Below are 144179 nucleotides of genomic sequence, written 5' to 3'. Positions count from 1 at the left end.
GGTTCCCCTCAGACGCACGACGGACAGCAGTGCTTCATGGTGAACTATGGCTTAAAAGAGGAATGATCATAGAGGTTTGTTCGGGCAACCTAGATGTCATTGACGGTACTGTTAATGGTGTGGATGGAATTTTTATGGATAGCAACATAGAAATGCGACCACAAATAATCTGGATGCTCTTCAAAGACCCATGCTCTGGATCAAGAACACGTTCCTAAAATAGACATCTCTACAGGGAGGACACTCCAAGAGACTGGACCCCGATCCTACAAGTCACACAGGAATTCCAAATAGGAATTTGAGAATGAATAACTACATAGCAATTGCTCTAAGAGAAATTCCCAAAGGAGTTCACATGGGAACCTCAAAATAATGGCCCTTAAAACTTGCCCATGGAGAATGGCATAAAGCAAACAAGTGAGATGTAAGAGGAGTTAATGACCAAAGAGACCATTGCCAAGAAATCATAAGATCATACCCTTAGTAATTTTTCTAACAAAGGGAAATTTCCTAATTACTTAGGAATTTCTCTAACAAAGGAAACTGTCTAATAAAGGAATCTTTTCTAATTCCAAGATCAATGTCAATGAATCATAATCAATACTACTCTTTTTTCAATGCTCCCATCCATTATCTTTGATATTCAACGAAATCCTTTCCCATTCTTCCCCTTCACCTTTCTTCCTTTGCAATTTAAATAAATCCTCTCCAAATTAAATGGTCACAATTCCTAAAATATATGTATATATATAGGGAAATAATGATGACTCGACAACATTACCGTGCCTCTAGCATGTCAGTATGATCAATCCATTACACTCTATATTCTACCCAAATCTTCCATATCGACATGCTACAAAAGTTCAAAATAGAAAATCTATAACGGCTATGGGAACAATTATTTAAAGGATAAAACCCTTTCAAAATATTTGCTCTATAAGGCCCACTCCACCTCATCATAAATAAAAGGTTGTGATAGAGACTTTAAGAAGTTCATACTTTACCTTAAAAGGCCCCTTATAGCCTTATCAAACAAAATCAAAGTGGCCATATTTCAATCCTATTGAAAGATTATTAAAAGTCATAGTCTCATGTCTGTAGTTATCAATGATATATTCCCAATACAATATGGCCCAATCCACCAAGGGGAATGAAATATAGCATCAAAAACTCCTCTCTTTCAATCATGGTCATTGCTAACTTGCCCTTAGCAAGCATAAGTATTCCTGACCTCATGTCATAGATTCTCCATCTAGTGGGGAGTGACTTACGCTTGAACTGTTCCAACATTCTCCAACTAGCTGGTTGGTTCGTCCCTTATCTAACATTTAGTCTGGTAAGATGTTCCAAAACGAATAATATGAGCTGCATAATGTAAGCACTCAAAAGCTTTTGAAAGCTGAGCATTCTGGGGTCACACAGCCCAGTAGCTCTTATGTCTAGTGACTTGCGCCGCAGTAAATTCCAGTGTTAAAAAAGGTCAACCCAACAATGGGAGTAGCTTACGTCTTGCATGCACACCGTAATATAGTTTCAATCATAGTAAGTAAACTGCTAAACCACGTCCGATATAGAGAGCTAAGTACATGTATAGCATATACGACGTATGCAATCATGTCCAGTTTTTGAGAGCAGAATGAAGGCAAGGCCGGACACAGTCTCCGTGAACCTCTAGCAAACATTCTAGTACCGCTTATGTTCTATTTCTGATGCAAAGTGGGTCTCTGGGAGTCAGTACTCCATCGTTGTTTCACCCGCCAGCTAGGTGCTCACGTATCCACGCTCACGTCGCAAGGTGCTTATGTATCCACGATCACGTCGCAGTATTACATTGTCCTTGGAGTGGCTGTGGATTATTACATATCGTGAGAGTCGACGAGTTCATCTATAGAAAGCACTTGCCCAGACTGGGAGCAAACCATATTGTAAAGACATTAGGCGGCCCTTCTTATCCACAGCAGTGAGGCTCTGTCGCGTACATAACCACCTCTATCTCTTGCAATTATATGCTCCTGGCAGTTACGAAATGACTGTGGTGGCGGATAGCATGCCAGCCTTTTAAAACACATACGAGAAGTAAAAGAGAAGCGTCGAGTTCTCAGGCTGGACTCGAGTGAGAAATGCTGAGGGGCAATGATAAGTCAACTGAAACCGAAGATCCAGTCGAGAAGACTCACCTGAAACCGAGGATCGAGTCGAGAAGAAGCTTTTCTACTGTAGTCTTGCTGAGGACAAAGTCCCACAAACTTAGAAGATCGTAGTAAAACCATTCACCATGAGTTGGATATGAGCTGCTGCTTATCTCCTGCGCTCCACAACCTGCTGGCGTGGCAAGCTCTGGACTCCATTGACGAGTGTTGATTTCCATTCCTTCTTCGAGCTCAATGTGGAAAGGACTCGTGGAGAAGGAGATTGATGAAGGAATGGGGGAAGATGCACGATGAAAGCCATACGGCTTTAGTAGAGCCTGGGCATTCATGTTTGTTGGTGGAAGGTCTTCAAGGGAAGGGAGACTAGAGTCATCTGTAGCAGTGTCGTTTTCTGAGTGCTGCATAGAGGACCATCGTCCCTTACATCTCATTCATTGTGTCAGCTCCTCGAGCCCCAGCTTAGTGACATATTGACGGCATACAGGAGATCGAAGTACAAAGAGCCACAAGATCCATAGAGAATACCAAGATCCATAGAGAATACCCTTTAGGTCCTTTCCTCATTATTTACAATAGGATTAATAGTACGTTTGATAACTCGGATCTTGCTAAATTGGGATCGTTTATAATGTTTCTACTCAATACTGTACACGCGTACTCTGCATCTCCCATCAACCCACTAGATGTCTCTTTCGACTTACCTCAATGCCTATATGAGCCAAATTTTCTGTTGGAATTCTCTTGTGACTTTGCTGCACGTGCTTCTCCCCAGTTGCTAGACAATCTGAATATATTAGACGAGCTTCGCTTCCCTGCACTAGTTGCTAATCCTGTTGAAGAACATGAACCACCATCTTTTCGCTATGGAGCTCGACCAAGTCCTTACGATAGGAGAGGAGCAAGAGGAGGAGGAGTTGTACGCCCCTCTTATGCGCATGCAGCTCAGAAGCCACACCCAGGAACACGTGCTTCTCTTGGCTCTCCCAGTCCAGATGGGTAGGGGGCTTCCAGAGAGCTACACAAAGCCTACCCCGCTCGGACTTCCCAGCACAGAGACACGATTGGAAATGGTGAAGGATGAGCTACAGGAGCCTCTGCTAGCCTTGCCTCCAAGCAGACACACATTCCAAGTAGTGAAGGAGGAGCCTTACGAATTGACAAAGATAGAGCTAGTGGAGACAGATCAAATACAAATAGAGGCGGTCTGCCCTCAACCAGTGGAGGCTCATCACATAAAGACGAACGAGGAGATAGGCGCGATACTTGGCAGACTCCACGACCAGCAAGGAAGAAGCTGAGGACCTCCCGCCACTGGGCGTCGTAGAATCCAAGCATGCTTCACAACCAGATGCTAGTGGAGCACAACAGTCTAATGGAGAGGATCAAACAGATGGAGAAGGTAAGACTGTAATGGCCCTTTCTTGGATGACAATCTGCTGCATGACTCTCTAGTGTGGCTAAGAATCCATGCTTTAGTGGGCTTTTTGTTTGGGGTGAGCAGACCTCCTCTTACCTTCAAACACTTATTTCATTAATTTTGGACTCATATGTCTACTCTTGGACTAATCCCAAAAATCATTCCCAAATGAAAAGTTTACTTTATGAAAATCTCATTCGAGAATCAAAAGTTCACTTTTTGGCACTATCATTTCCACATAATAAATTTCACAATCTGTCTCTATAATGGCGCACTACTAATGCAAAAACTTCGATTAAATCCTACTTTTGTACTTCTTGTTTTTAACAATCCTATTCGCATTTTAAAAAAATCATGAGTTATTAATTTAAATCCATAAAAAATCACTTTCAAAATAAAGACTTAGTAATATAATTTAATCCAAAAGAATGCACTTAAAATTTGATGTAGAAAACTATAACACTCTTGAAGTCCCAAAAAATTTAAAGGTTAAAATAGACGAGGCATGGAAGACTCTTTAAATGTGCTCCAAAAATAGTAATAGCTATGCTTGCAATAGTAATAGCTATACTTGCAATTTTACATTGACATATGTTTACAAGAAATATTGCTCTCCATGAGTCTTTGTAGTCTCCATGAGTGTTTGTACAAAGGAGTCTGACATGTAGCCTTTTCAATAACTCAATTCTGCCCTCATTCTGCCTTTACAAATGTGTGAAGTACAAATGGGCAACTAGTTTGTTTGAATATCCGATTCATCGTCACTTGTTGCTTGGATGCCATCTTCATTCAATCTTGTCTCAAGACCGTCATCTAGAGTCTTTATTGATGCTTGAATGGTATTGTCATGGGCATTCTTCATTTGCGCTATCTCCTTCTACTTCCTCCTTAGCGAGCGTCTTCAAAAACTCTGTAATGTGCATAATAATGAATAGCGGTATTCTTAAATTTTCTTCTACACCATATCCCATGTGCTTCCTTGTTTTCTTTGTCCTTGATTTCTAGGATACTATGACTGTCTCTGTGGAAAGCTTTAAAATGGCTTCATGGTTTGGAGCCCATTCCTTTTTTAAGCAGCCAATATACAGTGTATTGTTATCTTGGTTCTCCTTCCTACCGCTTCGCTCATACCATAGTGCTGTAAATGTTGCAACTTTTCCCTTGTCATCCATGCTCACGTCCACCACTTTTGCAACCCAGAACTTAACATTCTCATGCTCATCGTTCGATGGTCGAACTATAACAAAACAGTGGATGTCTATGTCTACTTCTGGTATAAACTCTCTCTTTCTCGGTGCACAATATGGGCGTGGGAGTAGTGAATCAAACTCATTTTCAAAGACATCAAACGATGGGCGCAAGTCGTTACCGAAATTTGGCCAAAATAAATGCCGTTCTGCCTTAGCATCATCAGCTCGCATTTTCTCGAGGTCCTTTATCAATTGATAGGTCTTGTTAATTACAACAGCAATGTGTTCCTTCCAAGAGGGCTTCAAATCAGGAAATCTACGAAGCATTTCCTCTTTATATGTAATAAAAGATTTTAAGTCTTCTATTTCACCTTTAGATTCCTCACTGAATTCTTTTATAGGAGCCCATACTAGATGCATTTCTTTGCTCGAGATTGAAGTAAGGTTCTTCGGGTTCCCATGTTGTATCATGACAATAGTGTTGCCACTGCATCACTGGTCTTTCATCCTTTAAGAAAAGCAAAAGTAGTGTGGAGCAGTATGACCAATTAGGGCATCACCACCTTATTGTATGAAAGGTAGAATAAAGCTCTTCCAATCATACATCCTTTCAACCATGGAGCATACTGTACCTTCCTTGCAGCCACTAACTTGCCTCACATTTTCTTATCAAGTCATCCATCGTCTCCATGTCCTCGTATTTTAGCTCTCTTGAGACTATGCTAAAAACCTGATCGATATCCTCATGTGTGTGTCCAACCAACAAAATCCCAAGTTCAGATTAGCATTGAGCAAAATGCAAAAAAGAGTACATTCTTATTCTCTCATCTGCAATTGTCTGCCTGTATTCTCAAATTTGCTAGTAGCTGACCTTTTTTTGCATGTACACAGTGAATTGCCTTCATAACTAACATTACAACTTGATTGCTATCATGCAGATGCAAGGAATCAATCCAAATGTCTGAAAAAAACTTAAATCCATGCACTAACACTCCACATAGATGCGTCTTCAAAAAGTATTTTCCTTGTAGCTTAGGTGGAGTATTAATGAATCGAGGTAATGTTGTTGTGTTCTGATCCATACCATCTACAATAACGCACGTACTCGTTTGGATGAGAAATAGCTTGCTCCTTCCAAAATGCATATTTTAGTCTAAAATGCCGAACCAGTCCATGATGGAATTCTCTCTTTTGTTTGTATGTTCTGGAGACATTACACTCTCAAGTGCTCACTTTAGATCATCACAATCACTGCACTTTGATATTTTTTGCCTTTTTGGGATTTTAACATGTACAAAGCTCTTCTTCCAAAGAGTATACAAATTGTGAAAAGATGTTGGAGCATTCCATCTTTGCCACTGTGTTTCTCCAATAGACTTAAACACTTCTTCTTTTGTCAAACCTATCGGAAGATGCATTTCAGATAGATGGGGTTGAGGTAAAGCATTTTCATGAATCTAGTCTTTTAAAATTGATGTTGCTGAGACCATTGAGGCTCTTATTTTGGGCCTTCTTGTGTTTCCATGAATGTTAAACTTTACTCCAGACTTTGCTTTGTTAGCCAAATCCCAGCATGTGCCATGTGATAATCCTGTAGTAATGCGGTATGCATTATTGCAAATACTTTTTCCATTTATACGAGGCTTTATCTGTTGTTCAAAATTTGGCTTTTTCGTGTCATATACTAGAAAGAAAGAGAGCCTCATGAGAGTAGGTATTCATTTATTTTGCTCCCTCTTCTTTGCCACACCTGTTCTCTACATCCCTTGATGTCAAGTAGGTTAATGGAATGCATACAACTTCGTTTGCAACATGTAGATCACATTGCTTTTAGCATAACATCTTCATTCATTACTCTTATTCTCTTTGGTTTTTCTACATTTGCCTGGACTCGCTTTCTTTTCGTGCATATGTATGCCCGTTTCTTTTGTACGTTTGTACACTTCTCCTTGTCAAATTTATTTGTCACTTTATTTTCATGGGATGTTGCATCCTTCATCTTATTACAATCAAAGTCAAATACCAAATAGTCCTTTGTTGGTTTCTTTTGTACATCCTTTTTGGAAATTGTACACTTCTCCCTGTCGAATTTATTTATCACTATGTTTTCATGGGATTTTGCATCGTTTATCTTATCATTGCCAAAGTCAAATACCGAATAGTCCTTTGTTGATTTCATTCTTGTCTTTGAACTAATCTTCGGACTATTTGAGTCAATATCCATGTCATCCATGTTTGATAAGCCAACACTTTCGAACTCTTTGTGCTCCTTGACAATGTGAATGAATTCATCCACTCCAGATGAGATCACTTTTGAAACCTTTTGCTTTTGGTACCAATGAACTCATCCACTCCCGACAAGATATCACTTCTATAGTTAAGTGCAATGAAATCATCCAAGTTTGAGGAGACAACACAAATGATATCTTTATCTTTCTTGACGTGCGTGAATTGATCGACTCCAGATAAGACATCGCTTCTGAAGTCTTTTTCCTTCACAGTATCATTGAACTTACTGATGATATCTTTATCTTTCTTGATGTGCGTGAATTCGTTGACTCCAGATCCTCTCTAGATAAGACATCACTTCTGAAGTCTTTTGCCTTCACAATACCACTAAATTCATCCACTCCTGATAAGATGTCACTTCTATAGAGCATTGCATTGAAATCATCTAATTCTGAAGAGACAACACTTTTGATGCCTTTGCCTTTCTCAATATGCAAGAATTCATCCACTCCAGAGCAAGCATTGCTTCTGAATTCTTTATCTTTCTCGATTTCAATGAACTCATCCACTCCTGATAAGATGTCACTTCTATACTTGAGTCCATTGAAATCATCCACGTCTGAAAGGGACAAAGCTTGGCTTGTAGGCATATTCTTTAAGTCCTTTGAAATTGTAGTATACTCTATCTTTGTCATTGAAAACCACATGTCTCTTTTTAATCTTCAAAAATTGCATGCTCCATCTCAAATCTTTTCCTTCCTCATAATAGGGACCATCCAATGACATTGCGTTATCATCCATACCATCATTAGTAACTTTCACAATCGTTATCTTCACAAATGACCAATGATCCCAGTGTTCAAACCCCAAAACTTGACCTTCCGGTATGTTCTTATTTGCAAATGATATCATTTGCAAAAGATCTCCCACACTGAAATCCAAAGAATTGCACTTTGTTTTCCCGATGATATGTGTTGGATAAGTCTCATCTCTATCCCATGCAATAAATGATTTATCAAAAACATTATAAGGCATAACATCTCCAAGTACTTCCAGTATCTCCACACTTATGCTTTAGCTCAACATGTGCACTAAGAATCTTTGATAGAATAACTGCAACCTTATTTGAAGTCGCCAAGTCTTTGAAAGTGACAAAGAGAATTTGGATCACTATCATGGATTGTAGCAAATGCAACTACTTCTCTTTGGCAATATAATATCACCTCCATCCCAAGAATGAAATCTGTTGCCATCTTCCTATGGAACAATTATAAAAAATATTAGTCTCTTTTGAATATTTTTCCTATTAGTTGTAACTTTTTATTAAATTAATCTCTTTTATTTTACTTTATTTTATAAAATTTTGATGGTGATACAAGGATATGGGTTTTCAATGATGGATTAATGTTTAGCATTTAGCTAATAGAATCTCTAATTTAAACTTGTGATTTTACGATTTATAATTATAAAAGATAGTATAAAGAATTTAGTATTGAGTTGCCTGCAATGTGGTGTGCCCATACGATAAGTACTTGTTCGGATAACACACCTAGGAGCGTGTTTTTTGACAGATGTGCATCACACTGAGGCAAAAATAGTGTTTAATGCGAGAATCGACCATGCAAAGCATATCGGATGGGCATAATAATTTGCAAGTGCCTCAACCTAGGTGGAACTTACTTGCATGCAAAGTGGAGCACCCATTCCATAAGTACTTGTTCAGATAACACACATGGGAGCACGTTTTTTGACGTTTGTGCATAACACTGGGGGGGAAACGGTGTATTATGCGTGATCGGCCATGCATAGCATATTTGATGGGCACAATACTCTGCACGCACCTTAACCTAGGTAGTATTGAGTTGCTTGCAATGTGTCGCAGCCATACGATAAGTACTTGTTGGAATAATACACTTAGGAGCTTGTTTTTTACGTATGTGTATCACACTGAGGCAAAAATGGTATTTAGTGCTTGATCAATAATGCAAAGCCTATCTAATGGGCACAATACTTTGCAGTCACCCTAATCTAGGGGGTATTTACTTACATGCAAAGTGGAGCGCCCATCCCATAAGTACTTGTTTGCATAACACACCTGGGAGCGCATTTTTTTACGGTTATGCATAACACTAGGGGAAAAACGGTGCATAATGCGTGATCGACCATGCAAAGCATATTCGATGGGCACAAAACTTTGCACACATCTCAACCTAGGTGGTATGGAGTTGCATGAAATGTGGTGCACCTATCCGACAATTACTTGTTGAAATACCGCATTTAGGACAATGTTTTTTGATGTTTGTGCGTGACACTAAGGCAAAAACGGGGTTTAATGCTTGGTCAACTATGCAAATCATATGAGATGGGCTCAATACTTTTCACAGGCCTCTATCCAGGTGGTATTGACCTGCATGCAAAGTGGCACACCAATCCTATAAGTACTTGTTTGGATAATACACCTAGGAGTGCGTTTTTTGACGGTGGTGCATAACACTAGGAGGACAACTATGGAGGATGCATGATCAAGCATGCAATTAATATCCAATGGACACCATACTTTGTAGGCATCTCAAACTAGATGGTATTAACTTGTGTGAAAAGTGGCGTGCCCATCTGATAAGTACTTGTTTGGATAACACATCTAGGAGTGTGTTTTTTGACGGATGTGCATCATACTAAGGCAAAAACGGTGTTTAATGCGAGAATCGACCATGCAAAGCATATCGTATAGGCACAATACTTTGCAAGTTCCTCAATCTTGGTGGCATTTACTTGCATGCAAAGTGGCACGCCCATCCCATAAGTACGTTTTCAGATAACAAACCTGGGAGCACGTTTTTTGACGGTTGTGCATAACACTAGGGGAAAAACGGTGCATAATGCATGATCAACCATGGAAAGCATATCCTATGGACACAATAATTTGCACACACCTCAACCTAGGTGGTATTGAGTTGTATGCAATGTGGGGTGCTAATCGGATAAGTACTTATTGGAATAATTTACCTAGGAGTGTGTTTTTTTATGCTTGTGCGTGACACTAAGGTAAAAACGGAGTTTAATGCTTGGTCGACCATACAAATCATATCCGATTGGCAAAATGCTTTGCACAAGACTTATCCAAGTGGTATTTACCTACATGCAAAGTGGCACGCCCATCCCATAAGTACTTGTTTGGATAACACACCTGGGAGCGCATTTTTTAACGGTGGTGCATAACACTAAGAGGACAAATGTGGAGGATGCATGATCAAGCATGCAATTCATATCCAATGGACACAATAATTTGCACGCATCTCAATCTAGATGGTATTGACTTGCATGTAAAGTGGCGCACACATCAGATAAGTACTTGTTCGGATAACACATCTAGGAGCGTGTTTTTTGACGGTTGTGCATCACACTAATGCAAAAATGGTGTTTAATGCAAGAATCGACCATGTAAAGCATATCGTATAGACACAATACTTTGCAAGTTACTAAATCTTGGTGGTATTTACTTGCATGCGAAGTGGTGTGCCCATCCCATAAGTACGTTTTTAGATAACACACCTGGGAGCGCGTTTTTTGACGGTTGTGCAAAACACTAAGGGAAAAATGGTGTATAATGCGTGATCGACCATGCATAGCATGTACTTGTTCGGATAACACCCTTAGGAGTGTGTTTTTTTACGGATGTGCATCACACTTAGGCAAAAATAGTGTTTAATGCTTGATCAGCAATGCAAAGCCTATAGGATGGGAATAGTACTTCGCACTTGCCTCAATCTAGGTGGTATTTAATTGCATGCAAAGTGGCATGCCCATCCCATAAGTACGTGTGCGCATATTTACGGTTGTGCATAACACTAGGGGAAAAACGGTGCATAATGCGTGATTGACCATGCAAAGCATATTCGATGGGCATAATACTTTGCACACACCTCAACCTAGGTGGTATTGAGTTGTATGCAATGTGGGGTACCAATTGGATAAGTACTTGTTGGAATAACACATCTAGGAGAGTGTTTTTTTATGTTTGTGCATGACACTAAGGTAAAAACGGAGTTTAATGCTTGATCGACCATGTAAATCATATCCGATGGGCACAATACTTTGCACAAGCCTCTATCCAGGTGATATTGACCTGCATGCAAAGTGGCATGCCCATCCCATAAGTACTTGTTCGGATCACACACCTGGGAGCATGTCTTTTGATGATGGTGCATAACACTAGGAGGAAAATGGTATATAATGTGTGATCAATCGACCATGTAAGCATATCCGATGGGCATAATACTCTGCACGCATCTCAAACTAGGTGGTATTTAGTTGCATGCAATGTGGCACACCCATCTGATAAGTACTTGTTTGGATAACACACACTTAGGAGCATGTTTTTTTCATATGTGAATCAGAGTGAGGCAAAAATAGTATTTAATGCTTGATCGACAATGAAAAGCCTATTTGATGGTCATAATACTTTGCACATGCCTCAACCTAGGTGCTATTTACTTGTAGGCAAGGTGGCGCGCCCATCCCATAAGTTCTTATTCGCATAACACACCTTGAAACACATTTTTTAATGGTTGTGCATAACACTAGGGGGAAAACGGTGCATAATGCATGATCGACCATGCAAAGCATATCCGATGGCCATAATACTTTGCGCACACCTCAACCTAGGTGGTATTGAGTTGCGTTCAAATTGGTGTGCCCATCCGATAAGTACTTGTTGGAATAACATACCTAGGACAATGTTTTTTTAAGCTTGTGCATGACACTAAGGCAAAAACAGAGTTTAATGTTTGGTTGACCATGCAAATCATATCCGATGGGAACAATACTTTGCACAAGCCTCTATTCCAATGGTGTTCACGTGCATGCAAAGTGGTAGATCCATCCCATAAGTACTTGTTTGGATAACACACTTGGGAGTGCATTTTTTGACGGCGGTGGTGCGTAACACTAGGAGGAAAATGGTGTATAATGTGTGATCAAGCATGCAAATCATATCCAATGGACACAATGCTTTGCATGCATCTCAACTTAGATGGTATTGACTTGTGTGCAAAGTGGTGCACCCATCCAATAAGTACTTGTTTGGATAACACACCTAGGAGCGTGTTTTTGATGGATGTGCATCATACAAAGGCAAAAACGGTGTTTAATGTGAGAATCGACCATGCAAAGCATATTGGATGGGCACAATACTTTGAACGCCCCTCATCCTAGGTGGTATTTACTTGAATGAAAAGTGGCACAGCCATCCCATAAGTACTTGTTCAGATAACACACCTGGGAACACGTTTTTTAATGGTTTTGCATAACACTAGGGAAAAAATGGTGTATAATACGTGTTCGACAATGCATAGCATATCCGATTGGAATAATACTCTGCACACACCTCAACCTAGGTGGTTTTGAGTTGCATGCAATGTGGTGCATCCATCCGATAAGTACTTGTTCGGATAACACACTTAGGAGCGTGTTTTTTTACGGATGTGCATCACATTAAGGCAAAAATGGTGTTTAATGCTTGATCGACAATGCAAAGCCTATCCGATGGGCACAATACTTTGCACACACTTCAACCTAGATGGTATTATGTTTCAAGCAAATTGGAGCCCCCATTCGATAAGTAGTTGTTAGAAAATAATACACCTAGGACGGTGTTTTTTGATGGTGGTGCATAACACTAGGGGGAAAACGGTATATAATGTGTGATCGAGCATGCAAATCATATCCGATGGACACAATAATTTGAAAGAGTCTCAACCTAGGTGGTATTTACAGGTGTGCAAAGTGGGGCACCCATCTGATAAGTACTTGATGGAATAACACACCTAGGACCATGCTTTTTTATGGTTGTGCATGACACTAAGGCAAAAACGATGTTTAATTTGATCAACCATACAAAGCATATGTGATGCGTACAATACTTTGCAGGCACCTCAACCTAGATGGTATGTACTTGTGTGCAAAGTTGTGCTCCCATACGATAAGTACTTGTTCGAATAACACACCTAGGACCATGTTTTTTAATGGTTGCGCATGACACTAAGGTAAAAGCGATGCTTAATTCTTGATCGACCATACAAAGCATATCCGATGGGCACAATATTTTGCATGCACCTCAACCTAGGTGGTATTGAGTTGCATGCAATGTGGCACACCCTTCCGATAAGTACTTGTTGGGATAACACACTTAGGAGTGTATTTTTGTATGGATGTGCATCGCACTGAGGCAAAAACCGTGTTTAATGCTTGATCAACAATGCAAAGCCTATCTGATGGGCACAGTACTTTGCATGCAACTCAACCTAGGTGGTATTGACTTGGGTGCAAAGTGGCATCCCCATCCGATACGTACTTGTTTGGATAACACACCTAGGAGTTTGTGAAGTTAGTAGTTTAAAAGAAGGCGTGATTCAATGGATAGCCGATTTTGAGGAACAATTGACATTAGAAAAGTATTTTGAGGTTAGTAGTTTCAAAAAACTCATGTTTATTATGAAAATAATTGAGTCTAATTATTATGAAAACATTTATGCTTAGTAGGATATTTATTAATCAAAAGAAAGAGAAGGGTCACATTAGAAAACAATTTGTGAGGCTAGTAGTTTAAAAAAGAGTGTGTTTATTATGAAAACAATTGAGTATAATTACTCGAGAACAATTGTGCTTAGTATGAAAGAAAGAGAAGGGTGAAAGGAAAGGAAAAGGAAAAAGACTAGTGAAAAGAAAAAGGAAAGAGAAGGGTAGAACAAGAAAATCTTAATTTGCCCTAAAGAATTATAAAAAGGTCTTCTTCTCTTCATTCATTCTTATCTCAATCAATTGGAGCAAGAAGGAGCAAGAGGAAGAATCAAGGAGAGTCTACATCCTATCTACAAAACCTTCAGCCAGCTTAGCCAATATGAAGAATTTATATTCATGTTTATTTTTCTTAAATATTTAAGAAAGAGAATTTGAGAGAGAAGGGAGAGGGAAACGAATCTTTTTGAGAAGAAGAGGGAGGCCATGGCCGACGGAAGAAGCAGGGATGGTAGGAAAAGAGGAGAGGAGGGGAAGGAAAAGAAGAGTAGCAGGAGGGAGAGTGATGGAAAGGAAAAGAGAGAGACGTACGGAAGAGGACGAAAGAGAGGATGAGACGTATGGAAGACGACGGATGGAAGGATGTACGGAAAGAGAAAAGAGATGGAAGGAGAGACAGGACCGAAGGAAATGCACGAAAAGAGACCTAGACCTGGTAAGGAGGGACGAGGCGGGAGGGGACACGATGGAAGGGATGTAAGAGATGACGGAAGGAGGCGCAGAGATGATGGAAGGAGGGGATGGAGAAACGACGGAAGGAGAGAGTGGGATGAGGGAAGGAGGGATATTATCCCCTTCCCTTATTCCTTGGCGGCCCAAGATCTCTTACTGACAATAGTTCACTAGTAAGAGATCTTTCCGACACTCTTTCTTTCTTGTATTCTTTAATAGTACGACACTTCTACCTGGCTCAAAAATCCAAATTTCTTCCCATCTTCTCTTCCTCCACCCGCTTGCTAAGCCATCGTGCGCTCGACCGTCCCCACCCTCCGTCACGTGAATGTCCATCCATCAAAATTTTCTTCACCATTCGAATGTCCATCCCTATCCAAACGCCCGTCCATTCGAATATGCATTCATCCAAATTTCCATCGTCGCATCGTCTGCCATCGCATTGTTGCATCGCCTGCCCCAGCATTCAAATTTCCATCATCGCTCACCACATCGCCCGCCACAGCATCCAAATTTCCATCGTCACCTGCCATAGCATCATTGCATCACCCGCCATTGCCGAATCGTAGCGCCATCGCCAAGGGGAGCCCTCCCCTCCCCTTATGGCGATGGCACTACGATTCGGCGATGGCGGGCGATGCGACGATGGAAATTTGGATGTTGTGGCAGGTGATGTGGCGAGCGACGATGGAAATTTGAATGTTGTGGTAGGTGATGCGACGATGGAAATTTGGATGGATGCATATTCTAATGGACGGACGTTCGAACGGGGATGGACATTCGAATGGCGACAAAAATTTTGATGGACGAACATTCGGGCGACGGAGGGTGGGGATGGCCGAACGGGCTGTGGGGGTTAAAAGCCACTGTACCTTAACCTCGGTTATGTACAATACTCAAACACACATATATATATGGATGAAATAGAAGATTAGGGTGTTTTGTAGCCACCAAAACTTGTGTCTCTCAGCTTCTGTTGTCTCCTCACAACTGGTATCAGAGCTTTTGGTAGTAGAGCCTGGTGGTAGCGTGAGTAGCTTGGTGCAGCCTCTAGCCCGAAAAGAGAGTGGTGCATCCCAAAGATCCTTGTTCAGCAGGAGGATTGCAGATTTTGGAGCTACTATAGCAGTTGGAGAGAAAGGGGCAAAATCCTCTTGGGCATTTGTTTTATCAGGTTGCAAAGTTGAAGGCATCGGATATAAGCAAATCTTCTCAGCCACACATATGTAGTAGTGCAAATATCCGGAGTTAGAGATGGAATTTCAACTTGAAGTCTTCAAGGAAGTTGTAAATTAGATCGAGAGCTACATTTTCACTTTTAACATCTCTATCATTCGAGTTTTCAGTGAAAAGTTACAGCTCCTGCAAAAAGTGACGAAATTCATTTTCTGCGAGGATTTCGTGTGTTGGATCTCTATATCTAGACCACCATTTGTAGTCCTGACACTTTCAGTGGATCTAGAGTGGTCCAAAACTTCTACTTGAGAAGCTACTTCTGGTTCCGTGAACTTTTGAAGTTGTGTTGAATCTCTGTCTACTCCGACGTCTTCGTTTTACCATTTCTTGTGTGAGTGGGATCTCAACATTCAAGTCTCCATTTGCAGAGATGTCTATCCCATTGGATCCGGGACTGCCTGAAACATATGTAGGCAAAGCTGCTTGCCATTCCGTGAAGAATCGAGGGAGTTGTGATTCTCTGTGTTTTTCCATCGTCTCTTTGAAGGAAATTTCTCAAAGTTTCCAAGACCTTCTCATTGATTGCCATGTGGCATTTTGGCTAAGGTTAAGTTTCCTAAGGTTCATTTTTACAAGTAAATGCAAGGGTTGATTGGCTCTTACTCCATCCTTGGATGAGATTTTGGAGTTGTGGCAGAAGAGAGATATTTGCAGATTGTCTTGCTAAGTTCGATTCTACAGTGACGCCCATGTTTTGCGATATCCCAAGTTCTACTTTCACTAGCAGTCATTGCCATAAGCCCATGATTTCTTGGATATACCTTATGTAGATCACTCTGGTTGCAGTTTGAGCCATGTGCACTCATTTGTGATTTGGATTGGGTTGTAGTGGATGCTTTACAGGCCATTTGGATGCATTGCGATCCTTGTTGGATGTGCTGATAGGCCCAGATTACCTTGTGGGATGATTTATTGATGGACGTTTAGCACACATATGTTATTTTATGCCGAGGGACAGCTTTGACATATTGCAGTGGATGCACAAGTTGTGCTATGATATTTTGGATGAGACATTATTGATGCTTATGCCCATGGACGGTGTTTATGCTTGAGGCATTTGGCTCTTATTGGCATTATATTTGCCATTGTTTTGTCATTGTGGGTTGACATTTTCTTTTGGGCCAGATTTGCTCATATGGATGCATAGTATATGCACATGAGTCAGATGCATTTTGATGCTTTGAGCCTTGAGTTTTGGTGACACTATCCTTCATTAAAGCAGACTAATGGGTGCACTTGATATTTGGTGTGATTTCTCTTTTGCAGGTACTAGCATTTGGGATTTTGTTTCATTTGCATCATGGCATCCTCGTCCATGTTTGAAAAGGAGTTTCTCAACATTAAAAAGTTTGATGGGACAAACTTTTCTTTGTGGAAAGAACAGATAAGGGATGTGCTTATTCAAAAGAAGCAGATTAAACCCTTGGTAGGGATTGAAGCTAAGCTTGCATATATGTCTGAGGATGATTGGAATGAGTTGGATACATTAGCAAGGTCTACTATTAGACTTCATCTTGCAGAGTTAGTTTATTTCACAGTAGTAAATGAGTAGACTACGGAAGATTTATGGAAGAAATTGTGTGCCACTTATGAGAAGGAAACTGCCTCTAATAAAGTTTACCTCATGAAGAGGTTGTTTGAGCTGTAGATGAAGGAAGGGGTCTCCATTGCTTCTCACTTAAATGAATTCAATATTATTTTCAGCCACAGCCTCAGGCTCAGAAGATGAATTTTGATGCGGAGACTAAGGCAATATTTCTCTTATGTTCATTGCCATCCTCATGGGATACCTTTCGTACAGCTGTCGATAACTCTACACCTGGTGGAGTACTAAAGTTTGATGATGTTGTGGGTAGCTTGCTGGCCGAGGAGATTAGACAGAAGTCTATGGATGGCAACAAGCAGGATGCATCCTTAAATGTGCAAAGGGGCAGATCATTGTTCAGGGGGAATTCCCAAGAAAGAGGAAAGTCTCGTAGCAAATCCAGGGCACAGAACATTGAGTGTTACCACCGTGGCAAGAAGGGCCATATGAAAAAGGACTGCTACAAGCTGAAAAGAGAGCAAAAGGATAAGAAAAAGAATGCAAATTGGGGTGCAAATAAGAAGGAAGAGAGTCCAAGTTTTTTTATTACTATGTTGGAATACTTGCAACCGCCTAATTGGGAGGTCACCTTATTATAGATGGGATATCTTTTCGAAGATCTTGAACTTTTACTTTCTTTTAAAAGCATTACATTTAACTATAACCTATCAATCTCACAAGCTTTTGTATTTTTTACAGACGACAGAGGGGAAGGAAGAAGAAATGAGTTGACGTGGAAGGTCACAATATTTCCTTAAAGTTTAATCGATATGGTGATTGCTGGAAAAACTCAAAGTGAAATATTTAAGACAATAAAAGGATCATCGAAAGACTTTCCTAACATAGGAAGCAACTTTGATGTTCAGGTTGTGATTGGATCTATCATTTGGTGCAAAAGAGTTTCAAATCCTAAGACATTGAGGGAAAGAGGATAATGTGATAAAGTTATAATGGCCGCTCTCAGGTTTGATATAAACTTTACCCTGGCTTAGTATTTATATATTGATTAAAATCTAATGAGCTAATGTTTGGTTATTTTTTGATACAGTATAATGATATTTTGGTTTCCTACAAATTTTGGAAAGTGTGTATATGTCGTCGATTCCCTACTTTCTACATAGCTCAATAATAATAAAAAGTCAATAGAAGATATCTGCACCTGGCTGTAAACTCTCAATATGGACAATGTACAAGTTATCATTTTTCCATATTATGAGACGTAAGTGACACCACAACCTCATATTTACTTTTACGAGATGTAAGATGAAGTCAAATAATAAAGATTCTTAATTGGCCATACAAGAAACATTGGAGTTTGGTAGCTTTGGACCTACAAGCCAAGAAATACTATTTTGCCAATTTCATGGCAAGATATCATGGCAATGTGTTAGCATAAGTATACTCTTAATGCATTGTAACTTTCATGATACACTTACTCTTAATGCATTGTAACTTTCATGGTATGTATCTTTTGCGATGCACTTATTCATTCCCTTGTATGTTATGATGGATAGGTCCACACCAAGGTTAATAAGTGCAATCGAACAAGTCACAAACTATGATGGTGACTTGGAAGAAGCAATGGACTTACAACGATGCGAGGTTATAGAGCAAAATGACCCATATAGCTGTGGGTGGAGAGTGTGCTACAATTGCAAGTTGCTCCTCGATGAAATATTTGATGTGAAGGGCTCACAATCCTCAATGTCTACATATTCTGATGCAGAACTATATACATTTGTGGCTCATACCATTTGATTCATAATTGCTCAATCTCCAATTAAAGTAATTGAGACACCAAGTCTGCATCAAAGACTCTCAAGGAAGTAGAGACTCAATATACTCCCAATCCATAACAGCCTTTAAAGAAGTCTAGTCCTGAAGCATCACAATCGAGTCCAGCCACTGCAAAAGTAGAGATTCAACATGCCCCCGAGGAGTATAAACCCAAAGCATCAGAAGGGAGTCCACTCGCGGAAGTAGAGACTCAATCTATGATCAAAGCATCACACCATTTTGGGGAGTCTAAGGCCAAAGCATCCTAGCAAAGTCCATGAGTGGAAGTAGAGACTCATTCTACACCGCAGACATCACAGCCTCCCGAGGAGTCTATGCCCAAGGAATCACCATCTACGCCACACTCAAAAGCAGAGATTCAATATATGCCCAGAGAATCACAATGTCCACTGGATTATATGCCTAAACCATCACAACCGAGTCCACGCTTGGAAGTAGACAAATTATATGTCCAAAGGAAGTGTCCATATATGCCTAAAGCATCAAAGCCTTGAGAGTTAGAGTCTACTTCCAAATCATCACAATGGAGTCCACAGCAAGCATCAGAATCCACTTCATTGTGAAGCTTTATGATGGAGTTTAGCATGTACATGAGTTTTTTTTTAAGGAGAAAAATCTTTATTAGCAAGTGATGCATGTAAAAGTGCAAAGTCGCAAAACTTTGTATTTGTGATTTTGTTGCTCATAATGTTATTTTGGTTGATTTTATTAAATGTGTGAATACATAATGGGCATTTATCATGGATACATATTAAATGTGTGACTTGTTTTCCTTGGCTCACAATGTTATTTTGGTTGATTTTATTAAATATGTGAATACATAAGGGACATTTACTCATGTATACACAAGGGACATTTATCGTGGATATTAAATGTGTGATGATTTCAAAAAAGCATCTTTGATGATAATAAATATCTCATGATAGGAATGTGATAATTATATTATTCTTGTCTTCAATCACTTTATTTCATAGCATTAAATGTATTCAAAATCTATCTCCTCCTGTATGTCTCTCACATTACGGTCTTGCATCTTTTACTTCACTCAATCGACAACTCACCTCTCTAAATTTATTTAATCGGTTTCACTTTATTCGAAGTCTAACTTATTATATACAAAAAATATCTCATGATGAGAATTTAATAATTATATCATTTTTGTGTTCCATCACTTTGTTTTATAGATTTCAATGTACTCAAAATCTATCATCTCACATGTCTCGCATTACGGTCTTGCATCTGCAAGTCTAACTTATTATATATAATAAATATCTCATGATGAGAATCTAATAATTATATCATTCTTGTGTTCCATCACTTTATTATAGATTTCAATGTACTCAAAATCTATTGCCTCACATGTCTCGCATTACGGTCTTGCATCTATTCGTTCACACAATCTGTAAGAAAATAATACAACGTCTGTGCTCAACAGATAACAAGAACTCGTACGCAAGGGAGAAAACAAGATAGTATGGGGAATCAAAAATTTGATTACTGTAGAACTGATACAATAGATGGCACTGCCTCCCAACCGTGCGCTCCTGTGAAAGAAGCTTCGATGGCATGCCAGAAACATTAGAAGACGGAGGCTAGATGCTAAGGAATCAGGGTTGCTGTAGCCAGTGATGAAATGGGCTTCACGGGCTTGCTCTTATATAGCCACCAGTCATAGTCGGTTAGGCTCAATTGGGTGGCCGACCCAGTCCACCCAAAATAGTCGACTGGGGGTCGGTCCCCAAATAGGCCACTGACCATACGATAGAACCGGTGCACAAAACAGAGCAACTAACCTACGGTATTCGTTCGGCCCACAGCCATCCGAGATCATCTGAGGCTCCAAACGGGCCCCGCAACCCGAGAGTGGGCTACCCCGAGAAATGCTCCGTCTACCCTCAGTGCGGTCAGTCAAGGGATGCCTTCCCGCACTTGCATGTAGCCTAGTTGGTGGTGTGCCAACTCTATCTGAAGCCATCCATCCATCAAGCCACACATGGCCCCCATTTGGTGTCCAAACCAGGACCTATCGGATAACCGAGCTACTCAAATGCCTTCTCCTCATATGGGGGGCTTACAAGTAGAGTTAGCTAGTTCTCGTGTAGTTACATGAGAGTGGAGCATTGATATCTAACACCCCCCCTCAATGTCCACCCGCAAGTGAACTTACTTTTTCGGTCCAATGCCAAGTCGATGAAGATGCCTCTCTAGCAAGTCTCTTCCAAGAGCCTTCGTGAAGATGTCCATAGCATTCTCTGTAGTCGGACAATACACCAAGTCGACCTCTCCATCCATGATGAGCTCGCGTACAAAGTGATATTGAATCTCAATGTATTTTGTGCAAGCGTGGAACACCGGGTTCTTTGCAATCGCCATGCAACTCTGTCACATGATAACTGCGTAGGCTTGTTCTGCACTGCACCCATGTCCCCTAAAATTTCTCCTCAACCACATTGCCTCGCAAGAAGCAAAGCATGCAGATTTGTACTCGGCCTCGGTAGAAGAAAGAGCAACTGTGGGTTGCTTCTTGTTGACCCATGACACAACACCAGATCCAAGTGAGAAATAGTACCTTGTCACTGATCTCCTGCTGTCCACGTCTCCTGCCCAATCCGAGTCACAGAATCCAGTCAAGACGTTGCCCTTGGTATAGTTGATGCCATAATCAAGTGTGCCTTTGATGTATTTCAGCACCTGCATCCCTGCCCTCTAATGGTTCTCCCGGGGCTTATTGGAAAACTTGCTTAGTACACCAGTCGCAAAACTGATGTCCGACCGTGTGTTACACAGGTAAATCAAGCTGCCCACAAGCCTTCTGTACTACGCTTCATCCACCAGTGGTGATGAATCCTTGCTTGAGAGCTTCGTGTCAACCTCCATAGGGGTACCAACTGTTTTGCACTCAGCCATGCCAAATGCCTTCAGTATCTCTCCAGCATACTTCAGCTGTTAAATGAAGATCTATTTCGGCTCCTGCCAAACTTCAATCCCCAAACAAAAATGCATCAGTCCGAGGTCTGTCATTTCAAACTCTCTTCCTAGCAAATGCTTCGTCTGCGAGATCTTCTCTTCATGGTTCCCTGTTATGACAAGGTCGTCCACATAAAGGACCACGATCATACACCTGCCTCCTTCTCTGAAGATATACAAATTTGCATCAGATGGGCTCCTCCTGAACACGTTTTGCAAAAAGTAGGCATCAATTCACTAGTACCATGCCCATGGGGCCTGTTTCAACCTGTAAAGTGCCTTCTTCAGTTTGCAGACTTTACCTTCTGAACCGGGGATCTCAAAACCTAGTGGTTGTTCCATGTATACCTCCTCCTTGAGATCTCCATTCAGAAAGTCAGACTTCACATCCATCTGAAACACGGGCCAACTTCCCTAGGCAGCTAAAGCCAAAACACTATGAATTGTGGTTAGTCGAGTTGTGGAAGCAAAAGTATCTTGATAATCAAAACCATGTACTTGTGCAAATCCTTTTGCCACGAGCCGAGCCTTGTACTTATCCAACGTGCCGTCGAACTTATACTTGGTCTTGTACACCCACTTGGTTCCGATTACCTTGTCTTCACTGGTCCTTATTTTATTGAGTCACCTTGCTCTTCTTGACTTTAAAAGGCATTTTTGTATAGTCTGGCAGTGACTAACTCATGTGTCATGGGGATCTTGATGGAATGCTGATGGATCCTCCTACTCCAAGCTACTCCTTATTGTGATAGAAATGCAAGCACATGTGGTCCAAGAGTGTCACACCAATGGCTTTTGGAGCTATAGCAATGTGAATCCTCAAGAGAAGAAGGGAAGAGAAGGGTGAGGGAGTGGAGGGAGAAGAGAGAGGGGGAGTGGGAAACATGAAGAAAGAAGGGGGAAGGGAGTTGAGAGGCATCCACAAAGGCAAGAGCAAGAGAAACATAAACAATACTTTTAGAAAAATAGAGAACTTGTATTCCTCAATCTTGCAAGTTTACAAGTGAAGACGAAAGTCAAACTTTTAGACTTTTATACATACCCCCTTTTGAAGGGATGGCCAACCCTATTCCTCCTACCACTCTCTGTATTTTCTCTTTTACAAATTTCTTGGGCCCATTAGGCTCCAAGGCATGATGCTACTCCCTCTTTTTGTGTTAGCCTCTTGTGGCTCTGCTTCCATTGTTGCTCTCGAAAATCCTAGATAGTCTGGTTGCTTAAAGAATTCCACAAATGGCACCTTTGGTAACCATTGTGACTCTGCTGACCCATGTAGTTAACATGCATCCCTTCCTATAGTTGATCCATCGTGGATCAAGAGGTGTAGAGCAAGCCAATTGTTTGACTAGGGAGTGTCAATCAAAAAACCACTGAGAGATCCAACAAAATGGGAAATGAGGTTGCCAAAAATGTGTGTCATGCATCTCCTCAAAGGTGTGGATATGGTGATCATGGAGATTGCACATGCATAGATACATGCAGATGACCTACCTGTAGGAGGGTCTCTCATCTAGATTGAAAACTATCTCATGGTGGATATTTAGTTGAGTGCTGCTCTTCTACCATCGGGCACTATTTGGGAATTTCCCTTAGTAAAATGATCAGTAGCTAGAGAAATGGCTAGGCCATACCTGGATGGATCTGGGACTGTGGCATATGTATCAATGAGCTATTGCATCTAGAAGGTGAGGCTTTATGCCATGGCAACTATCAAGAAGGTTGTAGATTGGCACTTGCATCTGTGAGGGGCACCACTCAAGGATCTAGATCTGCATACCCTCCTCAAGTCTCTAGTTTATCAGACGCTTGCCACTTCTTGAATGTCTTCTTGATAAAAGTGGTCAGGGCTCGGACTTCCATAGTGTTGACCACATTGAGATCAAAACTTTGTAATTTGCCATTCCACAAGCTTAAATTGGTGAGGTCCTTGAAGGTCCTACACTTATGCAACATGCACTACCACATGGGATTATTGGGAGGAATATTTTTGGCCTAGTCATCCCCTTTAGTGGGAAAGTGGTCCAGCTTTGTGGAGGGTTGGTCATGTGGAAGAGGATCTATAGGTACAAATGCTGGCCACAAAATAGTGTGGGCCTATTCTGGAGTTAATCCATTTGATAGGTCCTAAGTAGTGGGTAATGGAGGCATATCTGATGACCCAATGTGCATGCTTGCGGAGGGTTGTGAGGTAGATGGTTGTGTAGATGGACAGGAGGTGGTGGGGTTGGTGAAATTGAGGTAAGTATTGAGTGGAGAAGAAGTCAGGCGGTTAGTATTCATGGAGAGGTGTGGTAATTGAGAAGTATTAGGATGGGATGTGGAGTTGAAATGGATATAGCCATATCGGCTTCCTCTTTGCTAAGGAGTCTAGGGTAGGCAATATGCTCGGTTTCAAAATGGTTAAAATCTTACTCAAGCATGCACTGCATGGCTTCTAGAATTGTATTATATAAGACAATAATGCCAGCCTATTGGTATTGGGTAACCCCTTTGGCCACAAGATAATTATAAGTTATGTGTGCTTCCTCTCTATTGCATTCTCGCCAACCACCTATGGAGTGCAAGCCCACGTCAGGAGGTCACGGGGCTTAGAAAGTTCTAGAATTTTGGCTTCCACAAGATAAAGAGAGGATTCCATAATACACTTGGACCAGCTATGAAAATTTAGGAGAATAGGATGGAAGGGTAGGTGTTGGATATCCTGGTCTTTAGAAAATTTGAGGTCACTGCTAAAGGAATCCATCGACAAAATAGGGTGCACATGAAGGGAATCATGGTGCATTACATCCAAAATGTAGGTGGGGGGAAGTGGATATAGTGAGGTCGAGATGGTAGTGGACAGCAAGAGGCAAACCTAAGGATATTAAAGTGAAAGTGAAAGGTGTCTTCCACTGTGCGGGACTCTAGGTCATGTGTGCTTAGGTCAACGGAAACCTCCATGACCTACTTGTACTCCATTTCCTTTTGGTTGTCGAGCTCGATTTCCTCTATTTGCTGTGTAACAGTTCTTGCCACTTTGAGATGGTGGTAAAATTGGTTGTACTTTTCCTGCTGTTCTCTGAGAGTGTGGTGAAGGGCTTCAATTTGTTTGTGTAGGGATGCTTGGATCTTCTCTACATCCATTCAATACTACTCCAATGCCTTCTTGGTTGTTCTCTAAAAGTGTAGTGGAGGGTTTTGATTTGTTTGTGCAGGGCCGCATGGTTCTTCTCTACATCCATTTGGTACTACTCCAACATTTGCTCTGCACTTTGAATGGAGAGTGTATCCACTCATGCCATTTTTACTGATATCTCTGTCTCAAGATCTGTGTTTCACTCCATAAGGGATGTGGCTAGTACCCAGTCCTTCCAGGGTTTCTCCTATTGCTTAGAGGCTTAGTACCCTTCCACTCTCCTATTCAAGCTCTTGTATGATCTAATGAATTATGTGCTTGGGCCATGCCGTGACTTCCTCCAAAGAGTCTCTTGTTGGCGTTTGAAGATGTTATGGGCCATATAAGTGACCTAGATAAAATGCTCCTCCATTAGAGCGACTTGGGCCCATGACTACTTTAATTGTTTGTATTCTAAGGGCAAGCAATATGTAAGGTTGGCACAGTACCTTAGGACTTTTGAAACTTCAATCCAATTAGTGGAAAAGGGCCCTTGGTTACTAATTCTATTATTGGGTCCTTGCCCTTGAATGATGGTAGTAGTGAGGCTAGTTGCCTTGAGATATCTGGGAGTGGCTGCTGAGTTCTTGGGATATCTGGGTCATTGAATGTTACAAATATGTCATTGTATCGTTGGTCTTCAAACAACTCAAATTGCCCTAGCTTGTGTTGTTGTTGTGGTTGTTTCTCTTGTGGCTACTTCTATTACTTCTCCAATAGTTGGGTGGTCATATTTAGGATCTGGCCACCTATGTCTTTCTTAGAGACACTATTAAGACCTTTTCAGTACAATTGCATCTCTTTATTTGGCTTACTTCAACACATGTTCAGCCCATTGGTATGTGGCCTTGGATTGTTCCTATCGCTTTCTATATTCTTCTTACTCCTTGATGGTTGAGAGAGCTGGTGTTGGCAGGGCACAGTGTGAAGTACGATGTACCACCCCCTAGTGGTTTTTCGGCTAGTTGGGCTTTATGAGATGATTGATGATGGGCATAAAGATTATAGGGTTTCTGATATTCTACTATGGCTCATGGCATTGGAGGTCCATCTCTTCATAGAAATAATCTGCCGAGTTGGTGCAGAACTGCACCTAGATTAAGGAGGCAGAGAAGCAAGTTAGCCATGACCACATTGTGATGGTCGGACATGTCAACCTTTGTCAAAATCCAAGCACCCTAGTGGCTTTACAAAGGCTTTGTCCTTGATATCATAGAAGGGGATGCTCCCTTGTGGCAATGACTATCCTAACCGACTAGTTGTGTGAGCTTCTATTCAAGGTACCATACTTTGACGAAGGGCTCAGCCATTATTCAAAAATCCAAAAATGGCCCTAATGGCATCGATACTTAGCTAGAAGTGATGTGTGATTCCTTGATCATCTGTCAAAAACTAACTCTATTCGTGTGGTTGTAGTTGTCCACAAATGAGTGACCAAGTTTAGGTCGAGGTAGCATGGCAGAAGATCGATAAGGGGCACAATATTGATAGACCATACTAGAATTATATATATATTCTTTTGAATTTCAAAGTAAAAGTGAAGGTGGAGGCTTGGCTGGACTCTTGAGGCTAGGGACGGTCAGTTTTGCTGTCAACTCCTCATTGTAGAGGTAGTATTGGAGGGGTTGGAAAGACTGGTGGATGGGGTGGCAAGGCTAGACTCCATGGGACCACGAATAATAGATTATGAATAGGTTGCTGAGGGAGTCATCAAAGCTTTTTGAGGTAGAATACATGCAGATGGAGCAAGCTGGGGGTGCTGGAAAGCCAGTTTGGAGGCTGTGGGAAATTCTTGGAAAAATACTGGCAGAGTTTTGTGTAAACTATTAACACAGTGAATTTCTACCCAGGGGGTCCCCTTATATAGAATATTAGGGTAGTGTGTGCTGCATTAGCTAACCTACCATGTATTGTGTTACTAGAGGTGCTAACTCGACATGCATTGCACATCGTGCACTGCATTAATGGAGGTGCTATCCCGGCATGCACTGCAATACTATTCCACTGTGCACTACATTGCTAACCTGACATGCACTACTTTGCTAACCTGGCGTGCATTGCATTATAATGCAGCATAATTGCATTAAGGTTACTACAGCATCTTTCCTAGTTGTCCTTTTTTTAGCACTTTCTGAGATTTTTGGGTCATTTCTTGACATCATTTGCCAAAGGCATCTCTCCTAGGAACTCAGTGGGGGGGCTGTGTAGTGGGGGAGGCAATGACTTGGCCTAAATTGTCAATTTTGAGGAGTTGTAGATGGGGTAGCCTAATTCTATGTGGGTGCATAGGGAAAATATGTATGTTCTTATACTTTGGATTTTGTGGGTGTGTAGACTATCGAGACCCTATTGACCTACGTTGACTCATGAGGTGCGGACTCCTCTGATAAGTCGTGCAAGACTATTTTCACCTAAGGCCCGAAACCCTATTGTGATGACTTTTCACTTGTCCCTTAGACCTCCTATTTTCACCTAGACCCTATAACTTGGTAAAAGTAATTAGAATTGTCGGTCATGGGGTACCTTGCATCTTTCCAAGCTGCATATGTGTCGAAAGCACCTATAAGTAGGGTGGATAATGGTGCCTTGGAGTTGCAAATGAATGGCACCGTCAGCTTGTCGATGTTGACTTGCATGGTCTCGAAATGAGCATCCATTGGAAGTAGTGTGGCCTTGAGGTCTTGGCAGCCTTGATCTTATGTGACCCTTGTGTGGATTGTTGCCTTTGAAGCTAGTACCTTCAGAGTAGGATCAATAGTAGGTTCTTATGGCACTAGTCCATTTTTAAGAGCAGGTTCTTGTGGTTCTACCAAGCTAGATGTTGAAGAAGTAAAAGTGGAGGAAAAACTTATGGGTTTTCATTTGGGAACCCATTGGGGCTCACCAATTGCTTTGACTTCTGACTTGCCTAGGTTCTTACATCTTTTCCCCTTTTTAGGAGCAGGTTCTTGTTGGACTGCCATGGTCGTTGACGACACTCCCCCTTGTAACATAAGGATTTTAGGGCATAGTAATGTTCTCTATGACCTTGCTAGGGTGGTTCTTTCCTTCGATGGGTGAGCAATAGGTTCTTGTGAGTCTATTGTGCTATCGTGTTGCTTGATGAGGCTAGAGATTGCCTTGTGCCTTTGGTTTGGGGGAAAGTAGAGTAGCCATGTGGTGGGTCTTTGGTACCCAAATATACACATTACCTTCATAGTAGCCCTGAGCTTAGTAACCGCTTATGGATACACCTTGGGTGACTTCTGTGCTCCTTGGGCATTGTTGCACATCTTCTTCTTTGAGGTTTCCTTTGTCTGCAAACTTGAACCAATTTTGGTGTGGGAGTAAGGGCAAAAGCAAAGCCGTAAGTTGAGGCTCTCTCCCTATCTTTCATATAGTATTGGCTTGGAGAATACCCTTGGGAAGCCACTGGTGTCCTTTTTCCTATCAGTGGCATGGGTGACTTGACGACGTAGAGGATAGGGCTATAGATTCTATGGTAATAGCGGCTAGTGGTGGCCTTCAATTCCTCTTGCAATTTTAGTAGGTGGCCTTACATTTCCTCCTACAGTCTTAGTAGGTGTGGTGGTAATGTATCCCTAAAAGATGGAAGCACCAATGTGATATAGGCTTTCCCATTTGGAGTAAGGGTGGTGGCCTAGACAGAAGAAGTGGGGGTAGATGATGAAGTCTCAACTTTGTTGGGCGAGTTCCTAGTCTTTTTCAAAGATCTTAGTGGATGTTGTGTTAGCCTTCTATGCAATCATCTCTAAATGCTAGTACCAAGTTGAGAAGTTAATCTAACGTCATGCTAAGTTGGGATTCTAGCAAGGCTTGAAACAATGCATCAGATAAACCTTTGCTATTGTGGGAGGTATGTTTGATTGTAGTACCTTCAAGAAGGTGTACCTCAGTTTGGGAGGGTATGTCCACCGCTGTTTGCTTTGTTGCTTCTGGTATCCTGGTCGGATGAGGTTCCCATTTGTTTTGATTATCATCGGCCTATGATGGGACATTGACATTCTAGCCTGTTGGCTTGTTCGTATTGGACTGCCCTTCTATGGGATTCCTCTTGATGAATCATTTCATTGATGAAGTGAGTCCCTTAGCTGCTCACAATTTCTAGTGGGAGGCTAAAGCATGATATGGCATTCTCATAAATCATCACCAAGCTTCAGCCTTCCTAGTTGCCTTGGTTTTTTTCCACTTGGTGTAGTAATCAGTCTTGCCACATGATAATGTATTAATCCTATGTCCTTTTTGCTATTGGATGGATAGGTCCTATGAAATCGATGCCCCATTTCTCAAGGATTGGTTTGTAAGGACCACTATAAGAGTCATATAGTCTTTCTTGTGGGGTATGGAAGTTCTTTGGCAGGGGTCATAGCGCTTGGAAAAATTGGCTATGTCTACAAAGATCGTGGGCCACCATAGTTTAGCTCATAGCACCTTTGACCCATGAGCTCTCCTATGAAGTGTCTTCCTACAATGCCCAAGTGGGCTTCTTCTAATACCTCGACAAAATTTTCCTTAAGGACGTAGCATTGCATTACTCTATCCTTACCCTTTGGTATATCTTGCCAGTTATTAATTCATAAGGGTTGCATCCTTGATTAGTTTTTGGTCCCTATCTTGTTAAGAGCCCTATCCTATGGAAGCCGTTGGCCAACCTCGTGAGTCAATTCCAATATTGAGTCTACAAGGAACTTTGAGGCATCTGGAAGATCATCATCAACCTCAATTATGAGCTCTCCATTGGGAATCCAAGCATGTGGTCTTCCTAAAGTGTGTATGTCCCTTGCAAATTCCCACAGTAGTGAAATCGAATTCTGGTAGGATAAGCATCCATCACGTGATGCGTCCAATCATGTAGGGCTTGTTCACTAGATTAAGAAGTGCCTAGTGGTCCATGAAGAACAAAAACTTGTTTGCCAACAAGTAGTGGTAGAATCTCTTCATGACATAGATCACATCGTGAGGCCTTACCTTTTTGTAGTCATATAATTATTTTTTGCATCATTTAGTTGGCAACTTGCAAAGCATATAGGATAGTCTAGGTATACTCTCCTGGTTGTGCCAACACACACCCTATTGCAAACTTGGAAGCATTGTTATGCACATGGAATATTAGATTCAACATCTATTATAAGAGGCAAGAAATCTTGGCATAGCTATAGATAAACCTTTGATAATAGCCCGTATGCCTAATAAATTGTTGCATGCCCTTTGAATTTTTAGGGGGTATTAGATCCAAGATAAGCTTGATCTTGTTGTAATCCATGGAAATTCCATTTTTGGATACCACATGGCCTAAGATTACCTCATATTTAACCCAAAATTCACACTTAATAGGATTGACGAAAATCCTATGGAGGTGACACCTCTCAAAGACTAGTCTGAGGTATTTGAGGTGATCATCTCAAAGACTAGTCTGAGGTATAGAGGTGATCATCCCATGCAAAAGGTATGCATAGGTCATCCAAGATATCTCTCAAATATTCCTTGAAGGATATGATCATCAACCTTTGGAATGTAGCGAGAGTACAACGAGAATCACTTTGAAAGCATAGACTCCCCATTCCATGGCAAATGCTATCTTATGTTGATCCGTTAGTGCTATGGATACTGGTTGTACCCAGAGAATCCATCCAAGAAGCTATTAGCTTCCTTCCCTCCAACTCTCTCCAACACATGCTCTATGAAGGGCAGTAGATAGTATTCCTTTTGTATAGTAGCATTGACCTTTTTTAGATCAACACATACTCTAATTGTGCTATTCTTTTTTAGCACAATGGCTATGGGGGATTCCCAATCTATATGTTCAATCTCGTAGATTAATCTTGCATTGATGAGTTTTTGTATTTCATCCTTTACAATTGTCATGTATTTAGGATTCATGGGATAGGGCCTTTGCCTGACTGGTTTGATGTCATCCATCATTGGGATGGTATGTTGAATGACCCCGGGAGGCACATCTTTCAGATCTATATATTTCCAAATAAATTAGTCTAAATATTCCTGTAGGAGGGGAGGGCAGGCCTCTCCTTACTTGATTGTGAGGTCATTGGCTATGTCGACCGGTTCAAGGTCTCCATTCTAAAATGCCAAGTCTACTTTCTTAACCATAGTCAGACCATCATAATCGTAATGGTTTCCCTCCTCAGTAGTTCTCTTGGCTTGTTCAAGAAGTATCCTATGGTTTTGGACTATGTAGGATTTAAAGTGCTTGGGGACCTAGGTAGATCAACCTCTTATCCTTTGTCATCCTCCAAGTTTTTTGGGTTTCAGATTGCTTTTCCTTAGGACAAGTATTCTTATTTTTGGCCCTTGGAACCTTTCCCTCAAGCAAAACTTTAGGTTTTGAAGTAGCCTTTCACTTTGACAAAGGGAATTCCTTTGCCTTCAGAGACCCAACGTGGTCCTTTACCCTATCTAACCTGGCTCCCCGGTTGGAGGAGAACTCGTGGTGCACCATGACAACACCGGTATACCTTAGTGAGTAGAGGTAAATTTTGACATTCCTTACCCCCTTTCCATCTTCAAGTGCCCTTAATATTTTAATCATATTCAATGGGACTATAGCCCCTGGCACCTTAGAGTCCTATGCTGCCATTTGTGTTCCTCTTAACAAGGTTGCAATAGGCATTTTTACCTCTATGGATAGGAATGCAACTATGCCAGCCACATCTTGAGATTGGGTAATTGGCTCTTGGGTTATTGATTGTGGCTCTTCAAAGCCATAGGACATAAGGTTCTCTTTTATAGTGTGATGCCATGTGAGGTCCTCTTAAACATTTTGTGCCTTAAGAGAGAACATCCCACTAAAGAGCTTCCCTTGTCTAGCTTGGAAATAGGAGAGATAGTCTCAAGTTCATGCTCTTATGGAGAGATAGTGTCAAGCTTTGGCAACCTCTACTCCAACACTAGCAGTACCCATGGTCCAAGCTCCAAGTGAGGTAGCTATCTTCTAGCTTTGTTGTAGGTCTAACTAGCTGTAGAGACTTTGTGACTGTGTGTCTGAGGATCTAAGTCGACTGCAATGACTATCAATGCATGACTGACCTCACAGTATCTCCAACAATAAAGCCTTCAACAGCTCAGCAAACCATTGTGGCTCATGGGCTATTGCAAGGCTCCAAGGTTGAGCACCTGACTCCATCAATAGCCCATGACTCCCAACCTCACGGGCAACTTTCACACACAAAGCAATGCTACAACATGCGAACATTCCAGCACGGACTGCCATAGACCTCCAACAACGAACCTACTCTCAGCCAACCCGTCAAAGTGACATTCTCCATCAGTCGAATCAACACATCTCAATGAACTACAACATAGCCGGCTCTCCATCCACATACAATGACGAAGCTCCAACTCGATCATCCACCAATGACCTCGATAGTCGAGACTCTAGCAACACCTTTGACAAGCGAATGACTAGAGGTGCCTATCTCCTTAGCCTTTAACAAAGCTTCCCATGCTCATCTCTATGGCATGCACAGCCTCCAACTCTGGCCACCATCAGCTCACAACAGTTAAGCGCCGATTGACAATGGCATACCACAACAAGATCGACCAGCCACACTCATGGGTGCCTCCATTGAGCTTCAGCAATTCCTTCAATGAAGGCAACCATGACCCTAGCATCTCCTACAGCATGACCCAACTCCCACATGCACAGATAGAATCTTCTAAAGATTCCTACAAAATCCTTCTTGATTTTGTCAAATCTTATCTCCTCTAAATGACTGACACCTAGCACATGCAAAAATTGACACATTTACCACATCATCAATAGCTCGATGGATGGCATATCAACATAGCTGGCCTTATGCCACATCACCTTATCCTATGCCATGTCATACTATCCATGTCACACCTATTGCCACATCAGCATCGAGGCCTCTGAGGGCCACATAAACACTCATGCCATGTCACCCTCCCAATTTAAAGTACAATCAGTAGGCCACCTCATCATCCCAGTCAAAGTCAAAGTGCCACATCATTAGGCCACATCATCATTGCCACATGATTGGTCTAGATCTTATTTAGAGTACATTAGATCTTCTATAGCAGAGAGAACTCCAAAGCAACCAACCGAAGCCATGCCCAAAAATTCCCAAATAGTTCCTACTCGAAGTCAGTCCTTTTGTTCACATGTGGTTTCACATCATAACATTTCCTGAAACCCGATGTTCCACAGTTTAGTGAGCAGACTTCAGAGTGTTCAAAGGCATTGACTGATTGATCAAAGGGTAGATAGCACAAGATTTGATTTTACACACATATGCCATCATATTTTTTGACATTTTGGATATCATTTAAGCCTTGTAAAGCCTCTTGGCTATTCTCGGAATCATTTGCCACAAGCCTTGTAATAGATTGGATTATATATTGCAATTCTATCTTCACCAACAGTTCAAATTACCCTTGATACATTTAGTGTATTGCAATTCATTGAGATAGTGATTTCGCATGCACTTTGAGTACATTTCTTGCACCATGTCTATAACTAGCAACCTCAATTTGGAGGCATCTGCTAAGCTAGACAACTCCAATTATGGCACATGGAAATATTGAATGGAGACCACATTCTTGTACTTCAAGACAAATGGGAGTATGTCAATGGGTCTGTAGCTAGACCATTGGACGATTCAGCCAGTAGTAGCTCCACTCCCACTGTTGTCATAGCACCAGCACAGCGGGATCTGCAGCTGCACCACTAGTGTCCGCACTTGTAATAGATCCTACCATTTCCCGCCGAGCACAAGCAAAATGGGACAGGAAAGATGAAGATTCATATCATTTGATCAAGCAAAATGTGCAAGATGTCATGCTAGGACATCTCAACACAATCAAGCCATCAAAAGAAGCATGGGATATGTTCGCAGCTCTTTAACACATCCAGGATTTTCATATTGAGAAACCAAATCAACCAGAGTTTTTGCAACATCAGTGAAACCAGTCATGCTTATGTACTCAGAATCAAGGATTACAACAATCAACTTGTAGCAGTAGGAGAGACCATGAATCCTACAAAAATGGCTCCTTGTCCTGAATGGACTAGAGAGGGATACGAGAATCTAGTCCAGAGTATTGCCATTCAACAAAAAATTCCAATACGGTTCTTGATATCACTAGCAACACTCAGCAAATGGAATGTGTACCAGCTAGATGTCAAGAATTCTTTTCTCAATGGTTACCTAGATGAGGAAGTCTATGCAACAACCGGTAGGTTATGTTGAATCAGGGAAAAAGAATCAGATTTGCCATCTCAGGAAAAGTCTCTACGGCTTAAAGCAAGCACCCAGAAGGTAGTAAAGCAGAATCAACAAGTCTTTTGCTAATCCAGGATACTTGAAGTCCAATGTAGATCATACTCTCTACTACAAAGTTCAAGGGGAAGACATCACTAGTGCACTTTTGTACGTAGATGATATGATTGTAATAGGAAGTAATGATAGCTTCATCAGCAAGCTTAAACAAGACTTATTTGCAAAGTTTGTCGACATGAAAGATCTTGGACTTATGCCCTATTGTCTTGGTATTGAGTTTTGGACAGACTCATATAGCACCTTCATGAGCCAACAAAAATATGTGGATAGTCTCCTGAAGAAGTTTCATACGGCAGATTGCAAGATTGTAGCCACTCCCATGGAAAAGAGTTTGAAACTTACTAGAGATCCAAAAAAGCCTACAATCAATGACAGGTACTATCGGCAACTCATCAGATCTCTTATATATCTAACTACCACGAGGCCAGATATTTGTTATGCAAGAAGTTTACTAGCACATTTTATGGCAAATCCAAAATAGTCTCACTGGAAGGTAGCCAAAAGCATCTTGAGATACATTCGAGGTACAAGATAGTTTGGAATAGAATAGAGAGGAAGTCATCCAAGGTTGTATGGATACTATGATAGTGACTATGCCGAAGATCATGAGAACAGGAGATCCACACAAGGATATGCATTTTTCCTTGGTCATGGTGCTATATCATGGTTTTCAGGTAAATAGCCAACTCTATCTTCAACTAAAGCAAAATATAGGGCACTCTCAACAGGTGCATGTGAGGCTATCATGCACTGAGAAGACTATTGTCAAAAACAAATTACTTTGATGAATCAAAGCCAATAACAATATATTGTGATTATCAATCAGCTCAAGCATTGGCCAAGAATCCAGTATATCACTCTAGGACCAAGCACATTGATGTCAGAGAGCACTTCATCAGAGAAAGAGTGTTACTTGGTGACATCACACTGTTGTGATAGCAAAGAAAATGTTGCAGACACCTTTATCAAACCACTTGGGAAAGAGCTTTTTGAGAAGCACTGACAAGCTTTTGGTTTGACTGAGAAGGACATTCCCATTAAAGGGGTGTGATGGAATGTAATGTTTAGTCCTTCTTCAATTCCCCAGAATCATCATCTTGAGGGAAGGCCTACTTCATGAAGTTGAGCTTGAGGGAAGGTGTTGAGAAACTATCTCAATGTCATGTGTTCAATATTATGCATAGCACTAACACATAGAGTGCTATAAAGGAAAGGGTTAGATGCCCTAACCCTAACCCTAAAAGGGTTTGTATATATTCTACATTTTCAACCAAATCTAGTGTACAGTTAGTCATTTGTGGTGTGCTCTCTAGCTGTACCCTCTCTTCTCATCTCCACTCTTCTCCTCTCCTCTCCTCTCTCCATATTTGTTCAGCCCGAAGGTTCCAATGAAGGATGGCTCTTCCTCATGGAACTTTGCATATGTTCGCATACGATTCACCAATTAGATGGGAATAGGAATACTCTGCATGCTTCCTAGTACAGGTGTTGTGGGAGGGCCATGTGGCTCCTGAGACAATCTGGTTTTCCTTACAAATGGGTTTACCATGTCAAGGCCAGACTGACCAAGCCTCCTTGTAATGTTGCAGAGTGATTCCCTAAGCCATGAGGCTATGGTTGAAGGTGTGGGGAAATAGGGTCTGACTAGGTCAAGTTAGGGGCCCTGAAGACCCGGGATTCAGGTTGTCATGCATTTTTGCATCAAATCTCATTAAGTCCTCCAAGTTGGAGATGTCAGCTTGTAATGGGCCGTGCATGAAGTATGAGCTTAGAGCTGAGTTCCTAGATAGGGCTTATGCTAAAGTGGGTACTTAACCAAATACAATGCTATTGGAAGGATTGTCCTCCGGCTCTAGCTCCTAGGATTCTCCTAGATCTGAACTTCATGTAGGTGGGTGAAGGTGAGTAGACCCAATAGATCCTTATGCCAATGAATTGGCTAATCTGACATGCATTGGGTTATGAACCCATGTGCATTGGGTTATTAGTGCAGGAAGCATTGTGTTATATTGCAGCATACATTGCATTATGGTTATTGTAGTGGATTTCTAAATTTGACAATTTAGGGACTCAATTGGAATTTTTAGTGACCCTGGCCTATTCTTAGAAGTGGTCTGGGTTTCTAGCTTACTTAGGGAGATTTAGTTTCGTGGTGTCTTTAGGATTTTTGCCTGTGGAGTTGTAGCAACTCTGAGAAAAAACAGAGAGGGGGAGTATATGTCAATGGGTAAGGGCACAATCAAGAAGGAATATAGGCCATAGTGTCTAGAGTTCAAAGAGGATTATGCCTGAGATATCAAAGAAGAGTTACTTGCAATGAACATGCACCAATCACCACATTGATGCACTGCGAGTAGTAGCCAAATAGAAGCTAGAAGACAAAGAACCACACATGGGATTTCCCAAAGGCCTCACAGACAAAGAGGAAGGCCAATGGAAGTTGAAGAGAAACTTACAAGCCGCATCAACCGTTAAGGGTAGTGACTAGATCAAAGGGTAGGTCCTCCGAGAAATCAATGTGGGGATGAGCGAGGAGCCGATGGTGATCTAGATCAATGAAGAGCATCCCACTCAGTCCCTATTACAATAGAAGTACTTTTCAAAGAGTATCAAGATGTATTCACTTGGGAGTATATAAATCTAAAATTCATACCACCTAGACTCATCTAACACCAAATCCCCCTTATTCTTAATGTGAAACCCATTCAACAACAAGCTGTACCAAATGAATCCCAAGTATGCTCAAATATCATTTTCCATGTCAATGTCGATGCATTCAAAATGGCAACTGGGTCAAGGGAACCTAGACTTCACAATCTATTATGCAAGCTGAATGTTCTCTTCTTTTGAAATGAATTATTCAACCATTGAAGGAGAAAACCTAGGCACAGTGCACAATGTACAAAATATCCAACACTCCCTCCCTTGTAACTCATTTGTTTTCTATGTGGTTCATTGAGCGCTCTACAAGACAATATTGAAACCAAGGATGATTAGTAGATGTTTCTACCAAGGATGATTAGTAGATGTTTCTACCGTCTGGGTTTTGATTTTCAAATAATCCATAAACCTGGTTTGTCACATTTTGATGCAGACTTCCTATCAAGGACTGAAGGTGAGAGACCTCACAAAGAGATATGACATGCCATATATGATGGTCGTACCCCCCAAAAAGAAAAAAAAGATGCCAGGGTGTCCGTAACGCCTCATCAGCATCATCCAATTGGATCCCCAAGACTTGCGATTCCAAGAGCGATTCCTATGCTTCTCGCCACGATTCGTCATTCTTCTTGCTGTACGCATTCCTTGTGAATTTTAGCTTCGTTGGCATGTGTTCAACATAATCTCTGCATGCCATGATGTATCGAACTCATCTCCACGATGTATCTTTCCAAAACAAACACCGAACTGTGCCTCGGTTAATTATCTCCTCAGTTTGATCTACTACAAAATGATCCTGATTGTGTTTTTCTTGTAAATCCTGAGCAGGCATGTTTTAAAACAAAACATGGTGAGGAAGCTTGTCATGCAGGGGAGACTGGAGTTTGCCGAATCCGAGGTCAGTTTAATTTTGGTATAGCATCAACCATTCTCGGTTCCGTTTGCAATTTTCTAATTGGCGATCGGACGGTGTAACTGCAGACCATTTTCTCTTACCTGTTTGAGGACGACAAATTCACGAAAATCTATCACAAGAAGATAAATCATGATCCTTATGCTGAGGCGTCCTGCTGGACTAAAGACGGTGAACGGGAAGTAAAATACGTCGCTTCTTTTGATGCGCCAAAGATCATCACAAAACTAGCTGGTATGCTCTGCTTGGGTCCTAGTTCTCCCTAGGGGATCTTTTGTTTGAGTAGAGAGATGAAATGAGCAAAAATGGCCTATCTTCGTAGCTTCGTCAAATCCTGTAGCCTAAAATCTGCATCTGACATTGACCATCCAAGACAAAAAGTCAAAATTGGAGTCATCAACTACAAGACTTTGGACACCCCTGAGATTGACCTCGTGTTCATAGCATTAAAAATCCAGTTTGACATTCCCTCGTCTTTTTTCGAATCAAATGCAATCCTTTCTAAGATGATCCTTTCAAATCAGACACCATCCTTTCTGGAAGCATAAACTTTCTCTGAATTTTGTCACTCTCGTCAAATCTTCATAGTAGTAACGTGAATTAGAAGCAAGACATCAACTCTATTAGAATGCAATTGCGACATGCTAGAACTATAGCTCATCTCACGAGATGGTATTTTGAAAAAAAAGAGAAACATTTTAAGTTTTGACTTCGGTCAAAGAGTCTTGGCTATGGTCAACAAGAGAAAAGTTGCTTATGCTTACCCATGTGCACAGGAGGACTAGGATTAGTCAAGAGCACAAGTATGCGCCAACAATCAATGGGTAAACATGTGTCTTTATTGTTTTTATTGTGACAGGGGATTAGAGTGTGGTAAAAATTCCACACTTTTTAAGGGGACAAGTGTCCTGAAGCTTTTGGAGAGTTTCAGCACCAGAAAAGCAGCTTTTCTAAGGAGCGCCCTATTTATTTAAAGAGCCTCCAGCTTTAGCAAAGTCCACTATCATTGCTCAGGCTTTTACGTGAAAAGCTTGTTTTTATGTAAGGCCTCAGCCTCAGAGCCTATTTACTGAGGAGCTCTCATGCTTTCGGGGGATTCGGAGTCAGTCAGTCAGTCTTTGCTCTCTCACGAGTAGTCTTTGTAATCAAACTCTTTCATTCTGTAATAAATCGTACAGGGGGTTCAACCCTATTTCTGGGCCCCGAGTGTGGCGTATGCGTTCTTCCCTTCTTGAGCGAGTGTTTGGTGCATTTGAATTTCAGTTCACGAGCTTACTCTCTCTTTATTATTGCAATAATCTCTTGTATTCCGTGAGATCCATGTTACAGTGGCATTAGAGCATAGGATTCACCATGACTATTAATCTCAGCAATTCGACCTGCAGCAGCAAGCAAACACAGCATATGTTCACTAAGCGATGATTGAGGGAAAATTGTACCGTATGCCTTGGTCTCTACTACATAGCACTTGATTAGGAAGCCTTGATATTTCTATGTAGCAATATCTTACAGAGAGTTTGTTCTTTGGATAGTGATCGCAATCTTTGAGGCTGAAGGACTACGCTGATGATTTTTGCAACATTGATCTGGAGCGACTGGTTACTGGCTGTAAGGAAAGACTTATCTGTTTATTTTTGAGCGCTTATGGATAGTGCTTGGTCTCTTTATTTGGACAGCGTTTGGCAGCGTTTATATGCTGATCTCTGGGTGGCCCTATATCTGTTTATGGATAGCCCCAGCGCTTGGTCTTTAAAATTGCAGCACTCAATCTTATGCGCAGAGTTTTGATCGTTGTCTACTGGTTATAGACAAGCACTCGTTGTGCCAATCATCTCAAGTTTGTTTTTTTGTGCTTGCCAGATGGCCAACATATGGACTGGTTAGACACATGCACTCCAAGGCTTTGATTTCTGCTTGCGGGACATGAGTGTTGACCTTTGAAGCTTAACACTTACTAGATTTTGGCTGAATCAATACAAGCAATCTCCACGCATATAAGTTGAGATTACAATTACATGACCTAAAGGCATGCACATGAAGTACTAGCTGAAATCACTAAATTCTGCAACCAATTAACTGCTGCATTTGGCCACTCGAATACCTATAATGATTGCTGGGTCCAATCTCTAAGAAGTGCTGAAAAATCAGCATTTGTTTTATACCCCTTAAGTATAGATGTGTGTGTGCTAGAGGTTAGCGCTTGTCTTATGGACGTGTGATCGTTGGTTTCAAACTAAAACTAAGCTAAAGGTTAGCGTTTGTCTGATGGACGTGTGATCGTTGGTTTCAAACTAAAACTAAGCTAAGAGTATGATTCTTGGCTTTGGGCTGAATATAAGCACTTGGTTCACGAGCATATGTTTTCTTGTTTCAAGATGGAGAATCAATTTTGAGCTGTTTCCCAGCTTACATCCTATCTCGAGTCCTCTCCACAGCATTTTGAACTATTTATGGAATCATTCCAAGCCCACAAAGGATATTCAGTCCAAACACTCTCTTGATTATGGAATCGTTCCAAGCCCACAAAGGTTACAAAGGTATATATCCTTCAATGCTTTGGGCATGCTCACGGATGAATTATATCTTCTTTCAAGAACCAACACAAAGGCTCGATGGAAAAACTTCAAGAAGACTTCTAGGGTGGTCTTCCATGGAAAGAGGACCTGGAAAGACTTCAAGAAACGATTTTACCAACATCTAAGGCTAATTATCTCTTTCATGTTTATGAGGTTTGCCTTATGTGTATGTGATACCTAACCCTTGTATAGCAAGACTGGAATTGTTTTCTTGAGTTTGTTTCAAGAAAACACTCCTCAAGATGAGAAGCTTATGGAGTATGACATGCTCAAGCATTGGCTATATAGATAAATATGATAGTGATCATTGGCCAAGTGTTTTTCTTGGGATTCTGTGATTCTATGGCTCCTTTTATTGGGAATTGTTTAAAAAATATGGATCTGGAACTTTTAGGCTTTCTTGGATGAATCTTATGGGCTTTCATATGACTAATATGGTCAAGCAAGAAGGAGCAAGGAAAGTCGCAAGACTGGCCTGAGACTTTGGCCAGTGAGAGTGGAGCAATTCCAAAGGCATGTTGATTGGAGGATACCTTGCCAAGTTCGAGAGCAATTTAATATCAAATGCCAAGATGGTGGATTATGGCTAATTGGAGCCAAGACATGCATCTGGAGTCCACTATACATCAAGCTTGGCTTGACACTTTTTGCTATGATGATCTTGAGGTACATAAAGAACAAGATCACCCGGATTCAGTTTCCAAGGATCGTCAAGATAAGAGCGATGCCTAGTCATGCATTAACTGAATCGTCTTAGCCGTCCCCTAATTAAAGTTTGTCCACAAAGGCTAAGTATATGCATTATTATTTCAGGTTATCAGCAAAGTTGTTTTACTTTCTAACCCTTGGAAGTTAGTGTGTCCTTTTTCTTATTTGTTTCAAGAAACAAAAAGTAAAACGCACATGCTATATTGAAATCATGTATCATATATTACCATGGGTTATGCAGTGATCACACTCAGAACCAAGATTTGCATGCACATTGGATAACAAGTCTTAAATTCCTAAAGAATTATGGATTTAGTCTTTATGATTGGCATTATAGGAACCTCTATTTTTTATTTCTCCTATATGTCAATGAGAGGATTCCAAAGTCAATTGCCAGTTGGACATTCTTTATTGGGTATACCAAGAATTAGGGCTTGTGTAAGCCAAAGAAGAAGCATCCAGCTCCAAAGGAAAGAGAACGGGCATGGATTTGGACCTAGAATATTAGTATGGTCGAGAGTGCAACAGGCCCAAAGGACCCATGTGGCATGGAAATGCCTAGGAGGATGATCAGCCCCAGAATTAGAATTATGTGCATAGAAACGAGGGGCACATGGCTGCCCAGTGCCCTGAGAGACCAACGGATCTTAAAGAGCCAGAGCGAATCAAGGTTTTCCGCAAGGAAGGCGAGTGCTTTAGATACAGGAAAGAGGGGTATATGGCTAGCTGGTCAGAAGGAGCAGAAAGAGCCACAAGACCCAACAAAGTCAATGATCGGAAGTGCACCAGATGTCTTGAGCAACCCTATCATGTAATAGGGAAACTTAAGCATGACCTAAGAAAGCAACTAACTTTTGGGGAGCTCAGAACAAGAGACAAGAATGGAAGATGAAGCATCCATCAGATGAATTTGAGTGTAAATAATTTACATATAGCTTTATTGACAGTCTGTATATGGGAACAAGTTTCTATTCACCAAAGTAGATCACACCTATAATAGCAATGTGGGTGAAGGTGTATACACAAATTGATATTGCATTCGGGAGCTTATCAGTTGAGGGCAATTGATTAGAAACGGAGGGGATTCACGAGATGGTATTTTGATGTTGAGAGAAAAAAAAAAGAGAAATATTTTAAGTTTTGACTGCAGTCAAAGAGTGGGTACAGTCAACAAGAGTAAGATTTGACTTCGGTGAGAGAGCGTGGACTTTGATCCAACAAGAGCAATGTGCTTTTGATATGTGCGGCTTGCTTGTGGTGGACATGTATTTTTCAATTTCGAGCAGGGAAAAAAAAAAGGTTAGGGACTATGAGTCCTGGAGACCATGTCTACTAACCCTAGAACACAACTAATGTGCCTTGTTTGCTTTGTATCTCCCCGATCATTGCCAAAGCTGAACCACAAAGCCATAGAAGAATGTGGCAACTAAAACTAGTGAGTGGGTCCTTTCAATCTAGCATGCATGTTGAGGTGCTCTCTAAATGGACAAGGATGAGTCTTTATACGGCTCTAAGCCTTCAGAAAAGGTTCCACCTCATGCACTAGTCTTGTCTCACTAACGAACATTGGAAACGCAGTGATTCCAGTCTGAATACTAGGAGCGCCTAAATCCATGACCATGGGTTGTTACAGTTTTGAATGAGAAATCTATCCTCCAACACGATATCGGTTACCAGGAAAAGGTAAATAATCATCCCCTTGGATGAAATATGCCCGCATGTTGAGGTAAGGATCCTTTGAAGTAGTATGATGGCCACAGCATGCAAGTACTGACATGACACAAAGATCAGAGACACACGGGTCAGTACATATGTGAACTAAAGAGAACAAATGTAAAAATAAATTAATATCCTTGGTTGTCCACAGAAAATTTTCATAAAACTGCTTTACGAATGATCTTCACAACTGATGATTCCTCTGAGTTTTGCATCTTTCTTAAGACAATGCACATTGTGTAGCCATGTGCCATTGTGTAGCTATGTTTCATACTCTGTGCGTGCTGCGCACGTATGTGTGTCTTTTGTGCAATCATGATGTTGAATTGCCTATTCTTCAAGTTCTGAGAAAGACCGATCCAAAAAGGGTGGAATATTTCAATTTTGCTAAAAGCTTCCTTGTCATCTCACCTTTGTCCATTCAATGGTGAAAATGAGCAATTCTTCTTGAAATGTCCTATAGCTAAACTATTCGTGTGGATTGGCATTAGTAAGAGTCTGATGTGTCATGACAAGAGAAATCACTAATCTGTGATTAGTAGACATTAAAACATTATTATTATGTTATACGCCAATGGTGTAACATGTATTTGTATTTATGATGGACACCGACCGATTTTGTTATGGCGGTGGATCATTTGAGTAGATAGGACTAGTCGAGCTGGAGCCACTGCTTCAGACGGCATCGAATTTGGACATGTGATACTTATTCTATTAATAAAAATGTGCACACACGTGTCTAGGTCCTAGGGGCAATAGGAAGGAAAGGGTGCATTAAGGTGCATTGAATGGTAGATGCATGGGTCATAGGCTAAGGGTAGGTGTAAATGGGAAGATGGAACTTGAGTGATCTCAAGGGACATTAATGAAAGGGTATCACCCTTTCATTGTGAATCTCACGTTGCATTCTCTCTACCACATTGCATTCATCCGTCATCTCTCTCCCACCTGGCATGTAGGTCGAAAAAGAAACAAGTACTCTCACGAGGACGCTCTTCCCCATTGGAGGGCCAATCGGCATTCAAATTCTGCATGCATTGCACACATTTGCATTCTCGAAAAGTGTGGTTTTTCACATTTGGTATCAGAGCGGTGACGATCCACGAGCGAGACGAGAAGAGGGCGACAGTTGCGGACGACGGAAGTCGCAAGAGAAGTTGTGGAAGAGGATCACGACCGACCGATCTCCGAGGTTCTGAGACAAGGGATTTTTCTGAAAATTTCTGGTCTTGAACAGTGAACGGGGAACGGGGTGTCCCCACGAGGTGAATCCCCCCCCCCAATGTGAATGTACCCTTAAAATCCTTAAACCGTGAGGAAAAGGGATCCCCCGTTCTCCCCAACGGAAAGTCGGATCGGAATAAGATTTTAAGGGGGTGATCCACCCATCAAGTACCCCCTATAACGGTATCTAGAGCTCTAATCTGCTCTAAACAAGTAGCCCAAACGGAGCGTACCAGTTTACAGCAGAAATACAAGAAGAAAAGCTTGAAAGAGAAGGGAAAGGAGGTCATTTTAAGTGTCTTCTCAACACAAACGAAGCGGGAGTCGGATAAGTACCACCAACTCTACAACACTTGACTTTTGCTGTAAAATAAACCTCTTTTTTTTTAAAATTACAGCAAGACATTTTCTCTCTTGTATTATTTAAAGGAAAGAATGGAAGGGGAAGGGACATATAACAATGAACTTACTCCTTTTCCTCCATTACCCCAAGGAGAGAGAGAAAGAACACCTTCACCCCCTCTTGAAGAGGATGGATTAGGTGAGAGTTATACACATCTTGAGTATGATAACCCACAAATAGATTTACAGCAGTCTCTTCTTCAAGAACCTCTTGATAGGGAGTTCTCCTTTCGTAATGAAAGAAGAAATGAGACCAGCCAAGAACAAGGTGATGAGTTCACGCCTTCAACTCAAAACCCAGTACACATGGATTATAATCCAAGTGCAAGAGGAAGAGAGGAGACTCCTGTTGATAAGCTGATTTTCCAGCTTAGCAATATGATTCAGCAGTCGATTATGACAAGATTAGGGACTAAGAGGACTTCAAACTTCGGGGATGAAGAGTTGAGTACCCCTTCTAAGAGGTCCAAATTCCAACCACGAGAGAGAATTGAGTTCCCCAAATATGATGGGGCAAGGGAGGCTGACAAAATCCTCAATTGGATTCGTCATTTTGAGCTATACTTTGCCCATCAAGACAAGACCGAGCAAGAGAAGCTTGCTCTTGCCACATTGCATCTGCAGAAGGATGCTCTAATGTGGTGGTCCTTGTCACAAACAGGAAAAGAGCCTATTCATGAATGGGCTAAGTTTGTGGAGCAACTGAAAGCCACTTTCATGCCAATGAGGCATGAAGAGAACCTAACCTTTCGTTGGGAGAGGTTTTAGGTAGTTCGATAATGAGAGTAATGCAGATTTTACAGTCAGATTTTGGAAACTCTCTCTAGAGTTACCCGAAAAGAGTGAGGAAGATAGAAGAAAGAAGTATTTAGCAGCCTTAAGCCCAAAAGTAAGGTACGAGGTTGAAATGTTTAACCCGACCACGCTTAAGGACCTCACTAAGCTGGCTGAAATAGCCGAGAGGAAATTGAATCCACGTAAACCCTTCAACAAAGAAAATGAGAAAGCTATTGTACAAAATGTTAACAGCCAATCACATCCTGGATGGATACCATTTCCTTCCATGACTGACGATGAGAAGAAAAAGCTAATTAAGGAGGGAAAATGTTTCGGATGTAAGAAACATAAGCGAGGGCATCCATGGCATAAATGTCCTACTCTATTAGCCAAAATTGTCAAAACCAATTCTGTAAAAGGGAAAGGCAAAGCATCCAAGCAGAAGGGTGAGGCTTCTACCTCCTCATCCCAAGACTCTACGATGAACATAGAACCAAGAGTAAATGCTATCCATTCAGCCAACACTGGTGTATGGATGTGTGAACTGAATAGAGGTTAGGCATATTCATTGTAGAGTATGGACAGAGAATAAATATTTTTCTCCTCCGTGTAGAGCGTCTGATAAGATAAATAGGGCTGAAATAGAAGAGTTGGAAAAAGAGATTGAAGGTCTATAGTTTCTATAGACTAAGTAGCTCTCCATCGCAAAATCATCCATAGCCAAGGTCTACCTAGTTCAATGAAAACATTTGGGTGAGAGAATCGTTTTAATACTGACCAATTTGTTGAGAATGTGTTTAAGCTTATTGAGCAGGTTACTGTAAAGAGATTTCAGCAGCTAAGTATTCATAAGAGGATTCTGAGCATGAAGAGATACTGAAGAGGCACTGCAGTGGCACTTCTGCATTTTGAATATTCAGCATCAAGAGGAACCAGAACTTGAAGATGAGATTTAAGTTCGGATTCAGAAGAGATCCTGTACTACCAGGAGAAGATTATTTGCAGATTATGAAGAGGAGATGCAAATGCAGAAGTAAAAGAGAAGCGTACACAAGAGAAAGAGACAAGAGAGGATCCAGAAGAGGACTTCTGCCCATTCAAGCAAGAGGGAGTGTCATGACAAGAGAAATCACTAATCTGTGATTAGTAGACATTAAAACATTATTATTATGTTATACGCCAATGGTGTAACATGTATTTGTATTTATGATGGACACCGACCGATTTGTTATGGCGGTGGATCATTTGAGTAGATAGGACTAGTCGAGCTGGAGCCACTGCTTCAGATGGCATCGAATTTGGACATGTGATACTTATTCTATTAATAAAAATGTGCACACACGTGGTAGATGCATGGGTCATAGGCTAAGGGTAGGTGTAAATGGGAAGATGGAACTTGAGTGATCTCAAGGGACATTAATGAAAGGGTATCACCCTTTCATTGTGAATCTCACGTTGCATTCTCTCTACCACATTGCATTCATCCGTCATCTCTCTCCCACCTGGCATGTAGGTCGAAAAAGAAACAAGTACTCTCACGAGGGCGCCCTTCCCCATTGGAGGGCCAATCGGCATTCAAATTCTGCATGCATTGCACACATTTGCATTCTCGAAAAGTGTGGTTTTTCACATGATGCTGGTAATTAGATCCTTGCCACTCAGTTGGAGCAGTATTTATTTACAGTTTTGGATTCAGCAGGGAAAAGTATACCTCATAGTATCCCTTTTCATGTTCAGGTGCTGATACGTTTCCAGTGAAGGAGGTGCAGAAATACAACAGAACTGGTAATTGTTTTACTATTAGCTGTGAACCACTGATGGATTTTCCCGGGGGGGATCGTTTTACCACTCATACGGAGACAATCTTGTCCTCTGATGAAAGAGGAGGCTGTGCTGTTACAGTCAACGTTACATTGGCATTCAAGGGTGGAATTTGGGGACTAGAAGGTAAAATTGTCTACGAGACACTGTCTGCCCTTTGTAGTTCTATCTGGGTATTTCGGCATCTTCAGATTTGTCTAGTCTCGTGGAGAATCTGACACATCATTCTAACAATTGTTTTGATGTTTTGGCATTGGCAGGGACTGTAGAAAGCTTCATGGAAAGCAAGGCAAGGACAGCATTTGACGAGTGGATGACAACCGGAAGGATTTTCTGCCAGGAAAAAATTGGTTTGTTGGCTGAAAATGCGGATGAGGATGAAGAAGACTATTTTGATGCAGAAGACGGAGCAGTAAGTGACTTAGTATCATCTGTACAAGCATCTGAATATCCAGTGGATGACACACCAGTGCATAGATTTTTTAGTAGAGTTAGGGCTGCTTTCACCGGCAGACAGGAGAGTCCTACTGGATTGAATATGGTTTTGGTTCAAACGGTACTAAGACAGATCAATGATATTAAGGTGTCATGTGATGCTTCACAAGGTCATCTTGAGAAATTGCATGCAAAGTTTCTGGAAACGGAAGAGGATTTGGCTCTTATAAAGTCTGCCTTGGAGAGGAAGCAAGCGCTGGTTTCAAGTGGAAATGAATGGAGCATGTTTGGTTTGGGTATAGCTACAGGCTTGGCTGTAGGGTTTGTCTATTTGCAGGCACGAAGACAGACTTAGTCTATTGATTGTCTAAACACCATGGGCACTGATTTTTTCAGGTTATATTTGTGGCTCTCATGTAAATAATAGTGTTTCCAGTGCACTCTGTCACTTAAATTTGCATATAGAAGGAGAAGATGCCTGAAATGTTGAATTAGTTTTCATGTTCAGTAGCTCTATTAAAAAAATCTATGGTTAAAGGTAAATGAGCTGCCAGAAAGGGGTGTCAGATGATGAAATTAAGAATCAAAGGGGGGCATGTAGGTTTCCAGAAGTCAATGAATAGGTAATCAAGCTGTGCAGAATATTATGAATGGATAGAGAGGGAGAGAGAAAGGAAGAGAGGGAAGGAAGAGAGGGTTGCTAGAAGAGGGTGGTGAGAAAGAAAGAGACGAAGCAAGAAATAGAGTGAGGAAGCAAGAAGAGAGAGAGAAAGAGAGAGAAAGAAAGCGAGAGGAAGAGAGAGAGGAAGAGAGAAAGAAAGTGAGAAAGGAAGATAGAGAGAGAGAGAGACAGAGAGAGAGAGAGAGAGAGAATGTGGGAAGGCAATCACCTTGGGTAGGACAACAAAGAACATTTTGGCCCTAGGATTCTTTGGAAAGTGGTCTTATAGTGGGGGTGAGATAATGCAATCCATGTGGTTATGTCCTAATAATGTGAGCAATATGTGAACAAAAGCATTGTAAATCCACCTACATTGCAACTACAGCAATGGCTAGTTGACAATGGAACTAACATGAGCGAGGAGGAAGTGATGCATTAAACAAAGGAAGCTATGTATTTTGTATACATAGACTTGGCCTTAGGTCTTGTCATAAACCAATACATGTGCATCCACCAACCACAACTCTCTCCGACAAACCTCTTCTAAATTTGGTCTTATTCTAGAAAAGGCCATAAGGTTGTTTGAGCAGTTGTGTCAAGAAGTTAGTGGATTACATTTTTAGGGTGGAGATAGTGAGGAACTTTTCGTTCATGCTATGTGCAATTTTTGCTAGTTTGGCATTACATTTGTGGCAACTCTTGCCTCTAAAAATATGAAGATGTTATTCATGCCGTAAGTTTCCTTTCTAACCTATTTGTAAGTCTCCTTTCATGTCTATTGCTTTTCATAAAAGTTGCTTGGAGTTGAAAGTAATTAATGCAGGAATGTGTGTAGTGTCCATTGACAACATAACATAGCAAGCAAGTTATCATAATAAACATTTATGAAATCATACTACTTATTGAGTTGAAGGGAGAGGCAGAGGTAGACTCTATTCGAGGTTATGTATAGCTAGCCACTAGCTATATTTTTATAGGGTTAAAAACTCACAAAACTCGCAAGAAATAAACTCGCAAAGTGCCAAGGCCCCCTCAATTACAATTAGTAGCACAAGGTTTAGCTAGTATTAAGAAACCTTGTCCATAACCATTGCTGAAGAAAGAGCAAGTTGAGAGAGGAACTATGATTGGCAAACGGAAGGAGGGGAGAAGAGCAACCATGTACTCTGATACCATGTTAAGAAGGATGATGGAGGAGAGAGCTAGAACCACAACGTGGGATGAGGGAGTAGAGAACAATGGGGAACCACAAGATTAGAGCCAAAGTATTAAGTGTTTGCATTAGCTATCAGCCTCACGTACAAGGCTCCTTGTGATCCACACAAGATCCACAAGGTACCACCTACCCACAAGACATGGGTCTGGGTCCTTCCTTTGTTTCAAATGTCAAGCTCCTTCTCACCAATGCTTCAGTTAAGGTTAACTTCAATGGGAAGATGAGTGACCCTTTCTTTTTGAAAAGATCAATTAGACAAGGATGCCCCTTGGCTCCTCTCCTATTTGCTATAGCAGCAAATGCTATTGGCCGGCTCCTTAGAAGCCAAATCCAAGAGAGAAGTCTCCAAGGGATTGAGCTTATGAATGGTAAACAGCTTGTCTATCAATAGTTTGCAGATGACACTACACTCACCCCTAGAAATACTAAGTAGGATGTCAACTGTGTGATGGATTGCCTTGATGTTTTCTGTAAAGCTTCGAGATCTTCAATTAACCATTCCAAAATAGGGTATGATACTCTCAGTGGCAAGGAACAGGGGGTTCTTCAATAGTTGGGATGTCTTAAAATTCAAAAGGACGCAATCTTTAGACTTTTGGGCATTCCAATGGGATTTGATGTCACAATGAAGCAAAGGTGTGATTGGGTCTTAGATAGATTTTAGAAAAAGTTGGATAAGCAGAGAAGCTTCTAGGTAAACTTGGCTGGAAGGAGATTGGTACTCAACCATTGTCTTTACCCCATAGCTATATTTTATCTTTCTTGCTGGTCTCCATCTAAAGCAGGACTTGATAGAATCATCAGATTGTGTAGATCATTTTTGTGGGGAGGAAATAGCAAAATCTCTAATGTAAGATGGAGTTACTATATTAAGCCCAGGGAAGAAGGAGGGCTAGGTGTGATATATATTTCAGCTACTACCAAAAAACTTTCAACTACTTGGATAATCAAAGCTCTAATACATCCAGAAAATGATTGAGCTCATCTCTTATTGGGAAATATGAGACTCATCAGACCCTGCAGGGCTCCCAAATGGAGAAATTATCCTCTTACTTCAGCTATATTCAACCCTAAAGCATGCAAGGCCAAAGGAAGCCCTCTGTGAAAGTCTATTTGGGGTGCCTTTGAAAATATAAAAGCCTTTTTACAATTCTCTGATAAAGGGGCCTTCATGGCCATTGACTCAGTATGGGTTTCAACAATATTCAGAAGCTGCACACTGACAGATGAACAATTTATTGTGGCAGCAGTAGCAGCTAGTTTTTTTAAAAAGGGTATTCAATCTTAAGGGCAATTGTGTAACATATAACTCTTCAGATGGAAGACAAGGCAGGAATTAGAAGCGAATTTCCCCTCACCAATCAAAATCAGGGACTGGTCATGGGGAGGTTGGACTTGTGGAAGGGAGAAATTAGCTGGAAAGAAGGCTCTGTCCCATGTATGCATAAAGAATTCAGTTGGGTAGGATGTTCTTCCTTAATTCCAATACCAACCCCTACCGCTGACATGGATGATCTCTTTAGAACCCACATGTCAGATGGAAATTTAAAGATAATAGAGTTGTTTGGTATGCCAAGTTTAACAGAATATGGGTTAAAAGTGTTCCAGAGAAGATGTCTTGTCTTGCTTGGCTTATTCTCCATAAAACAGATTGGACTAATGCTAGAGGATTCAGAATAAGAAAGGGAGATGGCAAGTGTCAGAGATGTCTGGACTCCATGGAGGATATTTTTCATTTATTTGTTGCTTGCCCTCATGCTAGAAGAGTTTGAAAACTTATTTAGATAGAGTGTGGAGAACCTATGAATTGGAAAGCTATTCTATTAGGTGATGCTTGCAAAATAAGGCATTAGCCTTGGTTCCAAATAAGAGCTCATGCTCTTTGGTTCATTTGGATCTTAGAAATAATTTTTAGTTTAAGCATAAGGAGCTTTGTATTGATGTCTTGTTTGTTTCATGGTGGGACAAGAAAAAAGATGCCTTGATTTCTTCATAAGTGCCTACAATCTTGAACACTCAAGATTGAATGCAGATATCTTAAGACACAAATGCTATTGTTTTATCTCTGATGATTATACAAAGTTGCCTAACTTCATGCGGAGGAGAACTACCACAGCTGGTCCTTTAACTCAGGTCCCCTCTGCTGCTGCTGGCCCCTCTACTCAGCCTCCTTTTGATGGCCTCTTCACTCAGGTTCCCTTTGATTCTACTAGCCCCTCAGCCCAGTTTCCTTCTCCTACTGCTTGTCCTTATACTCAGAGTCCCTCTGTTGTCTTTTCAACCCAGTTTCCCTCTACTACTGTTGGCCCCTCTACTCAGCCTCATTTTGTTGGCCTCTTCACTCTGTCTCCCCCTGCTTTTTCCCTCAGCTTAGTTGCCTCCTGCTACTTTTGGCCCCTGCACTTAGATTCCCTCTGTTGGCCTCTCCACTCGAATACCTTCTGCTGATTCTGTCCCTTCCTTTCAAACTCAGAGACTTGTGCTACCTGTTCAGCTAGGATATGGATGAGATATCTAGTGACCCTATCCAGGGTGTTTCTATTGGAAATTTTTTTGATGTTACTGCTGCTCCTGTTGATGCTTCAGCACACACCACTGACTCCAAGGAGGAATCCTCTAGCTCTCTTTCCATATTTGAGAAGCTTCTCTCAATATCTATTGAGGAATCTACTAGTTTTGGTTCTTATAACTCTTGTGGTAAGAGAGGAAGTTCATATGTGAACAGCACTCCTTTTTTGGATGAGCTTTGAAGATGTACAAAAATGTTTTGACCTCATATAATCACTCTTTTTGCCCCAAAAAAAAAAAGGAAGGAGGGGAAAAGAGCAACCATGTGCTCTGATACAATGTCAAGAAGGATGATGGAGGAGAGAGCTAGAACCACAACGTGGGATGAGAGAGCAGAGAACAATGGGGAACCACATGATCAGAGCCAAAGCACAAAGTGTTTGCATTAGCTATTAGCCTCACATAAGCTCCTTGTGATCCACACAAGATCGACAAGGTACCACCTACCATATAGGCACCAAGGCCTCCATCTTCCAATCCAAATCCTATCCAAGATCTACACCAACAAATCAAGATGATGGAGATTTGTACCCCTCTAGACACTTTGATGTAATAATCTCAAGAGGTTATAGTGGGTACATTCAAATCGGGGTCATTAAGAAATATGTAAGAGAGCACGTGCGATCAACGGAAGGGGTTTTATATTTTTATGGAGTTACAAAAAATATACATACCTAAGGGGTTTCTTAATTCAAAAAGTGAAATTTTTTATACATAAGGAATACTTTAATCATCTCAATATTTATAGAAGGTGTGTATATAGGTTATAAAAACCCATAGGTAGGGGTTTTTTCTAATACCCCTTGATTGCACGTGCTATATGAGGTTTTCACATAGTGGTCCCCCTAGGAAAATCATTGGCACACAAGGACTGTCAAAAGACTACATGCATCATGGAGTGGGATTCACATGCTAATAAAATTATGCCATTTGGTTTACGTAATGCGCCTGTAATGCACTGTCAACATTTCAACGATTCATGGTTGAAGCTTTCAAGGATTACTTAATCGAGCTCATTGCTATCTACTTGGATGGCTTTTGTGTCTGCTCAAAAATCTCTGTGCATCTTGGCTATCTTAAAATGTCTTTTTCCAAACATAGACAAGTCAGGATCTCCTTGAACCTAGCCAATCATGTATTTTATGTAAGGATTAGTATATTACTTGGATATATGATTTTTAAAGAAGGTATTCAGACCAAGCCAAGCAAGATATGAGCAAATCGAGCAAATGCCAAAGCCCAAGATCCTTTATTGGGTTCATCAATTTTGATAGGTCGTTTGTGAAGGATTTTCAGCTCCTCTCTATGATTTGACTATAAAGGATACCATATTCTAGTGGATTGAAGATTTATCTACAACGTGCAATGAGTATCCAAGACATTTTGAGGTCACCCAGGTGGGATGTGATCTTCCATGTTTATATTGATACATTAGGCTATGCCGTTGGTACTATCTTGGCATAGTCTACTAGAAGACCACCTGATCTACTATACTAGAGCTAGCTTATGACACCACATGAGTGCAATTACATCACTACCAAGCATGAAGCTCTTGGGATGGTCTATAGTGTCTAAAAATTCAAGCATACTTGATTGGTAAGCCTTTTGTCTTTTATGTTGATCACCAAGCTTTATATTTTTAATCAAAGAAAAATTTCATCCAAGGATGACTAGAATGGTGGATGCCATTACTATAGCAATTAAATTTCAAGATCTTTCATTAACTGAGAAACTCTCATGTAGGCACAAACTACTTTTGATGTTTGTCTGGCCCAAATGAAAACTAGAAGTCTGGTGCCAGTAGGCTCCTAGATGCTTATTTGTTTGTTGTGGATGTGTCTGAAACCGAGTATGATGAGATGCTTCAATACCTATCTCACAAGACACATTTCCCAAGAATATGTCATGAGACAAGCACAAACAACTAGCTTTGAAATCTTGAAGTATCAGCTTGATCACAGGATAGTTGTATTTCTAGGGACTAATCAGGGTCTTGCCCCGTGGGGCCCACTAGGGTTTATCGTATGGTACCACGTGAGTGTAAGGGAGGGGGGTTATATAAGGGAAGGAAGGTACATTTTATAAGGTAAGGTCCCGTAAATAGGGGGTAGAAAAGGGGAATTTTCATATATTTATTGCACGCAAGTGACGTCTCCTTATTACTACTAGTGAATCCCCCGTGGGTCTTGCATTCTTGGGTGCTACCCCATGAATGGGAAAGTGTGCTAAGTGAGTGACATACTAGGCTTATTGGAGGACAATTCAGTGGAGAAATCATATTCAAAAGATAATGCAAGAAGGTCTATAATGAAGCAAACTTTTTTGAGACGTGATGATCAATGTTTAAAATGTGACATATGTTTAAGTGCTGGCCATTTGTTACCACAAAATCATATGCCACTTCAACCAAGTTAGCCCTATGAAGCATTTAAAACACAGGTATTGGACTATATTGATCCATTCAAGAATGTTACATAGTACACACAAAATAATTACATCATTGTGGCAACAGATTATGCCATGTTGGCAAAAGCCAAGGCACTACATGAAAAATTGGCTCAAAGGACCATTGGGTTCATTTATGAATTCTTCATCTTGTTGTTTAACTGAGTTTATCAGTGAGAACAAATCACATATTTCTTGAATCAAGTCTATACTTCTCTAATGACCAAGTTCATGGCTAAACACCGAGTGCAAACAACCTATTTTCCTTGGTGCAATGGCCACACTAAATCAACAAACAAGATACTCAAGAGCATTCTCAACCAGACGGTTAACACAGATGGGTGAGATTGGGATACCAAGTTGCATGGTACATATGGGCATATCATATAGCATATAATGTGACAAAAAATTTGACCCCATTCCAGATGGCATTTGGTTTGGAAGTTGTGGTTCCTTTGAAATTCCTAGTGCTGAGCCTTTGAGTAGCAACTAAGTACCAACTTCAAGAGCCAGAAGCAATCAAGAAGTGACTGCAATAACTCATTGATCAAGATGAGCTAAGGACTCAAGAAGCTTGGTCACAACAAGGCATTCAATAGGCAAGGAAAGCTTGGCATGATAGGCACATTGTGCCCAATAACTTGAAGAAAGGAATGCTTGTCCTATTATATAACACCAAGCTGGGTTCTCTTAAGACCAATCTCAAGCTCAAATGGAATTACCCTACATTATCATTGAAGTTTTAACAAGGGGATAGTGCAATTATCATATCTATAGGGACAATTCATCCCCAAGATCTTTAATGGAATTTGAGTAAAGCCCTACCAAGCTAAGACATACCTCATTACAACAGCCAGACCTTGCCACCTACCCAAGGTCCACATCAAATGACTAGTCTAAATCAAGAAGTAATTAGTGATTATGGTAATGACGTGTAGTTTGTTAGTTCCAAAGAATTGTATCAATTTTGGCACTGAAAATTCCAAGATGACCTATTGAGCCATGCACACCCAAGGTTCCAAGACAACCCATTGAGCCGTGCAAACCCAATAGGGAGTTTAGTGCCATTGCTTCTCACATTTTAGTGCCTTTTTGGCTTCTTTAAGGATCCAATGTCCTTACATTTGCTTTTTAGTGTGCTCTTCTATCATCGCACTCACTCTCATTGCATCCATCATCCAATATCCCTAACTTCTCTTCAATTGTGACCTTCATCTTCACCACCATGGCTTCCCCTAATTCTAATCCCAAACCTCTTGATTTCTTCCTTTGTGCCTCCTCACCCTATGGATCTTACACTCATGAAGACAAAGTCGAATAAGGCCTAAAGCTGGTGCACTATTTAAAGCTATTGTTAGGTAGCCATCTAACAAGCAAAAGAATGAAGTAGGAAAAGCAAAGAAGAAAGGGAGATGCCATTTTTACAAGAAGCTAGGTCATTATATCCATGAATGCAAGAACTCATAATTCTCAACCCCTTAGAAGTAGTCTTAATCTAAGTCGAACTCTATGTTTGTTAACCTTGGATACAGATCTTGGATTTGAGACTCATTCTAGAACTAGTTTCAAGTTTGCATTGGGGTGTGATCATAGGGCTATTCCATGTTTGGGATTTGATCTCTTGAAAGACCACAACCTAGCTAACCACCACCTTTTTTGTAATCGGATCAAACAACCAATAGCCTTTGATTTTTAATTATAATTGGCGAAGACGCCTTTCTAGCTCCTTGGATCTCACTTAGTCCATATGTCTCTATATACATGGACCCAAGCATCAGACCAAAATACTCAAAGTTTCTTGATGATGTGCTTCTTTTTAGAATATGAATTTAGATATGTCTTTCATTGAATTGCCTTTGTTGAAATTTAATTTAGGGCTTCCTTCATTTAATATGTGTATAGCTGCATTAAGTGCCTCAATTACAACAACCTTTGAATATTCTTCCCTCGTAGCATGCTCATCCCCTTCCAATATCATCCCATTTATCCTTTTTTCCACCTTGTTTGCTAGGGTGATGTGGCTTGATCCCAATTTTTCTATATACCTATCAAGCTTCTTAGATGTAAACTACCCTCCTCTATCAGGCTCATCAAAGTATCTTCATATTCTTCATGGTCTCACATAACATCTTTGTCCTCCGTTCCCTAAACTTGTCAAAGTCTTGAGACTTCTTTGATAGAGTCTATATCTATGTCATCCAACTTAAGTCATTGATGCAGGTGTGAAAGTACAAAGATCTGACAAGGGATCTCATGAGCATTTTAGCATAAGATGCTTGAGTGAACAACTCAAAGTAGTTCCATGGCCCAATTTGTGGCCGCCATTAAGAATGGATCTCGATTTTTTTTCCTACCAAGTGATGATTCTCAACAAATGGTGGGATCCCAAGTTTGTTATTTTAACATCATGTCTAAGACTCAATATTCGAGATGGCCAAATCTCTTATGCCATTTGAGGAAGTGCTTGATAGCACCATGCTAGTGACCACAAGGGTTTGTTTATGTAGACAAAGAGTCTTGATTATGATGAGATGTTTGCTCCAATAGTGCAAATGGAGATGATTTGGATGGTAACCATGTTGGTAGCCCATTCACAGTGGTTCATTTTCTAGATCCCTACTAGATTGATATCAAGTGAGCATTCTTGAAGAGAGACCTCAAGGAGGAGGTGTTGCTGATTCAAGAAGGCCTTAAAACAAAATGAAAAAGGCCCCACAAGTGTGGTACCAAAGGACTAATGATTACTTTGTTAGCATAATTTGGTTTGATTTAGAGTCCATTAAATGTGATGGTGATCCTATATGTTGATGTCTAGATAGTATCTGGGGATTACTTGATCGTATTTGGTGATGACTTGATCATAATGGGGGATCACAAGGACAAGATTGAAGATGTGAAGATTCTATTGAAGATGCACTTTGATATGATAGATCTTGGACTTTTTTATTACTTTCTTGGCATCACAATTTGGCAGTAGTAAGGCAAGATGTTCATCTCCAAGAGAAATATTTTCGAGAGATACTAAGCTATAGGATTGCAAGGCTATAGTTACTCCCATGGAATTCGGAGCCAAGTTACCTATTAATCAAAGGTATACTTGATATCAACAAATGGTCAAGATTTTACAAACAATACTTGGCTTGACATTGCATTCTTTGTAAGATTGCTCTATGAGTTTGCATTTGCACCAAGGGAGACACATTAGAAAGCATGCCCACCTATGCTTTGATGTCTTAAGGGCACCACCATACATGGAATCACCTACTGCTTTGGAGTTTATTTCCATTGGAGTTTATTTCCATGGTATTGTGCTTTAGATTGGGCTAGAGACATGGATATTCAATAGTCCAATTTTGCATATATTTTTTTTAGGTTAGGGGCCATCTCATGGCCTAGCAAGAAATAATCCACCGCTCCTCAATGGAGGTAAAATATCAAGCACTATGTATGGCATCATACAAGGCTTTAGGGCTTGCCTAGATTCTAGAAGAAATGAAGGTCTTCCAAGATGAAGTAGTAGAGACCCATTGTGACAGCAGCTAGACTTACATTGCAAATCCCAAAAAACCCGATGATCCATGCTAGGAAAAAGTATATCGAGGTTCATTATCAAGGTTCCATGCTAGAACAAAGCATTATCAAGGTTCATTATCACTTCATGAAGGAGTTTGTCAAGGATGGTTTGATAGAGTTAATCTATTCCCCAATGGCTGAAGTTCAGTGAGCACACGGATCTTACTTAATCCCTCATTAGAGTCACATATCCACATTGCCTCTTGAGAAGTCATAGTTGCAAGCGGTCATTTTCTAGGTTTTTGATGAGTTGTGTGTAATCAAGGATTGAGGTTAGGTTGATATTATTAAATGAATTTTGCATAAGAAATTTGTGTGCATTGCATTGCTCTATCATCTATACTACTTAATGTAGGACTAGAGCAAGAGGCCCTTAAAAAAGAGCTTCCACTATGTGATTTGGGTCTAGTTGTTTTTTTTTAAATACCTTTTACATAAGTTTTTTTCCTTGTGATCCATAGTCTCATAGAAGTGAGAGGTGATTACTTTTTTATATGATTATTGTTGGCAAGAATTGCATACCATCATGCATAAAATCTATTCAGTTTGGTGTTCTTACTAATTCAAAACCTTATGTGGTTGATACCCTAGTAAATGTGGCCTTACACTATGGTTTATGAGGCTCTAATTGACATTTAACTATTCCAAAAAGAAATAATGATAGATTGTAGAAAGATGCAGTCAACATTGTAATAGTTACATTCAGCAATAGTTAACGCTATCAAAATTGATTTATTGTTACCATTAGTATCAAATGAGGTGGCATCAATGCTATGGTTGGCTAGCACATGGAGAGATATATAATGTGTAAGATTGAATGTCATGCAAGTCTTTATGATTATAGAAATATTGTCCTACTGCAGGTCAACAAGTTTCATCTATTTTTGCTTTGATTGATATACTCTCTTTACATGACTCTCAAGGTTCTTTATATGCAGCTACATAAATAGCCATATTTTTCTTAAATTGATAAGAGGGTATTTCTAGTACTACAAAATGGAACATATAAATGTATTGGTTCTTCATTCTTTTTAAGAAGTCATCAAATTTGGTATGAGTGACATGTTACTTGACCAATTCCCTTTTCCATAAATAGGTCACTTACCTTCCACATTATGATGGTTGACTTTTTTCAACGTACTTTTGAGTGAAAAAGGATGTGAGGCTAAGAGGAGATCCTATGTGTCAGTCCTCATTTTACTCTCTCAAACTCCTTTGTGGGCATTCTAGTTTCATGGGTTGTGTGTCCAATAGGAAAAGAGAGAGGATTCTTCAATTCTTGATACCCTCTATTTTGTTATTCTGGGGGAGAGTTTTTGAGAGGGTTCTTTGCATATGTTTGAGTTTTTTCTAGTTGGTTACAAAGTTGTGATTTATTTTTTCAAGTTTCAAAGTCTTAATGGCTCACTTTTGAAGCTTTGAATTTTATAGCTTGAGTTCAAGGAAACATAAGGAGCCTAGGCAAAGGACATTTTATTGAAGGCTTAGTGATTGAGTGGTATTTGTGTCTTTTAATGTCTTAAGAATAGGAATGCTACATAAATTCATGAGTTGCAAGGAAAGATGCCAAAAATGGCTTCAACATCTTCAATAACTATTACGGCCAAGTAGGAGAAGGATTGCAATCAATCAAAGCAAGCCTCATAAAGATGTGGAGGCTTGGATCAAAAGTGTGGTAAAGCTCCATAGAGGCCTAAGAGCATGCAACTACATGCAAGAGCAACTCAAAAGATAGAGTAGCTTGTACAAGTTTGAGTGTAAGAAGCTATGTCAAGCATGAGAATGATTGTGAAGAGCTCATTGTCAAGGTGTGTATATATCTGACGTGATAGGCTGGGTCCTTAAAGTGATGAAAGTGGACCAAGAGGCAACATTGCACAATTGAGGCCTTCAAAGGATAGGGGCAGACTCATGGAACTTGCATTCCACAAACTCACAGTCCATGTCAAAGCCTTTTTCAGTCTATCTATCCTTTAGAGTTTCATGTAGTTTAGATGATCCATCATGGCATCACACATCTCTCATTCTAAGATCTACAAATTATACTTGAGATGTGTGACCAATATCTTGCCCTCATATATGGACATTAGTGTTTTCCATATGTCAAATGCATCATTTAGGCAAATACATTTTTGAGGCATGTATTATTAAGTGCTTTGGAATTCATCTCTTCATGGGAATCTTTCTCCCATTACATTGTTGATTGTGCTGGTTTGACCACTTCTCCTTCAATCAACACTCATAATTGTGTCCAATAAAGATACTCTTTATCTAATATTTCTAGATATGCAAGATATTTCGATCTAGCAATAGAGTATGACACTCAAAATTCTAGATACATGTCATCTTTGTGATAATTAATGCACTTAGATTTTACAAAACCTAAGAATGGCACCAAACACATTGATAGTTGGTATGGTAAAATTATACTAGCCTTTGAGAAATGTAGATGGAGTAGTTTTCCTCTTTGACTTGGTTTAGAAAGACTGAATTCATGGCTTTACATTCAAAGTCCTAAGCAAAAATTCATTCTTTTCAAAATAATGTGTCTCATGAATGCCAACATCAATGCAACAATATTCAAAATTTTAAAATTGTAGCATTTAATATATAGAGATGTGAGGCATCCCTATACTTTTCACTCCCTTGAGTGCTTGGTTTTGGCACTTCGCCTCCACAAATAATGACCTTGTTCTCCTAGTTTCGGGACGACTATGTTGAAGGGACATTTGTGGCAAAGTTGCATCACATACAGCTTAAAGGTAATTAGCTCTTAGAAGCAAGAACAACATACGGGAAATTAGATTTTAGAAGAAAGCACAACATAGTGGGAGTTCTTGGTGCAAGTTCGGACAGGACAAGATTAGTCAAGGTCAATAGAGACAACAATGCAAGAAGCCTCAAAAGGAAGCATAGCATAGTGGGATTAAGTTTGGATAAAATGAGAGTAGTCAAGGCCAACAGAAACATCAATTTATGCCATACAAATATTGTTGCAAAGAATAAGATAAAGTGTTATAGCTTTGACAAGATAGGCCACATTGCCAAATATTTCACTAGTAAGCTTAAAGGTGGGCAAGGCAACAGAGGAGAGAAGCCATTTTTGGGAACATACAACTGAAATGGAGTATGCTTTTGAAGGGTTAGATAATGTTGATGCATCTCACAACATTTTGTGTGCAATGGAAATAGCACCAATGTGCTAGATAGGCCATGAGAGAACTTGGACATCTCAAACCCCCATCAACTTGTGCACAACTTTTCTTGCAGCAAAGAAATATGATCGTCAAATTCGAATAGTGGACTCTAGTGCATCACAACACGTGTTGCATAAGGGATTGGTTCAAGACACTTAACCTAGTCAAGGGTGATCTAGATGTTTCATCTAGTGAACTTCTAATGAAATGAACTAGTGACATAATAATTCAACTTCTAAATGGTGAGATCAAATCCATTTGTAACGTGTTATTCACATGCTCAAACTTCAATAGAAATCTACTGTCAGTTTTATAGCATGTTGATCAAAAGAATCAAGTTCTCTTTGATAATAAGAATGTTCTTGCTCACAAAGGAAGGAACCATAGAACATGCATTGTGATCTTATTTACAACGGAAGGAACCATAGTACATGGACTACCCAAATTTGTTCACCGAGGAAGGAACCGTACATAAATCCACTATATCTCTTTGATGATAAGAAGGTGATTTTTGTTCACCAAGGCAGGAGCCATATAAGATTGAGTGAGACATCATTAGTAGTGGTACCTCCTAGATAGAATGTATGTATACTTGAACATACTAATTCTCAACTTTGGCACCAATGGTTTGGACATCTTCACTTTAGAGCCATGAAGACACTTGAATACTAAAACATGGTCAAAATAGACACCCAAATTTAAAACTACAGGTTTTATGCATGGGCAGTTCACTAAACAATATATAAGATTGCATGTGCATTCAATAGAAGGGGTTGTATTTCCTTGGGAGTTAAAAAATCATACATATAGCAAGGGTTTTATAATTCAAAAATAAAAAATTTTATTCAAAGGGGTGGTTCTAAAAATCCATAGTACGAGGTTTCTTAAATACCCTTAATTGCAGTTGATATATCATGCTTTTACATCGTGAACACGTCCTTGAGTATTTATGTGAAGGAAGCCATAATGGGAAGTACCATAGAGACACTTTTCCGAAGAATCAAGGCCCATAGTGAAAATCTCAAGGGTTTATATGAAGGAAGCCTTTATGGGAAGTACCATACATACACTTTTTTGAAGAATCAAGCCCCTAGAGCCAAGAGATGCTAGAGGTGCTCCACAATGATATTGCAAGATACATGATAAATATGCCATCACAACCTAAAAGCAAATATCTATCATCTTTATTGATGACTATACTAGAAAACATTTCTTTTTCACGATGGTAAGGTATGAAGTATTTAATAAATTTTGAGAGTTCAAGACAATAAAAAAATCCTAGTGTGGTTATTGTATTAAGAGCCTTGATCCAATGATGTGGGGTTTGGAGACATTGAGAAAGAACCACACCATTCTTGGGTGTGCATGATGATGACTAAGGACATGCCTAAGAAGTATTAAGTGAAAGTAGTTTACACAATGGTTTATTTGTTTGAATTGGTCCCTACTAGTTCTTTGCATGATATGACACCAAAGGAAGCTTGCAACAAAAATAAGCCAAATATCAAGAATCTTAGGATGTTTATTACCTGTGTATGCTCATGTGTAAAGGACAAGAGAAGAAACTTGATACTAGGAGGGAGATGTGCATCATGGTTAGGCATGCAGAAGAACACAAAGCCTACAATACACAAGATTATAAGCCATACAATCTTGCAAATCCAAAGTGTTTGCTTCCTAGGATGTGGTGCCATCATACTTATGAAGAATCAGAGGGAAGAGTAGACTAACACTAAATTGAGGACAATGTTAAATATGCTGAATTCAGACATCCATCAAATGTAGAACACTTGATGAGATGCTACCTAGCATGAGCAAGAGTAGTCAAGTAAATGTGGGATATCCCCTAGGCATCTACAAATTCATACCATAGGATGCATCTCGAAGTTAGAATGACTAGGGAGCCACATCCTCAAAGTCAATCCCAAAATAGTTTGATTGTGAAAAGACATGAAGCATGCAAGATAAGAAGCATTTCATAGGTGTTTGTGGTACAAGTTATAGACACTCACAAGTTCCAAGAGCTACCATAGTCCTAGAATGGGTCCATGCCATGGGCCAAATGATGCGTGAAAGTTGGTGGAACTGCCTATGGATTCTAGGATTTGTTATCTTCCATAGTTTTTCAAGTTTTTGAACTAAAATGATGATTTGCATGCTACTTGCAAGGTTTTGCATTGTCTTTGTGGGATTTTGACATGTTCTAGAGCTGAATGCAAGTTAAATTGCATAGGGAATATTAACCATGGTTATGGATGTCTAAGCATCGAACTAGAGTTGAAAGACATTGATTGGGAGGTGAATTAATGAGTGATGGATAGGGCTAGAGTTAGGGGGAGTTATCCAGATCTGGAGGGTTGAGGACTTGATAAGAGGGTTTGATAGTGTATACGTTGTGTTTTATCTTCATGGGTTACACAATCCATAAGGCTCCCAGCCTTCCTAAGGGGGTTACCAATATGCACTCATGGATTGGGGTTGCTCAAAGTATTTGCAGTTGCACAACACTCATCATTCATTGAGGACTTGCATAGTTCTTCTATTTTCATAAGGAGCCAACATGGAGGAAAGCACTCTATTTGTGTAGTAAGACTCAAGTGTTGTGGATGTTTATTATGGGTTGCCTAAGATGAATTTTCCATAGAGAGAGAGAGAGAGAGAGAGAGAGAGTTTTTACTTCGTAGGAACAATCCCAAGACGCACACAGTAGGCGTATCCGAAGTCGACCACAAGGATCGAACACACACACACAACGACATGAACCAGAGCCTCAACCTGGAAGGATGGCTTATACACGGTGAGAGAGTGTTGTCAAATCTAAGAGATGGTAAGCAGTCATGGGAGTGTATTGTCAATGAGGGAGGGAATATTGAGAGCTGCGAGTAAGAGCATCTTGCCTTGGGGTAGGCATCTTGCAGTGGGATTTGTCAAATCTAAGAGGGTTGTCAAATCTAAGCGATGGAAAGCAATCATGGGAGTGTATTGTCAATGAGGGAGGGAATATTGAGAGTTGCGAGTAAGAGCATCTTGCCTTGGGGTAGGCATCTTGTAGTGGGATTTGTCAGGATGGGTTTCTTCTCATTTCTTATTTTGCATTTGCATTATGCATATGTTGATTTATCAATGCACTCCATTTCAATCACATTCACTTATGTTCATTCAACACAATAACTATGTTGTGCACATGTATTTGTTCGAGAATGTATGTTTGTGATCAAATTTGGTTCGACGCTTTCATTATTTTGATTAATGATCTTATGGATTGAAGGGGTCTTGACTCACTTGAATGCACTGCATTGCATTATGGCGATGTCACTTCAGGGATGTGCATGAGCATGTATTTAATTTTACTCTATTGGTGTGGTGATGCAATGAGATTGTGGCGTGCATTGTTGGCTTATGGCTAGTTCAACATACTGTGGACTTGACAAATGCCTCATTGATGATGAGTATGGGCCACCAATACTTCTTGGCATATGATGGATGCCTTTGATCATGACCACATTGCATTGGCTTGATAGATAGCGCATGAGTATTTGATGGGTGACCTACTACCGATGATGATCATGAAGTTCTTAATTTTTGAGGTTTCAATTGTCCATTGGTGGATTGGATTGTGCAAGGTGGGTGGACATTGAGTAGTGCAATTTTGCTTTTTAGATCACCCTAATGTGGGAGAGTAGCTAAGAGATATGGCTTCTCAGTAGCTTGTTATCTATAGGATGGTATTGGTAAATTTATGGCAGATTGCAGATTTTAGGCTAATACCAAACATGACAGAGTTATAGAATGGTCAAGGGGACTACTTTTGCTTTCTTTCGCTCCTCAATCTAACTTCTTGACAGAGAAATAGGGCCTTCTATCCAATTTATGATATGCACATGGAAGCCTAGTGGATGGACTAGTGAACTGGTAATTAACCACATTGGATCATATTTTTCATCATTCGTTGTCCTCGCCCTGATTTCTATTGTTTTGGACTATTCCCTCATACTTGGGAGCATTCTTCAGAGTCGTCACTTGGGTTCTTGACAGGTACTTTGGCCTATTCTTCCTCAAGATGGATGAATTATAGTGGATGTGTTTGATAAGCATTAGAAGATTTAGAGTCAACTGAATGGAATGATGCATAAATGATTGGTCGAGATTTGATGAATAATAATGAGGATAGATTTGATGAAGCAATCAACTTGAGGAAATATGATATCAATGCTCATTGTATTCCACTTGTGGTAACTTTGAGCATCTCAAGTCAAAGTGGTACTGAATGGAATGATGCGTAAATGATTGGTCAAGATTTTGGCATTGGCTATGCTAGGTTCATTGGATTTGAGAATCCTAATGTCCATGTGAATAGATTTAAAGGTGCAACTCATGCAACGAATGAGAAAAGTGATGAAGATAGCATTATAATTTTTCCAACTACCTTGGATGGTGAAGCTTCTAGTTGGTATGATCTCTTTTTGTCCAAGACATGGGTAGAACTGAAGAGCTCTTTCTTCAATGACTTTAGACCAATTGGGCTTTCTAGGAGTGTTTGTCATGAATGGGCTATTATGCAAGTATTCGAATCCTTGTGAATTTATTCATACTTTTGGCGTGAGAATGAAGATTCTAGCAAGCAAGAGACAAGAACCAACATCCCAAGAGACCTTGTGGCATGGTTTGTTCATGGATTATCTTTGTTTAACTCGAGAGGAAAGGGAGACGAAGTGAGTGAGAAAGTCCATCCATTGAAACCTACAATGTATAATTAGGGAGAATATGTTTGCTCCCCCATTTGCCCTAGATTTGCTCTATTATGGACCTTAGTTACATGATGTTAAATTGTTCTTCTCAACACCTTCCCTCAATGAAGCTAGCCGTTCTTCAAAATGAAGGATTTGGCATTACTTTCCCTCACTCCTTTAAGGGAATGCCTTCCTCTAAGTCAAAACCAAGAGCTTGGTTGTTGTCACAATACTGCAATGTGATGTCAACAAGTAATAAAATGCTCCCCAACATCAATTTGCTTTGTCCTAGAATCATATATTGGATTCTTTGCAAGTGCTTGAGCTAACTAATTATCATAATATATTGTTCGTGTTTTTATTCCATCAAAATAATTAATTTTTGACAATAGTCTTCCGAGCCACATAGCTTCACATGCTCCTATTGTGAGAGCACTATATGTAGATGGACAGAACGATGTTATTTGCATCAACAACCCCAAAGCAAGAAACAACCAACTATAGCTTTCTTATCAGAGGAAGATAAATATAGAGAATCTACCAATGTTACATGTCACGTAGCATGGTTTAGAAGACCTTAAATTCTTTCAACATATCTAGAAACACTCTATTCAAATGATATCAGCAACATCTAGCTGATGAGGAGTCCAATGTTTCATGCTAAAAGAAAACACACTAAATTTAGTATATAATCATTTCAAATTTGACATCAATTTTACAATGAGGTGGTTGTAAAAACTTCCACCAAAGCTAAGAGAGAGTCCCAAGAATGCTAAGGACACTCATGCATCACAAAGATTCTTCCAAGTGTGGTTTAGGTTGGTTTGGTGACTAGGCAGCCTATAGAAGGTGTTGTATCTTATTGGGGTTGGAGGCATGTCGCTTAGCTCGACAAGAAGTAACAACAATCTTACTTCTTTAATATCATATGAATAAAGAGTAACTTGAGAGTATGTTCAGCTCAAATGGCTTTTAAAAGACCTGGTCACATTTCAAAGGGGACGTAACAATTTTAATATGTGCCAACTGATGTTGCATCGTGATTGCCAAGATTCCTAAGTTTCATCAATGAGTTGGCCCTATCCTACTGCAATATAACAGAAACAATGCTGCTGCACACCAATGCATGCCCATACAACCATTAAATACATCAAGTGATCACAGAACCCAATGTACTCGATCAGTGGCACGCCAATGCATGCCCGTACAACCATCAAATACTTTTAGTGATTCTATCATCACACAGAACCCTATGCATGTCATCATACAATGCTGCTGGATCTGTGACACCCAAATGCATGCCCGTACAACCCATTTACTACTACAAGTAATTCTATCATCACACGGAACCCTTGATACAAAAAGACATCCAGGTCACAGTGTATCACGGGTACATGCAACCACCAATTATCTCAACGTGACATTACAGCTACAATAGTCTTTTCAGCTTATTTCCGTTTGGCAACCTAAGATATTTGCAGGTTCAGAGGGGTCCACCAATCATCTAAACGTAACCCTACAGCTACTTCAGTTTATTTTCATTTGGCAACCTAAGATATTTGCAGGTTCAAAGGGGTGGTCCTCTCTCTCTCTCTCTCTCTGACTCGCTGAACGAATCCATAAATGCAAATATAAAGGGAAGAAAAAGAGGAGCAGGGAGGGTGAGGGGACTTTGAGTGTACACCAGTTTGCAGATTTCTGCTTGAAATCAACCGCTTTGAATCTGTGTGAAACAGCTCCACACAGTTATGGGAGTGCATGAAAAAATTTATTAGGTTTGTACTGTGTGTTTTTGTGCTTAAGAGCTTTTTAGCCAAGGAGCCACAGAGGGAGAGAGAGAGAGAGCTGACAAACCCAATGTAAAAAAAAAAGCACAGAGAGAGAGAGAGAGAGAGAGAGCTGGCAAACACTTTTAGAAAAGAAAACAGCAGTTTAGACAAACATCCAGAACAAAATAGGCCAAATTCAGTCAAATGCACTGAGACTAATTTTACTTTGGATGATTGTGCAAAACACACCATTTTCAAGGATCCCTTTCTTGAAGTCCTATTCTGCACCAAACTTAAAGTTCAGGAACTATTTTACTCTATTTTGCTGCCTTAACATTCTGGTTGCCCTCCTGTGTCGTAGGACTATCCCAGCCAAAACCAGTTAGTTCTCTTAATTTTACATCTGGCTTTAAAATACAAGATAAAATAGCGTAAAAGGCATCTATGATCTCAAGAACATGAACAGGGAGCCGCTTTAAGGCAACAGAAGATTGTGTGCCCCTGTCAAATGTGGAAACTATATGTATCAATGTAACTGATTCTGCAAGGATAACGTGAATAAAATATTAAGAGAAAAGCTTTTCAGCAATCAGCTGGTCCCTGATTAACAGGCAGACATCAGTAGTCACGGAAACGCATTAGCATATCACAATTAGGAGTTTTAACGTTGGAATGCCAACGTTGTAAGCCCAATTCTCTACGACAGTTCTGTCCAAGGATCTCTCTGAAATCTCTCTCAACTTGGGCCTCAACATTCCTCCGAGGTGGACTCCCTGGGGGGTAATCTTTGTCAAAGTCTTGAGACTTCACAAAAAAAGGCACCTGATGGTCCCTAGTGAAATACTTAAGTTGGTATGGCGCAGCTTGCTCTAAACTGTAAACCGGCCTAGAAAATGGGAAATAGCTAATAAGGAACAGGGCCAGAATCGGTAACAGTTGCAACAAATTGAGCAAACCTCCAAAATGCACCTCTTGTGTTCGAACCCCTCCAGCTTGACGTCCAGCTGTTCGATAAGTCCTCACGAAATGAGAGCGTTGAAATCCATTACTAGCATAGGGCGTACCAAAGAAAAACGAGTTAAAAATCTCATCCGCATCAAACATCTCCTCATAGACAAATCCATTGCTGCGACGCCTGGCCGTCTGCCTATGAGCTACTTCATGGACTTCCTCTGGGCCATATTGATTATACCTCCTCCTCAGTTCAATATCATTCAGACAAGCAAATGCCTTTGAAACAGCCTTGAAAGCATCCTCTGCACCGGGAGCCTTATTCTTGTCTGGATGGACCTTTAGGGATATCTTTCTGTACGCCTTTCTAATTTCTTCAGCTGAGCAGTCCTTGTTCAATCCTAAAATCTGGTAATAGTCTTTGGTCTTCTTGACGCGGAGAACAATCTCGACCTGATCCGCACTGACGTCGGGTGACACCCTTGACGCAGGATCACCGTCGCACTCGTTCATCCCCATTCCTGAGCTACCGGCCTCCTGCTCTGAAATGTCCCTGTCAGGGCCCTTTTCTGGTCGAAATTCCCTATCCTGAGATTGTTGCTCTTCCACTTCTTTTGATAATGAAGACAGCAGGCTCTCCAAAGGTAGACTGGGATCAAGCCTTTGAGCCTTTAGTAGAAACCTATAAGCCCGACCTTTATCCCCATTCTTTAGAGCCTTGTTTCCGATATTCATACAGTTCTTCGCAGCATCTTTGTTGCCGTCCATCGTCGAAACAGCAAACACGATCTCAACCGTCAAGAACGGCTGTGGAAATTCTATGTCATTTTGAAAGAAAACATCGTCAGGTCACTCAAACAAAAACCATACCAAAAGCGAGCAGCAAAGGTGAGAAGGATACAAGAAATCCTCGGGGCAACCCCAAACAACAATCCAGCTATCACATATTAGCCCGATCTCACCCCCTTTATTACCGTCAATTCATGTTGACTAACGATTGGAGCTCCGTCTGAAAGCGTGAACCGAGCCATGGATCACTGAGATCCATCGCTCAGTTTTCCTCAAAGACTAGCACTGAAATCAAATTGCAAGCTATAAAATTCACGCGAGCACGAGACGCACCCTGTGGCAAGGAACCAGATCCCAAACTCAAGTCTAAACGAACCCTAGCAAGGGGAACAAGCGAGAGACAGGGGACGGAAGAAGGAAAGAGCAATCTAACCTTAGAATTTGGTCGCTTACTGACCAGAAGCGAGTCCAGTCGAACGAAAGAAAGTTCGAGGAAGAAGGTGCTATCCGTGACGATGATGATGATGCTGCTATTCATCTAGCGAACAAGGTAGCAAACGTTTAATGAAAATTATTATACTTTCTAACAAAATGAAAAAAACAACTAGGTGAATTGGACTCGAGGACAAAGGAAAACAACTAAGGTGAATCCAACTTGTCAAACCGCAACTCATTCATCTTATGAGGAGCTCTTTGAGCCTACAAAGCGCTTAGCGCGTCATTGTAATTTATAGGTCACTGTACTTTTCTTTGATTTAAATTAGCTTTGCACGCAAAAAAGAAGAAGAAAGAATTAGATTCAATAGGCATGCCCCAATTGAATTGTGGAGTGAATTTTCTAGGTATGTTTAATCGATAGTTTTAGTCAATCATGTGCACTTTCATGCAAGTTACCAGATAACGAATAATATAGGACAGGGAATCGGTTTATCACGTGTGCAATATAGCATACAAGAGAGAGAGATGAAGTATGTGCAAGCTATGATGTTATCTTTTTGTTGTTTGTCCAAATGTCGTTGATTGTGGACCCATGTATTGTTGTTGGCACATTAACTATTTGCTCCAATTTTTTTTGGGAAATGAAGGATTGAGTTTTGCCTTGTTTGTTGATGCGTGGTTGTAGTCAATGTTGAAGTCTCCTACAATGTATGTTGAAGTGAATGCTGGAATTGATTGGAGTATGTGCTCCAATGTTTGTAATGGAGCAGGCAAGGTATGTAATGGTTGACGTGTGTTTCTTGAAGGCAGAGTATTGTTGCATTTTGTATACTTTTGCAGGCTAGCAAGTCTTCTGCATGAGAGTGGGTGGATCTTATGTTAAGGCTTTGTATGTTGAATTTTGTGTTGTGGCTATGATGGAACTGTAGCTGGTCAAATTTCCACTGGCATGTAGAGCTCAAACGGTTTATTTCATGATTGGTCTACTTTGATATGTTTTTGTTCTATCCTTGAGAGTAGGTAAAGGTTTGCGAGGACACGAATATGGGACAAAGCAGCATAAACAAGTCCATGGGCCTTGATGTTTGATGGATCAATTGCAAGTGAGTCCATGGAAAGTCCTCGAGAAGGATGTATGGTTCTTGCCGCTACTATGGGTTGTATTGAAATTGTTTTCTACAATTTGTGTTGAGAGGTTTTTGCTTATTTGAAATTCAGGATTGGGGTCCATGTCAGTGGTGTGTCACCTTTGTAAAGGTATTTGTTTTGTTATTGTGTGTTTGATCCTGTTTTCTTGTCATAAAATTTGATCCAGACCATGGAGGGTTCAATGTCTACATTTGATCCTTTGGAAATTTTGTCTACCCCATTGACAATACCATCAGCGATGTCGAGGTTTCATGAACAAATTCTAACAAATCATTCCTGGTTTCAAACACAATTCACTATGCAAGCCAGCTGTCAGATTGATGATGAAGTTGATTGTTGCAAGAAAATCCGTGAGTCTACTGTGGGGCTTGCTTGGCACAAGTCACCACAAAGCAAGATGTCTACTCCACTGAATGGCTCGAGGTGGTTATGTTTTATTTCATGCATCCTCATGTCCGCTACAACAAAAGTGTTTAAACCTATTAGGGAAACTTCTTCTAGGACTATGAGCTGAATGTCTTTGTGTAGGGTGAACAATGTTTGAAGCTTTTCTACTAAGAGGCTTGTGTAATTAGCTGTCATCACTGGTGGCAAATATCTTTGTATAGGGTGGATAGTGTTTGAAGGTTTTCTGCTAAGAGGCTTGTGTAACTAGATGTCATCAGTGGCAAAGTGGATTGTTGCTCCATCGATGCGGTGTGCTACTTTTCTAGTGTATGCAAGTAATAAAGGCCTGGGTGATTCAATGTCCAAAGTTTGACAGTGTAAGTAAGAACAGAGCAATGCTTGAACAATAAGCATTAATGTGAAAGTCTTCCCTATGCTTGCATTTCCACATAAAAATAGGTGTAGCTAAGTATGTGGTTGTATTCTTTTCTTAAGCATGATGTCCTCTAAGATGAGACGTTCATAGTTGATGTTTCAAATGTTTGCATAGAGGTTATTGGATTAAATGTTTATTTTACACTTGGGATATCATGGATAGGTTCATCTATATGGCGAGGCCAAGCATGTCGACTGTTCTGGTTTATGTGGATTGCTTGTGAGGATGTTATTGTTCTTAATCGATTGCTCCCTAACATAGCCAAATATAAACAGATCTTGTTAAAATTGGCCTAGTTGTTGTCAATGATATATTTATGGTGATAATACATGTCATGCCATGTAGGGAACTCGCTTGTCAGAGAGTGCTGATTTGAGAATAATGGCAAATATAATAAACAAAGCCCCCTATAGTGGTTTTCCATGTCCTTGCATCTATTGTAGTTGTTGAAGCGTATTATTTTTTGTCTCTTACCCTCACACTGTTGTCCTTTTCTTATGGTGTATTGGCTTGTGAACACTGCAAGACAATTTCTTACAAGGTAGAATTTTGCTTGATGTACTTGCAAATAATATTAACGAAGAAGATATTAGTGCTCATGGGATCCATCTTCCCAAGTTGTGCCTATTGTCTTAGGAGCAATGTATGTTTGTTCAAAGTGCTTGTGTTGATATAAATAAATTCTCTTTTTGCAATGGTCAGTGGAAGGGATAAGCATAAATAAACTACTTGTTGTGCACTGATGTGTTGTGTGTCCAAAATTGCATTGCCCACCTTTCTTATACGTTCAATTGTAGGTGCATTTGTTTGCAACCTTTTCTTGAGCGCTTGGTGGACTACTTCGTTTGTCTCTTTATCAATCTTTGTAATGGTTGATGTGTAGTATGATGCTACTCCATGTGGGTTCAATATCTATTGAATATATGTATTAGCTCCCCAAAGTTTGGATAGAGTAGGATTGAAGTTATTTGTGTACGTATCTTTAGGGCGTCTTTGTAAGAGGATTGATGGTCACGAGATAGTAGTATGAATTGCAAGTACATATGTACTACTCTTTTGACATTCTAATGTGTTCAAAGAATGAATAGAGTAAGTAATAATGTGTTTCTTGTGCTAAGAACGTAGAAATGTGCTTGTATTTTTCTTTTAAGGAATTTGATGCTATGGAAGTTGGTAGTGGCCTGAGGATTAAGGTTATTCACTTTGGTGGCCGTGGAAAACCAAACTTGCATGCTATGGTCCTTCTTCTACATGTCTTCCTATGCTTATGTTTGTAACTCCTTTTGTGGTAGTTTGGGTTGTGATATGTCAGTGGTGATGTATTTGTCTAAGTACGCTTGCCCATCCTCATCAGCCAAGAGTCTGAATATTGGGGCTCCATCAGTCCAGAGCAGGCCATTGTCATGTTAGCTCCCCCTATGTTAGAACTCTATAACAAAGAAGAAAACTTTAATGGGGCCAAATAAAGCTGCATCTTGCTTGAGTAATGTCTTCATCGCTTGAAATCTAGGCACGTAGTACAGAGCTGTCATGATAGTCATGACAGGATCTAAATGAATAAGGTTTCATATGTCACTTGCATGGTCCTCATGGACATTCATTGTGAATGTGTTGTGCAATGTGCATAAGCATGCAACTAATGGATGCCATGACTTCTTGGTGGCCGAAAATGTGATGAAGAATGTGGGAGGGCCTAATTGTCCAACCATCACAAAGAGGTTTTTCTTGAGACATTGCTTGTAATCTACAGATGTGCATAGAAACATGAAGTCACAGTATCTAATATTAGATTGAAGCAATTCTCAATGCTCGTGTCTTGGACTCATCTTTAGCTTGCAGAGATGTGCTTCTCAATTGTCCTTTGCGTAGATGCAACCACATGGATTATAGAACTTGTCGTACTAAAACCTTCATTGTCTTAAAGAAGGGTTCCATGTACTAGTACATGGATGGGGGCACTGAATGAGGATATCGACATTGTGAAGTCTCATGGTTTCCCCATCTAGCACAAAGGGCACAGTAAAGCACCGGCTTACCTCGTAGGTAATGGCACTCATTTGTAGGATGGTTGCCTGTGCATATCCACACCATACATTGTCTCATCTTGGAAACAAGTGCGGATTGCCGGGGCCTTCTCTGCCCAATCCACCCTTGAGCTATTGGGCTACTCAATTTAGTAAATACGTGGCTACCTCATCTATGTTTGCAGCCTTAGGTAGCAGAGTTGCCTCCTTAGTCTCCCCTATGCTAATTGTCTTACCAGTGTGAGACACCTCAGAAGGAGCTACAAATGATTTTTTTGGTTGTGCTTTATCCTTCATATTGTCATCTAAGAGCACGGCAATCTTACTGCATAGCTCAAAGGATGTGGGCTCAAGGTGGGCTCAGGGTGAACAAATGATCATGCAACTTAGCATCCCTTAACCTAATGAGGAATCGAGACGAGAGCTATTCATCACTCATCCTCTCATGTGGTTCATAGTGGGAATTCATTTGTTTAATCCTAGCAATGTATTCCCATAGGGTTTCATGCTCCTTTTGCTTAACCTCATACAACTGGTTGATTAAACTCATTTCAGGCCAATGAGAGCAAATTCCACTATAAAGGCCTTCCTTAAAGTCTCCTAGTTGATTTTTTCCTTTGCTCCTAAGGCCCTGTACTATTGGCCTACTTTACCATCAAGGCTTAGGCTGAATGCATTCACTTTATCTAGGTCACCAATATTGCCAAAGGTCTCATAAATCTGTTTGAACCTTTCAAAGTGGGATACCGAATCTCCTTCTCCTAAGAACTTAGTTATGAGCTTGGAGATGGTGACAGGATGACTTCATGAAGTATTAGTATCTCTACCCATAATCACCTACAGTGTGGCCCCCCTTCCCAGTGCTTGCACTAGGATCCTCATAGCCTCATCAGTTAAACCGTATGTGGTGCAGGCGGAGGTGCTTGAGGGGCTGGCACGGTACCAAAATTGTTGGGTGGTCCTTGAGATGGATTATAGAAGTTTGTTGGCTAAATAGGAATTGTGTTCGCTAGTCCCGGCCTCATAGGACCTGGAGCCGCCGGCATGCATGGCCAGCTCATGTGTATTGGGCTCACCGGTATGGGCCTTGGCATTGACATGCTTACCTAAAGCACCGGCCTATAAGGTATGGCCATGGGGAAGGGAGTGCCTTCTAGGGCTCCTACCCAAGTTGTGTATAGATTAGGATGAGGGGCCATTGGGTGCGGCAAGGTGTTCTCGCTAAAGTCCGTTTGATCATTTCCCTACCCTTCGGGACTTGGTGGCCAAAATCTAGGTACCCAGGGCTCAGAAGTTGGTTCACCCTCATAGAACTAAACACGAGGACCTATAGGCTCTTTAGCTGAGATGGGCAAGGGATTGCTTTGCGCATTACCTAATGCAAAAGTTGGTGGGGTGGGTCTTGCTACTCTTCAGTCACTCTAGTTTGCCTCATGAAGGAATTGACTAGGTCGGGGTCAGACAAGTTGAACGGTCCCATAAAATTAGAGAAAGACTCCCTCAAACGCGAGGCTATAATGGAAGGGGTATGCCTTATAGAGCTAAAATTTGGAGCCCCATGGTGGACCCAAGATTTGGGTTTCCCCCATTTTAGCATCGAAGCTCATGGCATCCTCCGAAACTCAAGGACTCCGTGTCTGCGGGACCATGTACCATATAGAAACTTAAGGTTGAGATCCTAGATGGAAGTGACAGTGCAGCATTTGATGGACCAGTTAGGACATTGTTTGAAGAGCTATCCTCTGGCTCAGGTTCAATACCACTCCTAGATCTTAGGTGCATGTGTCGTCCACTCAGCATGATTGCCCCGTCAAAATCAATCACTATGTCTTTCTGGCCCTAAAGCAACAATCGCTATGTTAGCCTTATAATAGCAACTCCTAATGTAATGGGTCCTTAAAGCAATGACACCTAATTGAGTCGATTAATTAAAGTGACAACTCGTATAGCAGTGACTCGTAAAGCAACGATTGATTAACATAGCGGGTCAAATATAGCAGTGACTCCTAATGCAACGGGTTGAGAGTCGCTCTACTGCGTAAACCTTAAAGCCAGTGTTGACCTTTGAAGTGACAGTTGTAAGTTCACTAAATGCCATGTGGTGTTAGGTGAGGTGGGTAGGTGTGGTTGGCCAACTCACAATCCACATGTCAATCGCACTACATTATAAACAGCGAGACTAGCTGAGTCTCTGCATTAATCTTCTAGCAACAACTCATAGTCTGACTATGTAACCGACTAGTTTTTGGTGCTCTCTCAGAATTTTTGAGTTTCTTTGTAGGGTTTTTGAGCACAAGAGGATTCTATGCTACTTATTCTACCTACTCAAACCAAGAAATTACAAAAAACAACAACTAGAAAGCATCAAATGGGAGATTTTCAAAGGGGGTGGCTGAGAACTCAGTCATACATCAACTTAATCTAATCCAACCTCATTTTACACTATTTTTGATTGAGATTTGACACCACACACACTTTAGCAATCACCCAAACTAGTTATTCATACAATTTGACAATAAAAAACACTAAAGAATAAGCACAAATGCATCAAAAACACGCTATGGATCAAATGATAGTTTCTACTTTTCCTACTTCAAACTCATACTTTCTTCCTTCAATCCCATCCTATACTCCACTAACAACACTCTTGGTTAAGCTAGAAGTAGTGTGCAATGGGAGGTTAACGGTAGAGGGCTTGTGCAATATGAAAGCATACCTCGAACTCCTCGACAACGATGCCAAAAATGTAAAGTCTGGCAGTGACTCACATGTCGTGGGGATTTTGGAAGAATTCCCTCAAATCCTATACTCCTAAACAAATCCTTGTGGGAGCTTTGTATGCGCAATCTTCACATGTGCCACCCAAGCATCTATTGGATTGTGTTCAAGTTATTCCACAAGAGAGAAGGGGGAAGAGCGGGAAGAGGGGAAGGGGTATGAGGGAAGGGAATGATAATGAGAGAAGGGAGAGGTGATATAGGGTTCTTCTATTTCTTTGTACTAGAGATAGTGGCAATCACAAAACAACTAGCAAAGGAAACAAGAAGACTCAAGTGCAAGAGAATGTAGAGAAAGAGAGAGCTTCTATTTCCAATGTTGCAAAGTACACAATGAAGACCAAAGTCAAACTTTTGGGCTTAAATACACCACCTTTTTAAGAGAGGGCTAACCCTTGTACTCTCTTGTACCTATTTCATTCTCATGTTACAAACACTTGGGCCCATATGGCTCCAAGGCAAATAGCATATGCTAATACTCACACCCTCTCCTACATCTATGCTTGCTGTTACAACATATGAGTTGTTAACCATCATGGCGCCTAACACTCAGACTATATAGCTTAATTTGGGTAGACATGTAATGCTTGTGTTCCCTGGCTTGTCATTACTTTATCTAGGAACAATCACAACCCTCCAGATTCTAGAGTATAAAATGTTCACAGTTAAAAGAATGTGAAGATTAAAACCCTTTTTTTTATTGAAAAGTTACAAAGGAGTTTTTTCCACCCCCGTAAATGAGAACTTAGCATCATTTCTTTAAATCCCAAGGGGGGTAGTCCACACCCTTAAAAGAGAGGTAGCAAAAAGGGGGGTAGTCCACACCCTTGACTTTGATTAGAAGATTTCAAAAAATTCCACATCACGAGCAAAGTGTCACCACAAATTAAGTTAGATTTAAATTAAATAGATTATAATAAATAAGGCAAATGATTTAATAAAGGCAAATATAAGCCATTCAATAAAATGAATAAATTAAAGCAATAGGATTAAGGACCAAGGGGTAAGATGGATCAGGCACATTAATTTAAGGAAACTACAACTTATTGCACTATTAAATTAAGCATGTAAGATGAAGTTCTTAAAATGCAATCTACAAAATTATGGATCATTAAAAAAATCTTAATAGAACAGGAGAAATTCTAGAGACATTCTAAGAGCAACACTTAAAAGGTAAATAACAAAAAAACTACATGGATTTGACTAAATTAATTAATGAAGGAGAAAGTAAACTAAATTAAAAGAAATTGAATGAAAAAAACTAATTCAAATAAAGCAAATAAATTCATGTGGGAAAATATAAGCATATGTTAATCTAGAAAGAGAGTATAAAATATATATATATAATGAGAACCATTTTTAAAAAAATAAGGAACATTAAAATAATAATAAGAAGAATTAATAAACATTATATATAAAATAAAGGTATAAAAATATAAAGCACATAGTTGTAATTAATAGTGTATGCATAAGAGACAATAAAAGAGAAAATGGTGATGATCAATATATATAAAGAGCCAAACAATGTAAAAAGTACCAAATAAGAATATAAAAGGGAAAATTTTTTAAAGAACATTAAAAATAAAAAATAAAAAGATTCAATTGTATGAATATCACGACAAGGAGAGGTTGAGCATGTAAAAGTGGATGTCACTTCAAGCAAAGGCTGACGGCAGCATCAACTTATGTTACGTGCATGGGAAGGCAAGAGAAGCCAAGCGGAGACCAGGGAAGCCATGAGAGGCTAAGAGAATAAAAGGTTGGCAAACCATGATGAACAAGAAGTTCTTAAAGGAAGCTCGAGTTAGAAGAGAGATCATGCAAGCGCTTTGCAGTTGACACAGTTGTGGAACCAAAAGTCACCCAAGGGGCAATGTGTTGCCAACGAGCAGCAGTGGCTGAAGGGCAATTTGTGAACACACCATAATATGAGGGAAGGCAATAAAAGAGTCACTGAACCTTTTACAACCACAAAAGGCAGTGCAGCCAACTAAGTGTTGGCCACTTCTTCAATTGCTATGTAGTAGAAGCATGAGAAGGGAAGAAGTCCAAAGGATTAGAAGAGAGAGCGATGCTAGAAGCCAAAGGCTAGGAGCAGAGGCTTGTAAGCGACTAAGGCAGAAAACAATCGAGAGTTTAAGCCTAGTTTGAAAATAGTGGAGGCACAAGTAAGACTTGGGCATGAGGTAGCAAAAGTAAGACTTGGGCATGAGGCAGAAAACAATCGAGAGTTTAAGCCTAGTTTGAAAATAGTGGAGGCACAAGTAAGATTTGGGCATGAGGTAGCAAAAGAGCTGTGAAAAGCAAGCAGGAGAAGGGAGTAAACATCAAGGTTAAAGAACGTGGTCATGGGAATGGAGAAAGAGGATACAAAGGAGGTCGTAAGAAGGTGGTCGGAGAAGGTTGTCCAAAGAAGAAAAGGAAAAAGTAGCTGCTCATCAGAATGTAGAGGAGTGAGGCAAGAACCTAAAGATTGAGAGGTCATACTTGTATGACGAAGATGATGAAGCCGAGGAGCCATGAGAATGCGCAAGAATGAAAGGACCAATACTTTGAGGGAAGAGGAGCATAGAGCCATCCACAACCATCTTGCAATGGTAAGGAGCAGATTCACAGCCATGAAAGAGCATGTTATTTTGGCACAATCAAGCAAACATATAGAGATAGAAGTAAGGGTAATGTCCTCCTTCGGTAACATCCAAGAAGGCGATAAGAGTGAGCCTGAAAGTGGTGGTGAGCCACTGCCAGGACGGGGAGGGTTTTGGGTTGGGGGTGTAGTTGGGTTCACTTAAGGGAGGTTGGGTAACGTTGAGGGGGTTTTTATAAAGTTCCTAAAAACAATGCTTTAAAAATAGTGTTCCTTAAAAATATGCATACATATGATACTAATAACATTCTAAAATTTTGTGAAAATAAAGTAAAGAGAGCGTGAATGTGTGGACGAGAGTCGGTACAATCCTGATATAAAGTAAGTGGCCTATAAAAGCTTCCCATAGAAGAAGCAACCTAACGACATGTGACGATGTCATAAGTAGAGGCAAAAGAGAGAATAATGAGCAAGAACATAAAGCATGGGAGGGTACTTACCATATGATAGTAACATCAGGGTGGGGGGTTCTGGGGGGAAAAACTTTTTAGTGAATAATTTAATGGCAAGGTTTGAGGAATCTCCACTTTCGCTACACGAGAATTTAAGAAGTTTGATCCAATCATTGAGGGAGAGAGTTTTAATGAGTAGCAGTGAGTTTTTTGAAAGGGCTTCGAGATCGTGAGTTCTAATAAATGAAAACAACCCAAGTTGCTGGAAACATGAGAGTAGTGATAGGAAAAATAAATCTTTATTTTAATTAGGAGAGGAAATTTTACTATTGGGATAACTAGAGGTGGGGAAGGAAATGATAAGTAGACGCCATGTACTAAGATTAATAAGAAAGAATAAAAAATAGGGAAAGATCCTATAGTCATAAATGAATAAGATAAGGGAGAGAAGAAAATCTAATTAGGGCTAGGGTGGAGGGGTAATTAATCTTAAGGGTTTCTAAAATAAATGAAAAAGTGAAAAGGAAGGATAGTTTTAACAAGGAAGGGTAAGGGAATATGAATATAGCATAGCTTTCAAAGGGAATTTTTTTTGGAAGGAAATGACAAGGGGATGTTGTAGAGGGAAATTATAAGAAATGTGAAAGAGATATATACAAGATAGAGATGGAAGGGTAATTAGAACTTTGAATAAACCTAGCATTTATAAAAAACTTGGAGAATGGGTAATTTAAGAGGAGGGGGATAAAACTAGAGAAGGGGGAGGGGGGGGGGAAATGAAAAAATGAAAGAAAACATGAAATAAATAGTTAGAAAAGGAAGAAAGGATATATAGAGAGAGAGGAGGGGGAAATAGGGAGAATACATATGTAAAGAGAGGGAGAATATATATGTAAAGAGAGGGTTTGAAGGGGGAATTAGATATAAGAGAGGGGGAAATTAGATATAAATATTGAGAAGGGGAAAAATTAGACATAAAATTTGAGAAGGGAGGGGGGGTTTTAGGTAGGTAAAGGAGAATTTTAAAGGAAAATATTGAGAGGTAAAGACCAAGGAGGAGAAGAATGAGGGAAAAGAAGGAAGAAAAAGAATAAAATTAATAAAGTTACTAAAAAGGAAAAAAAAAGGGTTAATATAATGAAATAAAAAATGAAAAGGAATTTAGGAACCTGTGAATCCATACGTGGATTGACCACCAAGTCTGGGTAGAAGACCATGAAATCAGAGAGGAGGGAGGGCACAGTCTTGCTAACTGTGTGCGAATGGTAGGCAAAGATTACAGTAGCGCAGGAGGCAGAGCTGTAGAAGTAGAGAAAGTGGTTAGTGGTACGGGTCACTGGGGGAAGGAGTAATGACAGTACTCGAGGCAAAGGTAAGGACTAAGGGGATGAATGATTAAGGAGTAGTAGGTAAGGTACGTAAAGTAGGAGGTGAATCGCAATGTAAGCATGGAGGAAGTGACGGGGAAGGGGGGGTATTAATAGTCAGTCAGGTCTAGTCTGGAGGGAAGGGATTTTTAAATAAATTCCCTTTCTCTTTTTTCTTTTTCCCTTCTTCTCACTATATCTTCTCTCCCCCCTTACAATTTATCCCGTATTAAACCCCCATCCCTTCTCTTCCCCCCTTAGTTCTTTAACCTCTCTTACCCCCTTAGTTCTTTAAACCCCCTCCCCTTCCCTCTTAACTTTTTTTTACCCCCCTTAATTTGGTTTCTTTATATACCTTTTTTTTGCCACCTTTTTTATTGCTCTAGCTTTTTCTGAAGCTCCCACTTAGGTTAATTTTTTTACCTTCCCCCCTTTTTTTCATTGGTTTTTTCTAAATTACTTTATTAAAAATTTCCCTTTATTTTATTAATTTATGTCCCTTATCTAAATGACAACTTATTCTCATTGATAAATACCCAATATCTCGCTCTTCTTATACCCTTTTTTCAAAATCCACTCACCTTACCATATCTCCCCTCCCATTCCTCAATAAATACTCTCACTCATTCGAACCGCTTTTCAATAATTTTCATTCAAATCCTCAAAACTTCATGGCTTCTAAAACCTCTTCCTCCCAACCTTATTCTTTAAATCCAACCTTCCCCACAACCTTATTCTTTAAATCCAAAATTTCATTTTTTATTCCTCTTTTAAATAAAATACCTCTTCTTCACCCCCCCTCTCCCCCCTTTTTTAAACTAATTCCTTTTTTTTTTTTAAAACCCTCCTTCCTTTAAATCTCCCATGTTCAATGTAATTCTATTCATAACCCTTTTTATATATTCTCCTATTAATCTTAGACTAATTAAATGCTCACATTGATCTCCTTTTTTAGATTTTCTATCTTCCTAATGTTTGCTTTAAAATCTTTACATTTCACATGTTCACACTAGCTTGATTAGTATGAGGCTAAGCGTTAATTTTTGTTGTGTGACCCCGATAACAAGGGAGGAGTGTTTATGACACATGTCTTCCCAACTAAAGCTAAAGCTGGTTCTTACCCTTTTTCTTATTGGATGGAGGTATGCAAATTCTCCTCTTCAATAAAAGAGATGCTTGTCAGGACTTCACTGATTTTAATTTTGTTTGCAATTTTTTTTTGCTAAAACATTATTGGCATTCCTTGTCAATTAAACTCTTACATACTTTTTTATACATTCTTATAGGTATTTTACCTACTCACTCAAGCACTTCCTTTACTTTATAATGTTCTATTTTTTCTCCTCCCTGACTCCTTTGACTTTTAACTATGCAAAAGGGGTTGTTGTCTTGTCTACCACACACACACACACACACACACACACACACTAATGCCTGTATCTACATGATATGGGTTGGCTAGACTATCTTTGCTAGACCTTGATGGTGTACATCTAGTAGAGAATTGTATCCTTGAAAAACACAGATGAGAGTCACGAATAAGTTATATAAGTTAAGACAAGGTTTGTGGCCCATACTTGACTTGCATATGCCACACAGGCTGTTACAACATAGATTTATATTCATGATTGGACCTTATCGAGCATATTTTATGACTATATGTCATCAATAAAAACTCATATCGATGACATGATAAAATTTGAACTCATATAGCATAAAGGTTTTATCTAAACTAAATACTTATGTTGAACCATGAATAGGTTTAAATGGTAAAAGATTTCTTGTCACATGATTTGCTCTATAATAGCTAGGGTCACATTGTTTCATATAAGAACAAGACCTGAATAAGACCCCTCATCTAAAGCCTTAAGATGAAAACCAGCCTTCGAACATTGGGGTGGGACATGCAATAAATTGAAGGAAAGTCCCTTAAAATGCGTGGCCACCACTTTCAATACAAGGCTTGTTCAGTATATAGAACCAATAAGTTAGCAACCAAATCTTGTAATAAACATAATCATACGGTAAACAATGTTACACGTACCATGCTCACTCAAGACAAGCTATATCTATGATTAGTAATGTTGCATCATAGAGATATTTACATTGATGGCAAGTTTGTGTAGATCAATCATAGAACTTTTGGAAAATTCATGCAAGACTCTTCGGTTTAACCTTCTTCATGTAAGAGAATACCTTATCATAGGCATATGGTTTACATCCACCATCCTCATGTTCTAACTATTTTTTGTAAGATAGTGCACAACCATTCTTATCAACGTAGAGTGATGCTAACGTAGGTAGTCAAAAAACATGAATACAATCATCATGTAGAGATTGGAAGCTGTATGAAAATCAAATAATGAAGTACCTTTTTCTCACCAATGGCCGATAATTACTACTAAGCGTAGAAAATTAGTTCACCTCTTGTCCATTGAGATGCTAGAGAAATGCATATCAGTCAATAGAATTCCACCGTAAGATCATAAATATGGCATACTTTGATCTTTGCTAAGAGAGGAACATTGCATGTCAATTTGTAATTATCATTTTGACGCTAAATTGCATTACACCTTATAAAGAAGGAGCCTCCATAGAAATGGACCCTTAATAAAATCATGCTAATATTATGGTTTAGTAGGGCATTGAAAAATATCCATCTTCAACAAAAAACAAAAATGAAGATAGATTTTGTCTCCTATTGTAATCAAGTGCAATGTATGGCAAGCTCATAAAATAATCCATGTTGTTATAGCTATCCAATAAAAATCTAGGCAATCAAGGGTTATCATTATTTTTGAACTACCAATCAAGCATTAGGTTAGGGAGCTTCATGAACCATTGTGGACTAAAGGAAGTATGTATAATGGCTACATTTTCAAGGGATTAGTTTTAGCATAGTCAAGTAAAGCCTGAAGATGTGGTAACGAATCCAAACGAGCTGTATCATCAAGCTTTCGGTCCCAAATTTGAAAAACATATCCAAAAGAGTATTTGGAGTCTTTAAACAACCACAACCATTAGTTTTTTTTGTATATATTGTATAATAAACAAGGTGGAGGAGTAAAAAAATAAAGTGGAGAGGTCAAAAACGAGCAGAGAAACACCAACGTATTTCCAAAATGGCATGGTAAGGTTGAGGTCAACGTCCAAGGTTGACTGGAGGCATTTAAAATTTGGCACACCAGCCATGTCCTCCTTTTCTTCTTCACTCCCAAGTATTTTGTTTGGGCACTTCTCCTCCTCCTCCGCCCCCCCTTTCACGAGTTTTGGTTCTAAGTAATAGCATCACCATCATCACCATCTTACCTCTGTCTGCCCAGGGTTTGCATCGAGTTCCCTGGCTATGGCGGATTCATCTCCTCCCCCCGCCCCCTCTTCCAGTGCTTCCCCCCCCTCTGCCGATCAATCTCAGCCCTCCCCCCCTTCCGCAGATGGTGCCGAAGACCTCCTCCACAAGGCCCGTAACCTCATGCGCCGCATCACCGCCGCTCGTCCATCACCTCACCCCCGCTTCCTCCACAACTTAGCCGCCATCCTGGAACGGGAGGAAGCACGGTGAGTGGAGAATTTTACGCATCGCCTCCCCTTTCTGTCTCGGTCTAGTTTTGTTTGGCTTTGCGGTGTCAGTGCTATCTCCGTTATGCTGTTCTTGTATTCCGCCCAGCGCGCTCGATTATGAATTACAGAAAAATTCATACAGTGGTTCTGATTCAGAAATTTGAATATTTTGAATCACTGCAATGGACGGCGTTATGGTCATGCTTTATTTTGCATCTGGCGTGTAGCGCTACCTCTCTGACGTGTCTGGAATGGCTGGGGTTGAATTTGGCGAAAGAATGGCCCCTCTAATGTACACAGTACGCACCAAAAAAACGAAGGGCTTTGGTTGAGGAAATTTGCAGGTTTATACATTTGGCAGTGCAGTCTTAGTGTAGGTGCGAACATGTCACGGGCCACATAAAATAATTAAACAGAGGACTTGTTGTGGCATTGGCATTGGGTACATGAAAGCTGTGCTCAGCCAACGGCAGGCAAGGTCTTCTTACAAATGATAAGCAAAGAGGATTTGCATTCTGTTCTCTAGAATGCTATTAGAAGATTTCGACGGGGTCTTCACAAACTGTTCTTAGGTCAAAATTCGTGAATTTGACAAAGTATGGTAATTGTGAAACCTAAGCCACTGACATTCAACACCTTGACAATACAGACAATACGGGACCTTCTAGGTTATTGGTTCTTTTTAAAAATCAAACACACGATGCTTCTGCTGCACTAACCTAATGAGAAGCCTGAAGAGTGCTTTAAAATTCCAGATAATCAGTCCAATGTCATGTACAGTGGAGTAACTGAAGCAGCCACTGAGGAGACTTGCTGTCATGCGGAGCCTGGCTCTGTTTCGGTCTCCTGTAATTTAAATAAGACAGATACACATTTTAAACCACAGAGAAATGGATACTTGGAAACCTTTTTTTTTCGTTAGCTCCGTTTTCCATGTGTGTGTAAGGGGAGTGGAGTTCAAGGCAAATAGCATTCTGAGTCCAGCTGGCCATGCTTTGAGATTTGGTACGCTTTTGAGGAGAGAAGATGTCAGGAGGAATTCTGAATGCCTCCAAGAATCGTGTATGATAGATTCTTGTTATCTTGAATGCTGGAAACAGTATCTTGAAGACTTTTGAAGTGCAATGGACTGTCCACACTGCAACAATCATGATTGAATAAGATTAGGTGCTCTTGTTTGCATTTGTACTTGCGGAGTTGATGAGTTCTGGTTCATAGGAAGCATGATACTTTGTATACACAAACATGTCTTTTATTTGTTGCTTGGAAAATATGGGGATTAATGAATTGTTATTATCTCTGCTGTAGGTTTGAGAAAGATGCAGGCCATCCAGCATCAAACAGTGCTCGTTCAGCCCACACCATTGGAAGATTATCCAACTTGATCAGGGTGTGGCTCTTTAGGATCTCTATGTCTATGATGGCGTTATGCGTTAAATACCTATTTTATTTCTATCTTTAGGTTCTTGGGTGTTTTGGTAATTCCATTGGGTTGACAAATTCAATCCAATAGGGCTGAGATTTCCTTAAGAGATGAAGAACATGGTGAATATAGTTAACGTTCAGAAATTTTGAATTCCAGCTTCACTTTGCTAATGTCCTGCCTTTAAGATGTCTTGTTGTTTTACAATGCTCCACAAAAGGCACTACTTTATGGACGTATTGCAGGAAAAGACAATGTTGGATATATGAGATTTGCAAGGATGCCATTGGGAGTGGGGCTTTAGCTTGAAGGAGTTATGCGAGCATTGTGAGACTGACAAGGACTTCATAGAGCTGCTTGTGTGATAGACATCCAGCCTTTCTTTTGCCACAGGGGACAATGTTGATAGAGCCGCTCCTTCAATGGACATCCTTAGGGGTTAGCCAGGGCCAGGCTAGTCATAGTGACCTGAATGGCTTGGATGTCCAGGTGTAGCTTCCACATTTGGCATAATACCAGAAGTCTGTGAACATTGAGGTCATACATAATCGCTCAGATTGACAACCTTGTCTGCTAGGGCATACTGGGTAAGAACCTTGGCTGGAAAATCTGCAACATTAATACCCTTCTGTGTGACAAGAACTATACAGGTGATGTCTTCTGGACTCAAAATCATGTAGGAGACATGGGCATGGGTAACATGAACCAATGGAGTCAGCTGTCCCCTCCAAATAAGGAAAGCAACACAGGACAAAACATTCTGGATTTTCATACCTGCATAGGGACAGATTATTGTAAAAAGCCATCTTGGGTCTGTCAACACCTATAAGTATTGCATTCACTCGATTGCAACATATGATATGTTTCCAAAGCTGAATGTAATATTGATTATCATGGATACAAGAATCCAAGTTGACATGCGATGCCTTTTATTTATATGCTCACACAAATCAGCGTTGAAGAGCCAAAAGCTTTGTATGATGTTTAAAATGAATTACATGGTTCAGATAGTCAATATATTATAAGTCTCTTACTATATCAAAATGTATACTCTAACTGAATTTATCACGTGGAATGAATAGTTCTGAATCTTCACACAAAGAATGGGAATCAGTTCCTCTCAAGACTTTGAAGTTCTCTATGTGACAGTGACTACGTAGCGATAGCTATTCGGTACCATTGGGATGCGAAGTCGTTGGAATCTTACTTGGGAAGCGTGAGAAGGAGTCGAGAGTGGGCTGTTGAGAGACTTGGACTGGAGTGTAGTGTCCCACGAATACTTCTCAAAATGCAAGAAGAGGATTAGTAACATAACTTGTAAAATATAGGTAAAACAAGTTTAATGAAAGGAGTCAAGAAGTCAAAAAGGGCCTTAATGACTTCAAATACTATGTGTGACCCCATCTAGAGTTGCAAGAGGGGAAAGGACATGTGTATGGAAGACAAGACAAAAACCCCTTTTGCATAGTGAAATGACCAAAAAGAGAGGACAAAGGAAAAGAGAGAGAATTTTATAGTGTTAAGCAAGAGTTTGAGTAAGTAGGTAAAACACCTACTAAATTTTATAAAAAGTACATAAGAGTTTTTATAAGAAAGGACAAAATGTTTTTGCATAAAAATTACAAAAAATTGAGCTTGTAGAAGTCCTAGCAAGTGTCACTTTTATTTAAGAGGAGATTTTACATACCTACTACCATCCAACAAGAAAACATAATAAGGACCAGCTTAACTTTGGTAGGGAAGACAGGTGTCATTAACATCCCTCCCTTGTTATCGGGGCACAATAAAACAAAAGCTTAACCAAAAACTTAAACATCTCTATGCAGCATTATAAGTGCGAAAAAGATGGGTTCGAGAGTCACAGAGGGTATGCCTGGTTGGTGCCAGAGGAACAGATTGGTTGTAGTTTAATGCCTTAGAGGCTAGTTGAATTTCTGGGGATTTGCATTGATGCCTTGTCACAGTCAGGTGACAAAGTTGTTGAGTTATGCCTTAGCTTTGACCCTGGCATTGGGGTACTAGTGGTGCACTGGAATTGGATGTAGGCAGAGGCCAAGTGTTGGCTCTGGTAATGGAAAAGTGCAAGCAGAACTGTATAAGGGTGCGCCCTTGTTGTAAAGCATTTTCCATTTTTAGAAGAATTATCTAAATACCGAAAGGGGCGCCAAGGCATTTGGGGCTAGTGGGTGTCTCGTGTGATGTTTCATTGAGCAGGGGCATTCTAGCCTCCATCTAGTTATTCTCCGTTTATTTCTAAGTGTTTTCCAGTAGCAAGTGATTGGGAATGATGCAATGTGGCTGTAAGGTCTGAAGGCTAAGCTACTTACGGTTTACTGCCCTTTGGTTAACTGAAGGCTGGTTTCAATTCTATACTTGACTAAGCGTGGAAATTCTCGTTTGGGAGAGACTAAAATGAAATATTATAGTCTTCACATGCAGTTGTAGCTTGAATGAAGAGAATATGAATGACTTTTTGATTCCTATAGTGCTAGTCTTGGTCACGGCCGACTCTACCCTTTACCTCTGGAGTGTGTTGATGGTATGTGTGTGTGGATACATATGTGTGAGAGCATTTGTTATACTTTGATCTACACCCATCGTTGGTGCTGATGATGTCGGTCAAAGTAGCTTTGCATGATGGAGTTTAAGGTTTTCAACCTTGTGAGTGATTATCAATAGATTGAAATTGCACTGTTTGCTGTGGTTTCAAAGCATACATTTAGATATATATGTGTATATATGTATATACATGTATATGTTTGTGCATATATGTGTGTGTGTCTACACACACACACATCAGCTCGTTATGCTTCGCTTGAAGTGTCCATTTGTAAGCATCAACCACTTTGGTGAATAGGTATAAGGTCTTTGATAGGAGCCTTGATGTGTGCTTTGCGGACATAGCCATGTCATGTTCGGATATGCCAGCTTGGTGTTTCGAAGGTCCAATGTCCTTGGGTGTCGTGGGCAGGATATTGTAATGACCTGTAGCAAAATGGATAACCAGATCCAATGCTTCTAGCTTATTTCTCTTGATCTCATTTTGATAGTCTTGTGGAAGACCACAGACAAAGAATAGGCAAAATTTTTGCTGCCTGAAACTTTATTGTAATTTCTTTGAATTCTTGGCGATAAATGATAGGAAAGTGTGTGTGTGTGTGTAGAGAGTATTCACAAAAAAAAAAGTATGTATGTAGAGAGAGAGAGAGAGAGAGAGAGAGAGAGAGAGAGAGAAGGGGGGTTGATATGATTCTATTAAAGTCCGCATCAGACCCTTTAGGTGATCACTATTTACTAAGAGTGATCCTGTACATCCAGGGAAAGTAGATATTACAAAGCTTGCTATGCAGTGAGTACTCGTTGAGCTAGCTCGTGGGCTAGGCCTAGTACCTTGTTACGGTGTTTTGTGTGTCTGTGAGAGAGAGAGAGAGAGAGAGAGAGAGAGGTGTTTGCAGAATGTCACGATCTTTGATGTATTCCTTTCTCTATATCTTAGACTTATGGATGGTTTGATGAATGGACACTTATGGAAGGGTATGCCTTTTCGACGAGACACTTCCTATGAGGCACAACCCTTCACAAGAGACGCATTCTATTGAAGAGACACTACCATTGTAATGTACCCTCTCATCAAGGGTCACACCCTTCACAAGGGGTACACACCTCTTCATGCACATACACTTTGGAGTACACACCTTTTCATGTGTGACTCTTCACTCTCTATATAAGAGAGGCCCAATTGTATGGATGACACACTACAGACACTCAAGCAATACAAATATTCCTTGTTCTCTGCTATTTCAGTCTCCTTTTTGTTCCTTGACAGAGATTCAAAATTTATGGGTCACTTTCGGCAGGAGTTATTTACAGTAGTGGGTACTTCTCTTACACCTAGCACTGCTTACCACCCTGAGACGGATGGACAATCATAAAGGGTGAACAAATGGCTGGAGGAGTATTTGAGGCATTTTTGTCATGACACACGGAAGTCTTGGGATAAGTGGTTGGCACTTGCTGAATTTTGTTACAACAGTACCAAGCACATCTCTATTAGCATGGGCCTGTTCGAGGTTATGTATGGATGCACAGTGAGTATGCCATCTTTAGTTGCAGACATGGCTGTGAAAAAACTACCACCTATGGATGAGGAGGGCCACATACTCTATGTTCTGGAGCGCATCATGGGTTTCAGGGATCACGTACTCCGAAACAAAGTCTACACCGAGTATCTTATCAAGTGGCAGAGACTTCGTGAGGATGAGAACTCATGGCAGCCATAGAGCATTGTCCAGGACAACCCCTATCTCCTACCGGGCTGATTATTATTTGCTGTTTGCTGCACCTCTTTAACAGCCTGCATATGAAAATTTGAGGGCAAAGTCCTTGGGGAGGGATGGTTGTAATGAAGGTGGGAAATAGCTTGGGAAATAGGTGGAAAAAAAGAAGGGAAATTGGTGGTAAGATAGGAGAAAGAAGGGGGACTATATAAGTCAGCCCCTAATGATTTGTATGGCACTTTTTGATGTGACATCTAATCCTATCTACTCTCCCTCCTTGCTGCTACCTGCTGCCTACACACACACTCTCTCTCTCTCTCTCTCTCTATCCCCTTATCTTTCTCTCTTCCTCTCTCTTTCCCCTTCTCCTCTCTTCTCCTCCCTTCCTTCTGCTATTCTCTCCCCATCTCCAAATCTGCCCCTTCCCTCTTCTCTCGCTAGCCTGATTCTCTCTCTACTCTCTCTCTCTCTCTCTCTCTCTCTCTCTCTCTCCTGCTAGCCTCTCCGCGTTCAGCTTCTCCCTCTCCCTCCCGCTAGCCTCTCCCTCCCTCCCGCTAGCCTCTCCCGCTTGCCTCCCCTTCCGCTAGCCTCTCCTCTCTCGTTAGCCTCTCTCTCTCTCTCTCTCTCTCTCTCTCTTCCCATCCGTACCTCGTCCTTACTTCATACGCCGTCCGTACCTCCCTCGTTCGTACCCCTGTCAGCAAGCAGCCAATACCGTACAGTCCTGCCACTTTCAGATTGCATGAGTTCTTGGTGATGCCCTTTGGGATAACCAATGCACCAACCACTTTCAATCGCATGATGAACATGATTTTCAGACACCTTTGGATTTGTATGTGTAAGAGCATACTTTTATACTATGGTCTACACCCACTGTTGGGTGCTGATGACGTCAGTGGGGATGTCATAGTAGCTAGTCCCTGCTATGCGTGATGGAGTTCATGGTTTTCAACCTTATGTTGTGTTTTTAGAGGATGAGTTTGGGAATGTTCCTAGATTCATCTAGGTATATGCTTCTGCCGTATTAGCGGACATGCAAATTTCACGTTGTGAAGTTTTCGTCCAAGTTGTGGCTTGTTGGTATTGTGATAATTCTTTGTATCTTAAATGGTGCGTTGCCCTATCAGCTAGATTTAGATTTAGATGCTCGTTTGGGAGAGACTAAAATGAAATCATTTAGACTTCACAAGCAGTTGTAGCTTGAATGAAGAGATTTGGACTACCTTTTGATTAGCCCTCTCCTTTAGTGCTAGCCTTCGTCATGGCTGAGTTTGCCCTTCACCTCCGGAGTGCCAACAGAAACTCAATACAAAGACTTTGTATAAATGGATGCTTGTAGGCCATCTTCTGGTGGTTCTAGTGATGCCCTATAGGCCATGGTATGTGCCTTGTAGGTATAAATGTAGGCACTTGTAGTGTTAGTGCCTTTTAGGCCACATAGGACACTTAGTCCTATGTGACACCTAGGACACTTAGTCCTAGGTCTAGGTACAAGTACCTTGTACTCCTATTTTTCATTATCCTAGTTGACGTGACGGCAGACTCTATCGACTCTCTGTACCTTGCTCTCTCTCTCTTTCTATTCATCGATCCTACAGTGGTATCAGAGCCACGTTTAGATTCGTCTCCAGCATCCGCTCCTCTCATCCGTACTGCTCTCTGTACCTGTGCTGTACATTTGTACGATTCCGCACATGCTCAGCATCGTACGTGAGATCTTGCGTTGTACATGTGCCGTACAACCGTACGGTTCCGTACTTGCTCAGCATCGTACATGAGATCCTATGTTGTACATGCACCGTACCTGATCAGCGTCGTATCTATTGTTCACGTGCTGTTGTACAATGTACCTACGTCGTACGTCCGTACCTACATACAATAATGCATTGTACTATACTCCCTTGCGCTGCACCTTCCGTACGTTTGTACTTGTAGACAGTACTGAGTCGTACAGTTTTCGTACAGTGTAGCAACAATGTACCCATTCAGCACATCGTTCGTACAGCCTCCGTACAGGCATCGTACAGCCTTTGTACATGCATAGTAATTGCTTCCGTACTGTCATCCGTACAGTTGTTTACTCCCAGATTTGGTACCGCATTTAGCACGTGTTAAATTCTTGCAGTCTTTTACTGTTTTTTGACAGTTTTTACTGTTAAACCCTAATTTCCAACAGAAAAATTTAGGGCTTTTGACATCTGGACCTTCAACCTGTCAATACAATACTTTTGACAAGGTTGACAACTGAAATCTTTCAAAAAATTGAAGTTTTCAGTTAATTTCAGGTTCAGGACTGTCATATTGTGCCACGTCATCACTTAGGTCAACAAAATTTGGGGCTTTTTTGTGTTGGGAGCTCAATTTTAACTAGTGTTTGGGATAGTAACTCATATTTTTGCAGTTTCAAGCCTTGAGGCTATACATTGGGTCAGATTGCAAGACATTGAATCACTTTTGCAGGACATTGAGTCAGATTTGCATACATTGGTTCACATTTGCAAAAAATTTCAGCAAAATTTGGGGTTTTTCTGCATTTTCCCTCTTTTTGGCCTATTTGCCCTCAATAAATTTGGGGCTTTTGCCAGATTTGCTGTTTTTGCAGTGAACATTGCCTACCACAGTCACATTTGGGTCATATCTGCATTTGCCCTTTGATTTGGGTCAGAAATTTGCAGGTATTTGCTGTCATTTTTGGACAGCCAGCTTTTTGCAATGATAGCCTTGAGGCTTTTGGATTTTCAAGTCTTTTTCAGGGTATCACATTTGTTATGGCTGGGAACAATCAAGATTTATTTGGAGTTCTTCGTGAAGATGATAAGTTGGATGGCACCCACTATCCGATGTGGTCTTATCTCATGAAACATATTCTTGTTGCAAAGCATTTGTGGAATATTGTTTCTAGGACTGATCTGAGGCCAGCCAATGCTACAGTGGTTGCCTCTACTGCTGGTCCCTCTGTAGGGGGTACTACTCCTGATGCCTCTTCCTCTAGCACTCCTGCTGCTGCTCTTCCAACTCAAGAACAGTCAAGATGGGATGCAAGAGATGCAAATGCACATTCATGCATTGCTTTGTCATGCAAGAGAATCATTATTCCACACATCCGGTCTTGCAGGACAACAAAGGATGCCTGGGATAAATTGGCTTCTCTCTATCAGATTCGCAACGAAGCTCGTGTTGCATATTTGAGAAGGCAATTACAGGAAGTCAGTATGAATGAAGGTGACTCTATGGATGCATACCTAACAAAGGTCAAGGACCTCATGGAACAGCTTGCCAACATTGATGAGGTGGTGCCAAATTCACAGCTTGTCAATACCACATTGAATGGACTGCTAGATACATATCAAGGGTTTGCTACAACCCTTCGATTAGTAGCCATGGGTAATCCAGACCACTATTCTTTTGATCAGCTAGTTACTTTGCTTTTGTAGGAAGAGCAAAGTAAAGCCAATAGACAAGCCATTATTCTTGATCATGCATTTGCTTCACAGCAGACAGGAAGAGGCAAGGCTTTCAAGCCTATGGGCAAGCCAAAATCTGCGCATAGCAGCTGCAGTTCCTCCCATGCATTTAAAAATACAGGAGATAAGTCAAAGAAGAAAAGATGCAACTATTGTCGCAAGCCTGGACATGACATCTTGGAATGCAGGAAGCGCATTGCTTCAAAGAAAAAGAAAGCAGGATTGATAGTTAATGCCTCTCATGCTATTGAATCCCATGAGCTAGATGATTGGGCATGGGCTGTCCATTGCTCATTTGATCCATCCAAAGCTGATGCATTCTTTACTGCTAATGATGCTCTGTCCTGGTACTTTGATAGTGGTGCTTCCAAGCATGTCACATCTTGCAGACAGTTGTTTGCTCTTTTTGTGCCTGGCATTGAAGTCAACTTGATTTTCAATTTCAGCAATTGCTACTTCAGGTTTCAGAGTGATTTTTGATGGCTACAGATGTCTAGTTTATGATCTTCCTGATGACAATGCCATAGTTCTCACTGGCACTTTGCAAAAAGGGCTTTATCACCTTGATCATCATTCAGCTGCACTTTCTATTGAAGCATTGGCTATTTCAGATTCACAGCTTGCTGCACTTTCTATTGAAGCATTGGCTATTTCAGATTCACAGCTTGCTGAAAGTCATCTTTGGCATGAGAGAATGGGCCATCTCAATTATAGAGCTCTTGCAAAGCTACATTCACAGCAGATGGCAAATGATGTACCTTAGACTCACACAGTTTCCAAACATGTGTGTGAGGGTTGTCTTTTGGGTAAGATGCATCGATGTTCTTTTCAAAGGAATTGTCCAAAACTCTCACAAAGGAAATTGCAGCTAGTACACAGTGATGTCTGTGGCCCAATGAGGACAAATGCCATTGGGGGGTATAAGTATTTCATGACTCTCATTGATGATTTTACAAGATATTGCTGGGTATATCCTTTAAAGGCCAAATCTGAAGTTTTCTTATGCTTTCAGAGATGGCTGAATATGGTTGAGAATGAATCAGGATGCAAGCTTGTCACCCTCAACATAGATAGGGGGGAAGAGTATATGTCAAAGGAGTTTGATGCATTTCTGTCTTCACGGGTCATTATTCACTCATGCACTACTCCTTACACTCCTCAGCAGAATCCTGTTTCTGAAAGGAAAAATAGGTCAACAATGGAGATGGCCAGATCCATGCTTAAGGCCAAGTCTTTGCCCAATAAATTTTGGCTTGATGCAGTAATGTGTGCCAACTATGTGCTGAATAGATCACCTACACGGGCATTGAAGACTATTACACCTTATGAAGCATGGAAAGGCAGGAAGCCTTCACTTTCACACATGAGAGTTTTTGGGTCTCTTGCATATGTTCATGTACCATCTCAGCTGAGACATAAACTTGATGACAAGGCAATCAAATGCATATTTATTGGTTACATCCAGGAGAGCAGAGGGTATCGGTTATATCAACCAAATACTGGGACGATTATTGTCAGTAGAGATGTAATCTTTGCTGAACATTCAGCTTCTCCTCTTGTGGACTGCAAAATAAAGCTAGATGTTGACATGTTTGATGCCTTTGAATCTTGGTTACCTCTGCCATCATCAGAAGAGGATTTTGATCAGCAACATGAGCCTCCTGCAGGCCCTCCACTAAGCAATAATCAGCCACAACCTCATGCTGATTTGCAGGTTTCTCTTCCGGCTCAAAATGATCCCACTACTCATGATGCAGTCATTGAAGAAAGAGCTGTCAATAGACAGCAAAGGCAAGTTGCTTGATGGCTTCTTGATACATTGAGGGACAGCAAACAAGATCAGCCTTTTGCTGCCCGGACAAGATCAGGGAACAGACAGCATGGTTACTTTCTTGAGTTTGCACTCCTTGCTACAGCTTGCAATGAAGAGCCTCTGTGCGATAAAGATGCTTTTGACAGCAAAGAGTAGATGGATGCAATGAGAGCTGAGTTACAATCTATTGCCAAAAATGACACATGGGAATTAGTAGATCTCCCTCCCGGCAAGCATGCCATTGGAACGCAGTGGGTCTACAAATTAAAAAGGAAATCTGATGGTAGCATAGATCGATACAAAGCCCGTCTTGTTGCGAAAGGGTATGCCCAACAACAAGGCATTGACTTTGAGGAGACATTTGCTCCCACATCCAGGATTACTACCATTAGATGTGTTATTGCCATTGCAGCCCATCATCATTGGCAAGTGCACCAACTTGACATCAAGACTGCTTTTCTTCATGGGAATCTGCATGAAGAAGTCTATGTCACACAACCTCCTGGCTTTGAGGTTGTTAATTCTGAAAATAAGGTATGCCGGCTTAGAAAAGCCCTTTATGGTTTGAAGCAGGAACCTAGGGCATGGTATGCCAAAATTCATGCACACTTACTATCCCTTGATTTTCAGAATAGTCTTACAGAACCCACTCTTTATGTCCGTGGGAGTGGATCTGATTTTTTAGTGCTGATTTTATATGTGGATGATATGCTCATCATGGGTCCAGATACTCAGCAAATTGCAGCTTTCAAGGCTGATTTGCAGCAGATTTTGACATGTCAGACATGGGACGGCTCCATTATTATTTGGGCATTCAGTTTGCTCATGTTGAGGGGGGCATCATGATGTCTCAGTCCAAGTATATTGGGCAGCTCCTTGATCGTTTTCAGTTTGAGGATTGCAAGCCAATCTCTACTCCAGTGGACCCTGGCTTCAAATATTGAGCTCATGATGGGAGCCCACCATGTGATATCACTCTTTATCAGCAGACTATTGGATGCCTTATTTATTTATGTCACACCAGACCTGACTTGCAGTATGCAGTATCTCAGCTCAGCAGATTCATGCACATGCACAGTTCACAGCATTGGCAAGCAGTGAAGAGAGTCTTCAGATATCTCAGAGGCACTCAGGATTTAGCCCTCTTCTATGGTGATCGGGGTTCACTTACCATGCATGCTTACACGGATAGTGACTGGGCAAGATGTTCCGACACCAAAGTGTCACATATTGGCAATTGTTTTTTGCTTGGCAATTCATGTATCTCTTGGCTCAGCAAGAAGTAACCAACAGTTGCCATGTCTAGCTGTGAGGCTAAGTACAGGGCAGCTTTCACTGCTACAGTAGAGTGTGTTTGGCTTTGACAGTTACTTACAGATCTTGGTATTTGTCAGACATCCTCTACTATTGTCTAGACTGACAGCCAGAGTGCTTTGGCCATTGCGCGTAACCCAGTGTTTCATGCGCGTACCAAGCATATTGAAGTTCACTATCATTATGTTCAGGAGCGGTTGTCAGCAGGAGACATAGAGTTGTCCTATCTTCCCACAGAGGACAACAAGCTTTACACTTGGTCCCCTTTGTTACATGATCTGACATCCCTTGTACATTCATAAGTGGCTATATCCTTTTGGATGAACATGTGCCACCATGACCAGAAAATACCAGGTATTCTGAGACGTTTCTAGAGTACTTCAGCCCATCCAATGGAGGGAGGTTTGTAGGCCACCTTCTGGTGGTTCTAGTGATGCCCTATAGGCCATGGTATGTGCCTTGTAGGCATAAATGTAGGCACTTGTAGGGTTAGTGTCTTTTAGGCCACCTAGGACACTTAGTCCTATGTGACACCTAGGACACTTAGTCCTAGGTCTAGGTACAAGTACCTTGTACTCCTATTTTTCATTATCCTAGTTGACGTGACGGTAGACTCCATCGACTCGTTGTACCTTGCTCTCTCTCTCTCTCTTTCTATTCATCGATCCTACAATGCTCACGGCGTGTGGATTTGTATGTGTGAGAGCATACTTTTATACTATGGTCTACACCCACTGTTGGGTGCTGATGACGTCAGTGGGGATGTCATAGTAGCTAGTCCCTGCTATGCGTGATGGAGTTTATGGTTTTCAATCTTATGAATGACTATCATGAGATTGAAATTGCACTATGTTGTGTTTTTAGAGGATGAGTTTGGGAATGTTCCTGGATTCATTTAGGTATATGATTTTCAGACCATACAGACATTTCATAGGTACTTTCTTTGATGATATCTTGGTCTTTTCAAAGACAGAAGAACATAAGGAGCACTTGGCCATGGTTTTGCATGAACTTCGAAATCACAAGCTTTTTATGAATTGCAAGAAGAGTGAGTTTTTCCTTGATGAGATTCACTACCTTGGGCACATTATCTCCAAAGAAGGGATTTGGATGGATCCCGCAAAGATAAAAGCTATACAAGAATGGCTGGAGCTTACCTCGAACTTGAAGATTGTGAAGGTGATGCTCAAGCTATTCACACAGTCACCATGATCATATCCTTTATGTTTGCATTGTTCGTAGCTTCCTTGGTCTTTGCTCCTATTACAGATGCTTCATTAGATACTTTGTTGATATAGCAGCCTTGTTATATGATTTGACCAAGAAGTCGATAGTTTTCAGATGGGGAGAACGGGGAGAATGCCAACGAACAACTTTTAATACTCTTAAAGAGAAGTTAACAATTGAGCCCATTCTTGTTGTTCCAGATCTACACATGATGCATGTGGAGAGTATAGAAGCTGCCCTTCACTAGGTTGGTTGAGTGGTAGCTTATGAGAATAGAAGGCTGCGTGACAGAGAAAGATTTATGTGTGTGTACCAAAAAGAAATGCTAGCTGTTATTCATGCTTTCACCATCTGGAAGCATTATCTTCTTGGAGCTGACTTTACAATCAAGACTGACCATCAGAGCCTCAGGTATTTCTTGACCTAGACAAAGATCTCCGAAAAGCAAATGAAGTGGGCAAATTTCTTATCCACGTTCCATTTCCAAATTGTTCATACTCTAGGAGCCAAGAATAGGGTAGCAGATCCATTGTGTGAAAAATGTTACCACAGACCTCGAGGCCATGAAATAACTTTATCTTCAAGATCCAAATTTCGGAGAAATTATGAGAAATATTCAGCAGGGGCAATCATCTAGTCAGTACTCATTGAAAGATGGTTTTCTCATGAAGGATGATCACCTTTGTGTGACTCAAGATATGAGAGCAAAAGTATTGGAAGAATGTCATGCCCCTCCTTATGCAGGACATTGAGGCATCTCTTCTACTACACAAGCCATTGAAAGATATTTCTTTTGGCCAGGAATACAGAAGGGTATATACAAGTTTGTGACGGAATGTCTCATGTGCCAAAAGGTGAAGTATGATCGGCACAAGATTGGAGTCCTTCTTATGCCATTGCCCATACCATAGGGACCATGGGAGAGTATTGCTATGGACTTCATCTTTGACCTTCCCAGATCGAGATATGGGAATGATGGGATATGTACCATAATGGATAGGTTTAGCAAGCAGGCCCACTTCATTCTAGTAAGAAAAACCATTGAGGCAGACCACATGACAAGATTGTTTCTAACACAGATCTTCAAGCATCATGGGATGCCTAAGTCGATTGTTAGCGATCGAGACCCAAGGATCTAGTTTATTCTGGCGAGCATTGTTTGATAACATGGGTATGAAGTTGGATTTCTCATCTTCTTTTCACTCTTAGTCGGACGGACAAAGTGAAAATGCCAATTCTACAGTATTAGATCTTCTTAAGTGTTATGTGTTCGAATAGAAAGTTGAATGGGAAAGGTATCTTCCTCTTGTGGGATTTGCATACAATAATACTATACACACCTCCATAGGAAAAGCCCCTTTCGAAGTCATTTACGGAAGAGTGATTTTTCCGCCCATCTTCAGAACAAAGGACAAGATATTTGCAGCCGACTAGCATGTTCGAGACTTGGACACAGCCTTTTTCCAGAATCGGATAGCAATTGAAAGATCTCAAGAGAAGCAAAAGAAGGCTGTAAGTAAGCATAGGAGAGATATGAATCTCCAAGAAGGAGACTGGGTGTTACTTAAGTTTGAAAAAGCACATTTAAGAAAGATGAAAGGGAAGGAAAAAATATACCTAAAGTTGTCTCCTGTTATGGGCCTTTACGAGTTACTGAGTCCATAAATGAAGTTGCATACCGACTAGAGTTATCGGAGACTTGGAAAGCTCATTGCTTTTCATGTGAGTCTTCTCAAGAAGTACCAAGGACCAGAGCCCACGGAACCAGTACAAGAAGAGACACGAGAGGTGGAAGAGATGGAGGAGATCCTCCAACTAGGACAGATTGTTTACCAAACAGAAGAGAAAGGGCCCAAAGGCAAGGACCTCCGTAGATACATCATCAAGTTTAAGAACTATTCGGCAATTGATGCCACGTGGATAGATGGCAAGTGATTATAAGCTGAGGGGATGTCGCCATTTGGTATTTCTTGAGATTGTACCGGATCAATGCATTGGTAGTCCATGCAAATATAGTTCTAGACATTGGCATGAATGGTTTAGTTACATCAATTAGGATACCTTGTCAAAGATGTAAAAGGGGAGGATGGTGGATGGACGTCCATCGATAGCAAGCGTGGAAGGAGTTTGCAAGGCTTGCTTGGAGTGCAAGCAACACTCAAAAGGTGGCCACATCAAGGACCACATTAGTTGGTTCACTCTCACATGCAAACCAATGTCGACTCAATCATTCGCAAGGTTCTTGCTATTTCGTGACTCTCGTTGACGATTGTAGCTGCAAAAGTCGCAGCTTCAAGGAGTTGAGAGCCAAGGTAGGAAAGGAGTTGGGGAAAGATGTAAGCATTGGTAGGGGGAGAGTTCTCTTCAGAAGGTTTCAATGTTTTCTATAAGAAGAATGGGATTAAGAGACTGCTTACTACAGCCCGCACATCCCAACAAAATTGGGTTGCGGAGAGAAAGAAGCGAGTAATTTGTTGAAATGGGGTTGATGGGAAGAACCTTTCCAAGCGCTATTGGGGTGAGGCGGTTCATGCAGACATACACATCCTAAACAAGACGAAGGCCAAGGCAGTTTGCTTTATCTAGCTATCTAGACATTCGTTTTGCCTTTGGTGTTCTGTATTATTTTTTTTCAAAACTGAGGGAAAATCAATGGAAGGCAGAATTACGAGTGCTGAGGTACGTGAGGGGTACGAACACATATGGGGCCACTCATAGCACAAGTTTGGAGATGGGAGGATTCTGTGAATCGGATTGGGCAGTTGCTTCGGACACCAGAAGCTCGACTTCAGGCTATTAATTCATGCTTGCATTAGGTGCCATTTCATGGCTGATTAAGAAGCTACCAATGGTTGACCTTTCTTCCATGGAGGCGGAGTACAAGGCTGCTTGTAATGCCGCTTGCGAGACGTTGTGGCTCATATGGATCTTGGAGGATACACATGTTCATCAGGAGGATGCAATTAAGATATCGTGCGACAATAAGAGTTGCATAGCCATTACCACGAACCTTGTGTTTCATGCACAAAGAAAGCACATGGAGGTCCATTACCATTTTATGCGAGAGCTCTTCATCGACGAGATTATGGAGTTAATGTCCTGTCCGACCTCCGACAACATCTGAGCGAAGGCTCTTTTGAGAGACCAACACCTCATTCGACACATGGGTATTGGCACTCATGGGTATTGGCCCACATTTGAGTCAGAAAAGTTATTGGCCTATAGGGGATGTTAGAAAAGTCACTGATCCACTTGTGAGCCCCCATATGATGAAGATAAGAGGTTAGGAGACTAGGGAAGGTAGGATTACCTGGAGCACGGTATTACTCACCTGTCTGCACCTGATGGAGGACTGTCTGCATCAGAAATAGAGTAGCAAGGGCTGCAGGGGATGATAACAGGTTTGTGTGGGAGTAGTTTCTCTATAGACTAGCTTCAAGCCTACCTTTCTCAGTGAACTGGGTCTTTCACCCTAAGGAGACAGCACCGATGAAGCTTGATGTGGCCAAAATTCTGTGGCTTCTTATGTATAATGGCACTAAGGGATGTGACCTAGCCTTCAAATGGTATGTGGACTTAATTCATGCATCTTTAGAGGCCTCTTGCTGCCAGTTTTTCTAAAGAGTTGGCTGTGTTGGGAGAGGAGCTCACTGTATGGTGATTTGAAGTGTTGAGGAGAGGAGCTCACATGGATTTGCCACCAGCTGATTCAACTAGTGTCTTGTGTATCACCCGATGGCTCCCCCCAACTCTCCCCATCCCTCTTCTTTCTATGAAATGGGGATCTTGAGCTACAAATGGAAGTATGTAGATCCTTTGCCTTACTGAAATAAAAGCTGAAGCTACTTCTCTTCTTATACGCTTGGGCTTGTTTTTTTGGGTGATATTTTTCGCCCTGTATTCTTTATTCGTGTGAATCATGATTTGTATCTTTCTTTTCTGGTTCATGGCCCCCCCCTTCTATGCTTCTTTTATAGTCTTCCCTTTTTATGCTTTGTTTGTGTGAATATTGATCTGCATCAAGTCTTTTAAACTTTGGTCATAAACTGTAGGGTGACTTGCATAATATTCATATGGTATTATTCCTATAATTAGAATACTTTTCCTGCTCAAGGTTTATTTCTGGTTTTTTATACTGTTTGTTCTGTAGTCAAGTCTATTAACTCTTTGCTTACCTTTCTGCCATGCAGGAAAATGATGATTTTTTTGAACTCTTGTCTTCCAAGCTCTTGGTCGAGTCAAGGCATTCAACAGCTGTCCGGGCTGCCACAGCGAGGTTACTGCTTGCCTGTTTGCCATGTGGCATGGTATATAGTTGTTGGTTTATCCAGGCAGCCCATTTGCACATTTTTGTAAATCAACTATTTTTTGTGTCTGAAATATCAAATGTTAAACTATTAGCTCTGTACTTTGATGCTTTTTAATCCTTTGTTTGTTCGCAGTATCCATATGTTTTTGAAGATGCAGTCCTTGCCAACATAAAGCAATGGGCAGTCGAGGAAATGCCAAAGTTTCCAGTTGAAATTCACAGCCCTAAAAAGACTGGGTGTAATAAAGGGAGAAAATTTCCATGCTTTGATTGGGAGATGTTAAGAACCTATTCTTTGGGACTTTTGGCTGTAGCCTTAGCAAATGGGTATGATTGGATTCACAGGGGTGCTTTTCACTCTTCATTAAATCAATGCTCTTTCATTTGTTACTCATCATTTTAGCTTTTACAAAAAATATTGACCTATTGCACTTGCTTACAGGGGAAGCATTGTAGAGGAGGTTCTAGCAACTGGTCTGGCTGCAAAGCTTATGCATTATCTGCGAGCTCGTGTATTTAAAGAAAGTGGTGTTCAAAAGGAGCTTTTACAGGCTTCTGAGAATAGAGCCGTTGGATCCACTGTGGCCAGAAGTAGGGACGATTCTAGAGGTCGAGTAAGGCTTCCATTAGACACATGTCGGGTGGATACGGTACGTGATGCAGAGGAATGCTCAGAGAACCAAGCAAGAGGTAGAGAAATGGTTTTATTCAATGGATTAGTTATGGAAGAGGGCTTGTTTGAGGATCAGGAAGCCATCAGAAGTAGGGCTGAACCAGAATCTTTATTGGAAAAGAGTATGCACGATGCAGATGAGGAGACAGATTGGATGGGCGATGATAAATGGCGAAGGAAAGATAGGAGGGATGGGAAAAGCAGGATTACAGACCCTCACAGTGTCAACCGGGCAGGAAGGGATGATGATGTGGAAGAGGCTGGTAGAGGAGAACCTTCAAAGCGTAGAAATGATGTTCGGGACAGGGGGAGCACCAAAGTCAGAGGGAAAGGAAGGATAAGCGATGGCGCAATGGATGGTGATAAAGCTCTCACCTCTCCAACTGCAAGTGCTCGGATTGGTTTTCAACTGGAGAAAACTAGAGGTCAAAGAGAGAAAAATATGAATAAGGTTGATACTGGGAGTGATTTTCTAAAACTCATGGATGGAAATAACTCAGTGGAAGATGTAGATCTGATTGTTGAAAGTGAAAAGGAAGCTGATGAGAAGGACGGGTCGGCCATAGTTGGTGATGTCGACATTTCTGGGCTTGTTAAAACAGCTGCAAAGGCTGCAGAAGCTGAAGCAAAAGCAGCAAAGGCTTCACATGAAGCAGTCAAGGCTGCAGGAGAGGCAGCAGCTGATCTTGTCAAAGCAGCCGCTTTAGAAGTACACTACCTTCTCTCATCTTAATTCTTTCAAACATGGGTTTATCAAATGCCTTATCAAGATTGTAGTACCTCTTACCTACAGAGTCCAATTAGATTATTCATATGTTTTTTTGGTCTTTAGAACAACAAAAAAATCTAAATTTGTATGATTGGACTTATTCTAGTCTTACAAAGGTATATGTTTGTTAGTCCATACTATACATGCAAATGCATGTTGTACAAAGTGTTCACATATGCATGCGTAATCAATAATGTGTTGAGGCTCGTTTTTGACACATTTATTTAGGTTTAGGATACTTTAATTGTTACAGAAAGAGAGAAGGAAAGAAAAGAAAGAAAGAAAGTCTGTCAATGTCCACGGGAGACCAACAAGTCTATGGGACATCAAAGAATCGTTCGGTTCATCTGCTTAGGGAGGGCACATGGCAGCTCCCAAGGAGTGCAAGAAGCAACTCCAGTTATTTAGAGTACCTATGTAGTAGTCTGAAAAACAAAATCAGCCATACATCAGTTTAAGACTGAGAGTCCTTTGGTTTGGATTTAAACTCTTTGATGATTGCTATGCCTTCACGATATACTGCCCATTTGGCATCCTTCCTAGGAGTATTGACCTTGGCTAATTCTGTTGCCTTATTCTTCAATTGAGCTCGTGTGAGCTCCTCAGCTATCCATGCCTTAGTCCCTTTCAACTTGTAGGATTGGCGGAGAAACTTGATCCATAAGCTTGTATATATGTGTGTGTGTGTATAGAGAGAGAGAGAGAGAGAGAGAGAGAGAGAGAGCGAGGGAGGGATGGAGAGAGATTTATTATCGTCTGCAGAAGCCCTCACGGGGCTATGAGACAAAAGGCACACATCAAGGAAACAAAGCTACGACATCTTCGAGGAGAGAGGGAATGCACATGGCATCTCCTAGAGAGTGTATAAAGCAGCTCTCAAAATTATTATATATCATACTTATGTTCTTTTACTATCATAATGTGACCTTCATTACATTAGTTTAATACTGAGAATCTTTCAACTTAGATTTGAAATCTTGAATCAATGCTAGTCCTTCATGGTAGACTGCCCATTTTCCTACTTTCCTGGCTTCTTTCCCTTTATTGAGTCCAATGGATCTTTGCTTGAGCTGAGTCAGAGTGAGTTGTTCAGATATCCAATATCTTCGTGCCCTTCAGCTCATGTTTTTACTTTAAATCCTTGATCTTTGCTGCCTTGTCACTATTGTAAATTTGTATCGGTGTCCAGATAGTATTTACTTGTGGGATCTTCTCTTTCAGGTAGTTGATCTTGTTTTTTGTGTATGGCCCAGTGACTTGGCAGCCATTTGTAGTCCCCACTCATAAGATCAGCTTGTTAGTCTCTCCGGTTTCCTGCTCTTTCATTTCTTTGTATTGGTCAGCTTTGTTGACTTTTCTATTAACATCTTTTGTTTGAGTGTCATCTCTTGTTTTACTTGTTTCTGTTAATATGTGCTGTCATCTCTTGTTTCATGGGATTTACTTGACAATTTCCTGTGTTTTAGAGACCACCTAGGTGTTGGTGGGGATGCACTACATTGGTGCAGCACCTCCTTAATGACTCCTAACTTTCCATTTCCCTCTAGATGGTTGGACTTTCCTTTCAAGAGCTGCAAGCCGAATCTTGAGTTCTCAAACTTAAGTTCTAGATAGTACACACGTTCTTGTGAATCGGGGGCTTTGTTCTCTGATATGTTTTCGCGGCATGTGGAGGGGTGGGGCCCAAGCCTGCAACAAATGAGTAAGAGGGCTTCACAAAGGTGAAAGCCTTGATCTTGGGCACCTTGGTTGTATCCATATCGACGTGTGGAACTAACTGAGTAACTCCTCTTTAGTGTACCCCTGAGATGGGCTGGGGGGTTTCAGCCCAACCCGGAGTCTGACTATTGAGCTACGACCCCGCTCGAAGTTAGTACGACTTGAGGAGCTGTGAACTGAAGCAACCTAAGGAGCGGGCAAAGGAGCTAAGGGGCGGCGTCTCTGTGCTACTACTGCTTGTGGTAGTGAGTTGCTGTTGTTGGTGGCGGCGGCTCATTGCGCTGCTACTACCCCCTGTTGTGTTGCTCCAGGTGGGGCTGAAGAGCAAGCTATCGGCGACGGAGAGAGAGAGAGAGAGAGAGAGAGAGAGAGGGGGTCCTCGGAAGACCTCACGGGCCTATGGGACAAAGTACATGAAGAGAAGAAACTCATACAAGCCTCTGTAGGCTGAAGCAAAGGGCATGTTAGGGCCCTTGTTGAGCTTAAACTCAAAAACTCAACCTGAGAACTGAAAACTCAAAATTGGAAACTCACTGTGGTGGCTCTCCAGTGGGCTGCAAAGATGTCATGGATTGCTGTCGAGCTGTCTCTCATTGTGGCGGAGGATGTGGTCTCCTCGACCTTGTCTCTCATTTTGGTGGAGGACGTGGTCTCCTCGAGCTTTGTATCTGATGGGCTATGTCAAGAGTGATGCCTTGTCTCTGATGGTCTCCTTTGAGGAGAGTTGAGATCGACCGGACCTTGATCGTGCGTGCTCTGGTCACTCTCCGTGTTGTATGTGGTCTCTGCGTCCCTGGCTCGACAGCATCACGTCATCTCTCTCTGTAATGCTCAAGCTTCTGACATTAGAAGCACTTCATCTACTTCTTGTCCTTCTTCTGACCATTATTTGAAGTGAAAATTCCCGTGGGCTCTCCACCCTTAGTCTTGTTCTTGAGAACTTGCCCTTTTCTTGGGCTACCAAAACAGCTTTATCCCCTTAATACAGTTTCTGTCTTATCTTTTCTTGAGGTCAACAAAGAGCTCACTTTCTCAAATGTAGTGGTTTACTCCCCTCACCAAGAAATAGCATTGCGACGGAACTCTGGTAAGTACAAGGGAGGTGATTTAGCAACATTACTGTTAATGTCTGAGATCCACCTTGGTGCCAACTATCAAAGTCATGCTTAAGCGGAAGCACAAGTTCTAGCTAAGTTACTTAATAAACTTAGCATTTCAAATAGCCATTACTTAAAAATTGACAATCTTTGTCTCTCTCACACACACACACACACGAACGCACAGACACACATTTTTTGTAAAAGAAATATTGACATGCACGCGTACACACACATACCATTCAAATTCAACACAAAGGATAGGGTAGAGAAAAGAAAAGGAAAGACTCCGGCAACCGATGGGGTGAATGAGGTACTCGCCTTACGTGGGTTGATCCAAGGTATATTTCTTTACAATGATGCTCAGCTTTAATTAGAATTGTAATGCAGATCCTTGGATAGAATCCAAGATAACGTAGAAGTCCTTTCTAAGCATGAATATATAGTCCAATGTATACAATGATTTTCCCAATGAATGAAAATGGGAGAACGGAACCAAATATAATAAAGATTATAGAGGATTGTAGGAAGTAACCACTTGCAATTCTCAGATAAACTGGGTGAAGAGCTGTCCAAAATTTCTTTGAGTAGGGACCGATCTCCGCAAAATATCAAGGATCAGTGCTGGAATATCACTATATCAGTACCAACCTCTCTCTTAAGCTCTGAAACACATTTTCAAATTATTAATAGTTAGAGTTAGAAGTTCTGGTTAGGAAATCCCTATGAATCAATATTTTCAATCCAAGTATGACCAGAGTCCTTAGAATTCAAAGAGGGTAGGTTAGAAATAAGAATTCATAATAAACTAAGACTTATGTTTCTATTCGTCCTATTCATGCCACACAAGTAATTTATGTTGTCTCTAACATACATAGTAGTAATATTCTTTATGTAGGACAAACCTATTGGACGGCTTTTATTAGCACTGAAGGGCAGCGCTCTAGGTACACCTTTGTTAAAAGTGTCCCCCACACTTTGTTGCCATGTGGCCCCTTCTATTTTGGTTCTTTCTCTCTCACACACACACACTCACACACACTTTCTTTTTTTAAGAAATCTCTCTCTCTCTCTCTCACACACACACACACACACACACACACACGGAGTTTGCAAATCATTCAAACTTTCCTATACACGGGCTTCCATCATAGGTGTTGCAAATTAATGATTTATTCATCTTGACAATTGTTTTCCTTTGACTGAACCAATTTGAAGGCAGTGCTCATGAGTACTTGTACTCACTTGTTTGTTTTCAAGAACATGTTAGGGAAGCTAGAAAAGTTAATAGGAAGAATTTCTTGATTGAGAATTCAAAACCCTTATATGTGACGATGGCAAAATCTGGTTTTAAGTCTTTTCGTTGCGTTCCTATTGAGCATACAGAGGGCCATTTTAATAATGCCAAGGATTTTTACAAGGCTTCTCGACCTCGTGAATTGTTTTGGATGAGGACTTTACACACTTTCTTCCCAAGAGGCTTAATTTGGAAGGAAAATCTACTCATCGTAAGATTAAAAGAACCCTATGATGTGGAGAACTCATATGGAGCCCTTTAATGTTCCTCTTTACCAACATAGTCATATACCTACCCTAGTATGGAAACCTAAAGTTATGTTACTGGATTGTCCTAGCTCTCTTGCAATCTCACATGTTGATCGTGATTTGCCTTCCTCATGTCCTCTTCCTCCTCTTTCAACTCCTTAATAATTGTCAGCTCCAAGAGTTTTTGCTTCTCGAGACTATAAAAGAAGACTTCTTTACCTAGATAGACTAATGTCTCTGGGTCTTTTTTTAATAAAAGTTTTTGAAAAATATAATGTCAAAGTTCTTTTCAAACTTCAATACACCTTGGAAAACTTCTCTTTTGAAGATTTGAATCTAAATAAGCTCCGTTATATATATCTTAAAACTAAGTTGGATCACATCTTAAAATTAAAAGCTTCCTTTCAAAGCAAAGCACTCTATCTAAATAAGGAACTCTTCATTTTTATTTTTACTTCTCCTTCTCTTGACAAGGTAGGCTTGAACCAATTTTGAAGTCTCCTAAAGTAATGGATTCTCACCCTCATTATGTGAGAAGAATTTGGAAGCATCAGTAGTAGCTTGGAAGTATGTAAAAGCTTTAGGACAAAAGGCTTTCAACTATGGAGAAATAGGTAAAAGGCTTTCAGAGCATTCAAAATCTTCCATCTTTAGAGAATCTCGTTGTTGTAAAAGTAAGAGATTCCAAAGTCTTTATTGATACTGATTTAGGACATGTAGTTGTTGGAAACATGGTGGAGACAGAGAGAGAGAGGGGGGGGGGGTAGGCTAGGGAGAGGTAATGATACTGACATGAAAACATGATGGAAATGAAAGTATTCACATGACTAAAAGAGCTTGAGGCTTTCATGCATTCATTGATGTGACATGAGAAGTACAAGCCTTTATAGAATAGGCGCACACTCATAGTACCAAATGTATATGTGCTAGCTCCCAAATTGACACATGGTGCTCACACATAGAATTACTACTAGAACTTTTAGTAACACACCAAAACACACTCTTTGGCTATGATTTCTCCAACACCCCTTTCAGAGCAAAGAGTGTGAGACCCAACACACAAGGAGTAGACCAAACACCCCTCTATTGCAATATTGCAAAGAACAAGTCCAAGTATCCAACACCTCCTGTGTGATAATGACTTCTCAGTCAGCTTGCCACTGGCAAGGGTAGACCATCACTCGTCACCTCCCTTAGTCTAAACTCGATGGTTAATACAATCATAGACAATACAATCATTGTTGGGGGACAACCCAAGGCAGAGTACCCTTAAACTCCAAATACAACCATTTTAGAGGGACTACTCAAGGCAGAGAACCTTTATTGACTCCCTATGGGCACTAATTGTGTTGTCTTTTAGGCAAACTTCTATCTTTTCACTTATGAATTTGACTTTATGCAATGCCTTTTTTCTATCAATACCTGCCCTATCATTTTAAAGCTTAGCCAAGTTAGGCGTTTTTTTCACGAGGACGTGAATTTATGCGGAGTTGCTGGTTTTGAAATTTGCTGGCGATGGTGAGCTTCGTTTGGAATCGTTTTTGTGTTCTTTATTTAAGGCGCTACTCTTGCGGTGTTGTTTGGGTGGTTCTAATGGAGGGTCTCGATGGGCCTTCATTTAGCTTGGGTGTGTCTCGGAATTTTGATTTGAGACTCCCGTAATTTAGGTGACTGCCTTGGGCCTCTAGGGCACGGAAGTGTGGCCACGTGTGTGGGACTTGGGAAATTAAAATTCCTAGTGGGCCCTTTGAAATTGTGAATGTGCAGGCCAATTACGAGGCAATGAGTTCCTAGGACCAGTGTGTGCAACAGAGGGGCAAAAAAGGGTGCAATAAAAATTTTCTATTTTTGGCACGAGACTCCAAAAACAGCATAGGACACATGCTTGATATGCAGGAGGTCAAAATCAGGCCAGAAAGAGAGAAAATCCATCGCAATTTTCCCTGGAGTGTGCTTGGAGCTGGGCGACTTTCTTTCTGGCTGAGTTTTGGTCTTCTGCTACTGCTGGTGACCTCTAGGAGGCAGGGCGACTTGTTTGGATGCTGCTGCCCCTGCCGGAAGCTGAGCAAGAGGTGCTGCGAATTCTTCTAAAGTCTGATTTTCGGGCTCGAGGAGGAGAGTTCTTGCTGCTTCTCGGGTTGCAAGCAGGCTGCAGAAAGTGGGGTGAACTGATTTCTGGCTGATTTCTGTCGGCTGTTGCCGATCCTACCTTTTTTAGGTGGGATGATCTATTTTGGAGGAAGGCTAGTTTTTGCCTACCTGCTGTTTCCAGACTGTTTGTTGGCTGGTTATTGCGTTTGGTACTGTTTTTAGGCAAAGGAAGGCTGATTTATGCTGTTGGGCAGTGGCCAGGGTGACTACAGATAGGGGCGACCTGTTTTTGAAGGGTTTTCTTGGTTGGATGTGTCAGAGTTTTGGCTGTCTTTGGCTTTTTTGCAACTGTTTGGTCGTGTTTGGCTTGTTGGGCACTTGGTTGTGCAGGTTCAGTAAGCAGACATATAGTTTATGCCTTTGGGTTTTGTTGCACGCTTGGTCGGAAGGAAGAGTGCGAGATTGCCTAGTGATTGGATGCATATATTCGCCATATAAAGTTGAGTAGAAATTGCAAGGTGTCAGGATGTTGGAAGTCTGGGGGCAGTGGTTTGCCTGTGGTGCAGCTTTCAAGAGACCTTGTAATCAGCCTCTTGGCTTTATATGAATATGAAAGAAATACCGCAAGGGGCTGGCGCCAGTGTTTGGGGTCAATTAGTGTCTTTGTTTTTGAGTAGGAGCGCTCTAGCTCCCTGTGATTTAATTTATGGTGATTGATAATTTGATTAGTTACTGTGTATGTTGTGATTAAAGTGGATCTCTCAGTGTACTAATTTGATCACTTTATTAATACACAAGAGGTATAATCAAGAAAAATAATGAAAAAAGTATGCATAATCTTATACATGAAGTTTTTATCTATGGTATATCGGCTTTAGGTATGTTTAGAATGATTGAACATAAGCGGAAAACAAAAAGCGGGGAGTTGAATAGCCCGTTTTTCTTTTGGATTCAAAAGAGAGTTTGATTGAGTATGCATGTGCTTTCTAAGTTAGGAATGTAATTTTGCATCTTTGTAGGAAGCGGTACATAAGTGTAAGAGGTTAATTTAGTTTCTTATGTTTTAAATAATTAGTTCGTTTTGTAAACTCTTTCTTTCATTCCTACATGAGAGAGAGAGAGAGAGAGACAGAGAGAGAGAGAGATTTTACTCCTATTTTTTAGTTGATTTTGTTTCTTGATTTGCTTGTTTATTTTTGCTTAGTCACCTTCTTCCTTTCTTCTTTATTTCTTGTTTTCTTTCTGTTGACGTATTTTAGTAAGCACTGGGTTTGCCCAAGAGACTCCGTGGGTCTTTATAAACCCAGTATAGCTGCTTATGCTTGGGCACTTATGACAACATAAGTGTTTCTTCGCTTGCTAAGTATGTCTTCCTTTTTTTTTCAAAAAATTTTGTTACCTTTTTTTTCTTCTCTTTTTAAACAACAAAAAATCTAAATTTGTACAATTGGATATATTCTAGTCTTACAAAGGTATATAGGTTAGAAATAAGTGACTTCACTTTCAGAAGTGACCATAAGTGAAAAACGAAATCTGAAACTGAGAAAAACTGTGTGTAAATGAATCACAATCTTAGATAGAGGCTGAATTTGCAAAGTGCACTTGCCTCATGGCTTGTCCCGGTCGTGAGAAGTAAGAAAGGAGCAAGCTGAAGCAGAATTTCTGTAAATCTTCAAGTTAGGAGGATTAGAAACAGACTACAGTTTTAGAACTAAATCGTCTTGTAGAGATGACTCCACAATGTCAATCACACGTATTCTTAAAGCCCCCAAGGGAAGGCAGAAAGCTTCTAAGAGCTGAGAAAATCAGAAAAAAGCAGCATTAAAACATTCTAAAAAGGTTAAAAAACGATTTCTAATATCTTCTTCTCTAATTATGATATTTAATTAGTATTCTAAGTTAGAATACTATTTTTTAAATTAGGTTTTAAAAAATTTTCGCCCTTGAGCCCTATGCACATGTACACAATTAATTAAATTAGTAGGCCTAGAACAAATGCAATCCTAGGCTTGCCAAGCTCATTACTTGACCTAGCCAACTCAGAATTTACCCAAATTGAAGCCCATTTTTTGGACTTCAACGTGCTCTAGCTAAGATGCATGTGAGTGTTCAAGATGCCGATCCTAACGCTTAAAGATTATGGGTTTTGACGATCATATCGGCCTCACAGTTAAATATTAAGTGACTTGATCTGCCCTCATTAAGCTAAGCATCATTGCCCAACACACCAAGACTCACCCCAAACTAGACTGAAAGTGTCAAGGAATAAACCATCGGTATTGGAAACCCAATGGGTGTTAGGAAGTCCTTGTGGATGTGCCAAGCATCATCAGTATTGTACGGCATGTTGATAATCTAATACTAGAGTGATCCGGTTGAAAATAGTCAATGTGAAGTCCACCTCATGCTTTAGCTTCCAACATGTTGTCACTAGATGTGACTATCATGGACAGTTAAGATCCATCACTATGTTATAGATGGTATAAACGAAACCATACTGGAGATGGCAAAAGTAAATCATACTGAATATGGTAAAATCATATTGAAGTTACAAATCAGACTGAAGGTGATGAATCACACTGGATCACTCTGACGGTGATAGAGTCATGTTGAAGGTGACATGGACATATTGAAGGTGTCATAGGCAGCACTGTAAATAATGTGGTCACACTGGAGGTGATGAGCTATATCATACATTGTGATCAACCATGATATGAGCATGCTCTGAACTAAACCACGTGCACAGGATTCGCAGAAGATAATTGGCTGAGGTGTGAAGTCTTGTTACAAGAACTCACACAAAGAAAACTCCACAAGTGTGGTCAGTAAACATATATGATTATAAGAAAAGTAAATGAAAATAGGATATCCAATAATGATCCATAAATATAATGGAGAAAGCGTAGGTATGTCACACCAACTGCAGCCAACTGATCTTGAATCTCCCTGGCCTTTGTGATATGACCACTGGAGATTGAAGTTTGACCATGTGTGTCAAACTCTGGGTCTCGTACTAGTCTGGAAGGATCTACCATACCCCCCCCGTGGTGGTAGCTGTCTGGATAAGTAGTATCCTGCTGCCACTACAGTGGATGATAACCAGCACTTGTGCATCGTTTTCCTCCCAATCTGAGATCTTACTACCATCTTCGTAATCATCATCTTCAAGGATCTTCTTCTTCGGTGTAATGGAAGCTGAGACTGGAAGCTTCTCCAAGCCATTCAAGACGTTCCATATTTCCTTGCACAAGTTGGGTCTTCACCGTGAAATTCCACAACGGATAGTTCACCCCATCAAACTTGCTTGCTTCAGTAAAGTTCAAACATGCAAGTGACGCTGCCATACCTTCCACAGGCATTCTACACAGAGATTTGGATAGAAGAGGGAGAGAAAGGATCTGTCTCTGACCACCTAGGGCTCCTAGAAAAAAACAAATAAAACGAATGAACCAGACACAACAGGCTGACTGTACGGTTCCCTCAGGCTGAAGGAACTGCTGTTGCAATCTAATATCTGCTCTATGCGCCAGTATGATTTGACAGTGCTTGTTTCCAATTTTGCAGGCTCTTGGAGACTCTCTTGATAAAGCAGCTGCCCTGGCGGCTGCAACTTCTGCAGCGGCCACAGTTGTGGATGCTGCTGCTGCTACCAAATCTTTAAGGTGTGTTTGTTTCTGTTCTTGTTTAGGTTCCACAACTCTTGTCAGAGTCAAATTGCATAAGAAACTTTCCTGAACAGCCGAATTATGTAACCAGGGGAAATTTCTTACTTTGTTGATGAGCAGTTGCTGGCCCCACAACGGCATCTTCCCTTGCTCTTTCTTTCTTTCTTTCTTTCTAACCCTATTCCTACCTCTTCCCACCCACACATGCACTGTTCTTGTTTAGGTTCCACAACTCTTGTCACAGTCAAATTGTATAAGAAACTTTCCTGAACAGCTGAATTATGTAACCAGGGGAAATTTCTTACTTTGTTGATGAGCAGTTGCTGGCCCCACAATGGCATCTTCCCTTGTTCTTTCTTTCTTTCTAACCCTATTCCTACCTCTTCCCACCCGCACACGCACACATGAAAAAGAGACGAGTTAGGGAAGCTCTGCTAGCTTCATAGCTCCCAAGTTACAAGAAGTCAGTATGTCAGTCACTAATTGTTGCTTTGTGACTTACAGAAAGGATCTCGACCTAAGCATAGAAGAAGATGGTGATGAAAAGGGAGAAACAGAAGTTGAATTTGCTGAGTTGGGAGACTGTGTTCTGGGTGCAGAGGCTCTTTCAAGCCTACGCGAACGGTTCTCTGTGCAATGTTTGGAAAGATTAGGGGAGTACATGGAAGTTTTAGGCCCGGTTTTACATGAACGAGGAGTGGATGTCTGCTTGGCTTTACTGCAGCGGGAATCTGCAGATAGAGCAAGTACAAAGGACAAGGCCATGCTGTCAGATGTACTTAAATTAATATGTGCTCTTGCTGCACATCGAAAATTTTCAGCTTTGTTTGTGGACAGAGGCGGTGTGCAGCAGATTCTTGCTGTTCCAAGGCTCCCTCAAACATATACTGGGATTTCACTCTGTTTATTTGCATTTGCTTCTGCACAGGTAAGTTTTTATCAATGCAGCTCCTGTAAAGAAGCCATTCTGAAGTTTTTGGATGTTTGCTGTGTTTTTGCATGTTGGAATTCACTGTTTGGGGGACTGCATTTCCTGCATGACTACCAGGGTGTCATGGAACGAGTTTGCACAGCACCTGCAGAAATGGTGAATGAAGTCGTCAGTTTAGCACTCCATCTGCTAGAGTGTGCCCAGGATGCTGCTCGAAGGAATGCTGCACTATTTTTTGGAGCAGCATTTGTGTTTAGAGCTATTCTTGATGCTTTTGATGCCCAAGATGGTCTTTGTAAAATGCTTAATCTTCTTCGGAATGCTGCTGCTGTAAGATCTGGGGGAGGTTCTGGTGTGTCTGGTTCCTCTTCAACTTCACGAACAGATCGGGCAGCATCAGCTGAAGTTTTAACATCATCTGAGAAGCAGATTGCGTATCACACGTGTGTTGCTTTGCGGCAGTATTTTCGAGCCCACCTCCTTATTTTGGTCGATTCATTAAGACCTTATAAGGGAAGGAGTGGCTCGCGAAACCTCACCAGTGGACGAGCTGCTTATAAACCTCTTGACTTAAGTAACGAGGCTATGGATACTCTTCTTCTACAAATACAGAGGGACAGAAAACTGGGTCCAGCATTTGTGAGGGCTCGATGGCCTGCCTTGGAAAAGTTCATGAACTACTCTGGTCATATAATTCTTCTTGAGCTAACTCAGGTGCTTATTTTCTGTTGGATTTGTGTGATTTAATTCTATTCTTTGATCCATGTTTTTAACTCCTGACTTTTTGGGCTAGGTTGCACCTGGAGAAAGATATCTTCATGATATCGCACAGCATGCATTAGGTGTCTTGCAAATTGTTACACTGATGCCATACACAAGAAGGCTGGTTGTCAGTTCTACTCTCAGCAATGAGCGGTCAGGCATGGCAGTGATACTTGATGCTGCCAGTGCTACAGGATTCGCAGAGCCAGAGGTAAGAACTAACTAGCTATATATATATATGGTTTGACCTTTCAATGGAGTTTGCTTTCTAAGGGGGCAGTTTGCGTGCCTTTATATCTGTATGATTCCTTTTCTCAAACTTGAGCCACCTTTAACGTTGTATCTGTGCAAGGTAACAGTTTTTAATATGTCAATATTTCATTTTCTTACAGGTCATTCAACCAGCTTTGTTGGTTCTTGTGAATTTGGTATGCCCTCCTCCATCCCTTTCGAGTCGTCCAGTTCTCCCATCCAATACACCGACTCCATCTCAGCTGCAATATCCTAGTTCTGTTTCTGGTAATGGAACATCCATTGTGGAAGCAAGAGAGAAGCATGCAAAAGTTGAGGGTATTTCAGATAAAAATGCAGGAGATCGTCCTTCTCAGGCAGCTATGGGTCTGACTGACACTAGGGAGCGGAGCTCCAGAGGGGATGCCAGTTCTGACAAGATTGGAATTGTGAACTCGTCTGGAAGCAATCCACTATCATTAGGAACAGCATCTCCTGTAGCAGCTGTGGTCGGAGACCGCAGGATTTCCTTAGGATCAGTAGCGGGTGGCTCTGGCCTTGCAGCTTATATGGAGCAAGGTTATCGGCAAGCACGTGATTGCGTGCGTGCTAATAACGGCATCAAGGTTCTGCTTCACTTGCTCTATCCAAGAACTGTTCTCCCACCTGCATCCTTGGATTGCATTCGAGCCCTTGCCTGTAGAGTCCTTCTGGGACTGGCCAGGGATGACGCCATTGCCCACATTCTCACTAAACTTCAGGCAAGTAGGCTTCACCTTTCATATTCAAAGAAGTGATATTTTGCAGCTCTTATTTCATTGATCATTCACAAGTCCTATCAATTATTATAATGTCACCAACCATGTCTGCTGATGATGATCTGGCAGGTAGGAAAATTGCTTTCAGAGCTGTTGAGAGATGGTAGCAGCCATATGGGACGTGCCACAGTTGCAAATGGGGCCGGGGAACAAGGTCGATGGCAAACAGAGCTTGGCCAAGTGTCAATGGAACTGATGGCTGTATGTAACATATCCTTTTACTGTTGGAAGGAGATTCTTTAATGTGCAAAGCAAAGCTACCTGTAATAAAATGCTTAGCTCTGATGCTGATCTATCTGTGTGAAGCTACACTTATACATCCTTGTGGTTTCAGATTGTGACAAATGCTGGACGTGCAAGTACTTTGGCAGCTAGTGATGCAGCTGCACCAACATTGCGTCGCATAGAAAGGGCTGCCATTGCTGCTGCCACACCCATAAGCTATCCTGCTCGGTAGCATCTATGCTTAGCTATTCATTTATGCTGAACTTAAAAAAAGCTCAAGTTTCTGCCACTTGTGCTTATGCTGATTAGATTAGTTTTTTCAGGGAACTCTTACAACTGATACATGAGCATCTGGTATCCTCTGGGTTGCTGAGTTCAGCTTCAACATTACTGAAAGAAGCACAGCTGGTACCTTTACCTTCAATGTCATCATCTCAGATCGCGTCTATGAGCCAGAGTAACACCATGGAGCTCTCATCAGAGCCTTTACAATGGCCAATGGGACGGGCTTCCAGTGGCTTCTTTGTTGAAGCATCAAAACCACCTATGAGGGAGGATGAGTCAAGTAGTAAAGTTGATCAGATTCTAGGCAGCGCGCGGAAAAAGGGTCCTAGTTTTTCGCCGTCGTTGATAGGTCAGCGAACACCACAATCAACTCCATCATCTGGAAAGAAGACATGTGGGGTTCCCAAGGAAAGCAAACAAATGGTTGGGAGGATAGAAAAGACGCATGAATATGTGATTACTGCGACACCTAGGCTTGGCAACTCTGAATTTGGCGATGCTTTCAAAACTCCCGTGTCTGCTAGTGGTCTGCCCGCAAAGAGAAAAAATTCAGAAAGGGATGCATGGCCTGTTCCTAATAAGCGGCTTGCTACAAGCGATTGTGAGGGTTTGTTACCTCCCTTAATGTCTCCTGTCCGTTCTAAAAGTGGTCAATCACATGATGGAAGTTGCTCGTTGGCTAGCCCACTTGGACAAGGCCAGCGAGATGCCTTATCAAGACAGATTGTAGCACAGCCACTTTCTATTTTGCCAGAAAAGCCAGAATCTACGTTCTTGCATAATGACAACTTCACAAGTGGAGAAAATCATCAGTCACAGGTTCCCCCTTTTTATGGTACTCCCAATCAGGCGCTGATGTCAGTACTTTCACATTCCAACTTACTGTCAGAGCCCCAATCATGCCAAAATGAACGCGCCACACTCGACTCACTAGTGGTACAGTATTTAAAACATCAGCATAGACAATGCCCTGCGCCAATTACCACACTTCCTCCTCTTTCATTGTTCCATCCACATGTTTGTCCTGAGCCAAGCAGAGTGTGCTATGCTTCTTTGAATACAGCTGGAAGACTTGCTGCCAGGGAGATGATTCCTCCTCATGGTGGGACACATGGACGGAGGCGGGACAGACATTTTGTTTACAGCAGATTCAGGCCCTTGCGACCATGCCGGGATGAAAGAGTTCTGCTTACTTGCACAACATTTTTAGGGACTACATTCCGTCTTGCTGCTGGAAGTCATGCAGGTGAAATTCGACTATTTGATTGCCATTCTGCGAATTTGCTCGAAACACATGTGTGCCATCAGTCCCCTATCACATTGTTGCAATCCACCTCTGGAGAGATTGGAGGCTCTGTTGAGTTTGCAGGATCACAACCAGGGCAGCTTTTGCTATCCTCAGGAAGCTTTGATGTTCGCCTTTGGAATTCTTCAGCATTGGGTGATGTTCCACTCCACAGCTTTGAGAGCTGCAGGTCGGCACGCTTTAATCACAGTGGCAGTATATTTGCAGCAATTTCCTCAGAGTCTCACAGGGAAGTTTTGATTTATGATGTCCAAACCAGCAAGCTAGAGCAAAGGCTTTCTGACAACACCCTGTCAGCAGGAGTACTGCGAGGTAGTGCCCAGTCTATTGTACACTTTAACCCTTCTGACACTTTACTTCTTTGGAATGGGGTACTGTGGGATCACAGGGTCCCGCGAGCTATCCATCGCTTTGATCAGTTCACTGACTATGGTGGTGGCAGTTTCCACCCAGCTGGGAATGAGGTGGGTTACATTTTCTGAAACTCTCCAAGGCTCTTCAGACAGAATCTGGATGTATTCTTAAGGGATTCTTGAATATTGTTTTTTGTGGTTGTCTGTAAAGCATGGATGCATACGGCTCCTGTAGGGAAATTGTTTCGGCTATCTGTGTTTGTTTGGCTGGAATATTTTTCAATGTGAAGTCTCAGCTACATGTTTGGTGGGAAAATAATGCTGATATGCCATTCTTTGCAGATTCTAGGCAGTTTCGTCTTTCTATCAAATAGCAACTAAGGGTCTTGCTGCCTGCCTGGGGGGCATATATTCATTATAAGTCTAGGGACTTGTATTTGCCACGCAGATTTTTCTAAGACATTATGCTTTAATGAATGTGTAGGTTTGTACTCTGACATTGAGAGTTTTCGATGTCTTGTTTGTAGGTAATTATCAATTCGGAAGTGTGGGATCTGCGGTCTTTTAAACTCTTGCGCAGTGTGCCTTCTTTAGACCAGACTGTGATAACCTTCAATTCCAGTGGTGATGTTATTTATGCAACTTTGAGAAGAAATTCAGAGGATATAACATCTGCCCTTCATCCCCGGCGAGGCCGGCATCCTCTCTTCTCTGCGTTCCGCACAATGGATGCTGTAGATTATACTGATATTGCAACCACCTCCGTCGATCGCTGTGTTCTAGATCTGGCTACCGAGCCGAGCGATTCTTTGATATCAGTAGTTGCATTGGATGGCCATGATGAAATGGACTCTTTTGCGAGGCTTTATGAAGTTGGAAGGCGTAAGCCCATGGATGATGACTCTGATCCAGATGATGGTGTTGAAACAGAAGATGACGAAGACAGTTTGGTTGAGGAGGAAGCAGTAGAGGATGATGATCTTCATGAAGATGGGGATGATAGCGATCTGGATGGCAGCAATGATGAGGATGGGAGTGGTGATGAGGATGATGCCGAAGAGGATGTTGATGCAGATTTTGATACTAATGATGAAGAGGATGATGATACAGTTGAGGTGGATGGAAGCATTGTGGAAATAATTTCTGATGGTGACGATGATGATACAAGGATCTCCTACAGCAGTGGTGATGATGGTTCTCTTGGTGATTTTGATGAGGATTTCAATGAGATGTTAGAGGGCTTCTTTTGATCCTCTTCATAGCACTTTGGAAGGGCGTTGCAAGGAATCTTGAACTCTCGGAAGTATTGAAACAATTAACTGTTAAGTAAGAAGGCAATGTGACTTCTTTTGTATTGTTACTACCGGGTTCTAGTGCTGAAAGCAAAAATGTATATTGACATGCACGTGCATTGTGCACTTGCAAGAGACTTGAGAGGTCTCTAAATTAGAGAGCCTTTCAGAAAATAGAAAAGTTCAAGCTCGAGATCTGGGTGCATTGTAGTCTTTTCCTATTTCTTCTGTGCAGAAGGATAGAGTGGAATACAAATTCAAAGAATGTCGTTCTTGTTTGAGCGGCTATGTAACCTTCCTGATGCCTGCTTACAATAGCACCACACGTCTTCGGATTGCAGGTACGTGATGCAGATTGGCTTAATTGTCAATAGGACAAAAATCTGTCAGACAGTTTTTGGCTTATGGCATGACCCTTTTTCTTTTGTTATTTATGGATTTAACTGGATTCATATTAGGCACAAGTATTGTTTGATCAGTGCTTTTATTTTTTCTTTTTGAAGGGGGGACGAGAGGGGGGCTGTTGAGCTGGCACGGAGTGCTTGAAGCCTTAGCTGAAGAAAATTAATTGTTGCGTGACCTTATAGCCTTATGGCCTAGTGTTTGGCATTGGCTGTTGTCAAACAGTGGGCACGCTCCTTAACCTTATAGATCTAGATAGTATGGGAGTCATCACCTCTACCTCTCTGCTTCAATCACGTTCCTTGTAGTGAAGGCTCTGACTTTGGGATGAGTGCAACGTATGTGTAGTGAGTTCAGTTCCACAGATCCAGCTGAATCTCTGTATTGCCTGCTGATCATTTCCTAATCTGATTCACAGAAATTGTTGCAACCAAGGACACATGATGACTAATCATGACAAAAGTAGCCACAAGGAGACGTATTTTAACAGGAGCTGATTGAAGCTGTGATAGGAATGGAAGTTAATAGGGAGAAAAATTGCTTGGAGTCAAAGATGGAAACACAAGCTCCTATGTCCTTGGTGCTGCTGCAGAGGTAGGACTCAGTGGAGTCCTTTTCTAAAAGAAGGAAATTCAGAAGAGGGGTTGTTGGGGTTTTCCCTGCCTTTCTTGAGGACCTAGAAAGGACCATAATCATTGAGCTATTGACCTTACATATATTTTTAAGGGTCTAAGATGATTACTTTATAAAACCCTCTCTGCTCTCTCATTAAAGGGGCTTGAAATTGGTCACCTTGTAATTTAATAGTAGCAGACAATAAATGCTTCCCAACCAGGTCCTTGAATTTTCATTCAAGGGGGCCAGCATGGGCTTTAAATGACCGCTCTGTAATTTAAGCAGCCGTGTTTGGACCCCCCGTCTAGTGGAAAGTTTTCACTACTGCACCCTATAGCATTTCTTGAAGGTTCTTACATTTGATGAGTAGCAAAATAAGGCATACAGAAGCATGTAATTGTAAGTGCAACACTTTGATATTGAGGATGTGTTTGAATTGGATGATATTGAAAGGTTTGCATCTGATTTTTCTTGCTACTTTTAGCTGGTACAAAGAATAGGACTCTTTATGGCCAAACGGGGATATACATGGGTTGAAAACATAAATTACTAGTAGCAAATAAATAAATAAATAAATATATATCAACAGCTGATGAGGATGAATTAATTGAGTATTTCCCATTTAGAAAAAGCAAAAAATCTACTTTAGATACAAGCCTTGTAAAGGCAGTTAAAACTGTTTATGTAGCTTTCAATGCTAGTTTTGATTTTGGCAAATCAAAGAGATATGGAGGTGACGGATATCACTCCAATGTTTACTTGAGATTTATCCTTGGCCAAGGCTCCACATGCTTGTTAGACAACAAAATTATGGGGTGTCATGCTCCCTTTGAGCCATGGACCTAGAGAATTTGGAGTCACACCTAGAGCTGAAGGATTAGGGGTCATCCAATGGGAAGTTATGATGGCCCATTCCACTATGACAACTGTAAGGGTATCTGCTGAAGTAATACTTTGAGGAGTATGGCCACTGCAACAATTGATGTCTATATAATGAGGGTCAAGATAGTTTCAGTCCCTTTGCTATATAGTTAGTGGGGCTTAACCTCGCCTTAGACGCCAATATTGAAATCCCTTAGCCTCAACTTGGTTGATAACCCATTATGCTTAGGTTAATACCTAACCTAGGTTAGGTAGATAATTGATGTTAGCTTGAGATGTAACATTGTCCGTTTAAATGAGGATTTATGTCCTCTTGAACCGAGAGTTTGGAATTCTTTTCTAAGGCCTTTCGTACTTGCCAAATAATCATTACTTCGAACCAATCCTTGCATTTGATCAAGTATTCATAGTGGATATGGTAATGAAAGGTGTAGTTCCTTTGATATAGAACTAATTAGGTTTCTAATGGAACATAGGTAGTCAAATTCTCTAATTGGATGAGTTGCTCCTTAGAGACCAAGTTGTCCCTTGCAACTAGTTGATGTGGACATTTGGGTGCACATCATTTATATCCTTCATGATCAAGTATGGATTTGAAAATTGAGTGCTTATTAGTACGTAGTCTTGGAATTCTTTGAAATTCGTAAATAAACGTACATCCTTAATTTAGAATGTAAGGTTATCGATATCCCATGGTTTGCATTGTATTTGAGCATAAAAGCTTCCTTTCAATAATGAATTCAAATTGAAAACTCTTGCATGATTTCAATCCATCTAGCTTGATAACTTCCAAGGTTAGATGGGTTGCAATTATAGGTTAATGAAAGGTGATCCGGCCATATAATGGATTTGGCATGCTATAAATAGTGCCAATAAATTTTCAAGTCATGAACTACATCGATGATTTCCATGTCTTGAGTATATCATCTCTTATGAGTGTCGACAAGTCTACCAATGCAAACATGGGTACGATGATTACTAAATACTTCATAGTTTCGAACCCCATGTTTAGTTACTTGTTTCACATGATTGGTAGACTTGGTTTGTCTGTGCTTTTCACCCTCTTTCAAAGAGTATTCAATGGGATGGCAACCTAGGCATGATCCATGATGAATTTATGAAAGAAATTATTGGAAGAAATTGTTGAAAATTTGAAATTTGGCTAATTCTTTATGTTTGGAATCTATATGAAGTTTGTCAATAGATTTGATGTGTCCAAGTAAAGTAACTTGTGGGTAAGGAATTCACACTTGGATTCCTTAGTTTCTAGGCACAGAGGTAAGGGACCATTCATCATCTGCCAGATCGTAGATGGTTTGTTGGATGAATTCAAAAGCATATCCAAAAACTCGGGTGACCTTGTTGGGTCATGAAACCAGCCTTGGAAACATCTAATGACTTTACGAATCTGATGAAATTGGATCTTGATAAAGTAACTCACATCTTGAAGTCAATCCATCAAATCATCCATTTGCAGAAGAGTATTTGAAGGTGAAGTGATGCAACCTCTTGTAATTGAAGCATCCCCAGTGTTTTGATTAGCAAGAAGAGTTGGATCTTCTCATGGTAAAATTTATATGTTATTTTGCTTCAATATCATCATTGTTATGTTTGCCTAGCAATCTCATCTTCCTTATTCTGTTAAATTTATAAGGTTGTCGAAAGATGAATTGACTTTCTGATAGTAAATCAATATCATGGTCCACATAATGGTGCAGATATGACTGCACTTTATCTGCCTAGGAAATGCCTTGGTATTCACACTTTACTTTGGAAGAAACATTGCTGGGTACACATTTATAGAATCTAGTGTATTTAACAAAAAAATAGAATTATTGACTTGCTTAGTAAGATAAACATAGAGCTCATCTTTAAGACAAAAGTAGTACAAGCCATGGTTTGGATTTTTATACCTCGGTGGCCATTTGGTGGAGTATCTATCGGATCTTTCTTTGATTCATAGGTGGTAGTGCCTTCATGATCCACCCCTTGTTGAGTCCTTTACTTGTGATAGAGGGTAGTGCCTTCATGATCCAACCCTTGTACTTGGGATAGATGGTAGTTGAACCACAAGAACTTTGACTCTAGTGGCCAACTTGGCTATTGTCTCCCTCAAGCCCATGTTGAAGAATTGAGCTCTTAAATGATGAGATCATTAAGAATGCTCACTTAGAACGTCCTCAAGAAAGCTTCCTTGCAAGCAGGGAAACGCCCAGCAAGGCTATACCATTAGTCGATACTTCTAACGTAGAGACAATATACATATCTCCCCATTCTACTCCCTTGGATTTCTGTGCGTACAATAACTTATGAGTTGGTTGTCGGCATCTTTGTAGATGCACTTTTTGGTCTTAGCCAACTAGTAGACCCTACACATGTTCCCTTGACAAAATTGGATCAAAAAGGGATTCCCTATGTGGTTTCCCTTGAGCAAATTGCTGTCCCACATCTTGACGAGTTTGTAATGGCTTGACATAAGTACAATTCATTTTCCTATCAAAGGAAAAAGTAAGAGTCTCTACGCTTTATCTAAAGGAACACATCAGAAGCTATCTCTGTTGCAAATGTTAAGTCCCCATGTGCTCAAACCACTCTTGGTACGTCCTTGTCCAAGACTTCACACATGGGTTAAATAACAAAATTATAGGATGTTAGACTCACCTCCTAGCCATAGGCCTAGAGAATGCCTCTAAGCTGAACTTTAAGAATACTAAATTAATACATACCCCCAAGTTATGTACAAGCTTACTAGGGTTAGCTCGAGATGTAACAAGGTATATAGTACCTAGCAAAGATATTATAGGGCTATAGACCACATAGGTACCGACACTATGTTTAAGCAGTCAAGTTGCAACATAAGAACTAAGTTTGGATTGTCTTTTGGCATAATTTTTACATTAAGATAGTTTGGTCTGTTTTTGAATAGGACAAGCTTGAAGTTCTAAAGTTAAATCATAGATTTTAACACTTTGATTCTATGCATGTAAATGCTCAGTGTGCAACCTCAATATGTATGTAAATGCTCAGTGCAACCTTGAAGAAACTACGTTGGCCCTAGACTAGGGTGTGTATATGTTGCTATCGAGATGCTTGATTTGATTTGAGGTGCATGTGGTAGAATTCATTAGAGAATGATCCTCTCCTATTGCAAAACAAACTGTGGATTTGGTACGTCAAACGCAAATAGTTAAATTCCTACATACTGTGTTGTCCCAAACTCAACTCACACAACCATTGATGTTCTTTCTAAGCATCACATACTTTGTAGGCTTTTGAATTTCTTTGACACTATATATGGGAGCCCACACACAATTAGACTCATGGAAGAGGGAGTATAAAATAAAAGAAGACTTATAGTCTACCTCTTTGTTGTCACTCTTTTTGTTCTCTAGGCACCCTTAAATAGAAATGTCAATAGCAATTAAACTACATTGGCATATGTTACTCTTAGGAAAGTGCACAATCCAAAGTTGAATCGACATTTCTTAAAAGTGCAAATTAAATGCTTTAAAGAACCATTTTTAGTTTTGCATTGATTGCATATATATATTTTATGATTGGTTGACGAAAGAGCTTGGTTACAATCACATATATTTTGATGGAGGCCTTGTAGTGAACCTTGGAGAATCACATAACATGAGCAATTTCATAATACATAAAATGAGGGCTAAAAGGTTCTATTAGGCTTCCTCTTGTGTGCAACATCCTCAATGGCATGCATTAAATGCCTATTCCTAAAAGAAGACACTTGCAAGCCACAGTTTGTCTAGTAGAATCGTGTGGGTTTGTATGTATTAAGGTGTTGATATTAAGCATTGATTAAATATCATAATGCAAATTTTCTTATGGTCAGGGAGATACATGGTTCTGATTCATTGAAAGAAACATGACCTATAAATTTCAAAATGTAGAAATCCATCATGCAAGTTGGTGTTCACATATGGGAATGAGCGATGAAGGCATGATCTTCCCATTTATTACCAAAAATCAATCTTATGATTGTGAACAATTCACTAGCTTGCCACTTATGGAGTTAATGTTGTGTGGATACAAACAGACGACATTCACAAGTGTGTATGAACCATTTACCATAGTACTATATTTGCATGGCTAATGTATTTTGAACGAAAAACTATGCACATCTTAAATATACCACACAGTAGAATTCATTTTGAATAGCATGAAAAAACCACATTACTATATTTTCATGTTTTTATTTTATTTACGAACGAAATTCATGACACATTTTCTATTAGGGAGCTCTATATGTACAAAGCATATTGGTTAACGTGGATTTTGGTGGAGAAATCTCAATGAGCATTAAACTTGCAAATTTCTCATTTGTGGAAAAGCCACAATGCCCATGCATGTGAAAGATGATGAACTTATATGTAGAGATAGAATTGGTGGGCTTGGACACAACTTGTGGCATAGAATACATCCAATGACATGACCTACTTGTGAAATAGAATTAGTCCAAGGACATCATGAACTCAACATCATTAGATCTCAGCCATTTATAATCCCCATATAGAGAACATTGTTTTGGCCAACTTGATTGTTGGTAAAATGACTTGAGGTAGGCAATGAATATGTGGATCCCTTCCACTAAAGGGATTGAGCTTATGGTAAGGCCACATAAGCATGAAATTCCATTGGCCCCTCTAAATGAACCATACATGCCTTTTTCACACTTTCTATTCCAACATAGCCATTTTTCACTTATTTAGCCAAACTTGAGTGGGGAAAAAAGCATGGAATTCCCTTATACTTGAAGGGATAAAGCTTGTGTAAAGGACACAGATCCATTTTTCGTAGATTTGGATGTATGGAATGGGTGAAGGCCCTCAACTCAGGCAATGAGTGTGTAGATCCCTTCCATTTGCTATCATTGAGATTGTGGCATGGCAAGATCAACATGCAATTCCATCTTCTCATCTTGTTTGAGCCTTATTCAAGGATGGATGGTCTTTTTTTGTAATTTCTATATTAAGGAAGCCATTTGCCACTTGGTTGGGCCAACTCAAGTGGATAAACACCATCACTTCAAGAGGGAGGATCCTTGTCTCCCTACCCCGAGTCTTTCTCAATGTTTTCTTCTAGCTCTATTCACTTTTGCCTTCATTTAAGATGCACATGGGGTCTATTCTCTTGAGGTGGGTATCTTTATCTCCCAACCCCTAGGCTTTCTGATGTCTTCTTCTGATTTTTGATCCAAAGGTTCATGGGACATGAACCTCATGTCTAGGATGGAATCCTCTTTTTTACGAGACAGTCAATTAGGCAACTCTGATAGTGCATTTCCTCATGGCATATTAGATTCCATTAACTCATTAACCTCAACAATATTGTTCACACCCCAAACATGCTACCACAAATCTCATTCATGTATCTATATTTATAGGGGGGTAGAGGTTATCGCCCTAACCCAAATATTTATGAAAGTTTCCCTAGGGACTCGTGAAAGGGAAAGTACATCTACACTAAGGACAAATTGAACCAAAAGTCATTGTTATAGTAAGAAGAACATATCACCAAGCATACACGTGAACTATTAGCTTACCAAAACTAGCTTGACACTCTTGTGCACACAAAAGTTGATGGACTTGTTAATTTTATCAAGGGATGCATGAGGGTTCTAAAATCAAGAATTCCCATTGTATGATAACTTACTATGCTTGTATGCCCTCTAGATTCACTTGCTCATTTAGACATAGAAAATAAACATTCCCCTTATTACCCTCCATTGGTCATTTCATAAAAAATCCCCATTTTATTTACCATGCAATTGAAATGTAAGCTCAAAATCCTATCTTTGCTATAACACCCACCCCATCATCATATCAAATAATAAAACTGCATGCGCACACAAAACAAGCATGCATTTTTGCTTTCTCCACTACAAAGTTTGAGTTAAGCTTCAAAAGTTATGAGCAATTGAATAATATGCAAGCAAATGCTTCCCTATATATTTTTGAAACTATGCATTTCCCTAATGGCAACAGGAGTATCAATTAAATGATAAGTATTGAGTTCAAATCCTTGTGGCCTACTTTGATGTTTTGCACTTCACAACCCACATGGTAGTAGGATAGACATATCAACAACACTGATATGACAAGTGATTACAAATGTAGATTAATCCTAGAATATAGAGTAATGGATCACAAATCCCCTAATCACAGACCTTTTGCCACTTGAAGACTATTTTAATAATTTTGGGACAATTCCTTGATTTTGGGACGAATTTGATCATCTCTCTCGCTCTCTCTTTATCCTCTTTAATGAAAAGTATACGCTAGTGCTTGAACTTGAGTTCGAGCATGGAAGACTTGAAAATTATAGGCCATGCTCGAACTCAAGTTCGAGCATGGCATGAAAGTAATAGTGAATATTCTAAAGTATTAGGACTTGGAATTGTCCCAGAATTACTAAAACAGTCTTCTTTGCCGAAATTAAGAAAAACGTCCTTGAAGTATTGAACTAATTGAAGTCCAAATAATAATCACATTCCATCAAGAATGAAATATCCTTCTAGTCACCACACCACCACATCAATAATCTTGATGCCATGTGAACAATCTGAGACTAAATTTTGGATCCAACACATCATCACTATCCATACTACCACATCGTAGTGAATGGTAATTAATTACAAGGTTTGACGTTTAGTTCAATGGCCAAGGTTATGGGATATGTAAAAATTCATCGTGGGTTTTCTATGAAATGGTAAATTTTATTTTACTATGATTTAATCATAATATTTTGAGTTCTAACAAAATAGTAGAAAATGTTGGCTTCCATTTTCACAAGTTTGTGCATCTTTCCAACCCAAACAACTAACATTAGCATTCATTCAGTAAAACACTATGCTTAGGTAGGATTTGTGCTTGATGCCTATCCCAATTAATAACACTCAAACTTCACATTGTTCCATATCATAACACCCGTACATGTCCCCTCATTGTTGATAGAAAATAAAAAATCCTATTAACTAGTCTCCCCTCAAATGCAAATTAGTGAATTGACCTAATTTAATTGCCTCCCAAAAACTTGTGAAATTAACCTAAGCTGCATGTGCCGCCCCCCACCCCTGCTGCGTCCCCTCCCTTATGCATTTTTCTTTCTCCACCACAAAGTCTAAGTTATTTTTCAAAAGCTATGAGCAATTAAATATTGTAGAAGAATATACAAGCACATGCTTCCCTATATATTTTTGAAACTATGCATTACCCTAATGGCAACATGAGTAGCAATTGAATGATAAGTCTCGAGCTCAAATCCTTGTGGCCCACTTTCATGTTTTAGACTGCACAACCCACATGATGTTAGGATATACATATCAACAATAATGATATGACACGTGATACTACCTGGATTACAAATGTAGATTAATCCTAGAATATAGAGTAATGGATCATTAATCCACTAATCACAAGCCTTTTTACATGGCCAAAATCAAGAAAAACTTCCTTGAAGAGTTGAACCAATTGAAGTCCAAATAGTAGTCGAATTCCTTCAGAAATGAAATATCCTTCTAATCAACACATTGCCACATCAATAATCCTAATGCTGCATGACATCAATTTGAGACTAAATATTGGATCCAACACATCATCACTACACATACTACCAGATCGTAGTGAGTGGTAATTAATTACAAGGTTTGTCATTTAGTTCAAAGGCAATGGTTATGCGATATGCATAAATTAATTGTGGGTTTTATATGAAATGGTAGATTTTATTTTACTATGCTTTAATCATGATATTTTGAGTTCTAACAAAATATTAAAAAAATATTAACTTCCATTTTCATAAGTTTGTGCATCTTTCCAACCCAAACAACTAACATTAGCATTCATTCAATAAAACACTATGATTTATTAGGTTTTGTGTTGGATGCCTATCTCAACTAATAACACTCAACCTTTGACACTATTCCCACCCCTAAATGTCCCCGCTTTGATAGAAAATAAAAAATCCTATTAATTGGTCTCCCCTTGAATGCAAATTAGTGAATTGACCTTAGTTAATTGCCTCCCAAAAACTTGTGAAACTAACCTAAGATGAATGCAACATCCCCCCCCCCCTTTAAAAAAAAAAAAAACACACCTCTCCCCCTCTTATTGCATTTCCCCCCTTGCCATTGTCTCGTGCCTTTCCTTGCCCCCCATCTCTGTTTGAGTTGGCAAACCTCACATCTTTGTACATGTGAAGTTTTGCTTGCTTGCATGGTGACTCTATATTCTACCTATTGGATGATATTTGTGCACACTCCTCTGGCTTCTCTGATGCGCCATGATCTCTGTGAAGCTCGCTTGTGATACCTTCATTGTTAGCACAAATCAACACACTAGCTCAGTCATGAGTTGAATAAATTTGGACCACAATGGCTTCAAATATGGCTAATGCCACCGAGGTGAATCAATGTATTCTCTTTTCATTGTTGTATTAGCTTCAATCATGCCTCTTTAGAAGGTTTGATCCTCCAAAAAGCCCCTAGGGATGAGGAGGATCTTGCATGGAAGTCTTTATAATGTTTTGATCCACATGCAATAATAGTTTTTATATTGTAGTAAATCTTTGTATTCTCTTTCAACTAGCAGTTCTCTAAATCTTTGTAATTGCACATAGGTATAGATTGCACTCTATATTTCACAAGATCAGAGCAGGTGAGGCGATGGAAGTGAAGTCAGAATCATGACAATGAATCTCGGCGGTTAAATTATATGGGACAAATTTCCTTGTGTGGCAAGTCAGCCTGTGACTATACTTCATGGAAAAAGGCCTGTGGGGACTGTGGACTGTGGTTTTGGGCACTGATAAGAAGTCAATTGAAAGATTGGTCAAGATTCTCCTAACGAAGTCAATACATGGAAAAGTAGAAATGAATGAGCTACAGGTATACTAGGTTGAGCATTAGGGATGAGGCTTCATCATCATCTCAATTTGTCATAGACAACATGTGAAAATTAGATTGCCATCGAGACTATGTTTGGTGCATGACTTAAGAACTCCAAGGTTCTTCTTAAACAAGAATTCTTTAGCTTGTAGAGGAAGGATGGTGCAACACTTGGAGAGCACTTGAATCATATGAAAACAATCCTTCACCCAATTGGATGATCTGGGAGTACAAGTCAAAGAGGAAGAATCAAAGGCAATTTTACTGTCAAGCAGTGATGAATTGGTAAAATTTCTCAGCATGAATGCAGATATGAGCCTAGAAAAAATGATTTTAGTTCTTCTAGATGATGAGAGACTTCAATCAAACATGGACATGATCCGCTCGGACCTGATAACAATGGCTTGGTATTATATCCATAGATTCCAAGCTTTAAAATGCATGTTGAAAAAAGATAGCTAGATACTCAGCACACTTGTTTCTTCTTTGTCATCATTGAGGTCCAACACGGGGCCAGTCAACATGACCTCAGTCTGTTGTGGTGCGCCAACGAACCAACGTATGACTCATCAAGAAATTACATCATAGAAGCATTCATTGACAAGTGTATCACGACGGGTCACTCCTAGATCTACTAGAGAAAGACATTCAAACACGTAAGCATTGGAAGACATGCAAGAAGTGAGGCACAACTTGTAGATTGGGCTTCCTAGGGCTACCCATGATGGTGACCTAGATTTTGGAGCCTCTACCAACCCATGGAGCTTTGAGCTCCTACAAGGCAAAACTCAAATACATCTCTAGCTTTCTATCATAGCTATCTACATTGATGCTTGGATCCGATGCTTTCCTTTGAGATATTTGGATGACAAATGATGAGTACGTACTCGCGTATTGCAAAGAGCATCACACAACCAATAATATTCTTGAGGAGAGACCTAAAGGACCTATACAACAACAACTTCAACTGGGCACAATATCAAAACTATGGCAAGCAAATATAGACATACAATTCATTCAAAATCCTCATGGAGCAGCTTCATGCTCAATCTCATTCTACTGCCTGAAAGAGTATTGTTTAGCAAATTCCACCATTGAAACTATGACATTTGTAAAAAATATCAGCATGTACTTATTGAAATATGCAGCATGCTACTTACAAATGTAAATGTGCTCAATGAATGTTTAAAGGCGAGTCTTCATTAACCTTGTAAGATCCCTACAAAGCATCTCCTTCACCCTACACCATGGTGCTTGATTCCACATTCTTGAAGACCTTTACAATCCCTTTTTGGAAACAAAATTCATCTCATGTGGAATGGCTCCAATAGGTCTAGGGCATAGCAAGAAATCCCAAAGAGTAGATACACCCATGTGAACATGCTAAAAAGTTATGCAACCACACTCATCTTCTCTATTTTACATATATGATAGTCGTAGTAGCTATAGCATGCCCCATGAAGACTAGAACTCTATGTCCTTAGTTGATTGACTGTATCCTTGGGTAAATACATTTGCACATGATAAATACAACAACATTTGTACCTATCCTTTAGCTTTTGGATGAAGTAGGGCCACTTCAACCACTCGAACGAGCATTGGTGGATTTTGACCCTTGGAAAGGTTTTCCTGAATCGTTGGTGGAAGACCCTAACTTATGCTGGCAAGGAACTCTTAGAATTAGAACATAGACTGAGAGTTCTCATCTTTTAAACAAAGATTCACTTGCACCAGGCTCTCAAAACATAATAAGAACACTACTCTCATAATAGACCCAACTACAATGTGCTACCATAAGCAGTCTCAAAGTAGGCAAAAAGCCAAAGCAATGAATGCTTACTTTTGATTGCTTGCGGGAGTTTCTAGGCTAAGAAAGAAAGCTATAGGTAAAGGGAGATCCCTTCTCATTGGTGGAGATGGAGAGAGGAAGATTGCTTCTCTTCTCCCTCTTCTTATCAACTTTTCAAGGCCTATTGGTTCTCCTTAGAGCTATTGTAGGTTGTGCACTTATCAGGCAGTAGGACTCACAATGCACAACTTATATGATAATTGTGGACAAAATAAGGTTGGTTCTATGCCCCCCATTCATTCCTACCAAGTGCAACATTCTTACTAGTCCATTGTCCCTATGCCTATGGGTCTCTTTATGGTTGAAAATGTCATATTTATTCGTGCATTGTGATCCTTTACTCCAATATCTATTCATGCATGATGAGACCTATGAAAAGCAGCCCATATCCTCAAGCTCGAAGGAGAGTCAATAGGCCTTGAGCAATAGATAGGGAGGGGGAGAAGAGAAGTAGTCATGCATCTCATTCTCCACGTATACAAAAAGATCTCCGTTTACCTAGAGTTGACTTTCTCAATGCTTTGGTCACAGTTGTATTCAACCTATTGGAAATTATTGCCAAGCATTATAGGACATAATTATAAGCATAAAGCTCTAAAATAGTTCAGCATAAAGGGAGTGATTGTGAATAGAAGATTGGGGGTGAACATACTCCCAGAGGTAATTAGGTCGAGGATTGGAATCTCCATCACTGATCCATGTCCTTTTGTGATTCACTTGACACATCAAAGAATAGTGCGCACTATGACCCCTCAAGCGAGTCAAGGGTGCAAAAGTCCATACGATTGGATCAACATTCAAGATTGGTGAATTGCCACTAACACCATATTAGAGAATTTGGGAAAATCCTGATAATTTGGGAACTTTTGAGGGGTTGTAGTTATGTAACATTCAATGTTTTTCATTGATTTTTCCCATAGATTTGGGAGTCCATCCAAATCTTGCAAATGTGCATGGTTTGCATCAACATAAATAAAATGTCAAATGTTGAGGTTTTGACCAATGCATGGTATTTTTTGAGGGGTGACAATTACAATGCATTGAGTGCACTCCATTGACTTTCTCCCTGGATTTGGTCGTGTATATGAAATTCACAATTTGGGGTGTGCCTGTTCTGCATTAGCCGAGAAAAAAACATCATATGTTTGAGTTTAACGAAGCCTTTTTTGCCTCTTCTCAAAAAAGGTGGTGTTCCAAAACACCATTTTAGTTAGTTGGGAGAAAAAGTAAGAATGGAACACTAGTCCTTGATATTTTGTTGAGTGTGCAAAACTTGCAACCACAAAGCAATGGTCTGCAAAAAAAAAGATAAAGAAAAAAGATCAGTGTCATACCTTCCAAATATTTGTCAGTATTCAAATAAATTATTGTTGTGCAAGGAAAAAAAAGTCATGCTTTTCAAGTACCTTCACTCCATTGTGGAGTCAGCATCAGAGTCGAAATCTGTTCTATGAGCCAAATTGGATAAAGCTCGCTTGCGTGCAATGGTTGGTATCTTCACCTTGATGGGGAGGTTGCTGCTCTTCGAGGAAACCTTCTTTGAGAGGTTACATTTTGGAACCCATGACCATACAATAGCATCAACAGATTCCCAACATGGAGGATCACCTTTATTGCACATCCAAATCTTGTTCCAACAATCTGCATACACCTCCTCAATTTCTGCATTGTGTCTTTTGCATATAGGTGCCCAATATTGTATGAAAACCTTCTTGAAATTTTTAGATTTATTATCCTTTTGTACATCAGTTTGAGCAATGCCTAGCCAAATTGGGTAAATTTTTTCTGCTGGTTGGACCAAAAGAAAGTGTCCTTTTTGTACATCAACCATTGGATCAAATGATTGTTTTGGCTTTTTTCTTTGAGGTCCACAGTAATGATCATTCAACTCTTCAATTCCTTGAAACTCATCGTTTTCATTATCAAATACTTGCACACAATCAATATGTTGCGTCTTTGGCCAAAATCTCTCGTATATGCCCTCTACACTATTGTTTGGTTTATCAAGCTCATCAATCATGTTCTTCCAGTACTTCACTATTGGCTTGTAAAACTTTGTGAAAGATGCATCTGGACCTTGCAGGTGTGCCCATTTTTCCCAAAAGCGTACATACTCCTCGATACCAACTATCACATCTAAGTGATCCTTCACATACTTGAACATGTTTACATAAGGCGGCTCTCCACTTGGTAGCATTGGATGACCATCCGGATGTCTCTTCCATAACTCAATGCCACCTTCACTTGGTTGTCAATCTAATGATCATGGATGCACTTTATATTGCATGATAGGAACTTCATTTCGCATAAAGAACCGAAATTGGAGAGGCTTTGAGTGTCCCACTAAAGAATCTTTCCCATCGCATAGGCATCCATCAACATAGCTCTTGAAATCAGGGACTTCCGTTACCAAAAATGGCGTTGGAGAAGACTCCTCACATTGTCTAAAAGTATCCATGAGATGTGCAAATGTCAATGTTTGGCTAGTTCTTAACCTCTCTGAAAACCTGCTAATCATTGCATCAATATCCTCATGTGTATGCCCAACCATCAAGAATCCCAATTGAATTGACTTGAAAATCCCTCGAGCAACAAGTAATGATAGGTATGCAAACAAGTACCTATTCTTGTTTTTAGAACCACAATTATCCAACTGCAACAATAGGTGTTCGGGTAGTTTCTTATAAGGATTTTCTTGATGGGAACTTCCAAGTCCAAGGTCTTTAAATGTTCCACCCACTGCTCCAAGATAAAGTTGTTGCTTGCCATTAGAAACATAGTGAGAATCCAATGCTTCTCTTGAGGTTAGTGCGTTTAGCAGAGCGCTGTCAGACCTTGGCATCCCATCATGTACCAAATCTCCAAGTGCATGGTTATCAAATCTTTCAAGATTTCTCAAACACAAAGCCAATGAACCAATTGTGAAGTTAGGATCTGACGGCCACAAGGATAAAGAAAAGTGACCATAACGTCCTTGACCATGTCCATGTGTTATCATGCCAGTCAAAGCCACTGGGAGCTGAAAGGACTTGTCTGTGTCCTTTGAACGATTGCGTAATCTAGGGATGGCTGTCTTCTTTTGGTCCATCTTATCATGGATAATGCACAAGTATGTCTGAGGATACATTTCAGAAATCTGCACCAAGTGTAGTACACATTTCTACAACTTTTTTGTTGTAACATGTGTTTTCTTCTATCTTCCATCAACTTATTACGTTCATTTTGGCATTTTGTCGCTGCAAGCTGAGCCTTGATTGCACTACATAAACCACACTTAGAGAATTCACTTGTTTTTGACAAAGTTACATGCTTGAATTCAGAGTTCCATATGCGGTTGAATGTGGAAGTTGACATCTCCTTACAACCCAAACTATGCTTTAATTGCATGTTAACTTTATAGAGAATATCAACCTGCTTGTATACATCCAGTATCACCGATTGTGTTTCCCTTGATCCATCCTGAAGTGTTCTACTTTTGTGTGGCATACGCTCAGAATTGTTATCCACAAAATCTTGGATTATGGCTCTACCCAGTTCTGTGTGGTCCCAACCTCTCCGCACGATTCCTTTATTACCATGTATGCACCTTCGTATACCAATTTCAAATTGCTCCCTGTATCGATAAAATGTTGTTTTTGGAATACCATGCATTTCATACCATGCTCTACAACAAACTTGAATACCATTCAATGAAAAGACATATTTGAACTACCCATTGTCATCTTTTCGACAAGCAACCCCAAGAGTGTCATATACATAATTGGTGTGAGCCTCCAAACTTTGGCCCCAATACTCTATGCGTAATTTGGATATCATTTGACGATCGACAAATTGACAACAATTTTGTTTACAACAATCAATCATAGATACTTTTATGACTGCATCCCTTGTGAGTCTAGATGATGCTAATGGCATGCCATGTTTTTTAGCTTTTCTCTTTATCATGCAGTAACGCCTCTTTTTTGTGGATTTTTCCATTGGGTCCTCATCTTCCATGTGCTTTTTCCCAAAACCACTTGAAGAATTCATGGTGTCATCGATTCTTAATGAAGTTCCATCTAAAAAGTTATTTGTGCAATGGGCCATTTTATTAAGTGGATGGTATCGATGCCTGATACATCACTATGATACTTTTCAATTCCCACACCTAGATTACCTTCACCAAGCATCTCAAAATTTATAGGTTCAAATGGGTAGACATACAAAACAACACCCTCTGCAATGCTCTTGGTTTTCTGCTCATCCCATATTAAGACTTTCTTGTCCTTCCATGATTCTCGAATGGAAAACTCATCATATTCACATAGAGGTTCAATGTCAATGGTATCTGATGTTATATCATTCATTGGTACAATAGCTCCATTGACATTGTCCACACAACTCATTGATCGTGCTTTCCAATGAACAACACTACCCAAAGCCTCATAGACTAAGAATGCATCCATTGTAGGAAATGGAAGAAGTGCACTTTCATCCATACAAATATCGATCGCCACCGATACATTGTTTTCTCCCAAGGGCACACCTTGGCACATGTCATCATGTGATGTAGAGAATATTGTCCCAATGGCAACAATCTTTCCACTGACAAGCAAGTTGACTTTAACCCCCACTTTCAATGTGGCATCTGCATAGTACATAGCATTTGTTATAGTTCAATATTGATATCTGATGGTGTGACTTAGGATGAAAATGCTTTACAAGATTTCATTGCAAGACCAAATCTTCCTAATCCTTGGTGCTTTGAATTTTAGGCAGCAACATTTGGCTACATGGCCAAATCTTCACAAACCATGGTGCTTTGAAAGGGAGATAGCAAGATTTGTCCACACAAACAAATCTCCCGAGATGCTGGTGCTTTCAAGAAGCCATCAAGATTTATCCACACATCCAAATCTACTTAGACCTTGGTGCTTTGAAAGAAGCCCACAAGATTTGGCCACATGGTCAAATCTCCCTAGACGCTGTCTCCCTAGATGCTGGTGCTTTAAAAGGAGCCAACAAGATTTGGCCACATGGCCAAATCTCCTAAGATAGTAGTGCTTTGAAAGAAGCAATAAGATTTGGCCACACGGCCAAATCTGCTCAGACCTTGGTGCTTTCAAAGAAGCTAGCAAGATTTGGATGGACGGCCAAATCCTTCGAGACCTTGGTTTCAAAGCACTGAGAAGATTTGTTTGTGGCATTCTTTGAAACTTGGGGAGATTTGGTCGTGTGGCCAAATCTTGTAGGCTTCTTTCAAAGCACTAGGTTATGGAGAGTTTTGGCCATGCAACCTCCTCTTGCATGCTTCTTTCAAATCACCAGGTTCTGGGAGATTTGGCCATGTGGCCAAATCTTTCAAAGCATTAGGGTTTGGGAAGATTTCGCCATGCTGCCAAATGTTGTTAGCTTCTTTGAAATCACTAGGAAGATTTGGCCACATGGCCAAATCTTCTTTCAAATCACTAGGAAGATTTGGCCACATGGATAAATCTTCAAACGTTAAATTTATAAATTAAAAATCCAGATTTTAAAATTTAAAATTTAAAGTTCAAAATTCAAAATTCAAAATTTAAAATAAAAAATTCAAATTTCAAGTTTCAAGTTTCAAATTTTGAAATTCAAATCTAGAGATCCTACTTTCAAAAAAATCGTACATGCTTTTCATGATTCACGCTATTACACTTTAAAATCATACTATTACTTTAAAAGCAAACTAGAAAATCTAAAACTATTAAAAAACCAAAACTTTAAAAGGCAAAGCCAAACAAACCATTTAAACCAAGCATAAAAAGTAAACCTATGAGAAGGAATTGAATTTGTCTTCATGAGGCTCACCTTGTTCTCTCCCTTCCTAGATCTCCAATGTGTACGTAGGGTGGTTTGAGAGCTTTAGGACAACGTCTTAGATGGGGTAGTTCTTGAAAAACACTCCTCCACCCTTGCTTAGCTAATTGCAAGCAAAAAACTTCAAAACTATGTCAAAATGAGAGGTCCCGGGAGGCTCCCCATCCCAGTTTGTTCCTAACAATGTGTACTTAACTATGTAGATTTTAAACTTCCATTACCAATTAAACTCTCCATAGATTCCACACACAATAGTTGGATTAGAAAGAGGTCCTTTTTTTTTTTTTTTGGGGGCTCTTCGTGCTTTTGGGTGGATTGCTCCTTCCCTTAGCATCTCTCCTCCACAACCTCGACGCTGCTCCTCCCGGCTTTGGGCATCTCTCCTCGACGCTCCTGCACGCTCGACGCTCCTGCTTTCTTTGGGCATCTCTCCTCGACGCTCCCGTCTTTGGGCATCTCTCCTCGACGCTCCTGCTTTCTTTGGGCATCTCTCCTACTCAACCTCGATGCTCCTGCACGCTGCTTCTTGTGGCGCTGCTCCTTCCCTCCTCCACGCTGCTTCTTCTCTGTGGCACTGCTCCTTTCCTCCACCACACGCGATGTTGTTTTTGGCCCTGCGACGCTCCTGCACGCTGCTTCTTCTTGTGGCGCTGCTCCTTCCCTCCTCCACGCTGCTTCTTCTCTGCGGCAACGCTCCTTCCCTCCACCACACTGCTCCTTCCTCCCCTACGTGGCGCTGCTCCTTCCCTCTGCGATGCTACTCCTTTCCCCCACGACGCTGTTTTTAGCCTGCTTCTTCTTGCGGGACACTATTTTGACCTATTTCCTCTTCCTCCGCACAGTTTTGGCCTTTCCTCCGTGCTGTTTCGGCCTATTTCTTCTTGTGGAGCACTACTTCGGACTGTTTCTTGTTCCTCCGCACAGTTTCGGCCTACTCTTGCCTTTAGTGGCAGGTTTCACAGCCCTCAGCAGGCTGCTCTTTCCAAACGAGATCTCATCTTGACGAAATCCAAACAGTACAAGCTCACAAACAACAATGGCTACTCAATCATCCAAGTAAGAAAATGAAAGAAATCGAAAGTGTACCTAATTCATGCATGTTCTCCATTTTTTCCATTTCAGAACACCACAATTTGAAAGAAAGACTCTTGTAAAAGTAGGAATCTCGAAGTGTGATTTAAAAGTAGGGTCTTTAGTATATGATTTGATTTTCAGATCTTCAAATTTGAAATTTGAATTCTGTATCTAAGATTTTGAATTTTGAATTTTGAATTTTGAATTTTGAATTTTGAATTTTAAATTTTAAATTTTGAATCTAAGATTTTGAATTCTTCAGATTTGAAATTTGAATCTTAAGATTTGAATTTTAAATTTTAAATGGGGAGATTTGGCCATGCGGCCAAATCTTCTGGCTTCTTTCAAAACATACAAGATTTGGTCGTACGGACAAATCTCCCTAGACCTTGGTGATTTCAAAGAAGCTATAAAGATTTGGCATCACAACTAAATCTTCCTAAACCTTGCTGCTTTGAAAAGATTTGGCCATACAACCAAATCTTCCTCGACACTCGTGATTAGAAAGAAGATAGCAAGATTTGGCCGCATGGCCAAATCTCCCTAGACCCTCGTGATTAGAAAGAAGCTAGCAAGATTTGGCCGCATGGCCAAATCTCTTTAGACCTAGGTGATTTAAAAGAAGCTAGAAAGATTTGGCATCACAACCAAATCTCCCCAAATCCTGCTGCTTTGAAAAGATTTGGCCGCACGGCCAAATCTCCCAAGACCCTTGTGATGAGAAAGAAGCTAGTCGCACAGTCAAATCTCCCTAAACCCTCGTGACTTATAAAAAGCTAGAAAGATTTCGCATCGTAGCCAAATCTCCCCAAACCTTAGTGCTTTGAAAACTTGGTGCTTTGAAAAGATTTGGCTGCACGGCCAAATCTCCCCAAACTTGGTGCTTTGAAAAGATTTGGCTGCATGGCCAAATCTTCCTAAACCTATGCTTTGAAAAGAATTGGCCACACGGCCAAATCTCCATAGACCCTTATGATTAGAAAGAAGCTAGCAAGATTTGACCACACACAAATCTCACCAAACCCTGGTGCTTTGAAAAGATTTTGCTGCACGGCCAAATCTCCATAGACCCTCGTGATTAGAAAGAAGCTAGCAAGATTTGGCCGCACGGCCAAATCTCCCTAAACCTGGTGCTTTGAAAAGATTTGGCTGCACGGTCAAATCTCCTAAACCTGGTGCTTTGAAAAGAATTGGCCGCACGGCCAAATCTCCCTAAACCTAGTGCTTTGAAAAGAATTGGCTGCACGGCCAAATCTCCATAGACCCTTGTGATTGGAAAGAAGCTAGCAAGATTTGACCGCACACAAATCTCCCCAAACCCTGGTGCTTTGAAAAGATTTGGCTGCACAACCAAATCTCCATAGACCCTCGTGATTAGAAAGAAGCTAGCAAGATTTGGCCGCACGGCCAAATCTCCCTAAACTCAAGTGATTTAAAAGAAGCTAGAAAGATTTGACTGATTTGAAAGAAGCTAGCAAGATTTGGTTGCACATCCAAATCTCTCCAGACCCTAGTGCTTTGAAAGATGCCCACAAGATCTGGACACAAGGCCAAATATCCCCAAACTTTGGTGCTTTGAAAGAAGCCCATATGATTTGGCCACACATCCAAACCTCCCCTTCCAGTGCTTTAAAAGAAGCCCATAAGATTTGGCCGCACGGCCAAATCTCCCTAGTGCGGCCAAATCTCCCTAGAATCTAGTACTTTCCAAATCTACTTACTATGTCTAGTGTCAATTCTAGATTCTATTTCAGATATGTTTATCGATTATGTGTTTTGTCTAACATTAAAGATTATAAAGATGATAGTTTGTATATTGCTTGGGTTTTTTTACAGGAAAGACCAAAATGTAAAGAAGGTTGAGAAAGTTGTAAGTGGATTTGCAGAAAAAAGCATACCTTGGTACTTTGACATATATAGTATTGAGGGAGCACAATTGACACGAGTTCACTTATTTGTTTTGTTACCTAATAAAAGTGCATACACTTGTGTTGAATCGGTACATCAAATCACTGAAGATGTGGTTGGAAAAGAGGGAGATATTGGATTGTTGATCATTATAAATCAAAATAAGAAGTTTCTCTTAGATCCCAGCGATTATGAAGCATCTCGTATGAAGTCTCATGTAGATGAAAACATGCACTCAAGAGGCTGGATAAGTGTTGAATCAGTTGATGGAAATGAAATTGACATAGTGACAACAATAATTGAATCATATCGCAAAGTTTCAGCAACATTAAAGAAGCGTAAGAGTGGGGAAGGAACAAAGAAAGGAAAATCGACTGTGGTTCAAGCACCAGGTGGTAGCGGAGAAGGGGCAAAGAAAGGAAAGCTAACTATAGTTGATGTACCACAAGAAGGAACACCTCCAGAGGGTATGCTAGCAGTTGTGGAAAGAAGCAGTGGTAGTGAATTGGAGCCAAGTGGAAAGGTCATAGCAAAAAAAGGGCAAAAGAAACCATCAAGTTTGGTGGAATATGAAAAATACTACCCATTCGGCTTGCATGCAACATTTTCAATTCCAGTTACAAGATGTCAAAAAGCTCCTCCAAGCTATGTATATAGAGGGTTGAACAAAGAGCATGTGGAGAAGCTTGCTGCAGACTTCGGTTATAACTCTAGGCCTCCTGCTGCTGTAGCGGATTTAATGCCTTTCAATCTTGAAACAAAGCAGCCCCTGGAAAGGGTAGATAAAAAGGATTTAACCAAGTGCCACTACTGGATACTATCTGGACAACATTCAATATATGCTGCTAAAATATTCACATCTAATGATGATAACAGCACGGCCCAAAGAAAGAACTATTATCGCACCCGCTAGGCGAGGATTGTAGTGAATTGTCCCGCACGCTTTTGTGTGGAGATATCAAAGATGGCAAACCTGGAGTCTTAAAATATCTTGAGACAATCTCCATACATTGATATACTTAAGCAAGTGAGGGGACAATGGATTCTCTTTAACAAACCCAAGAAAGCACAACAAGGGCTTGCAAAAGGACATCCAGATCGTGAGAATTGGGATGTAAGTACAGATTTTAATTATGAATCATTTTTTACAAGTCTGTTTTCGTAATTATTGCATTCTAATGGATTCATATATTTTGCAGGCTTTCATTGACACTGGCAAGGTAACATTGGGCAATAGCTTTGCCACGAAGGATGTACATATGATAATCACAAGCGATGCCATTTATGATGGTTGGATCTCCATCCTTGAGGATTACATTGCAGGCAAATATTCACAAGATGGAAAATGCCGTAGGCAACCCACAGTCTCAATGTTTAGATGCTTGCGTGGATTGAGTTGAGTGATGATCAAATTGGTCAAATTCAAAATGACATTAAGTAAGGTAGAGTAGTCATAGCTAAAACTAAGACTGATGCCATGATTCTTGATATTGAAGGACGAGCTATGCAGATCAAGAGAGATGCTGCACTACAAGAAGAACTTTATATGTTTATATCCGCAAAACGGCCTTCTTTAATGTTAAAAAATTGGGATGAGTGCAGATAACATTTTAAAATTACTCCAGAATTGTATCATCGGACGTGGTTGCTCTGACTCATGGTCAAAAGTGAAGCTTCAACAGGGCAAGGAAACTCCACCATTGCCTGATGCTGCAAAGGGGTATCTGAGGTGGATTATGGGACAAAGTGAAGGTGCAAGTCATGGACCGAATTCCACCCGGCCTTGGAGGTTCTACATAGTTGGTTCAAACATGGAGGGAATGGAATTTTTACATAACGTGTACCAAGAGCCAATGGCAATAGGGGTTGCCTTTTTGGATGTAATGTATGGACCAAGCAGAAGTAGAAATTGGAATGAGGATCGCTTTGAGTGTTTGTTGAAAAGCTTGATGATAATCGCTTCCCCCCCAGTGCAATTCCTTCTTGTGGTTTTCTTGACCATGGATCATGTATCATGTTTGAAGAATGCATTAAATAAGACATGCGGACAATATAAAATACACTTCGGTTGCCTTAATTTTGAAACTGCAGATATATTTGTCACTGGATCTATGGATGGCTTAATTGCTTGTGTATTGGTAAGCAAGGAAAAGCATTTCAACGATATTGAGCGCTATACCAATGCACAATGTAAGCCATCAATATATGTTGCAGATGAAAAATATGAAAAATCAAGTGGTGCAGAAGAATCAAGTGATGAGGATGATGATGACGAGGATGATGATGATGAATTTGACATTGAATTGTCCTTGAAAAGAAAACGTTCAAGTATCATGAAAGACATGATCATGGGTTTCTGTCGAGAAGATGAGTATGTATTGGACTTGTTCTCTGAGGGGCTTGCTGCAATAGAGTCTCTTTCTTGTAAGAGGCGTGTTGTTTCAGTTGTTGAGACTTATGAGGAGTTGGCAAAGGTTGAAAGTATATGTTGCACATATGCTTACAGTAATCATGAAATTCGACAATGGG

At 40.5% G+C, this 144179-nt stretch overlaps 3 protein-coding genes across 8 annotated transcripts; 2 read left to right on the top strand and 1 right to left on the bottom strand.

Annotated features, from left to right (window-relative positions):
- Positions 1-37483: 37483 nt before the first annotated feature.
- LOC147880923 (uncharacterized) lies at positions 37484-47976 on the top strand. 2 transcript variants are annotated; one of them, XM_087370190.1, is made up of 5 exons: positions 37484-37585; positions 37780-37849; positions 37933-38098; positions 47005-47214; positions 47349-47975. In XM_087370190.1, the coding sequence occupies exons 2-5, from the start codon at positions 37799-37801 to the stop codon at positions 47876-47878; spliced, it is 957 nt and encodes a 318-aa protein (XP_087226316.1). In that variant the 5' UTR covers positions 37484-37585; positions 37780-37798; the 3' UTR covers positions 47879-47975. The 2 variants fall into 2 exon arrangements, with proteins under 2 accessions (XP_087226316.1, XP_087226315.1); XM_087370189.1 differs by having other exon boundaries at positions 37548-37651; positions 47349-47976.
- A 20256-nt stretch (positions 47977-68232) lies between these two features.
- Positions 68233-70094, bottom strand: LOC147880922 (chaperone protein dnaJ 49-like). Of its 4 annotated transcripts, XM_087370243.1 has the most exons (3): positions 69856-70094; positions 68639-69440; positions 68233-68551 (listed from the first exon to the last, which is right to left on the bottom strand). In XM_087370243.1, exons 1-3 carry the CDS (start codon positions 69958-69960, stop codon positions 68301-68303), a joined length of 1158 nt encoding a protein of 385 aa, XP_087226369.1. In that variant the 5' UTR covers positions 69961-70094; the 3' UTR covers positions 68233-68300. The 4 variants fall into 4 exon arrangements, with proteins under 4 accessions (XP_087226369.1, XP_087226367.1, XP_087226370.1 ...); XM_087370241.1 differs by having other exon boundaries at positions 68233-69440; positions 69856-70091; XM_087370244.1 differs by having other exon boundaries at positions 68233-69451; positions 69856-70004.
- Positions 70095-84265: 14171 nt separating this feature from the next.
- Positions 84266-120470, top strand: DCAF1 (DDB1-CUL4 associated factor 1). Of its 2 annotated transcripts, none has more exons than XM_087370207.1 (14): positions 84266-84597; positions 85909-85990; positions 102309-102425; positions 102561-102754; positions 102870-103809; positions 113886-113983; positions 114491-114914; positions 115035-115631; positions 115711-115890; positions 116072-116671; positions 116798-116929; positions 117063-117181; positions 117277-119008; positions 119425-120470. In XM_087370207.1, the coding sequence occupies exons 1-14, from the start codon at positions 84386-84388 to the stop codon at positions 120145-120147; spliced, it is 6150 nt and encodes a 2049-aa protein (XP_087226333.1). In that variant the 5' UTR covers positions 84266-84385; the 3' UTR covers positions 120148-120470. The 2 variants fall into 2 exon arrangements, with proteins under 2 accessions (XP_087226333.1, XP_087226334.1); XM_087370208.1 differs by having other exon boundaries at positions 116072-116675; positions 116802-116929.
- Positions 120471-144179: the final 23709 nt, after the last annotated feature.

Source organism: Dipteris shenzhenensis, chromosome 31 (assembly GCF_047967505.1).
Source record: "Dipteris shenzhenensis isolate YYH24624 ecotype China chromosome 31, Dip_SZ_1.0, whole genome shotgun sequence".
In the NCBI taxonomy this organism is placed as follows: Eukaryota; Viridiplantae; Streptophyta; class Polypodiopsida; order Gleicheniales; family Dipteridaceae; genus Dipteris; species Dipteris shenzhenensis.
The sequence above is the reverse complement of the archived record's forward strand: the minus strand, read 5'-3'. Positions and strand labels throughout refer to the sequence as shown.

Bases quoted from the DNA above. Each gene is read 5' to 3' on its own strand.
- LOC147880923 (XM_087370189.1), top strand. The intron at 37,850-37,932 runs GTCAGTTTAATT...GTGTAACTGCAG, and splicing joins TGGAGTTTGCCGAATCCGAG to ACCATTTTCTCTTACCTGTT. The intron at 47,215-47,348 runs GTAAAATTGTCT...TGGCATTGGCAG, and splicing joins TGGAATTTGGGGACTAGAAG to GGACTGTAGAAAGCTTCATG.
- LOC147880922 (XM_087370241.1), bottom strand. From the start codon at position 69,960: ATGAATAGCAGCATCATCATCATCGTCACGGATAGCACCTTCTTCCTC. The intron at 69,441-69,855 runs GTTAGATTGCTC...GAATTTCCACAG, and splicing joins GTAAGCGACCAAATTCTAAG to CCGTTCTTGACGGTTGAGAT.
- DCAF1 (XM_087370207.1), top strand. From the start codon at position 84,386: ATGGCGGATTCATCTCCTCCCCCCGCCCCCTCTTCCAGTGCTTCCCCC. The intron at 114,915-115,034 runs GTAAGTTTTTAT...CATGACTACCAG, and splicing joins TTGCATTTGCTTCTGCACAG to GGTGTCATGGAACGAGTTTG. The intron at 116,672-116,797 runs GCAAGTAGGCTT...ATGATCTGGCAG, and splicing joins ACATTCTCACTAAACTTCAG to GTAGGAAAATTGCTTTCAGA.